This window comes from Melanotaenia boesemani, chromosome 13, assembly GCF_017639745.1.
Source record: "Melanotaenia boesemani isolate fMelBoe1 chromosome 13, fMelBoe1.pri, whole genome shotgun sequence".
NCBI classification, from domain to species: Eukaryota; Metazoa; Chordata; class Actinopteri; order Atheriniformes; family Melanotaeniidae; genus Melanotaenia; species Melanotaenia boesemani.
In genome coordinates this window covers 29,538,719-29,682,897 of record NC_055694.1, presented here as the reverse complement: position 1 = coordinate 29,682,897, position 144,179 = coordinate 29,538,719, and the positions used below count along the sequence as shown (strand labels likewise).

Sequence of the window (144,179 nt, the reverse complement as noted above, 5' to 3'; positions counted from 1 at the left end):
TGTTGTTTACAGCTCAAAAACCATTTTAGGTGCACTACCCCTTTAATCACCTCACAAATGGGTCTCATGATTGTAGCAAAGCTCAGAAGGAAACTCTTGATCCAAACTCACAATAATCAAGGAAATGTTAAACTTGTGTGGGTTAGATTTCAGTGTTTCCTCTTAAAATCTCTGAAAAATTAGGTCAATTTGAAGCAAGTTTCCATCTCTACAACCTTCCATCTTTTAGCAAATTCGTCACTTTTCTTATTCTTTGTCTGATCAGGAATGAAATGGAACACCTGACTTGCTCCCTGAAAGCTTTCTGCTTTTGAATGATTTTAAAACAAATTAGTAATGTCAGTTGCATGTAAAGAATGATGGTTTCATGATGATTTTAAGAGTTAAATGAAGAAAATGGAGCACAAACTTGTCAGTGAATGAAATGAAACACTTACAGAAAACATCACATTTAGCATGTTTGTGTTTAGCAGCCTGTTCACTTAACACTATTAATCCCAGTGCTCAAGTCTCCAATTAAATCTCATTGTGACAGGAATTAAGGGATTATCCCCGTGTGCAGAGAGCCCTTCCAGTTGGCCCCCCTGGCCCCAGGAAACGGCTCTCCCGGGGAACAGTGTTACTGCCTTAGCCTGGCTGGGCCTGAGAGAGCCTCCGGGGCTCATGGGCCTTTGCTCAGCTGGCCGGCTCACTGTCAGAGCTCGGCCTTTACAGGGATGTATGGCCAGGATGGGATGCTGCTTTTCACCGGCCCCTATAAAGGTAACGAGTCCAAGCATGAGATCTTTCTTGCTGGTTTTATAGAGAGCAGATCTGCTGAGGGCTGAAGGAAACCCAGGAGGCATTATAGAAGTTGTTTTTATTTGTGGCTTTTACTAAAGAGACGTGTTGTGACACCTGTTTGAGGCTGTGTGATAAACATGCTTTTCTTCATAAATGACCGGTGAGGTGAGTCTGGACTGCAGGATGTCCACATGATGGCAGCACGAAGCAGAGATTAGATAAAAACAGCAGTACAGAGGCATTCACCACTGTCCTCAGCTTTAGTTCTGAATTTAGATTTTATTCTACTTATTGTTTTTCCTTCATTTACTCAGATAAAATACACGATGTGAAACTTAATCTGAGCTGTGGAAGGTAGTGAATAACTGGAAATGTGGTGGTGTAGCAACTTGCCTTGGACTTGAGAAATTTACATGTTACCTGTACGCTGCTACATTTCAACATGGGTGTTGTACAATTATCTGAATCCTGCATTCATTGTTTACTTTGTATATAATTAAAGCTAAATAAATCAAATTATTATTTCATAGATAAGATTAAATGTGGCTAAAATTAAATGCATTCACTGATCAATCACTGGATCATGACGCCAGGGTGTTGAGCAGATCCTGCTCGGGCTACCAAAAGAGTCTCATCCAGGCACTGGACACCAAACATCTGGTTGTCCTGGGGCATCTGTGAAATGCATCCATTGCATAATAATATGATGAGCGGTTAGCAGTGTCTGCATGCTAACTGATATAAATGTCCTGAAAGTAGTATTAACCCCTAAAACTCCACTAGATCTTTGGCACCCCGAGCACTATCACTTCTATCATCTTCAGTCTCTCAGGAAAGGTTGTGTGTAACTCTCTGGGGTAAATTGTGATGGATAGTTTACCCTTTGGGTGATCTATGGAAGTTTTCTAGGCATTTATATCCTGCTCAGAAGGTTTACAGTCCAACTGCAAATTCACTACTATTTTGCTTGGCGACCTGTATTTAGACCTGTAAATTATGATGAAGCTACTTCCTGTCAAACTTTCCACCAATCAGAGAGTTTAAATTGACAGTAATGTTCAATCAGGAGCAGCCACAGATCAACCAGTGAGCAGAAAGTTCTATGTGTGCCTGAAAAGAAGTAAAATAATTATCCTCTATGGCAGCTGAGATGGAGTTGGTTTTGTGAGGATTGTAGGTAAATAGTAGCATAAATAGCTGTAAATGAGGAAAAAGTGTAAATATGTAAATAGTTTCTGTTGTGTGTTTGTTTGAGTTCTAACATTTTTTTCTCCTGAAAGCCAAGACTTGAGAGGATGATGTGAATGATCTGTGTGTTATTTCTACAAAGCTAGTAATAAACTCTGTTTTCTTGTTTTGGTTGGCCTTTATGCAGCTATATCTGACAACTGAGGCTGTCCTGAAAAATAATGTCTTAATCTTGGCTGGGATTAAAAGAGTTGACCATTTACATGCAGATTTACATTAAACTAAAACAGTTGGATTAAAATAGCATAACAGGACTTGGAGTTGGTCCTACGGTGGACTAGCAACCTGTCCAGGGTGTACCTGCCTCTTGCCTGCCAATTGCTGGGATAGACTCCAGCCCCCTATGACCCTAAACTGGACTAAGCAGTATAGAAAATGAATAATTGAATGAATGACTTGGAGTTTGAAGGGTTAATCCAAGTTGAAGTAAAGAGTGAAAGACTTGTTCCAGCCCTGTGGACGGGCCTGCAGCAGAACCACAACCCTCATGTCGCTGCCAGAACCAACACAGATGAACAAATGAAGACAAAATCTAAAAAGGAATCACCACAACTGCTGCTCCCATAGTTAAAAAAGATAAACATGTTTATTTACAATTAATCACATTTCAGCTTTATCTGTTGAAGAAAAATGTTTTTTTGTTTCTTTTCTTTTTTCATTAAAAGTGTTGAGCTGTGAGGAGATCATGATGTTCCTGACTGCTGCGTCCCTTGTTGTTAAAGCTGTGGAAGTTAAACATGTATTGATTGAGCGATGGCTGCAAGACCTGTGGAGATAAAAGTGCTCAGAGCAGAGCTGCTGACGGAGCTGACTGGGACAGCAGTCAAAATGAATTCTCAGCAAAATACAGTTAATGATTAGTGAGTCTTATCAGAGACTGTGATTGATTTACGTCCTGCATGGCTCTTCATGTTTATTGATGCAATTGTTTACTTATTTGGGGCACTGAGGCTACTTGAGTTTTTTTTTTTTTTCAATATGACTGGATATAAAACGAGATAAAAGATGTTAGAATGAAGAAATGATCAGAGATCAGATTTGTCAGGATGTGCTGGAACTTGTGGAATATGTGATAAAAATGTAGACGAAGCAGAGGCTGAGAACCACAAAGTTGTAGACAAATGGGCTTTAGTTTCTGTAAAGAAATTCTGGGTCATAAACTTTAAACACAGAATTGCCCATCAAGCATATCTTTAAAGAAAAGTGAAACTACTTTAATTTTTTCCAGCTGCAGACCTCAGTTATACACATTTAAGCTCTCTGTGATGGTAAAATAAAGAGTTTGTTTCCAGACAGCGAAGCTGGAATCATTTAAAAAATGCAGCATGTCAGGAAAACTTTACAAGAATCAGCAGTAAGATGATGGAACAGTGAACTGATAAATAAAAGCAAAGCAAAACATTTATACTAGTTTAAAAGAAGTTAGAAAATACAAACAGCAGTTTGACCAGGATGGTGTTTAAAGGCAGAAATATTCTGCTGTTCTCTTGTTTTTGTTCTGTTCTTTGTCTTTGTTTTTGCATTTCTTTTTGTTTTTTGGGATAAAATCGCTATTGTAAATTGTGGGAGAAAAGGAAATGAAATGAACAAAATAAATGGTGCTATGGACATGTAAGTTTATACTTATGTCTATAGTATATACTGTATACCTGCTGCTTTTCAGACATGTGAGGAGAAGGACATGAAAATATGTAAATATTGTAAATCTAAGTAAATCTATCTACATTACAAGCAAACAGATCACCATCTAAAAACCAAAAATTAATCAGTTGTTCTTTTTATTTTATTTCTTAGAGAAGCAAAGGAAAACATTTAAATAAACCTGTTTGAAAATCTTTTTTACCAACCATGGACTGGCCTCCTCAGTAATCTGACAGTACATCCATCAATCCATTTCACTACAAAACTCAAAGATTTTGTACTTATAGCTTATTGATGATTCTGGAGCTTCTTTTGCTCTGCATGGTGTTTTTATTTGACAAGAAAAAATAGAAATGAGTTCCCTAGCTGAGCTGTGTTAAAGGAGCTTCTACTATAAATGTGAAGTAGTAGATTAAACACATACTTTAGGAAATGATGAATTAAAATGATTTGATTTTGATGAATAATGTCTGTTTGGTAAATAAAGGAAGATGAAAATCTTCCACTGGCACAGGTCTTATGATATTCCCCTGCCCAGCCACAGGGGCTTGCATAAGCTGGGTTATTTGCAGATAGTTATCTGTTGACAAGGTCTTTGCTGTGACACTTTACTCACCTATCTCCACCATCTGCAGCAGCCTTTTTCTGCTTCAGCACATTGTCTCCTTCTGTTGCACTCTTATCAACAGGCTCCTCATGTGCCTCACAAACACATTCCCACTGTCCGGGAGCTCGCTCAGAAAGGAACAAAATAAGTCCACAGACAGTTAATATTCCACATCTTATCAGCTCCTCCATGATCTTCTTTTTACTCCCAGCTGCTGGATCTCTCACTTTATTTAAACTTTTCTGCCGCTTCTGCTTTGAGATCGGACTTTAGGGAAATGAAATGTAGTCATGGAGGAGAAGGTACAAATAGGCAGCGGTTACAGATGGAGTTTGGTCAGTGGTCGGAGATTCTTATTCAGAAGATAGACAGGACTTTGTTCACAAACTGGAGTTTGAAGTTTCAAAGGGGAGAATCACACAAGTGTTACATCAGGTCTCAGCAATCCTTTGACTTTTAGCCCCGGGGCAGGAGTTTGGGTGACTGATTATACAACAGCTGAGTCTGGACCTTCATATTTCAACATGGCTGCCTCAGTATTTAACAGCTTCAGACCAGTTATTCACCAGTTTAAAATGCTGTGTTAAAGCAATATACTTTTAGTTTTGTACTCAAGAACAGTGAGACAGAAACAATAAAAATCTTGATGTGGGTTTATGAGGCCTTTTCTGTATTTAACACCATGCACTTTGGAATCGTTATGAAATATTTACAAAAAAAATTCAATAAAAACTAAACAGCTTAAAATGACAAAACAGAAAACACAAATCCCACAATAATGTCTGAGCTTAAAATAAAACGCTTAAACACTGACATTAAAATGCCTACAGACGTTGTTATCTTTATCATTCAGGCTAATCAACACAACATCCAAGACAGAAGTGCACACAGAATAACACATTTTTAAGATCTAGCTTCGGTTCAGATTAAAGAGAAAGTTCAATATAAATGAACAGTAATTAAAATCTGCTGATCTGGAATCAGTGTTATAGTAATATAATAATGGATTAGATTTATATTGCGGTTTATTGTTCAGCACTCAAAGCACTGTGTCCATTATTCATCCACTACTCATTCATACTTGGTGACGGCGATGGAAAGCTACACTGATAGTGATGGAAAGCTACATGTGTGATGGAAAGCTACATGTGTGATGGAAAGCTACATGTGTGTTGATGATGGAAAGCTACATGTGTGATGGTGATGGAAAGCTACATGTGTGTTGATGATGGAAAGCTACATGTGTGTTGATGATGGTAAGCTACATGTGTGATGGTGATGGTAAGCTACATGTGTGATGGTGATGGAAAGTTACATGTGTGATGGTGATGGTAAGCTACATGTGTGATGGTGATGGAAAGCTACATGTGTGTTGATGAGGGAAAGCTACATGAGTGGTGGAAAGCTACATGTGTGATGGTGATGGAAAGCTACATGAGTGGTGGAAAGCTACATGTATGATGGAAAGTTACATGTGTGATGGTGATGGAAAGCTACATGTGTGATGGTGATGGAAAGCTACATGAGTGGTGGAAAGCTACATGTATGATGGAAAGTTACATGTGTGATGGTGATGGAAAGCTACATGTGTGATGGTGATGGAAAGCTACATGAGTGGTGGAAAGCTACATGTGTGATGGAAAGTTACATGTGTGATGGTGTTGGAAAGTTACATGTGTGATGGTGATGGAAAGCTAGAGTTGCCCTGGGGCCACCACCACCAAAACATTCATACACCAGTGATGCGGACACTGGAGGCACGGAGGATGAAGTGTCTTGCTAATGGACACAACCTTTCAGTTGACCTGCTCTCCCCCCTAAGCCACTGCCACCCAAGTCAACCCAGTGCGCTCTAGTGTCTTGAGTTTGGATTTGAACAGAGAAAGAAAGATGATGAAAACTTTCATAGTCTCCCTGGAAATAGATAAGCAGTAAATCACAAAGCTGACTTTTTGAATGTTGTGTTTGTCTCTTTTATCTAGGAAACACTTTTTTTCTCTCAGCTTTTTTATCCATATATAGTAGATTTTTGTATACAATATACTGTGTATTTATACAGTACTGTGTCTATAAAGTCTATATATACAGTATATATACTTTGTATATATTCTGCATATGAGGAAATAGTTTGTTGTCTGTCCATTTCTTCAGTTTTTGTTTGGATACAATGAAAAATGAGAAACTTTAGATACAAGCCTGTTTGATTAGCTTGATAAGATCTTTTAACTTTCAGATCATATAAAGGATAAAAGTATAATGAACCAGTGCTTTGTGGAATAATGTTTTTCAACTTTAAGTTTACCATTTTCCTCATCACCATCTTGTTTTTTTTCTAACCAGAAATGTAAATAGCATAGAAAAATAAGCTAGCAACAGCTTTAGGAAAACAACCAGATTAGCAGTTAGCAGGGTGCATCCCTGAATCTTTAGTTGTGATGTTGTCTTGTTAAAAAAAAAAAAAAAATTATAAAGTGGAAAAAATATAATTTTAGGGTGTATTGTAAAATAAAAAATGAAAATTCATTGTGTTACTATTGGAAATTGAAAATATTTAATCAATCACGTGCCAGAAGCAGCTCACCAGGGAGGCGTCCAGAAGGCATCCTGACCAGATTCTCTAGCCACTTCATCCGGCTCCCCTTGATGTGGAGGAGCAGTGACTCTTCTCCGAGCACCGCCATTAACACCGAGCTCCTTAGTCTCCCTGGTAAGGTTGATTCGATTAAAGAGGAGCAGTATGGTTTTTGTCTCAGCCATGGAACAGTGGACCAGCTCTACTCTCTGCAGTGGGCATGGGAGTTCGCCCAACCAGTCTACATGTGCTTTGTGGACTTGGAGAAGGCGTTCAACCGTGTTCCTCAAGGACTTCTGGGGAGGGGGGGTTGCTCCAGGAGCATGGAGTACCAGATTCCCTTGTACAAGCTGTCTGGTCCCTGTACAACCAGTACCAGAGCTTGGTCCGCATTGTTCTGATTAAAGACCAAACCAGAACAAAAACTGAAAAACAAAACTGTGAAAAATGACGAAAACCTTTGATTAATGTAACATAAAAACAGAATCAGCTGTTCAAACAGACTAAAATGATGCGTTTTCAATGAGTTTAACTCTCCCTGATGTTTCGTCAGTAAATACCATGAAGTCCTTCATGCTTCTCTAATGTTTGACATTCTGTTAATAGGGAATTTATCATCACAGTCATCATCAATGATCACATTAATCAGAAGTAGGGAAATTAAAGGGACTTATTAACACAAAAATTCTTGATAGAAGCTGAAACCTCTTTGTGGGAAAATCAATAGAGCTGAGGAAGTTTGGAGACAATGGGAACATGTTTAATCAGTACTCAGGCCTACTCAGCTGACTCTGCTGTCATCACAGGTATTTTTAATAATGATAATAAATTTAATATTGGACTTTCTAAGCAGGTGTGCTTCACACAGCAGCAGAAAAAAAAATCTAAGAACAATTGAAAGAAAAAACAAGACAACAATAGAAATATAATTTTGGGGCAGTAATTCAGTCAGTACATGAAGCAGAGTGTCAGTCTCACTCATAAACATCTGTTTTTAGATGACTTTGGTTTGAAAGAACTCTGGGTTTTGAGCAGAACATCAAAAACATTGTGCAATTATCTTTATATCATCTAAGCAATATTTCTAAAACATGATTTATTCTGTCTCTCAAAGACTCCCTAATCCTTTTACACTTTGGACTGCTGCTGCAGCTTTTTTCCACGTCTCATCCAAAAGTTTATTAATCAGCTACAGATGGTTCAAAACTCAGCTGTTGGATTTTTACCCAGAACCAAGAACAGAGTTAAAATTATTCCTGTTTTTATTCTCTTTATACTGGCTCTGTTTGTTTTAAAATTGATTTTAAGATCATAATGTTGACTTTTAAAGCTCTTCATGGCCTTTCACCCACTATTTTATGACTCTCAAAGAAACTAGAGTGATTTGATCTTTCTGTAAAAGATATGCTGGTAAAATCATCCCCACACGTTGTGCTCTGAACCAGGAGCAATCAGTTGACAATGGAGACTGTTGATGTAAAAATGATAGTGTGATACAATGTGTAGTACATCTATAGGACAGTTAGATTAGTTTATAATAATTTATATTTAGTTATTTTTTTAAATTGCAGTTTCATAACAACAACAAACTTCTATAGTCTTGAAAAATGAGTATTATGCGTCAATATTTTGTTCCAGAATAAACAAACATGCTTGTACGTTAGTATGTTTTACAGAGTGCACGCAAAAGTCTGGCTTGTGAATTGTGGGAATGTGGGTTCATGTTAAGACAAACTCTTAGTTACAGGACATTTCTGAGCCGCCCTATCTAACTCTAACCCACAGCGTGTTAGTTCATGATTAAGAAAGCTACAACCCTCAGATTACATTTTATTATCCAGTATATGACTGCTGCTCAAGAACTTTGCTGAATTTTAAGATGGGAGCAGTGATAAAAGCACTTTAATGACAGGGAAGATAAGATTTGCTGTGAGTGAGTCATTCAGAGCTCCACAGTGATTCCCCCTCCCCTCACCCCACTGCTTTGAAATAATCAGCACACTACTTGAGCAAATATGGGATCGAACATGAAGCGGTGTTGTAATGGACGACCTCTGTACATATATCTGAAGCAATGCTAATCAAGTTGCGACTGATGCAGAGAAATCCTTCAGTGAGTGTAAACGTTCATCATGGCTGTTGTTTCCTCTGAGTTAATCATGTTGTTTACCATCTTCACACCCTTCTCTTACTGTGAAGTCAGTTCATCTGAACAGAGGAGCATCAATCAGAGCTCGATCACATCCATTTTCATTTGTAACTGGAACATTGGTCAATTACTCACGGAAACAAATCAGCTCAGAATGTGGAGGAATGTTATAGTGTTTGTTGGAAGAAAAATCATTTATGAGTCCACGGTATAATTTAAGTGTATGGTTAACAAGTTCACCTTCATGAAGTTTACTGCTTCCAAGGTCTGACTGAACGCGGGATCATTGACCTGTTGTGTACTGGCACTTTCTCTTCAAATACACAACTACTGTTTGCAGTGTGACATGGAAGAGATGGCCAGTTTGAACAGGCACACATTTTACATCTGAAAAAAAAACTGATCTAAGGACAGTGTCGGTGCTTTCAGGACAATTTTAATCACTGTGACTCTTTATTTTTTAATATGAGCCAACCACACTTTGTATTTGAGTGTATTTTTCTTATTTTAGTTGTTTATTTAATTGGGACAATGCTGGTTAATCAGTACAAAAATCATGATGTAAACATTTCTGATTGTAAAAAAGAAAGCTAATTTCCATCCATAGTCCTGAAGAAGATAAAACAGACCAAAAACGCCACCATGCAAGAATAAAACAATAAAATATAAATAAACAAACACATATAGACAACACAAGAATAAAAGTAATCATAGGTTTAATGTTCATTTAATCATTATTAGATGAGCCTTAAAGAATAAATATTTTCTTAGAATAAGAATGTTGGTTATTCCAGCATTTACGTCCTAGATTGTGTTTAAAAGCCACCACAAGGTCCCGCCTGGTGTTCCTGGTACCGCTGTGAAGGAGGTGAAGCACTTGTAGAAACTAGTTATCATGAAATGTTGATTTTTTTTATTTTTTTCATTTTAAAGCTTCTCTAAAAATGTGATTTTGTTATTTCAAAAAACTATGTAAATCCATCTTAGCAGTATCCACTGTCAAAAATGTCTTTAAAAATCTGTAAAATAATTGAATAATTTTAGCCATTTTTACAAAATCTAAAAGCTAAAATATAAGTTCAGTAAAACCCAAAATAATTAGATTAATTCACAGTGTTCACAGTTCCTTCTACTCAGAAAAACACTGAATGTGCAAAATTTCGGGTTGCTTTGGCGTACATACTGTTGTTTTTTGTTTTGTTTTATTTGTTTTGTTTTTAATAAAAGACATGATTTTAAAAGCCATTTTATGGTTGCTGGAAAAATTAAAGAAGCTTGTTGGGATGTTTTTAGGCTGAAGATAAAGGACTACATCATCAGTGCACATTAATACATCAATATTTTAACAAACTTGAGGTAGATCATTAATAGTGTAAATAAAAGTGGTCCAAGAATAGACCCTCAAGGGACCCATTAAAACATATACAGTATTTTCTATTGTAAAAAAATAATTTCCTCCAAAGAAAAGCTTCTAGAGAAAAATTAAAATGAGTTAATCTAGACAAAAGAATATGGTGACTGAATTAAATGCGTTCTCACACAGTTATTTTTATCATGCAGATGGTACAGAGGGGTATGACCTCTCTCTGGGATCATAGACCAAGAATTAAATATGATTCACTGACTTCAGGAAGCAAGAAACCATCAGCTGTTTGGATCACTGAGGTTTGATCCAACGTCACGTCACCCTCTATTTTCTGTTTTGTCAGACAGATTAGAAAAAAGTTTTTTACCTTGACATGTTTCAGCTGTAGTCTTCCTCAGAAGGGTCCCGTGAAGTTAATGTGATCCGAACAGCTGTTAAATCAGCTAAAAATAGAGGCTAAATATTAGGGCGATAATAGAGCTAAAAATTATTGAGAAGACACTTTGAATCTAATCGGATCGTGTAATTTTTTCCCCATTATTTTGTCATAATTTTAAAAATACACAAGTTAAAAGTGAAAAGTCATAATTCTTAAAAATGATATCTGCATCCATTGCTATAATCTTTCACATTTTTCCTGCAACTATCAACATTACTGAAGCCTTTTGATATCAACAAAGTACTCAGTTATATAAAATAAAGTCAGAGTCATCTCCTTTAAGTTTCTACTTTAGTATTAGTTTATTTCTAGTATGAGAAGCTGGTAATTTATCAGCACACTCCCATACAAGCACATACAAACTAAATATATTAATTAAAACTGTGACGAGCTTGAAACTGGTTTATCAAAGTTAAATTCATTGTATGTAATTCTGCACTAAATTAATACTTTATTTAATTTATATTGCAGGATATTTTAAATTACGTGAAAAGCAAAAGAAGATTTACTTTATATTCATCTTATCTTAATTTTTATTAATTTTGTTTAATTTTCTAAAACCTGAGGACCCAGTTTGGGGATGTTAAGAACAGGTGGTCTCAAACTGGGCCAAAATGTCCACTTTGAAGACTTCTCCTAAACTGTCTGTACAATTCCTCTAATTTAGTTCTGCTTTTCAGAGTTGGCCTTTGCCAAGATAATGTTTTAATAATGATCTGGTTGAGGTTTGTAGCTGTGTTATTCATATTCATCATGAAAGTGGCTGCATGTATGCCATCTTCATTTAATCCTCACCAGTAACACATACGTCACCATGACTCCACAAGTATTCAAATAGACGTGGTTATGGGGATTCAATCTTCAAGCAAAGGCCTAAAACATAGTTACAGGGCTCAAGGGGTTAAAATTAGCAGAAAAAATACTTTATTTCCACCATAGAATACATTATTTTCTTTAGCAGATATTTGTATAATTTCATAAAGGAATTAGGAAATATGATTTGACCTTATTTGTCAAACGGTTCTCATCTCGTCCCCCCTCCCCCGAGGACTAGCCGCCTCTCCAACAACACATGTTGAGCTTTTGGATCAGCCTCACGTGCACCGTGCATTTCCACAAACAATGAGGGCTTTTACAGAAAGGCATCGTTTTGCTTAGGTTGTTTTCCTGGTTAATTACGGCAGAATTAACTCAGATTTGGCAGCTATGTGTGACACATGGAGGCAGAGCTGAACATGGCCTCCTGGGATGGAAAAACTGTATAAATCCTTTACTTGAATTCATTTTAAATGCATAATTTTTGTGTTGGTCCTGCTGCTAAAGATGATAGTAAATGTATTTGAAGAATCAGAATTAAAAAGTAATCTTTCTGCAGAATAGCTTTCTTTATGCAGTGTTTCAGTGGCAGCTTATTTATCATATCTTTTATTCATAATATCATACGTTGAAAAGAAGAGTGTAACAAAAACTTATATTTTAAACCCATGCAATTATATGGGAATGTAAGAAAAACATGAGAACAGCCCTGTCCACTTTAGAGCTTCTGCTAATTTCTCCACTTCAAGCAAACCACACAAACAAGGTTTCGTATGAAAGCAGAGGCTCTGCTGGTTACAAAGCTGTCTGTCTCATCATTGTGTCTCTGGGAGCTAGCAGCCAGAATCAGAAATCATGTCTTACTTTTGCTGTTTTGTGGTGAAATGTTTGATTCCAGCTCTAAAATACACTGCTAATGCGTTCTCCTACGACTGTCTTTGAAATTAATCATAAATGTTTTGCTAGGTTCCATGGAAATGAAGGAGGTTTTATAGTGAAGGATTCACTCTTCCTATCATAGATTATCTTGGGCTTCACTTCTTTCTGGATCCTCATGGATTTTCAGAGGTGAATGTGGGGGCTATCCCAGGATTGTCTCTGACCATTGCCACAGGTGTCCTGAGTGTAACACTTCTATTAAAACACCTGGAGAACTCAGGCTCACTTTTTACTTCTACTGTAGCACAGTTCCCTTAAACATTACTTTACTCATTCCTGGATGAATTGGGCTGTTATCCTCTGGTTTCCACTGAAAGTTATGTTGTTTTCTTTTAGGAGGAGATAACCATTTACACTTTCCACCGTATTCCAGGTGAATTTACTTGTAGTAAAAGTAAGACATATATTGATTCTGACACTTCTGTAGTAGTCTCAGCTTTCTTTTGAGACCAAGATTGTACACACAGTCCTTGTAGTTGTGAAGATATACGTCATTTATTTTAGGTATGTCATTTCAGACAGGAGGCAGAGAACATGTTAGAGTACCTGTAAATCTGCACCGCTGCAGTAAGCATACTCAGTTACTTTCTGCAAATTTGGAGGACCTGATGTTGAAGCTGTGAGATGTTAGACTGCAGTTTGAAGTGGTGGAGCAGGGGTTGACCTGACGTAGCGCTCGAGGAGTTTGTTTACTGACAGAGAGCCAAGCAGAAGTGGGTGATATTGAAGTTGCGCTATCTCTAAGAAAAAAAAAGAAAAAACCCGTGATTCACCATTGCAGGGTCTGGTTAACCATCAACCAGGCAGACACTCCACCTCTCCTCTGGGCCGGAGGAGAAGGGGAGAGCTCTGGTGTCAGTCACTGCTCTCCTCTCTGACACCATCACACTGAACCGGGCCTGGAGCCATCCTGCTATTAGGCGGAGCTAGGCCTAAAGACAAGGAGAGGGGGGGGTGGGGGGTTCATAGAGGTGTGTGGGGGTGTGGGAAAAGAAAGGAGGAGGAGGTGGGGGTGGGGGGCATTAGCTTCTTGGACAAGTCTTTCTGTCCCACTGTCAGGTAGATGAGAATTTGTTTGCCCAAAGCTGTGGTAGACATGGACATGGCAGACTACAGCGAGGCTCTGGACCCAGCCTACACCACACTGGAGTTCGAAAACATGCAGGTCCTACCTTTAGGTACAGGTGAGTTACATATATTCAGCTCTGGCTTTGAACTTTGAAACTTTTACTGATTTAAAACTTTGGTCAGGAGAGGCCAGAGGGAGCTCTGGCACGGAGTGATAAAAGAGGTCATTTGTCCATCTGCTGCTGCTTAAGAGGGACGATCCCAAGCAGTGGTCCTCTTTTATCACCGTGGGGGTCCAACGGTAAAACATAAGGAGATTTTGTTTTATGGGTTCTGAAAGCATTCAGGTGATGGAACCTGTTTCAGCCTGTTTCAGCAGCGATGTGGTGTCGGTCTGAGCTGGAGTATCATGATCTCCCTTCTCTTCTTACAAACCGTCTCTTCCCACAGAAAAGAAGGATGCAGGTTTTTTATACAAGCTTCCAGTGACATCAACTTATTTATCCAAGCAGTCTCCCATGACTTCTGGCTGGAATCCTACAATTCCCAACAAGAAGTACACAAAGGAGGCCTAATGGGAACCTACTCAAAGCAAACTCAATACATATCTTGTTCATCACTTTTCCATATTTCTGCAGCATCATAAAAACAAATAAAACAATATCTCCACATGGATCAACTGGCCGATTTGAATCTATATGCATTCCTGCAGTGTGTCACCACAGTCCCTGTGATTGATTGAGAGTGTCTTATGACTGAAAACTGTCTGCAGTGATTACGTTTTCAGAGGTAATCAAACCAACATCAATTAGGCTGTGTTGACTCAATCTGAGCCACTCAGGCAAGTAACAGGTCGCTTCATGAAAGCTGCTCCTGATCAGCCATCAGTGGGGCTGATTCATCTCTTATGCTCAGGCCGTTCACACGTTCTGAACTCACATGTAGACACAATCCAAGCACAACCCTCCAGTTTCAGCTCATCTAAAACTAAGACATCCTGCTGATCTGATGAAGTATTTTTTCTTCTCAGACTCTTCACCATCTGAAAGTGCCAACATGAACACCACCGGCCACCTGGCAGCAGGCAGTTTGTGTGCCATATGTGGAGACAGAGCTACAGGCAAACACTACGGGGCATCCAGCTGCGACGGCTGCAAAGGGTTCTTCAGACGCAGTGTCCGCAAAAACCACATGTACTCCTGCAGGTGAGGCCAGAAATATTAATAAATACTTCGCCTCCTGTAGCTGGAAGCACATCTACTTGCTGGGATTTATTCACAAGGATAAACGCTTGTGTTTTATTGATTACACACTAAATTAAACATTTACCTGGTGATTTTTTTTTCACTTAATCAATTTTTCTTTAAAACACAAAACCAAAAGGTTTTATCAGTTACTGGTGCCTTAAAGAAATAGAAAATACAGTTGCTGTTTTTTTTTCTTTTGTTAATTTTCGGCATTTTTTGTGTTTCATTCATTCCTTTTCTTTCTTGATGGCCTAAAAGCCCAAACTTCCTTTGTCTGTCCACTTTTCAGATTCAGCAGACAGTGTATTGTGGACAAAGACAAGAGAAATCAATGCAGATACTGCAGACTGAAGAAATGCTTCAGAGCTGGAATGAAGAAAGAAGGTAAGAAACTTTTATCTCTACAAAGTAAACTGTCTCAATCCGTCTTAATAATAAAGTCTGTCTTCATGTTATTTTTTGTTTGTTTTGTTTGCTTTTTGTTTTTTTATCCAACTGGAAAAAGAAATTTACTGTGTGAGCCATCTCCACTGAATTGATGTGACTTTTCTGTGTGTTGCAAGAGTCAGGAGAGCTCTGCTTTGTTAATGTTCACTCTACCGAGCGCTGAAGTCTCTGAGCAGCTTATGCTGAGCAAACATTTCCAAGCAATAATGACCATATACTGATAGGCACGACAACCTCTGGAGACTTATTTTTCTTTTGAATGTCAGGGTTCGGTCTTCAGCCTGCATTAAAGCTCCCTGATGATACTTTAAATGTTTGTGTGTGTGTGTTTTCAGCTGTACAAAATGAAAGAGACCGAATCAGCACCAGGAGGTCCAGCTACGAAGACAGCAGTTTACCATCCATCAATGCACTCATTCAAGCAGACGTTCTGTCACGACAGGTAGGTCTGACCTCACACTGCTGTTTTTCACCCGGCATAGGAAGTGCTTTGACAGCATGAAATTCTCCGTGCAGATCACATCCCCTGCTCCCATATTAAACGGTGACATCAGGACCAAGAAGATTGCTACCATCACAGACGTCTGTGAGTCCATGAAACAGCAACTGCTTGTCTTGGTGGAGTGGGCCAAGTACATCCCAGCTTTCTGTGACCTGCCCCTGGATGACCAGGTGAGACTCATACACAGACAGAGTGTACATAGCAGTATAGACACACTGGTCACTCATCAACCAGTCCAACTTACAGCCATGATAATGGCTGCAGGAACACATGGCTGCAGGTGTGGCTCCTCATTTCTTCCCCTGTAAAATAAAAAAGCACACATCTGAGGATGGCAGGGCTCAAACTTTTCAACCACCGTAGTTAATGTATTTTAATCCTGAGTTAGAATATGATGAGCTGGTTTTAAAGTTGTATCCCTCCTCACAAAAGTGCAGAATCATTAACAGTGTGATCACCAGGTCTTAGTAACTGATTTGCTGATGAAGTGAGAGTCTGACGGAACTCCTCCTGTCAGGGTTTTAAGCTTTGTCTTTCCAAATCTGAGCTTTACAAAACAGAGAGCGGCTGTATGAGATACCAGAATATCAGCGTTAATATGAACACAGCTAATTGCCTTTTCATGCATTTCTTTCCAGGTGGCTTTGCTTCGAGCTCATGCAGGAGAACATCTCCTGCTTGGTGCTGCAAAAAGGTCCATGCTTTACAAAGACATCCTCTTATTAGGTAAAACTGACCCATAATGGAGCATGTTTGCACAAATGATGCAAACTGCAGCAGCGTTGAGTAAACTTTATCTCTGCTTTATTTGAAATGTGCTTCACCTGCAGGAAATGACCACATTATTCCCAGAAACTGTCCGGAGCTGGAGGTGGGCAGGGTAGCAGTGAGGATCCTGGATGAACTGGTGCTTCCCTTCCAAGAGCTTCAGATAGATGACAATGAATATGCCTGCTTGAAGGCCATAGTTTTCTTTGACCCAGGTATGAGTTTCCTTTGTTGCTCAAAAAACTTTTAAAACTGATTTACAAATAAACAGGAAGCCAATGAAGTGAGGCCAGAACTGGGGTGATGTTATCTAACTTCTTTGTACCTGTTAAAAACCGGGCAGCTATGCTAGTCTAGCTAATTCCTGCCAAAGTCAGTTGCTTGTCAGTCAGTCAGCAAGATGTAATAATGAATTATAGTTTCAAGATGACTTTTAGATAAAAAAAAGATTTACTTTAGCCAGGTGCCTGAGATGGAATAAACAGAATTTAACAACTGCACTTACATGTTTATCCAGCTTTAGATCAGCTTCAATTTTCATGCCTAATTCTGTAATAAAAGGCTTCTCATGAGGTACAAACAGGGAAAGATCAACACTGGGGGTTCTGCAGATACTATTGGGGATAAATGAAATGATTTGCTTCATTAAAATTCAGAAAGTTCAGAGCCATCCACCTCCTGATATCTTAGTGGCTGTACGTTGAAAGCACCTGTGTGCTAGAGTGGAAAATAATAAGACGTGGCCCAGGAACAATGCCATGTGTCACCCCCTCAGGGGAGGTCAGCACTGAAAGAGGGAGAATCCTCAATTCTTACACAGAAACTTCGCTCAGGAAAGTTTGACCACCTAAACCACTGGAGGGCTGAGCCAGTGACGTCCGATCATTGCTCTGATCTTGAGATGAGGATCTGGTAGTCCACAGTATCGAAAACAGCTGTCACATCCATCTATCCATCAATTTTCTATTCTATTCTATTCTATTCTATTCTATTCTATTCTATTCTATTCTAGTCTATTCTATTCTATTCTAATGCATATTTGTGGGGGGTGCAGCAGCTACTAGGCCAGATACAAGGTACACACAGCTGCCCAGTATTAAAGTACAAGAAGGATACAGTCACCAGAATCGATGCTAAAATCCTGACTTCTGATACAAACCTTTAGATTCTCAAAGCTTCTTTTCAAGCTGATAACTCGACTCAAAACTTTAAAAACTGAGGATTCACGCTACTGTATAAAGACACTACTCATTAACACACTGTTCTTTTGTAAGCATGTCTGCTTCTGTTTGTCCACAGATGCTAAAGGTCTGAGTGACCCAGCAAAGATAAAGCGAATGCGATACCAGGTTCAGGTCAGCCTGGAGGACTACATCAATGACAGGCAGTACGACTCTCGAGGCCGCTTTGGAGAGCTCCTCCTGCTGCTGCCAACGCTGCAGAGCATCACCTGGCAAATGATTGAGCAGATTCAATTTGTCAAACTCTTTGGCATGGCCAAGATCGACAACCTGCTGCAAGAAATGCTTCTCGGAGGTGAGCGAGCTCTCATGCTCTTTCACTTGCTTTTGGGATTTTGGGTCAAAGTTCTTGATGAAACAGAATATGGGGGGAATATGTCTGGGAATCCCTGGTGCAAATCAAGATCAAGAGATATGAGCTTTATCTCTTAGGTTCTGCAAATGAAGCTCCACATGCGCCTCACTCTCTGCACCCTCACCTGGTTCAAGAGCACCTCAGCAGCAATGTTATTGTGACCAGCAACATGCCAACACCGATCCACAATGGTCAAATCTGTAAGTACATAAGATGACTTTTACAACTGCTGTTTCTAAATCAGTCAAGGAACCATGAAGTTTTGTTCATACATGGCGGAAAAAGTTCATCAGAGACTTCCTCCTCTTCCTCATTCAGCTGCATGTGCAGCTGGGTCATGTAGCTGTAACAACCCACAGGATTGACAGAATAATCCTTTAAACTCTGGATGGGAACTAATCTGGCTTATTTTGTCAAAGAAAACTTCTGTTATTGTTTCTGAACATGTTTAATGCTGTGAGAAATTTCACCGAACAACTTACTTCAGATGCTGGTGAATGTACACCTGCTTATTATATGCTCTTCCCTCTTTGTCTTCTACTTTTCAGCCACTCCTGAAACCCCCATCCCATCTCCACCGACGGCCTCCAGCTCAGAACATTACAAAATGGCGCAGGGAGTCATAGCTACCGTCCCCAAGCAGCCAACCTCCATCCCTCAGCCAACCATCACAAAGCAAGAGGCCATATAACAACTCTGTGAATCCTTCAGCTTTTTATATGTCTTTATATGAAAGTTTATTGAAGCTGTTAACTTGACTGAAACATTAAAGTATCTAAATGTAATTCTAACTTCCTTACAGAAAGCTTTCTGGGATGGATTAGGAATAAACAGGTGTAGATGAACTCCATGAAAGCTACAGGAAACTATAAACATCATAACTTTCCAAGAATACTGCTGTTCTCTGAGGTTTATGGTAGACATGGTGATCATATGAGTATTTTATAAATGTTACAAGAAGCCTCACATTGTTGCACAGTTTGTTTTTTTTATGTTTGTTAGTGACAAAACAAACTCAGAAAAGAAGCTTAAGAAGACTCCAGATATTGTTTAACCTCTTCTTGACTGGTCTTGACAGTCCAGAAGACGATTTTAGACACTAGAAAGCAGCAATCCTAACATGTAACATAGCAAAATGATGAGGAGAAACTCAGCTTAAAGACTCTGCCAAGCACTGGCATCCAGATCAAACACAGTTCAAACCCCAAGCAATTATATGGGAATATAAAAAAAAAAAAAGAGAACTTCTGCTAATTTCTCCACTTCAAGCAAACCACATAAAAATGTGTAATATGAAAGCAGAGACTCTGCTGGTTACAAACATGTCTGTCTCATCACTGTGGGACAGAAACTGGGAGCTAGCAGCCAGAATCAGAAACTCTAAACTCTAAAAACTTTGCTAATGTGTTCTCCTACGACTTTGCCTTTGTTTGAAAAGAATCATGTAGGTCCTGATAGTTTTCAAGGAGATAAAGGAGATTTTATAGTGAAATATTCACTCTTCCTTTCATATATTATCTTGGGCTTCACTTATTACTGGATCCTCGTGGTGTTTCTAAGATACTACTTTACTCATTCCTAGATTAACTGGGCTGCTATCCTCTGGTTTTTACTGAAAGTGGGTTTTTTTAAGAGGTGATAACCATTGAACACAGTAGAAAATGTATTTTCTACTGTGTTCCAGGTGAATTTACTCTGACATAGTATCACATAGCTTTATTCTGACACTTCTGTAGTAATCTCTCAGCTTTCTGTCGAGACCAAGATTAAACATACAGCCCTTGTAGTTGTGAAGGTATACTTTATTTATTTTGGATTTGTCATTTTTGACAGAAGGCAGAAAAACAGGTCTTGTCAAGAAGAGGTTAAACTTTTGGGGTTTCCAATATTTCATGAAAAAATCATTTTTATCTGCAGTTTGTTTTATTTACAAAGAAAAAAATTCTAAATTTTATACCCAAAACACCAAGTTTGGTGCACATGCTCCACCTCATAGGCAGTTCCCACATGATATGTTGTGTTGGTTTATAAAATATATATATTGTATTTTTGTTTAGTACTTTGTCATGGTTTAACCAATTAAATAAATTGTGCCTTGTAACCTGTACTGCCTTACAAAACAGGCAACGCTCTGCCTTATAATGTGAAAATTAATAAATCTCACTGTCTATTTTTACATTGTATTCAGTCTTAAGACAGAAAGTAGGGGAGGCACTGCTGGGAGGGAGGAGGGATGGTCCAACGTGGCAGTATTGCTTAGTCACTGATAAACTGTCATAAAATTATTATAGATAACAGACAGAAACTCCTAACTTATGTTTTAACACTCCAACTGGATAAATCAGGTGTCTGTAGTGTCATGTGCTGCATTTAGACTCAACTGTTAGTTTCTTTAAAAACAAACTGATGTGAAACATCTTCAAATACAAGAACACAACATAATGGGGGCAAATAAAGAAGATATAGAAGATTCAGGGCTGTTTTTAAGTCAGCTGTTAAACCTGAACAAATCTGCAATACGTCAGCATTACGTCTTAATGGAAGAAGTTCCTTCACTCAGACTACCAACCCGCTGATTTGCTCGACCAGGTTCACTTGTATAAATCAGCTGCAGTTTTTTTTCACACATGCTGTTTTATGAGTGAACAGAGAGCAAATGAAAAGTATCAGAGGTCAGAAAAGAGGCAGCACATGAAACTCCAGCTGTCATTGTGCAAAGTGCATGAGCTGCAGCTGAAGCATGATCACAGCGACAGTGAGCTTAAACTTATAAAACTGATCAAACAGATTGAGAAAAAAAACAGCTTCATTACAGCCACAGTATGTACGGAGTAAAGAACACACTTCATTTAGCAGCGATCCCGTCAAAAGATGGCGGCCACTTTCTAAAAGAAAGGTTAGTATCGCTGCACCAAGTCTCAGAAGAAAAAACAAAGTCTAACACTCTGGGTCTTCATTGTTTAATTTTTTTATTTAGATATTTCTTTATTCCAGATATTCGAGATCATTTTCTTTGCAATTACCATTCCATTCTGGACTCACAAAGGTTTCCAGTAGCTTAGAGTTTCCAGCTGCTGTGACCAGCCTAGAATGGCCTATCTGGGTTGGGATGGAGATCAAGTCCATAGACATCTGAATAGCAACGGTAGACCCCAGACCAGAACATTGAGTCTTTCACAGAACCAAAACATATGAGCCAGGGTCCCGCTCGAGTGTTTGCATCTAATGCAAAGTGGTGATGAAGATAATAAGAACACGTGAATGGAGCCTATGTATGACCTTACACTGAATTGGCTGATGCCTTGAGTAAATTGAGCAGCAGTGTATGCTGTGGAGACATTTAGCCCATGCATACTCTGAAATTTTGCATTGTAGTGTCTCTCTCCCACAACTCCCTCAAATCCTGTGTGGATAGAGCCGTCTAATGCTGGTTAGCTCAGTTGCTAGAGTGTCAGTCTCCCATGTGGGAGACTACGGTTCAAATTCCTCAGGGGATGAATTTTAATACCTTCAAGTTGGGTCCTTACTAGTCCTCCTAAGTTTTTTACCAATATGGTGTGTTTTATACCCCCCAGACAAAGGGCATAATAATTGAATTTAATGTTTTAAAAAATGTTTTAGGCAGGAAAATGGGTATTCTTTGAAATAAATACAAAAACCTTGGTAAAGTCACCATTTTAATTGCAATAATTTGGCCTATCATTGACAGGGGGAGTGTTCACCAGTATTCAATGTCACTCTGAGTTTATCAATCATGGCTTTAAAGTTCTGTTTATGAAGCAAGTCTGAGTGATTGGGGACAGTGGTTCCTATGTAGTTTATGTGGTCAGTAACTTTAACTGGGAGATTACTAGGGAACTGAGTCTAGATCCTCACTCAGAGGCATAAATCACATTTCTGCAAATTTATAGTATATCCTGATGACCTTCCAAACTTTTTAATGAGGTCCAGTAGTATGGGACAGATTCTTCATACTGCGAAAAAAAAACAAAAAAAAAAAAACAGAATTATATCATCAGCATACAGAGCTATGTGATGATCCATTTTTTTCCAAGATGTATGGGCTTAATTTTCAGATTATTTCTGATGCTGATGGCCAAGGACTCTGTGCATATAGGCGAACAGCAGAGGGCTCAATGAGCAACCCTGCCCAACACCATAATGCAGGTTAAAAGGGACAGAACTCTGAGTTGATAGAGCATTTCTATCCATGAGCTGAAATTTTTGCCCAATCCAAACTTCTCGATGGTTAACAGCTTGTACTTCCACTCCACCTGATCAAATGCCTTGTGCCCATCAAGTGCAAGGACTCCACTTTTTGGCTCATTTTGTTTGCTATTTACAATGTTGGTCTGGGTGTATTATGGTTGATATGTTTGTTCAGTCTGTTAGCTAAGATTTTAGTGAACACTTTTAAATCACTACAAAAGTGGGCTATAGGCTGATATGATGACAGGTCAGTATTCTCATTTTCCTTTTTCAAAATTAAAGAAATATTTGCTGTATATAAATACTCTAGTAAGTTTTTGTTCCTAGTTGACTCTCTGTACGTTCTTAAGAGAAGAGAGGCCACATCATTTGCGTAAGCCTTATAAAACTCTATACCAAGGCTGGGTGCCTTACCATTTGGGAATTCTTTTATTGTCATGATGATTTCCTGCAGCAATATTTCTATATTAAGCTCATCTCATGCTTTTGAGTCTAACTTGGGAAGTGGCAAAGTGCAAAAATTTAAGGATATCTTCTTCCTTTCTAACATTTTGAGTCATATAATTCATTGTAAAGTTTTCACCTCTTAGGGCTTAGCGGCCACGTACGTGGACAGCACTTCATGGAAATTCAGAACATTAGTCCACATATGTGGACATAATTTTTCTCTAAAAGTACATTACATCAATGTATGAAGCTCGGTTTTTATTCTAATTGGGTTTAAAAAAAAAGCCCAAATAGCAAAGAGAAATAAAAAATGCATGTAAAAAAATTGCTTGGGCCTTAAGAGGTTAAACAATCATTAATGTCAAAATGGTATGTAGCTAAGAAGAAGTTTTAATCTTAAGAATAGCCCTACAGGCTTGAGCACCCCTCAACTGTCGTGACAACATGGGTCCCACTCTGGGTTTTCTAATCGTAGCCATACAACATTTCACAGTGGAGGGAAAAATACTGTTGACCTAACTCTAACCTTAACATACTCCATTCTTCAAACACATGGTCCATGTGGAGCAAGACTCGTCCTGCAGCAGGACAATAAGCCCAAACACTTTTTAGATAGCTGAAGAACTACTCAAGACCACAGATGATCCTTCACAGTCATGGAGGAAGCTGAAGACTGAGAAAAGCCTAACATTTCCAACTGCAGGCAAAGGATGAGAAATACAACATATCTCCAGCCTGTAAGATGCTAAAAGTCAAGAATAATTTTCATAGATTCACTTTTACAAGAAGTTTGTTTAGTTGATTTTTTTTGTGATGAGTATGTTTGTAATAAATTAGTACAAATATTTTCTCTTTAATTTCATAAATTTGTGAAATGTATAATTTTATCATTTTAAGATTTTTCATCTTTGAGGGGTGACCACCACACCATCCTGCAAGATGCATTATTATTCTCAATGTCACCAAACATGTGTTTGAAATAATTGAAATAACAAGAAAATCAGAATCAGGAAAAAATGTAATTGTCTGTAATGAAAGACACTTCAGTACACTGAGTCAATGTGTGGAGAAGGAAAGACAGTCTTCACGTCCAGGAAAACCACTTTTTGACTGACTTTTGACATTTGATGTTTTTTGTAAAAAAAAAAAAAAACTAATTGGTTGAGCAACAAGAAGACGCATTCTGACCTCTACCGGTTGGATGTATTAATGAAACATCTCTATTTCTGTTCACGATGGTGCATTCAGGTGTTCCGACAAGGTGTAAAATTCTGTCGGAGAAATTAAATCTAACCCTCTGTTTACGTCAACGAAATCATGCTACGTGAGTTTGTCAAAGTCAGTCAAGCACAATTTTAGAATAACTCTTTAGAAAAATAATGACTGTTGTAAAATCAGCGGATTTGTTCTCTTTTTTTCATTACATGTCAAAATATGTATGTGACAAAGTGACATATTCTAGTTTCTGATGCACATGGAAGCTAGCACGTCAATTTCGACGGCACGTCAGCAAAGCGTCACGTGGTACAGATCGACCAGTAATATCTCTACCCGGAAAAGGGATTTTTCAGACAGGTCGGTTGTGATTTTTGATACACTGGTTTGTTGTTTTGAGCCGTTGCTTCTATTCCTGAGACTCTTGATCTCTGACCATCGCGTGCTCATTACTGACATTTATAGAAGGTTAATATTAAAGGTATTTTGTGTTAGTTTTCAGTCATTAGTCTGAGCCAGGTTCTGTCGCATTGACTGTATTCAGGGTCAGGTTAGCCGAGACGTCTCGGGCTCCGATTCATTACCGAACTCCATCTACTGTTAATGGTGTTTCTGCACGTAAAAATAAAAATAAAAACAAACAATCGAAGCTGTTTAGTTCGTGTGTCTAAGAGTGTTTTATTTCGACTGTCTGTGGTTTAGTTGAATTTAAAAATATGTAAACGATGCAAACTGCGCAGGTATTGAACGTATCGCAAATAAAATCACTCCAACACTCATTGTTTTGATTTTTAGCTACTTATGTAGTACAATTTTCATTTAGCAACATTTAATTTACATTTTATCATGCAGAATTTCATTTTATGACAAAATATCAAATAATTAGTTTCATATAGACTGGCTGCTTGTTATGAGAATTTGATTCGTGTCAAAATTGACCAGTAGTATATTTGAACGCCTGATTTCTATTTTGGACTTTTCTCTCTCCAATGTTTTACTGCAATGTTTAACTTTAAAAAGTCTGAGTTCTTGTTTCTATGATTTAAAATTGATTCCTCGGATGGTGGCGGGCCAGTTCAGAGCTGAGTCTGTCTGTTTTGAGTGTTTTCACAGCATCTTCTCACATCTTTCTTTCTGAACAGCCTTATCCAGCCAGTCCATGGCCCATCAGTATGAATATGTCAGTCTCAGTCGTCCTTCAGCAGAGCCTGCAGCAGATGCACACAGCTGGTTCCCTGGACCCCCTCCACCCATGTATTCCTGCACCCTGACCCCAGAACTGGAGGCCAAAGCACGGGAGGAGCTCCAGGAGAAACCCGAGTGGCGTCTTAGAGATGTCCAAGCACTCAGAGACATGATTCTTAAGGTTTTGAATTGTGCTTTAATATCAAAATGAGCAACTGGGATAGTAAGATTCAACTGACAATAACTTGTACTTATAGTTTAGTAGTTTGTATGGACTAATAGAAAATGGGCTGTCTGAATCCATCATATATAACATGTTCACTGACAGTGCTCCATCCATTTATAAAAGCTACAGATAAATATTCACTTATTTATCTTTATTATGAAAAAATAATAACTTTTAAAAGTAAAATAAAGGAGAATTTAATGTTTTTCTTCATTTTTATTTGACTCTCCAGGAACAGCCCAATCTCAGAACCCGACTGGATGATGCCTTCCTGCTGCGCTTCCTTCGGGCCAGGAAGTTTGACTACGACCGTGCCCTCCAGCTGCTGCTCAACTATCACGCAGGTCGTAAGACCTGGCCCGAGGTGTTCCAGGACCTAAAGCCGTCCACGGTAAAGCACGTCCTGGACCTGGGATTCCTCACAGTTCTACCACGGCCAGACCCCAACGGGAGATACATCCTCTGTCTCCGGCCGGGTTGGTTTCTGCTTCAATCTTAACCTGTCTTTCCTCCTCAAATTTTCATCTCCTGGGAACCTTTGAGGCAAAAATTTCCACCCACAAGAAATGCTCAAAAGCACCAAACATTCAAACATTTTTAGGATTTTAATACTTTAAATTCCAGTTTGATCATTTGAATTATTGTTAAAAAAAAAACATACAAAACTCCATAATGCATATCAGTGGGAAGGGTCTTTGGTAATGATTAGAATCTTGGACATCAAAATTTAGCAGCTAAATTGATTTGATATCATCAGTATTTTTTTATAGTATCACATACTTCCACTGGTTAACTTCATGGCCAAAAATTTGTTACTGGCAAAAATACCAAGGGCGTCATTTACAAAGCTACCGTAGGTACAAAAACCAGCGTATGCCGAATATAGTCAACTTTTGGAGGTGTATAAAAACCAATAATGGCGGGAGAGTGTTCCTACCTCCATGCAAACTCTGACCATGGCGTACACACAAAATATGGGAAAAATGGGAAACTGCGACACCAACAGTACAGAATAAAATCAAGGAAATAAAGAGGTGGAGAGTCTGCCGCCAACATTTACCGGTCAGTAAAAGAAAATGTGAAAAGTAAGCTTTGGTCATTTATTCTGAGATCCAGCAGAATGGGACAGACTGGATCGTCTACAAGTGATGCAACGCTTATGAAAACAAATTTTATTTATTTATTCTTACACAATCCTTTTGTAATTGTTGTATACATCAAAACAAAAGACTACATTACCAGCATCATTACTGTCATTTAGCAGACGCTTTTCTCCAAAACGATTTACTGTGGGCTGTAGCGTCTTGCCTAAGGACCCAGCTGGAAGGTGTTACTGTTCACCCCTGTGGGATTCGAACTTCGATCTCCTGCATGGTAGATGGATGCCTGAGATATCCAGCTGCACATTTCGATGCCTCTGGCATGTCTTCCCTTTTGACACAGCAATGACGGCATCTGTCGCCTGCTGCCACTATTCTACCTTTCTGACTCAAGTAATGCCCACGCCGTGCCCACCAATTAAACATTTTTATGTATGTCAACATGGTCCATCAGGATCTCTGTCTCACACCCTGAAAAATTCCACTTCTTCCCGCTTTTTCCCTCCTGAGCCATCATGTCAATGGTGTGATGAATATGTACCATAGCCGCTCACCTGACCTTTTATAGCCACCATGTGGGCGTGGCAAGGCGTCCCCTCATGTGCGCCCGCTTTAGACTTGATTCTGATTTATAAAAGGAAACAGGCGTAGGACGTGCGTGCGCACGCTTTGATAAATCTGAAAGTAGAAGTGCGCCGCATTCCCTTTTTGCGCCGCAGACGCCAACTGTAGTTTGCTTTGCTGCACACAGTTTTATAAATGAGGCCCCAGAACTTCTTGCATTTGTCTATACTAGGACACCAGTTGAATCTGGTAGATTCTAGTAAAAATATCAGGACTTTTCTTCCAAATAAAATGCTGAATGCTTTTAAACTGGAATGATAATGAAATTAAAATATGTAGTTTTAGCAAAAGTCAATGGGGCATTTTTGGCCACAAAGGTCACCAGAGGGAGTATTGGATACTACATGAAAAAATAAAAAATGAAAAAAAAAAATGAATGCAAGAGTATTTAAGGCATGTGATAGAAAAAGACTGGACTTTTTCTACCACAAGACTTTTTGGTAAAATTTTACCAAAAAGAGTATTTGCAGAAATTCTTACCACTAGCTGTAACGCAGCCAAAATGATCATCAAATAAGAAATAAAAAGAAAATCTGAGAAAAATGCCTGAGGAGGACAGATGGGTTATAATGTGTCATTATTCAGTAGAATTCAACCTGTGAGCTCATTCTGAAAAACTCAGATGTTTAGTTCTGCAAAGTGAGCTTTCCTGCTCATGTGAAATTACTTCTGCAGGGAAATGGAAACCAAACGATTATCCATTTGTTGACAATGTGAGGGCCATGTATCTGACTCTGGAGAAGCTGATCCAGCCAGAAGAAACGCAGGTGAACGGTATTGTCATCTTGGCTGACTACACTGGAGTGGGCATGTCGCAAGCATCCAACCCAGGCCCATTTCTGGCCAAAAAAGTTGTGAGCATCCTCCAGGTGAGACGCCATGATCCCTAATGTAGATACAGCAGCTGTACCACACAGTTTCTTCCTGACTGTTTTTCCCCCACAGTGTAGCTTAAATACAGAATAAAAACATAAACCTCAGGGCACCACCCTCTAATTATGTAGGGGAAAAAATGATATAGCTTATTAAATAAATCGGTCACACGTGCTACTCTGAGTGGTTTTGAATTGACCTTAGGACACAAGAAACCTCAGACAACGGCCAGTTAAGATAATATAACTATTTTACAAACAACACAGGATAAAATATAAACATTTACATCATAAACAGAAATTATGTAAATATGATGTTCAACCAAGGTTTGTAATGTGAAGATGTATAAAAGGAGGGCTGAAGAGGAGCCGTCGCTTTGCACTGTAGGCAGGCCGTGATGCAGAAATAAGGCTGTGAAGTGACTGTTTGCTTTACCATACATTGACAGTAATGTAGAAGGATCTGTATAGGAGGAGGGCGAAGGAGCAACCCACATGTAATACTGTTGTTTGCTGGTTTGTCATTTCCAGAGATTTTATCAGCCCAGAACATCTCTGGAACATTTCTCTGGAATGTCATAAGTTGTGTGACGCATTCATTTCATGTACAGCAGTAACTGTAATAATGTGTAATAGTAATATCCACTTTAAAACAAATGAAGCTGTGTGAGTTCTGAATGCAGGTTTTCTGGTTCCCAGGATGGCTTTCCAATCAGAATCAAGGCTGTTAACATAATCAACGAGCCCAGGATTTTCAAAGGCATCTTTGCTATAATCAAGCCGTTCCTGAAGGAGAAGATGGCAGAGAGGGTAAGTATTGTCCTTAAATTTTCTGATTCTCAGCCATTTCCTTTATTTTATTCTCAGACTGACATCTTTAGTTTTTCAAAGGAATTCATTCGAACCATCTTTGCTTGCTTTGTGTTGACTTGAACCTGCAAACTACTTATTTATTTTCCATGACTTTGGGGCCGTTGGAAACGTCTTACAAACACAACACTGACACAGTGGAGCCTTAGAAACTAACAAAAAGCAGCTTCTGTTTCATTCAGAGTCCTGAAAGACTCCATTTTGATTTCCACCAGGTCATCTTGGAAAAATCTGTAGAAATATTCCCTTATGTGTCACGCTGACAGTACTGTGCAGAAAAGGTGACGATAGTGGGTAAATATTAGCATAAATAATTGTAAATGAGGAAAAGGTGTAAATATAGAAGTTGCAGCTGTTGTGTGTTTGTTTTAATGCCAATATTCTTTTCTCCTGAAAGCCAAGACCTGAGAGAATGACAAGAGTTAAATCCATTTTAGGGTTAAATGGGGCGGCGTGGCTCAGTGGGTAGAGTGGTCGTGTAGCCTGAGGGTTGCTGGCTCAATCCTCCGCCTGTCGAGCTCATGTCGAGGTGTCCCTGAGCAAGGCACCGAACCCCAAATTGCTCCTGATGGTTTGTGGTTGAGCGCCTTGCATGGCAGCTTCCGCCATCAGTGTGTGAATGTGTGTGTGAATGGGATGTGTGTGTGAATGAGTGTGTGAATGTGATGTATAATGTAAAGTGTTTTGGGTATCATTCCAGGTACAGTAAAGTGCTTTATACATACAGACCATTTACCATTTTAATCGTCTGTGAGCCCATCTCTGTCCCCTCTCTTTGGACAGTACATCCTCCACGGCTCAGATCTGCGCTCTCTACACCGGAACATCCCGCCATCGGTTTTACCGCAGGAATACGGCGGCGCTGCCGGACGGCTGGACATGAGCGCGTGGTCTCGACTGCTGCTGGACTGTGAGGAGGAATTTCTGGTGGAGTTCTGCCAACCTGATCCACTAGAGGGCGTGGAGCTTCCAGACTCCACGCTGTTTGAGGGCGAGCAGGCCAGCGGAAAGGATGACGACACCTTCAGGGGTCTGCGCTCTCAACTTTATTACTGTTACTGATGCACACACACTCCCATCACTGACGGGACATCTTCTGTTTCATCTGAAACATGTAGACTTAGAGGGCAAGTTGCCAATATTCTACTTTATTTATGTTACTAACTCAGCACGACTCAGTCAGTAACCCAACGTTTAGTCAGAGGTCCGCAGCAGCTCCAGGCTCTCTGGTAGAGGATTTGGACTGTGCATGTTCAGCCATGATTGTTGCGTTCTCTGGGTGTATTATTTCTGGTGTTCAATGGTCATATGTTGACTTCAACAGGTTTGTCTTGCTTAAATCCTCCAAAAATCCACAGAAAACTTTCTCACTATGCTTCTAACATAAGATTGTTCAGCTTCAGCTTTATAGGGGCCAGTCAGATTAACCTGGTGTCTGTTTTTAATACATGAGAAATGTGCTGTTTTTTATGTTATAAGCTCTGAGCTGCAGGTTAACACAAAAACTTTTGAACTTACTCCATGAAATCAGCTATTGGAAGCAGCTAACTGCTCATATTAGCTTCAGCTGAACTGTGGAGTATACAACCCCACAGTTCAGCTGAAAACAGACAGTTTTTGTGTTTGTGACCATCTAAAACTTTGCCTTAAACTGTATGAATTATCTGACTTATGTTGCAGATCTGACCAGGGCTGCTTTTACAGACTGAAAGGAGGCAGAAATAATAAACGTAGAGATAAAGTTCAGTTCAGCTGATTATTAGCTGTCAGAATGTTTTGTTTTTTTTAAAGCTGTTGTTTTGTCAGTTTTTTTTCTGGCTTGAATCTTGTACATGTGGGTTATCTGCCTTATGTTTTATTTATTTTATTTGTTTTTTGCCTGTGTTTCATCACCCAGTCTTAATAACTGATCACAGGAGTTGCATGTGGAGTAAAACTTTAGAAACATCTGCTTTGCCAAATTACACACCAAGCCATGTACAGAATATAAAATATGCATAATGTTTCATCTGTTTTCTTGCGCTAGCCCCAAAAGTAACTGAAGAGCACGAGTTGATTCTTTTATATTTTTATTCCAGCCATGTCTGTGACCATAAGCTGTATTTGTGTTGCAGGATATTTGTTGTTTATAGTGAAGTTGAAGTAAAGATGAAATACTCAAAGTCCTATTTCTGTCTTGTGCTGTGGATGATGTGGTTAGCAGAAAATGGCGTATGTTGCAACCTGCAGGGAAGTTTTTTGTGTTTTTTTTAACATTATTGCATCTGTCCAAAGCCTTCTCAAGGTGGATTCATGGGTTCAGAGATCTCACAAATCCTGTGAAGGGAGCAGCATTCACATCCTGTAGTTCTGGAATAATGTTTTTTTTTTCATTCTCTTCTTAACAGGAATATCAACCCAATTCCTAAAAAGTTGGGACACTGAAAAGTAAAAACAATTCAGCTCATTTATACAACACCAATTCATGATATCACATTTACATCATAATCCAGTTAAAACCAATTCTTTATATGATCCATATTAGTCCAGTTTATAACACCAGTCCATAAAGTAACTACCTAGCTATTGAAGCAAATCTCTTTGATTCAATCCTCCATTATGAGCAGAGGAGACAGTGGAGAGGAAAACTGCCACCTAAACCTGAAAGGAAATCCTCCATCAGAACCTGAACCAGGACGGAAAACTGCCATCAGAACCTGAACCAGGAAGATCGGCCATCTGCCTGGACCAGTTAGGGGTGGAGAGGACATGAAAGATGGTTCAACAACCAGCATAAACCAGGAGCACCTGCTGAGAAAGAAGAAGAGAAACCCAATTTAATAACAACAATCAGATATTCTAAATGGAGGGTAAAGAGGAGCCCAGTGCATCCTTCATTTCAAGGACAGTCCTTGAAATTATCCTCATGGGATTTTGGATTAATCTGCAAAAATAATGACTCAAATTAAATCAAGGTTTTTGTGTCTTTGGGTTCTGAACAGAAATCTTCGTCCCACAGTGTCAAACTATTTCCTGCAAATCTTACAACAATTTATTTCCATTATAAACAAATCAGTAAAAGTGATTAAAACAAAAGGCAGCAAAATATTTTAATTAACAACTATATATATATATATATATATATATATATATATATATATATATATATATATGTATAAACTCTTTAAATTTGCTTTGAATGTGAAAGGTAGCCTGACAGTTTACAAAATAGGAATCATGCTTTGTAAAATGTGAACCAGTGAGGTCACAAATCACCTGAAAAATGTAAATAATTTTTCTTTTCTTCAGATAATGTAGATGGACATTAGGCTGATGCAGACGAGCTGGTAAACATACCGTGGATAACAGCCAGCTGCTGGCTCCAAAATGTTTTATTATTCATTTATGACACCCACTTTATCCCTATAGGGTTGCTGGGAGACTGGAGCCCAAACCAGCTGCCAGTACACGCTGAACATGTTACCAGTCCACGGAGCCAAACCAGACAAACAAGAGCTCACACTGGTTGTGGACTGTTGGAGGAGGACAGAACAGCTAAAAACACACACACATATACCCAGGAAGAACATGTAAACAACACAAAGATATTATTTTCTCTCAAGTTAGAAAAATTCTCCCATAATGCATTTTGGTTTTGATTCATTAAATATTTACAAACTTTCATTTTTATTTAAATCAAAACATTTAAAAAACAAAAATATTTTTAACAAATCAAAAAAGGAAAATTAAATATAAAAGTCCAACTAAAAAAAATTATAATTTCCCAAGTCTTTTTACTAAATTCAACTTTTGTATTTAAACATTTTCTACATTTTTTAAAAATTATTTAAATATATCTAAATTATTTTTAACAAATTAAAAATAAACAAAAATGAAGTCTTACTACTGCACTTGCAAAAGCAATACTGCAACATCACAATTTCTATAAAATATTTTTATTTACCAAAATGTTTCATTTAAATATTTTCTAAACTATCTTTTTAACCAAGTAGAGTAAATAAATAAAAATTAAATAATGTTGTATTACATTAAGTATTTTTATTAAATATTTTAAGTTAAAAACACAGATTTGTATATATACTTTTTATGTATTATATTTTATTTTATATAAATTTTATATCCATCCATCCATCCATTATCTTGACCGCTTATTCCATTTCGGGTCGCGGGTGAGCTGGAGCCTATCCCAGCATTTTAACAGGTGAGAGGCAGGGTACACCCTGGACAGGTCACCAGTCTGTCGCAGGGCTAAATTTTATATATATATATATATTTTTTTTTTAATAAAAAAAATAAATAAAATAAAATGTCCTACTACAGCATTGTATTGTCCCTAAATATGGGGTTTAAATGATTTGTAAGGCAGGCTGCTCTGTTTAGTTAACATTTGACTGTTTCTGGCAGCAACATTATAGTTGGATGGTGTCCGAGTACTTTAAGAGATTTTGAGGGCTCTGGATAATTAAAGGGTCCCCTGAGCTGTGTGTTCAGGATGAAAATAAATTTGGCTGTAGGCCTGCTAGTCTGATGTTGAACCACTTTCCCAGCACAAGATTTTGAATTAAACTCAACACCGCCTCCGTTGGGGTGTTGTTTTCATGACATTAATTTATTGAAAAGACTGGTGTGTGTTCTGCAGTCATACGATAAGCGTGCATTATAAAACAGTCAAAGGAAAAAAGAAGAAGAAGAAAAAAAGAAAATGATTAATAATAGGGGAACTGTGCTGGCTTCTTTTGGCATCTTCTGTGTAGGAAGCTTCAAAACAAAAAACACCCCAGTGTTGCCAGATTGTCTTTCAAGTGTTGCTGCCTTTTAAAGAGAAAGCATTACATTCAGGAGGATTTCGCTTTAAAAATATGGTGCAACACTTAAATAACACTTCGATCCTAAATATATTTCAGCACACCTTTACCCCATGGTAATATACAGCATATGATAGTAGCATGAAAGGTTTTGAGACATTGTTCATTTCATAATAAGTTCATTTATGTTTTTATTGTCAGGAAAACTGATTCAACAAATAAATTAAACTTGCTAATATAAAGGAAAATACAGAGTTTGTCCAGTTTTAAGGAGCTTGAAAGTGAATATTTAATCAGAGTAGCTTTAATGGGTGAATGATAGAGGTGCAGTGTGTGTTTTCTGTCCAGGTTTCACTGTTTAAGAGGTGTGTTTGGCATCATTGTCACGCTGAAACATGAAGCTGGGATTTGTTAATCTGATGAAAGTGGTTAACAACAGGCACAAAGACTGTACACAGATCCTTGTTTTGTTTGGATATTTGACCCATGTAGAATATAGACTGTGAGAGCATAAGGCTGAGAATATACTTCCTTTTTTACCTCCTGTTCTTGTAGCCAATCGGTTTCATCATTTAGGTTTTGAGCTGGTGCATGAGATTCAGCAGTTCCGGCTAGATATACTGTAGCTGTCCTCACCTCGATGCACGGCTTGGGCTCTGGAACCAGCGTCCTTGAGAAAGACTTTAATGCTCACATGTGTAATGACATTAAGACCTGGAACTGACGTGACTGGGAGCAGAGTCTGGGGGCATGGGAGTTCACCCAACCAGTCTACAAGTGTTTTGTGGACTTGGAGAAGGTGTTCGATCATGTCTGATGGGGACTGTTGTGGAGATGCTCCGGAAGTAGTACCGGATCCCTTAAATGAGCTGTCTGGTCCCTGAACAACCGATGCCAGAGCTTGGTCCTCTGGCAGTAAGTCGGATCTGCTTACGGTGAGGGTCGGACTCCCCCAAGGCTTACCTTTTCACAGATTCAGTTCATAACTTTATGGACAGAATTTCTAGGTGCAGTTGAGGGGATCTGGTTTGGTGCTTTTAGGATTTGGTCTCTGCTTTTGGCAGATGATGTGGTTCTGTTCACTCCATCAGGCTGTGATCTCCAAATCTCACTGGAGTGATTCACAGCTGAGTGTGAAGCAGTGGGGATGAAAATCAGCACCTCCAAATCCAATGGTCTCCAGCCAAAAAAGGGTAGAGTGCCCTCTTTGGGTCAGGAATGAAGTCCCGCCCCAAGTGGAGGAGTTCAAGTATCTCGGGGTCTTGTTCATTAGTGAGGGACGAATGGAATAAGAGATCTACAGGTGGATTAATTCGGCATCCTACCTTCACCTATGGTCACCAGTTGTGGGTAGTGACCAAAAGGATGAGATCGCAAATACAAGCAGCCAAAATGAGTCTCTTCTGCAGGGTAGCTGGGCTCTAGATCCAGTAGGGGCTCAGAGTAGAGCTACTGCTCCTCCACATCCAGAGGAACCAGAGGTGGAGTTCACAATGTAAGCTATAAACCTGTGTTGTTTCTAAACACATGTTTTACTGTCCCCTCTGACTCAGGTTATCGTTGTAAATGAGAACTGAAACCTTCCTGGCTAAAGGTTAGATAAAACATAATTTATTTATCTTGGTTATGTCATTTTGGACAGGTGGCATAAAAACATCGTCAAGAAGAGGTTAAAGGGCCTAAATTTATGTGCCAACCTTTTCCCCAATTTGTGACCCTTCCTGGCCCCACCTTTCCTGGCCCCTGCACACAATCAACTTTCATAATATGGTGCAGTCTATTTTTCTTCCAAGAACAAATTGTTTTTCTTTTAAATGTCTGACTGAGCTCAGAAATAAAATTTGATTTTTCTGATTATATCTGAATGAATTTGATTGTGTTAAATAAGCTGTGATTTCGTCTCGTGTGGATCTCTCGGTCTGAATATGATCTGATCCAAATCATATGGTTTTTATGTCAGCTAACATTGAGTCTTTATCCTGTGAACTGATTTAATGTCATGATAAAACTTGTGATTTGCATCCTTTTTTTTTTGTATCATCAACAGTTAAATAATCGTGTGGGGTTCCGGGTTTTCCTCCAACTCAGCGGCTGTTTGATTTGTACCTAAAATAAATCCGCAGTGACATACAGGACAACAAAGGGGGGGGAAAAATCTTCCAAGGGTAGCAGTGTGGATGTGGCTGTGGATCCAGCCCACAGGAGGAGCGGGAGCCCCCACAGCTCCGCTCTGATTGGCTCACACACGACAAACTCCATTTTGGAAAAACAGCTGTTTGAAGACACAACCTTTCTCCGCTATTTGCCGACGGAACCGTGAGAAAAACGGTCTGGCTCTGACCCACTTCTCAGCAGATCTCCTGCCTGGATTCCGGCTCCGGTCCAGTCCGGAGGAGCTGCGGTTCTGTCCGACTGTCAGGAAACTTACCCGGAGATCCATGGTGTTCGGTTTGTGTTCTAACAAGTGGATCACAGAAGGAGACCCGACCAAGGTTAGTGCTGCTGGGTCAGATGTTTGCGTGGGTCATCTGTATGCGTGGGTCAGATGTTTGCGTGGATCAGTTTTTTCTTACGGTTAGTGTCTGAGGTGAGCAGCCACGGGAAGCTGCAGAGTCACGAAGCGAGATTCGTCCTTATTTCAGGAAGGCATTTTTCAGTGTCCAACCAGACGTGACATCCAAACGGGTTCGGTTCGTGTATCAGCCGTCTCAGTCCGGTTTTCATTCGGCTGAATTTCCCCCTGGAGCTGATAAAATTCACACATTTGTTTTTCTGCAGTTTCCACGAATCTGTCCCTCCCACACCTCCGCTGCTGCATTCACTGTTCCCAATCACAGCTTGGGAAAACCCTGTGCAAAACCCTCATCGCCTCCTCATTTCTTCTCACATTAACAATGCTTTTCCTCCTACATCAGTGCCCCTCCCCCCCTGAAAACCGGAATGAACTTGGTCTTTTTCCAGCATAACATTGGCTCTAGTGAGTGATGACCGCATGCAGTGATGTTTCTGCTGAGGAAATCGGAGCCCAGCTGGTCTGGTTTTTCTGCTGGGTTTGTTTTTAAAGCTGCAACAGAAAGAGCAGGGCTGGATGGAGATGCAGCACCCCCAGCAGCAGCAGCATGCCTGGCTCAGACACCCCCACTCAGCATGCGTGTTACTGGGCATGGACTGGTGAAAATAAACACTGGCTTCCTGCCCAGAGTGGATGGGCTGACTGTGAGGGAAAGAACTGATGATCTACCTAAATATGGAGAGAAAAAAAAGCAAACAAAAAAACCTGTAGGGATGAAGTTGACGTCAGCTGTGGTACTGGAACACAACCAGTCAGACCAGTGAAGCAGAGCCGGGCTGCGTCATGGCCAGATAGAGAGAAGCTGAAGGATAAAAACAACATGAAAAGAAACCTGCAGATGATAAAACAGACAACAGCAGTTCCTTCCTGGTTGTATGTCCCCTCAATACTTAATATGACATGAGGGAACTAGAGAAGGAGTTAATAATAACCTAACTATTAAATAGTTAAATAGTTACTCCCTTTAAACCATTACTCACATTGCAGATGAGTGGAGGCGATTAAAGGGCCTGTGTCCTGGTTATCCATGTTTTCTGTCTAACCTGCAGTGTTTAAACTCTATCATCATTATAAACATAACCCAGAGCTAAAAACAAAAAGGTATATGTGTGTTTTAGTATTTTAATTTGGAAGGAACTTGGTTTATCCAGGAGTCTGGAATGTGTTTGCCACTGTCACGTCACAGTTCCTGCTGGATTTCTTTGTATGGTCAAATTTTCCAGCCAGTGCGCCCAGCTGGAGTGTGTACGTTATCCACTGCGACCATTTTAAAAGCAGAATTTGATTTATTTATTCAGCCAATATTTAACCAGAAGGATCACTCAGGTCACACAGGTCTTTGTTTTAATGGAGTCCTGTCAAAGAAGACCCAGAAACAAGAAACAGTCAGTTCACAATACAGTTATAATAAAAACAGACAACAAAAAACACACTAAGAATTCAATATTGAAAAAAACTAAAAGCAGTGACAGGTCTGTAAATGCATCTCCAGGTTCTGAAGTTGGAAGGTATTGTGTAGTCTGTTTCAGTCTGAAGGAGCTGAGATGTTATGTTGCCGCTCTCTGTATGAACACGAGGGGAAGTCAGTGTGCACAAATCCTGAGGGTGCAGATCATAAAGACAGTCAGACTTTAGCTGAAGATACCTGTCGGTGTACAGTGTGCACACTGACGGGTTGCCAGGACATCCGAGTGATCCATCTCTACTTCTCTGTGCTTCGTTTTTGTTTTGGAGATGTCTCAGAGAGAATGTGTTTCTGGTCATGAAGACAAGTTGACAAAAGTCAGCTCCCTAACCGACCCAGACAGCTTGGATCAGTGGATACAGTTGTTTTTTTTGTGGCTGGCAACACAGTCAGGAAAATGTTGGATTTTGTTTGCTTCACTTTGTGGAAAAGAGTTTTCTGATCAAGGCCCAGAACAATGTTGAGAAGACTGATGCTGTAAGTCAGGCTGCTCCAAAGGATCATCCTCAGAGGCTAGACATCAAGCTGTGAGGAAAACTGTTTCAGTTGTGTGAGTTGCGATGGCATCAGGAGTACACATTTCAGCACAACCATCATGGCGACACTGAATGTAAAGGCAGCTGAGGGATTTAACAAGACTTTGTGTTGATGTATTTGTTCACTGGCCAGCTGAAAGTCTCCATTTGTTGCTTCACACATTGTGTACAAAGAAGAGCCATCAGCATCTTATCCTGGTGGACTGTGTCTGCATCATGATCTTTCCAGATGTTTCCAGCGGATGTTTTTAACCCCAGCTGGTATTTTACCACAGACTTAACACAAAGTTAACAGAGAATATATCAGCACTAAGGGACTGAAATCAGACAAATGAGATGAACTTACAGTCAGAAGGCACTTTGTGTGGTTAATGATGATGATGATGATGATGCCCCTTCTTTGAGCATCGAGTCTTGTGTGAAAGTACACAGGTGGAAAAGGTATCAAGATTCGTCCACTGCTAGTATGCCTCTGAGCCGGTAAGGAGGTAATAACAACCAGAACGCATCATGCCGGCGTCGTGGGGCTTACCACTGTCGTCACTCAGCTGATTCCACCACACCAGTTTGAGGTGTGTGTTTGTCATGTGTGAATTGCAAAAACAAACAACAGCTGGTTTTTAAGCTAGTCCTTTTTTTTTTAATCTTTTAAGTATGAGGTGAAACCAATAACTTGACAGAGACTTAAGTTGGTGATTTTAGAGCTGTGGTGGTTCTCCTCTTGTGAGCGAGCGGGGGCCTGGGATTCAGGTTAGGTGGTGCTTTTTCAACAATGAATATGAAATCAAAGCAGATCAGAATAAGGCCAAAATATTGGCCTAATTCACAGCAGAGGATACGATGCCCTTAAGAAATGGAAAGAGGCCAGACTTAAAAAAAAGTGAAACTGCATAGAGTATACTTCTGACTGAGCCTCGTGTAGACTTTGTTTCCTTTTACTTTCTTCTCACTCTCCATAAACTATAATTCTGCTTTACTTTCTTTTTCTCTGTATTTGATTACATGATGCATTCTTGTCCTGATTAGACATACGATCAGATCAAAAGTGATCCATGTAAACGCATCTATTGTTGGTTAAAACATGGACATTAAAGAAGCAATAATATCTTTCTTTCTCCAGTAGGATCGCATGACAGAGAGGATCAGGCCACCTGATAAATTTGAGATGAAATTCTGCCCAGCACGTTCTATCTGAAGTCAGACAAGTGTTTCTGTGGAGCAGCTCTGCTCTGCCTCGTTTCCTCTCTTTGTTGCAGCTTACCAAACATGGCCTGTTCTGTCAAAATGGCCAAAGGGGAGCTGGAGAGCAGCCAGAGCAGACCCTGCTACAACAGAGGGACATGTGCCCTGATGACCTTGGACTCAACCCCCGCGGGCCTTCTGTCCTGTGTTTCAGTCGTATTGGCTGCTTCTAAACAAGGTGGAAAGAAGAAAAGGCCAACCCTTTCCCCAACAAGATTACACTGCTGGTGATTTGGTAGTTAGGAGGGTTTATCTTCTGAGGCTTTTGTGCATTATGCATCTTCTAATCTATGACGCTAGTTTTTCAGAAAGCGTTTAGATCATGAGTAATCAGGTCAGGCTGGGGCAGTTATGATTATCTGCTGTGATGCATGGTCTTACCAGCAGTTCTCCTCTGATGGCCCCATCAGTAAACAGAATTTATATGTGCTTGTGCTGAAGGCTGCCAACAATAATGTAATTACACTGAGGCTGCATCCATGGCAGGAGTGGGATGGTTAATGTGTTGTCAGTTTTTTTTTCATCAGTGGTCATCAGATTTTATGTCAGACAGCTTTGTGTGTTTTCCACTGTGGTCCAACTGAAGGTTAAACTAGTTTCCTCGCTGTAAAATTCCAGCGTACACAGTTCCCAGATGGAGAACTGTGTCCTTAAATGGCAATCTGAAGCAGCGACATTCAGGGCTTTTTTTCTGCATTAAGGACAGAACATGACATGCTTTAGCTAAAAATAGCAACCCGTTCTTGAAATTAGTTCAGATGCTTTGTAGATTTCTGAGATTTTGTCCACAATTAGTTGTTGGCCCAGAGATCTGCTTAAAGATGCAGCAGCAGGGATCAGAAAACATGAGTCTGAATGTGAGTCTATTAGAAAGAGGCTGCATGCACTCATTGCTCCTCGGCTCTTTTTGTATAATGATGGCTTTGTGTGGACAGGGATTTGTCCGTTGAACCATCTCTGCCTCCCTTTAACTGTTTTGTAGATAAGTAAGCATTCAGGTTTTCAGCTGTTTGACTTCCCTGTGTGGAGAAAGTGTCATTGTCATGGTAACAGATGTAACCGAATCTGGATTCACTACAGAAACGTCCTGTTTTAGTTTGCAGACTGTTCCAATCTCTTTAACTAAAAGCCCGAATGAGTTAGCTGGTTCCTGTGATGGGGCTCTGCAGCCCATTCAGTTGCTTCTCCAGCGAGTTTTACTTCCCAGACTGACTCCAAGTTTTAGTGATCCGGTGATAGTAGTTGTTTGTCTATTCTGCTGTTTGGCCTCTGTGAACTCACGAACCAGGTCTTTACTTTCAAGTTGGGACAGATCTGATTGTGGGATCTGTTGGTCATTGTGTAATGAAAGAAGTATGTCTGGGTTTTTGGTGTAGATGAGAGATATTTAATTCAAGGTTTCACACCACTTTGAGCATCGTCCTTTGGCCAATCACAGAGTGGTCCTCAACTTCTCAGAGGATCTGACCAGAACAAGGACTGCTGTTCATGAAGTTTAGGTCCAACCTTTGTAGGAGACTTGATGACATGATGGCGTGAGTTTGGCATATATGTTTAGCACAGTTTGCTGCTAACACGTGGCAAATAATACCCCTGTTTTTATCATAAGTTCCATAAATATGAGTTCAGAAATTGTGAAATTCTCCATCTGAGGGAAATGTCTGTTGCTGTAGTTGTGAAATGTCCACATGTTAACCAGCCCGTCAGCTCTGGGAATGAGCAGAAACTCTACGGTCGATTTTTATACCTTCTTTTTTTCCCTGCAACTGCCAAAAATGGTGTCAACAAGAACAGTGAACAGTAAAAGTCATATTATAATGAAGCTAAGATGAGCTGCAGGAATAGTTCTCTGGGACTCATTACTGACACAGCCACAGTTTTCCCCTCAGTGTCTATTTAATGTTGAAAGTTTAGCCTTCTTTAAAGCAATGTAAACATTTCAGTGAAGTGATTAGCTGCACCAAGTTCTGACAGTTGGGATCTTTTTTACTAAAACCTACTGTAAAACATGTTGGTTGCAGCCTCATTCTCTGCAAGGAATCTAAATACATGTGATTAAGGGATGTGTGATTTTGGGTGGAGTATCACTTAATGTTTGGTTTTCATTCCTGCTCAGTCCCTGCACAATGAATGAATAAAGTAAATGATATTTAGCGTCGAGAAGTGCAGCTGTCAGCTACCATCTATGATTTGTGCCACAAGATACTGATGGACAAAAAAAATGAGAAAAGAAATACACTCACCGTTCACTGCATCAGGTCTGCCTGTCTAACTGCGTAATATAACAAATGTGTAATCCAAGGGTGCTAAACATGTGGCCTGGGAGCCAAAACTGGCCCTCCAGAGGCTCCAATGTGGCCCCCAGGATGAATTTAGTAAATATAAAAATAGCATGGAAGAAATTAAATGTAATATTTTAATAAAAGTAACTATAATTCCTCATGTGTTCACATGAGGTTAAATTTTATAAGTTTAAACATATATATATATATATATATATATATATATATATTAGTGCTGGGCATGTTAACGTGTTAATCGCGCGTTAACGCAACGCTTAATTAACGCAATGCTTAATTAACGCCGTTAATTTTTTTAATCGCACGTTATTTTATTTAATTTTTTTTTGCTGGCCGCTGGCTTTGATGACAGAAACATGGCGTCCATGTCCCTCTTCCCTGCTGCAGCGGTGCGCCTGACGTGATCGGGAGAGAGCGGGTTTATTAAAGGGAGGTTTTCTGTCTGGAACAGGAAGAAGAAAAAAAGAACCGTCGTTTCTCTTTGTCAAAATACATGCAGATGGACAGAACATCGTCATTTTTGGACGGGAAACTTTTTTATTATAATTTTTTTTTAATAAATGCGGTTTTAATTTATGCAAGACAGCAAAGGTAAAACATGCTTTCTGACTTTTACAATCGTGAAGCATAAATCGGGTCTTCTTCTGCCTCTGGTTCAGTGAATCTTGGTCGTAGCGAGATGAAACTTCCAGCTGTGGAATCTGTGAGATGTGAGCTTTCAGTAGAGGAGCCGTTTGTTCGTGTTCATGCCGTGGGGTGGACACGGGGAGACATAATTTGTGTTTACATATTTTTCGGACTTTGTGTAGCTGCTCTTTAAATAATGTGTTGTCTTAACTGTGTTTGTTGGTGATAGAAATGGTTTTACTGAGCTGGTAGCTGAGATTCTGGACTTTCTGTGGATACCACACATGTTTATAGTTACATCTACAGACCTGACGCTACACCCGGAACGAGATGTTAACCCTTAGCTCCCGGTAGCGGAGGCTGAAAATTAAAGTTTAGAGAAATTATAGGCCAGAAATCTGGACGATGAAGCAGTGAAGGTGCATGGATGGAAGTTATTGTGCATATTGTGAATATTTCTCTCTCCTCACCATCTAGAAGCTGTGAGATTCTCATCCTGCTTTCTGTCTGTTCACCTGATGCTGATATTCATCACATATTGTTCCTTCTGTGTTTAGAAGGAAGCACCTTCACAGCTTTAAATTCATCCTGCTGACTTTTTACCTTTTAGTTAGTAAATCCTGAACATTTCATCCTTCTTTCTCATAAATATTTGATTTAATGAATATATATGAAGAAATATTTTATCTGAAAATTGCTGCTAAACCTTTATGTGTTTAGTGCAGGGGTCTGCAACCTTTCCAATCCAAAGAGTCATTTTTCCCTCAGCCAGCTAAATAAAACTCCTTTAGAGACGCAAATGTTACCAGACTTTTCAAAAAGGCAAGTTAATATATATTTTTAATGAAGAACCACCATAGGATGTTTGTTATTTTTGAAGAACCACATTTTTATTTCCATTTTTAAGGTTTTAAAATAAAGAAAAACATAAAACCTTTATTTAAAAAAAAAAAAAAGAGGATAAACAGACTTTCTGTTAAGGAATGTAGATATTAGTGGAAAATGATGTAAAAGAAAGGAAAAAAAGTCCATGGTTTCCAACCTAATGACAATAAAGATAGATTTAAAAAAAAATATTTTAGCCACTTATTTAGAGACATTGTGGAAGGTCCAGAGAGACACTTGCAGCTCCAGAGTTTCAGGTTTTAGACCCCTGATGTCGTGTTTGTAAACCAAAACTTACTGCATTTTCTTTTTATAACTGTAGACCTTTTTTTAAAGGAAAGAGACATTTTGCGCGTAACAATGTGATTAATCGCGATTAAAATTTTAATCGTTGCCCAGCACTAATATATATATATATATATATATATATATATATATATATATTTCCAAGTCAAGGGGATAACTTGTTCTATCTTTTCTGTTTGATCAAATTTCAGTTTGTATTATGAGGTGAGTCAGTTCAGGTGGTCAGGATTACTAGACACATGAAAACACACAACACAGCCAGGCTTGGAGTAGATGCGCTACAGCAGCAGAAGACCACACCGACTGCCACTCCTGTCAGCTAAAAAACAGGAAACTTCTTCTACAATTCACAGACTCACCAAAACTGGACAATAGAAGATAGAGAAAGGTTGCCTGGTCGGATGAGTCTCCATTTCAGCTCCACAATCAGATGGTAGGTTCAGAATTTGGTGGAAACATGAAACATGGATCCATCCTGCCTTGGCTCAATGCTTCAAGCTACTGGTGGTGTAATGGTGTGGGGGATATTTTCTTGGATCACTTTGGGCCCCGTAGTACCAACATGGCCTGGTTTAACCAACACAGCCTTTCTGAGTATTGCTGACCATGTCCATCCCTTTAGGACCACAGTGTAGCATCTTCTGATGCTACTTTCAGCAGGATGATGCTTATAATTTTTCTGCATTAAGCCAGCTGATTGAATGAGGTTATCCTCTCAGTTTGATTGTCCGACAGCATTAGTGAACTTAAGACAATGAACACAGTTCATTTTAAATGAGTCTGGGAGGAGAGTTTTTAATCCAGCCTTATTATATAAATGGATTCTCATCCATGTGAACTGGTTTGGAAGTAAAGGGAACGCGCCCTGTTTTTGCCCAGCAGGTCGGTAAAAGATGATTTGATTAGAATCTCTTGATGAAAAATGAAGATGAGCTTTAATTATTATTATTAGTTATTTATTTATTTTTTTTAATGGAGCGGCGCATTTCAGATTTTATTTGATGTGACTGAAGTCAGTGAACTATTAAAACAAAGAGCCGACGCTCTCCTGCTGGGTAAAAAGAGCCGCTTGAATCGGTTACATGTTTTTGTTTGATCATGTTTTCAGGCTGTTTCTGCTTTGTTTTCTGAAAAGGTTTTTTTTATCCAAATCACAGTGGAGAGGCTCTGAGTTGTGATGATTGAGGCCAGGGAAGACAAAGAAAAAACATGACGTTGACAGTGATGGGAAGTGTACGCTGTCCCACTCATCCTTCTGTTTTCAGAAAAAAACACATTTTATCAAATAGTGTGTAAAATAAAAGCTATACAAGGGTCCCGTTAAATGAACGTGGGTCAAAAGATTTATACAAACCCATTCACTAATGTGTCATTTCTTATCTGACTTTGTAGTTTTACATTTCAGTGAATAACATGTCAGTTTAAGGCGTTTCTAGTTTACAATGTACAATAAATTAATAAGATTTAAACCTAATATTTGGATGTTCACCCTTTAATAACAGAGATTTCCTGAAATGTTTCTCAAGTGAAAGGATTCAGGTTAAATGGAAAAATACTGTATTATTCTAGGGATGGGGAAACGGAAACCTTGTGAAACACAGTCACTCTGACATGCTGCGAGATGGAGTCGCTGCGTTGACATGCTGATACAGTCATAAAGAGCGCCACCTGCTGGCTGCCTGTGTGGGGAAGCATTAACAAGGATTCATTACCTCATTACTGTCATACGGCTTCATGTGTCATCTTTGACTCAGTGTGTCATATAGGAAATGTCCTCAAAGCAGAATTCCTGTTTTCATCTGTCAGAAGCGTCCAACTCAGTGTTTTTAAACCGGAAATTGTGATGTTGCTAGGTAAGCGTCCTGCGTCCCTGACACATTAAAATATGAAAGGATGCAGTAAACTTACTATCGATGAGTCCCAGAGACGCGCCTTATTTTTCCCATGAAAAACGATACACTTTGAACAACAAATCATGTTCACAATGTGTTTAAAATGACAGTAGCTAGCAAAAGAAACTTCAGTGTTTCCACTACACCGACTCAGCTGCCAAGGCTACTTTGTTCGTGCCACGTCTTCAAAATGGCGAGAATTAAATTGTTTGACATGCACATCAAAATTTTTTAAAAGAACCCGCATTTCCGTCTCCAGAAGCGCAGCAGCGGTAGGCTCCTCTGCTGTCAGACATCTGCTCTGCACGTGAACACAGCATGCAGAGTTCTGTGGCATTTCTTTAGTTTCAAAAAGGGCACGCTTGAAAGTGGACCGCGTGCACGGTAAACACCATGTATGTGATACATGCGAGTAAATTAGGACCAGTGAGTGGAAATAGAAATTGCGAGGAGGTATTTCTGCACTGAAAAGGAATAACACAGTATTTGCAAGCACAGAATCGCTGTCATCAATCCACTCTGTACACATGTGTCCATATTGGTGGAAACAACCAAAATGGACCATGGCGGTGACCAGCGTGCTTTCAGTTCTGTGGCTGCACGCTTGGCTAAACAGTCCTCGCTTGCTCAGCAGCTAGAGACTTCAAAGGCAGAGATTGTGGCTAACAAGTCTTATTTTCTGATTGGTCAGTTTCCAGCCGACAACAGAGCTAATGTTAGAAAGAGCTTCTCTAAAGTGTCAACGCATGCAAACAACGCTGAGATTTGCAGTGTACATAAAGGACGATTCCACTGAATTTTTGGGAACCAAGACCACATTAGACCAGCTCCTGATTAAAGACTACATTTTCGAATATGGACTAAATGTTTGACAGGCAAGAGTAGACTAGTGGTTAGATGCAGAACAGCATGACACAGGTGAGGTAGAGGAAGACAGAGGGTCAGGTGGAGGAACAGGGGAGGCAAGTGGCGAAGGAGACAATGAAACTTAATAGATATTAGTGAATCATAATTTGTTGTTGTTTATGATGCCTGTTGTTTGTTTAGTCTGCGTTATAATAAAAAAAAACATTGTATGTAACCTTTTTAGATTTTAAACTTTATTTCTTTAATATCATTAACAAACATGAGTATGTCCAATAATTATAACCATACTACCATCAAAGGCATTTAACACTACAATTTAAGAAATAGAAGAATATAAGACAAAGATAAAACATTTTTTTTGATTGGGACCCATTGAATTTCCCAGGGACCCACTCAAATCACCACCTGTGGGTCCTGGGGGCTCACTACATGGAAAACCTATCAACATCACTGGGAAAAAGTAGGAGAGAAAGGGACTTTATTGTTACTGTATTTATAAAGTTATGCTTCTGCAATTTTGTCTTGTAGATTTTTTTAAGTATCTCTTCAGTCTGCTCCTCTTCTGGCACACTGTCTCCATCTTTGGAGAGGTTGCACCTGAAAGAAACATCATACATAACATCGATGGGACACCTTGTCATAAGTTTTCAAACCTCAATGGCTCAGTTTTAAAATCTTTTATGATAAAATTCTCATAATATGATAGATAGATAGATAGTTAGATAGATAGATAGATACTTTATTGATTCCGAGGGAAATTCAAGCATCCAGTAGCACATACATACATTAAAGGTTAGTACTTGACATTAGGGGTTATATGATGGTTGTATTAGTGACTGTGGGCCAGCTTTGTATGCCCTACATAGCATTTAAGTTCCTTTAGCTCTGATATAACATTCAGCTAAAATCACGGACTGTGATCAGACTGTTGGTCAGTATCATCAAGGTTTGGTGTCCCTCATATGAGAAAACTTGGAGCTGTTTCTCCTGATCACGAATCTTGGTTTTCTTCTCATGATCTAGAAGAAAACTGGTCGCCTCTTTTCTCTTGTTGTTCTTGTTCTTTTCTCCAGAGGTAGAGTCACATATGTGCTTTACACCCCCCATATGACGCCTACAACCTCAGATTTGTGGGAGGAAAATGTGATGATGTGCCTGAGGCTGCTGGCACGGATGAGAGAATCAACAAACTTTCTTTAACTGGTTGTAAAAGCAGCTGAGGCTGGTGGTGAGTTTCTATTGGTGTCATTTTGTCAGCAGGTGTAGTAACAGGTGGCGCAGAGAGGGGAAACCCACAGCCACATCATGGATATCCGGTTACATGTTGGCTAAAAGGGTGAGGGTGAAATTTGTTTCTCAGTTTCTCAAAAAAGTCATGAAAACACAGAGGGATCATTTCCATATTTAGCAAGCACAACAAACAGAGAAGCATTCCTTCTTTCCAGCTCTCATCCTCCTACTTTTTTATTTTTTCCATAATATTTCGATGTTTTCTGATCATTCTGACCGTCCTCCCACACACCATCTCTGTACCTGTATCACCCTCTCATGTTCCCATGTGTCCTGACTTCATTGTCCTCCTCCTCTTCCTCCTTAGACTGGGTTCAGCCTTGTGTGTGTGTGTGTGTGTGTGTGTGCACGTGAGCAGATAGCCTGGGAAAAAATGGGGCATAAACAACACAAGCAAACAAACCACCTGCTTCCTGCTGAGATCTCGTGTTGTTTAATGTGTGGACAAAAATAGAAATGGGCAACCTTGCAGTGGAATTGGAATAGATGGAGAAAATTCACAGACGAGCACAGCAGTCCTTCAGCACACCATTGTGAGTCGTTTCAGTTTACACATACGAAAACATGCTGATGAATCAGAAACTGATGAAAGCGGAAAGTCTGATAAATAAAAACTAAACTCAAGGGATTTTAAATTAGGGCTGCATGGTGGTGGTTAGCTCCTGGTTTGAACTGTGGCTTGGAGAAGGTTGGAACAGTGGCCTTTCTGTGTGGAGTGAAAGGCCACTGATAGCATCAGCACATCTGTAAAAAAAAAAAAAAAAAGTAGTTCCAGGGTGATGTTTAACATTGTGTTGCACTCCCTCTTCTTTTACCAGTGTATGCATGGGTCCTCTCCAGGTACTCCAGCTTCCTCCCACCGTCCAAAGACATGCATGTTAGGTTAATTGGTCACTCTAAATTCTCCCTAGGAGTGAGTGTGAGTGGTTGTTTGTCTCTCTGTGTTTGCCCTGCGATGGACTAGTCGCCTGTCCCTGCCTCTCGCCTGTTTATTGCTGGGATAGGCTCCAGCTTCGCTGCAACCCTTAATTGGACTAAGCAGTATAGAAAGCAGACATGAAATGACTCAAATTAAATTGGATTCTGAATTGGGAAAATTAAAATCTTTGTCCCACAATGTTGCAGAACTTTTCCCTGCACATATTAAAACCATTTATTCTCATTAAATACAAATCAGTCAAATTTATTTAAGGAGCCACAAAACAAGACAGCAAAATATTGTCCTGTACAATCTCAGTTCCCAAGAAGTTGGGATTATGTAAATAAAAACCATGTCCAATGATTTCAAAATCTCATCAACCCATATTTTATTCCCAGTAGAACATAAACAACCTATCAGATGTTGAAACTGGGACATTTTACCATTTTTTTCAGCTCACTATGAATCTGAAGGCTTTATTTCTTCACATCGTCCCTGCTGTATGGATCAAATCGACAGAATTTATTTGATAGTATTTGCAGCCCATCAGTTGACAAATGTGGCGCAGTCCATCCAATGAAAATCTGGACATTTTTGTATAGGATGTCATCAGGGACATCAAAAGGATTGCATCTATCCCTAAAAATTCTTTCTCCCCACAACCCACACAGGATGCTCTAAGAATGGACAGGCCATTTTCCAGAATAACTGATTGGTCAGGAGGTGGTGATTTTATACTCATTGATCTCTAATCCAGAACATAACCTCCTTCGGAGCAGGTTAGCTGTTCAGTTTAAGTTACCATGGTGATTGATCCCGGTAAGAAGTGAACCAGCGTCGGAGGACGGGAAACCCAGGGTTACCCTTTAGGTACCTCAATAAGAAAAAAATTAGCTTCGTAGTACAAGGACTGCAGGCAGGCCAGTTCAGCAGCCGGACTCTTCTCCTGTGAAGCCATGCTGCTGTGATGGATGCAGGATGTGGTTCAGCATTGTCTTGCTGAAATCTGCAAGGTCTTCCCTGAAAGAAACGTTGTCTGGATGGAGCAGATGTTGCTCTAAAACCTCCATGTACTTTTCAGCATTGATGGAGCTTCACAGATGTGGAAGCTGCCCACGTCATAGGCACTAATGCAGCCCCATCCCATCAGAGATGCAGCTTTTCACTGTCCACTGATAAGCTGGATGCTCCCTCTCCTCTTTAGTCTGTAGGACACTCCATCCATGCTTTCCAGAAAGAATTTCACATTTTCATCCATCTGACCACAGAACAGTTTTCCACTTTGTCTCAAACCATTTTGAATTAGCTTTGGTCCAGATACAATAGCAGTGTTTTTGTATCCTGTTCACATCTGGCTTCTTCTTTGCATGATAGATTTAACTTAAATTTGTTTATTTCAGGGTGAACTGTGTTCACAGACAGTGATTTCTGGAAGTCTTCCTGAGTCCATGCAGTAATTTCCAGTAGAAAATCGTGTCTGATTTTAATGCAGTGCCGGCTGTGGACCACAAGATCACCAGCATCCAGCCTTGTCCCATGCACACAGAGATTCCTCCTGATTCTCTGACTCTTATGATACACTGTAGATGGTGGGATCTTCAAAGTCTTCACAATTTTACATTAAGGAACATTTTTCTGAAACTGTTCCACAAAGTTTAGTTTGTTTCAGATAGGTGAACCTCTGTCCAGGTTTACATCTGAGAGACTCTGCCTCTTTAAAATGCTCCTTTTATACCCAGTCATCTTACTGACCTGTTGTCGATTAACCTAATTATTTGTTAAATGCTCTGCCAGTTGTTTTTAATTACTTTTCCAGCCTTTTGTTGCCCCAGTTGCAACTTTTTATAGATTTTCTGCTATCAGATTCACAATGAGCTCATATTGTCCATGAAATGGTAAAATATCTCAGTTTCAACTTTTGATATGTTGTTAATGTTCTACTGGGAATAAAATATGAGTTGATCAGATCTGGAAATCATTGAATTCTGGTTTTATTTACATTTTACACAGTCAGTTGTTTTGTAATTGAGGTTGAACAAGAATTAGCAAACATGTTAATGTTCATCTGCCCAGTGCTAGCTAGCTGCTTTGTTCTACCATCTTTACTCCATCAGGTGTGTATTTGAATGTACTTTTTAAATGCAGTCATCCAGTTGTAAATATTTTTAATACACATGTCCTTCTAATATCCTGAAGAGCTGCTGCACACACTATGAACACTCTAAGTGTGGATGTTAAGAAAATAGAAGTGCTCAATGCAGTGTCTCAGCGTTTAAACGTCTCGTATCTGAATCCAGTTGGAGAGCCTGATTCTGACTCAGCTGTGAGTCGTTGTTGGTTGAGAAGGACACACCCGTTATTCACACACGCACACACACCAAACCAGGGGATTCCCTTCTGTTCTGTTGCCATAACAGACCGAGTCTCATATGTCAGTCCTGACACTTCTTTACTCTGCCGGTGATGCATTGATTGGTCACAGCTTAGTCTGTGGAACACACACAGAAAGCATCAGTTCCTGATCCAAACAGCCTGTTCAAACCTGTTTCACTGCAAAAGTGATCCATTTTAACATGAGTAAAAAACAATTTAATTATTTAAGATTCAGATTTTAATTCAGTGAAAAAAAATCTACCAGTGCTGTAAATTTTTTCCTCATATTACGATAATTTTAGTAATTATAGTAACTAAGAAATAAAATGATTAATAATCTTCCACATCCGCTGCTCTTCTGACCTTTTCAATACAACCAGAAATAGATTTTAGCTGGAAATAAGATTGTAAGCCCATTTTTGCAGTGTTGGACCTATACTGGACCTGTATGAGACCTGTGTAGACCTCTCTGGATCCGTATGAGACCTGTGTAGACCTCTCTGGATCTGTATGAGGCCTGTGTGAACCTCTCTGGATCTGTATGGGACCTGTGTGAACCTCTCTGGATCTGTTTGGGACCTGTGTGAACCTCTCTGGACCTGTGTTGGAGCTATGCAGATCTGTCTGGACCTGTTTCATAACCTATGTTGACTTGTGTGGACGTGTCTGGACTTGTGAGGGACCTATCTGGGCCTGCCTGGACCTGTCTGGGCCTGCCTGGACCTGTGGTTCTGGTTCTGTATTGATTGCCCGGACTGTTGCTCGGTGAGCTGTTCTAACAGCAGGTTCTGTTTTTTGTGGAAGTATCGGTTGTCTCTTCAGGGTTGTTCATCGTGTCAACCTGCCATCTGTTGGAAAGATGAGCAGATTTAGTAGATTAACTAAATCAACTGTGTGCTTGTGAACTGACTGACTTATTCCTCTTTTAGGTTTAGTGATAAAGGGTTTTATGCCTATAATTTATACATGCAGAAAGTTTTAACTTAAATGACTTTGCTTCTTTCCAGCTGTTGTAGTTCCATCCACATATTTTTATTCATACTGTATTAAATTACCTGCGCAGTCATCCTGACAGTTTCTGTTACAGCTGAGACCTGGTACATACCCAGACTTCAGCCATCTCTGGAAAGTGTCAAGGCAACACAAGGCAGGAATCTCCTCTGCTTTTATGATGGAAAGATGTTGAAAGGAAAAGAGGATGCTGAATGAAGTCAGAAGACGTGTCCTCTAAATCCTTCATGTCCACGGTTCAGTTTAGGTTACTGGACGTTTAACTGGACTTCTTGTCTCAGTCGGAAAGGTTCAGGTATTGGCTGAAGGATGTCCAACTAATAAAAGAGGTGGTAATATACCCGATTTTGTCTGGTTAACTGGGGGTGTTTTCAGGTTTACTAGTTACATGACAAATGGCAGCTGCTGGAAGCTACCCCTGATGTTTGTTGTGAGGTGGGAAACCACCAGTTCAGTGAGATCATCTGGATTGATTTCTGATTTTCCTGAAATGTTCTTTTTTGTTTCAAGCATCTTCCTCAACAGCTGATGCTCACAGTGTGGCTCAGGCTTTGTATCTCTTCCTCCTCGGCTGCTTCATTATGCTTTCAGGCTCAGAGCGCTGTCTTAGGACGGTGATTACACAGGAGTGACAGTAATCGTTCTCTGATCTGAGCTCAGTGTGAAAGAGACAGAAAATTAAACTGAGTTTCCTGAGTTATCTGTGATAATTGTACTCGTCTCTCAGAGAAGATGGAGACTTCTGCCGTCACTTCATGGTAAACCCAAGACGTGAAAGAGCCAGTGAGACAAAGAAAGGCGCTGGAAGCTGCAGAGATGCTCTCTGGCTGCCTCCCCAACAGGAAGAGTTTTCTCAGTGCCTGAATGAATGGCAAACTGCTGAAGGGCAAAAACTAGCTCTCTGCCATGTGGCAGTATTCATTTCAGGGAAAATGAGGTCTTCAATAGCCAGCCTCTGGGCCAGAAGAAGAGGAAGGATGTAGGACAGATATACAAACCAAAGCTGAATGGTCCCAGTTTTTATTTATTTATTTACAAGAGGAAGCCCTGAGAGGAACAACAATACTAATGCCAACGAGGAAATACTGCTCCCTTGTGTGTGAATTGCTTGCTGCCGACCCAGCAGCTGCTGACATCATGTGAACAGACAGTGGCCACGCCACGTTTGTGGAGCGTTGAGAGGCAGTGAGCAGGAGGGGGACAAGCTGACTGGTGCTGCTATGTTTGGTGTATAACACTCTGGATCGGCATAGATTAGTCTGGAGGAGTTTGTGTCTGTTTGGAAGCACCTGAAAGCAGAAGAGACAGCTTGGTAAGGAAGAGAGTTTATTGGTTTGTTTGTCTTTGAATGCATCGTTTGGAATTTAAGGACCAAGAGTTGTCAAGTTCTCCTTTTTCAGAACAAATATTTCTCCTGGACATTCAGAACATATGCAGAGAAGCTGACATGAGGATCTTTTTCTGATTTATATCACTGTAAACTGTATATTTTTGGGGTTTGGATGTCATACTGCAGCTCAGGCTTATTTTTCAGTGGTTTGTTCTGGCCCAATGAAACAACTACTCAAGACCCTATAACATCAAGCAGCTAAAATGGACCAGCTGAAAACAGCAAATGATTATTTTTCATTTAAAATGACTATTGTTATGCTTCCCATGAACCCAGCACAGGGCTGCTGGAAAATCAGGGTTGCTATGACAGGCGTCTGACCCTTATTAACATGGACAGTTTCTGTTTCATCAATAAAGCAAAGTTGTCAAGTTGTCAGACCTGAAATTGGTGGGCTTGATTACTCTAATGGATGTTTGAATCAGCAAAGAAGCCAGTCTTGGCGTGGGTTATTGCAGATAATACAAGTTTATTATACAAACCAGGCTTAAAAAGCTTCAGAGACACAGAAGTAAGCATGCCTCTAATGGCTGCCATGGGAGAAGAAGCCACTCTGACTCATGTTCCCAGGGTTATCTCACAGGCTTTTGTTCCTCATATCTACAGCCATGAACTTCTCCAGTTACACGCCACCTCGCCTAGCGTGATCCAGACATGTCTTGATGGAGATCTGTGAATTTAATACAGTACATCCTGCTGCGTGGCCCACATCAGGGTCATGTGACACAGCAGGAAGGAGACGGAGGAGGAGCTCAGTTTAGCTCATAAGCTGCAGCCTTTCCCCTTCCAGGATTGTTGTTGTCATGAAAATTCACACCTGTGACATCTGTGTTGTCGTGCAGCTGCAGCTGTGTCAAGTTTCCTGCTTGATCATGGTGAAGGAAAAAAAACTCATCAGCTCTGCTGCCTGTTGGTCAATACCTACCAAAAACTCAGAGAAGCATGAGGGAAACCAGCCATGTTTATACGATCAGCTAGGTTTTTATTACAAACCTTATCAACCTTATCGGCACAAAACAACGTCCGCATTTGGTCATTTCATCACACACCAATGAGTTGGTGTTCTACCAGTTCATCCTCCCCATAGAGACTTTCTGCACATGCACACAACACATAAATGCAATTTGGGGTTGAGGAAACACCCATACGTCCATGCTGCCCTCAACCCTGTGAGCAGCTGTACCTCTGTATTAGAAATAAATTAACTTTAATTGAATGCTTTTTCATAAAAATTGTGTTACAAATTAAAACTCTTTTGAGTTTCATTGTTATACAAGCTAGGCCTAATAAATGAATAGATACAGCAAATTTTGGTATAGCTCCAATACCAAGTAAATCCAGGACAAGCATCGTCAATATGGATACGATACGGATACCTTTTGCTTGAAATTTCACAATCATTAAATTATTTTGACTTATTGACTGTGATTACGATCATAATAAAACAAAGTACAAAGATTTTTGGCAAAATCAAACATTTTTATTAACAAATTAAATGGCAGAACTGAAAATTTAAATTTAAGCTTTTTGTTTGTTAATGATATAAAATAATCAACAATGTAACAAAATAATAAAATAACTGTTATTCCCTTTTATCGCAAACAGTTATTTGATAAAAATAAAATCAACAGTGCAAATTAACTAAACAAAAGCTAAACCTAAAATTGGTTTACTCTCATTCACATTCTTTGGCTTTTTGCCCCCAAAACCCTCTGTAAGAACAATATCACACTGGTATCATCCGATATCAATACTAGCGTTGGTATCGATACTTTGGATATTTGGATCGATCCGCCCAGCCCTAACATACATTTATTTATTTCAGCTGTCAAGGCATCCCATCTGCATAAATACATAAGCTAGCATTCTTTGATGAGATCATTATACTGTCAAGGCACCCTACCGTCAAAGACTTATTTGCAGTTTGCAGTTTAAACTTTAAACTGTCGACCTCTTGCAGGCGTAGAAAACCACGCTCACCAACGCATTTGAAGGTCTGTGAACTTATCAGGTGTAGATTTGCTAGTTTCAGACTTCTGTTCTTTCACAGAGTTTCTGAATAAATATTCCTGCAGTGGGACGAATTTGTGCTTTTGAGGGGTGTAAAAGTAACACTGGACTTTATTCTTAACTGCTGGTCCTCATCTGGTGACAGACAGCTAATTATTTTTTATATTTTTGATCTCATAAAACTGTGAATTGAATGAAATACGCACAGTCTTCTGTTCTGATAGGATAGCACTGATCAACAGATAAACGGCATCACATTTCGACTTGTAGCACGTTTCGACAGAAAACAGGGACCTCAGATCTAGCTGGGAGAACTTATAGCTCCATCATGAGCTGCATCCACAAGGTTAACACCAGTCCAGAAGAACAATCACAAGTTTTGCATCAGATGTCAGCATTGTCTTTTCCTCTCATTTGGTTAAATAATTTCAAATCTTTCTTTTTTTGGAAGAGATGAAGGTGACGGAGGTAATCTCCACTTTCCAGGAACGTCTATCAGCAAAAGTCATATTTGTTAGCCTGAACTTTGTTTGTTTGCTGCAGTTGGTTTAAGACAGACTGGGAACCTTACTGTGACTTATGTCCTCTCTAGTGGTACAAAGTGGTATTACATAAAGGACAGGTCCACTCCCAGAGATGTATTATGGCCCATTTACGCTCGACACAGAAGACGGATATGCAGACGGATGGATAGTTACATCCATCTCCTGTGTCGGGAATCCATTCTCTAAGGTCCTTTGATAGTAGTCTAGTCTCTAGACACCAAGACCATGAAGATGAACCTGGTTACTGTGCTCTGGGTTTTTTTTTTTCTGAATAATAGGGTTAAGGGTTAAGGCTGTAAGATGTGTTACTGTAAACACCCAACTTATTGAACATCCTCTAAAGCATGACTTTATAAGTACATACATACAACATACATACCTACAAATACTTCATTAGAATTTTGCATGAGTACATTTTCCATGACGTTTGTTGAAGTCACTTTACATTTCTATTTGCATGACACAAATCAGAGCAGGTGAACAACAGCAGCAACTCTCAGCAGCACACCTAGTTTATCAGGTTTTATCTACCACAGCCGAGGCAGACACGAACATTATCATCATCATCCCTCCATGGAAACCTGATAATGATCCCACAGTAGGATTTACATGTGCAGACAAGCTGACTAATTAAACCAAAAACTGGCAATTAGACAGGGCTGTTCTAATCCACATAGCAGCTGAGCCCAAACCAGCAAACATGAGACACAGAGACTGTTGCTGCTCGTTGGGTTTACCAGTGTGACTCTGTTTCTGCTGTGGTTCATGTTAAATTGGATCTTAAAGAGGATTTTTTTCATCTATTTACATCAAGATTTGAAAAACTTTACAGATTCTGCAGTGGGAATCTTGTGTGACAGGTTATTCCAGAGTTTTAGGGCTGCCGCTTTTTTAATAGAGGTGTTACGCAGGTAAATATCTCAGGAAGCCATTGGTCGATGTTGATGATGGACACCTCTATCAATGATCAGACTCAGGAGAATCCAGTGATAGCCCCCACATTCCCCTCAGAAACACCATGAGGATCCAGAAAGAAGTGAAGTCCAGGCTTGTAGATGACGGGAAGGATGACTACTTAAAACTAGTGCTGGGCAACGATTAAAAATTTTAATTACGATTAATCGCATGACATGTTGCGATTAATTGTGATTAATCACATTGAGCAAAATGTCTCTTTCCTTTAAAAGAAGGCTACGGCTATATAAAGAAAATGCAGTCAATTCTGGTTTACAAACACGACATCAGGGGTCTCCAACCTGCGACTCTGGAGCTGCAAGTGTCTCTCTGGACCTTCCACAATGCCTCTAAATATGTGGCTAAAATATTTTTCAAATCTATCTTTCTTGTCATTATTTTGGAAACCAGGAACTTTTTTTTCTTTTACTTTACATCATTTTCCACAAATATCTACATCCCTTAGAAGAAAGTCTGTTTATCCTCTTTTTATCAGGGTTTTAGTTTTTCTTTACTTTAAAACCTAAAAATGGAAATAAAAATGTGGTTCTTCAAAATTAACAGATATCCTATGGTGGCTCTTCATTAAAATATATATTAAGTTGCCTTTTTGAAAAGGTCTCATATTGTAGCTGTAAAGTACTTTTATTTAGCTGGCTGAGGGGAAAATGGCTCTTTGGATTGGAAAGGCTGCAGACCCCTGCACTAAACACATAAACAGAATTAGCAGCAGTTTTCTTTTTAAACAGCAACAGTTAAAATATTGCTTCATATAAATATTTATAAAATCAAATATTTGTGAGAAAGAAGGATGAAATGTTCAGGATTTACTAACTAAAATGTAAAAAGTCAGCAGGATGAATTTAAAGCTGTGAAGCTGCTTCCTTCTAAACACAGAAGGAACAATATACGAATATCAGCATCAGGTGAACAGACAGAAAGCAGGATTAGAATCTCACAGCTTCTAGATGGTGAGGAGAGAAATATTCACAATATGCACAATAACTTCCATCCATGCACCTTCACTGCTTCATCGTCCAGATTTCTGGCCTATAATTTCTCTAAATCTGCATTCTTAGCTTGACTGTTTAGCTTCACCTCTGTTAAGGGGTTAACATCTCGTTTCCGGGTGTAGCGTCAGGTCTGTAGATGCAACTGTAAACGTGTGTGGTATCCACAGAAAGTCCAGAATCTCAGCGACCAGCTCAGCAAAACCATTTCTGTCACCAACAAACACAGTTAAGACAACAAACAATTCAAATACCAGGTACACAAAGTCCGAACACACATCTAAACACAGATGATGTTTTCCCATGAACACGAACAAACTGCTCCTCTACTGAAAGCTCACATCTCACAGATTCCACAGCTGGAAGTTTCATCTCACTATGACCAAGATTCATCGAACCAGAGGTAGAAGAAGGCCCGAAACATGTCTTGTCTTGGCTGTCTTGCATAAATTAAAACCGCATGTATTAAAAAATAAATAAGTTTGTCATTGTCATTTGGGAGCAGTTTCCCATCCAAAAATCAAGATGTTCTGTCCATCTGCATGGGTTTTGACAAAGAGAAACGTCGCTTTTTCTTCTTCTTTCTTAAATTCCAGACAGAAAACGTATCTTCGTTTTAATAAACCCGCTATTTCCTGATTACATCAGAAGCACAGCTGCAGCACTAAAGGGAGACATGGACGCCATGTTTCTGTGGTCAAAGCTAGCAGCTAGCAAAAAAACCAAAAAAAAAAAACCCTTAACGCGCGATTAAAAAAATTAACGGCGTTAATTAATTGTTGCGTTAACGTGTGATTAACGCATTAATGTGCCCAGCACAACTGAAGTAAGACATGATTTCTTCTGATTCTGGCTGCTAGCTCCCAGTTTTTGTCCCACCATGATGAGATAGACATCTTTGTAATCAGTAGTCTCTGCTTTCTTACCACAGCTTGTTTGTGTGGTTTGCTTTAAGTGGAGAGATTAGCAGAAGCTCTTAAGTGGACAGAGCTGTTCTCATCTTTTTGTTACATTCCCATATAGTTGCTTGGGGTTTAAATTGTGTTTGGTGTGAATGCCAAAAGCTTAGAAGAGTCTTTTAGTTGGGTTTACTTAGTTTAGTTTAGTTGAGAAAATACAGAGGCAGTATGTATAAAGAAAGGAAGTTCAAGGGTCCGTTAAATTTTGAACCCAAAATGATGTTAAAAGACCTTTCTGATAGATAACAGCTCAGGGACAAGAAGAGCTGTGGTCAACGCTGCAGTGTCGGCCAGAAAGTAAATAATCTGATTAACTTCGACTTAATAGTTGTAAAAATGAGATCAGGTGTCTTCTTTTCTCTCACAGTATCTTCCCTAAAACATCTGCACTGATTGGTGATTATTAAGCGTTTCAGTGTGATGAAGCTGTGCGGCTGTTAAACCTGGTTACCACGGTGACCACCTTCTGCAGTTGGGAACACAAAGTGTTTCTTGTATGAGAGTGGGAGGGAAAAAGCAACAGTCCAGAGCTGTGTGACATTTCCAGAGGTACCAATCTTGTCAGCAGTGACCTCCAGACGGCATCCCCCGGCTCTGCAGCAACTGCTGACCTCTCATGGAATGACACGTAATGTACGTTTGAGGCAGGAAACAATGAGCAGCAGCTTTTAGTTGAAGTGTGAGTGGAAGAGTTTGGGAACAGGCTGGTCCCAGATCAGCACATCGTCTGTCTGCTCATGTTTGTTGCTCTGTTCAGCATGTTTCTGCAGCATTCATAACTGAACCGCTCAGCTGTTGTCATGGCTGATGAGCTGAGATAAAGAGAAAGTCTGTGGCTGTAAAGTAGTCCATTATGCTGTTCAGCTCGGAAGTCTTGGCTCTGTGGAAAGCTTTGAAAAAACCTTCAGGGAATAAAGCCCGAGAAGATGGCGTGACATTCCCCATCTCATCATGTTTCTTTCCATCAGATGAGTCAGTCCTTTCTGTTTTTTTCTGTTTTATCCCTTTTTCTGGAGCAGCATTATTTTCTGTCGTCCTCTCTGAGGAATTAGCAAGTGTTTTAGTGGTTGGCAGGATCCATGACCTAGTTAAATATGGCCTGAGAACAGGAAGCAGTGGAGAGCTGAGAGGGACCTTTCTGGCTCCACTTCTGCTTGTTGTTCAGGCTCTTTTTCTCTTGCTTTCCATATTGACCAGAGCTCTATCCTCTTTTTAAATGCAATGTAATTACCCTTAGGACAGATAAATGGACTCTGTTAGAGGAGAATGACTACACATGTGAGAGCTCATTTTCCTGATGTAATGAGGACAACCAATTAGGACAGATGTCAGTTCTTTCCATTAATCTCGGCACTGTGATAGAAAGGGCATTTATTAACATCTCCTTTCTTCTTATTGATTCCATCTTAGCTTTTAGCCTCTCACTTACTCTGCTGATACTCAGTTGTCCCTTTAAGCAGCTCAGCCCTGTCTGAAGCCACTTCCTTTGTTTGCCCTCTTTGTGCATTTCTACTTCAGCAGAACAAAGTGCTGGATTAGCTTGCACCTCTTCATCACTCCTAACATTTCATCCTCCTTCTGGCAGGTGTAATGAGAACGCTGGCCATGGACAGATGATGGACGTGGAGACGTCGTACTCAGACTTCATCAACTGTGATCGCACAGGCCGCAGGAACGCAGTGCCCGACATCGCCGGGGAGGGGACAGCAGGGGCCAGCACGAGTGAACTGACCAAAGACCTGGCAGAGATGGATCTGAAGCCTGCAGGTCAGTAGAACATCACAGCAGATATGTGTCGGACCTTTTTAAAAGGAAAAGAACTTGAAGATGCAGATTTATTAAAACATGGTCTTTCAAGTAAACACTGCAGTGACATTAAGCCTTCACACTCCACCAGACCTCTGGCGTCCCCGAGCTTTATCACTTATACTAGAGCAGCAGCTTCTCAGGTAATGTGTAACTCTGTACGGTGAATTGTGATGAATAGTTGACTCTTTAGGGGATCTACAGAAGTTTTTCAGGCATTTATATCCCATCCAGCAGGTTTACAATCCAGCCACAAAATGTGTTTATTCAGAGACTCTATATGGTAAATCCACAATGAGTGATCCATGATAACACCATTATTTATCACGTTTTCGTCATAAAAAAAGATCCAATATCACTACTACAGTGGTTTGAAAGTGTTTTTACCCTTCCTAAATTTATTTATTTGCATGTTTGTCACACTTAAATGTTTCAGATAATCAAACAAATTTAAATATTAGTCAAAGACAACAGAAGTAAACACAAAATACAGTTTTTAAATGAACATTTTTTTCGAGGGAGAAAAAAAATCCAAACCTACATGGCCCTATGTTATGAAAGTAATCCCCCCCCCCCTTAAACATAACAACTGTGGTTTATCACACAAGTTCAATTGCTCTAGCCACACCCTGATTACTGCCACATGTGTTTTCAGTCAAGAAATCACTTAAATAGGACCTGCCTGACAAAGTGAAGTAGACCAAAAGATCCTCAAAAGCTAGACATCATGTAGAGACCCAAAGAAATTCAGGAACAAATTATAAAGAAAGTAATTGAGATCTATGAGTCTTAAAAAGGTTATAAAGCCATTTCTAAAGCTTTGGGACTCTACAAACCACAGTGAGAGCTATTATCCACAAATGGCGACAACATGGAACAGTCGTGAACCTTCCCAGGAGTAAAGTAACCCAAGCGTGCAGCAACGACTCATTCAAGAGGTCACAAAAGACCCCACAACAACATCCAAAGAAACTGCAGCCCTCACTTGCCTCAGTTAATGTCAGTGTTCATGACTCCACCATATGAAAGAGACTGTGTAAAAATGACCTGCATGGCAGAGTTCCAAGACAAAAACCGCTGTGAGCAGAATGAACATTAAGGCTCATCTCAGTGTTGCCAGAAAATATCATGATAATCCCAAAGACTTTTGGCAAAATACTCTGTGATGACAAGAATCACAAGACAAAAGTTGAACTTTTTGGAAGCTGCATCTGGTGTAAAAGTAACACCACATTTCAGAAAAAGAACCAACAGTACCAACAGTAAAATATGGTGGTGGTAGTGTAATGGTCTGGGGCTGTTTTGCTGCTTCAGGACCAGGAAGACGCTGTAATAGTGGAGCCATGAATTCTGCTGTCTACCAAACAATCCTGAAGGAGAATGTCTGGCCATCTGTTCGTGACCCCAAGCTGAAATGAATTTAGGTTCTGCAGCAGGACAATGATCCAAACCACACCAGCAAGTCCACCTCTGAATGGCTGAAGAAAAACAAAATGTAGGCTTTGGAGTGGCCTAGTCAAAGTCCTGATTTGAAACCTGTTGAGATGCTGTGGTATGACCTTAAAAAGGCAGTTCATGCTCAAAAACCCTCCAATGTGGCTGAATTACAACAATTCAACAAATTGGACCAAAATTCCTCCGCAGCGCTGTAAAAGACTCATTGCAAGTTATTGCAAACGCTTGCTTGCAGTTGTTGCTGCTGGCCCAACCAATTATTAGGTTTAGGGGTGATCACTTTTTCACACAGGCCGTGTAGGTTTGGATTTTTTTTTTCTCCTTCAGTAATGATGCATTTTGTGTTTACTGTTGTTGTCTGACTAATATTTAAATTTATTTGATCTGAAACATTTAAATGTGACAAACATGCAAAAAAAAAAAAGGGGGGGAGGAAATCAGGAAGGGGGCAAACACTTTTTCACACAACTGAATGTGGCTAATTGACTTCTATTTTGATCTGGAAATGATGATGAAGCTACTTCTTGTTAAACTTTCCGCCAATCACAGAGCTTAAATTGATGGCAATGTCCAGTCACTAGAATTTAAAGATCAACAAGTGAGCAGAAAGTTCTATGTGTGTCTGAAAAGAACAAAAATAGTGGTCCTCTATGGCTGGAATAAAGCCAAGAAGATGTATTTGATGCACAGTGGCGCTAAAAACAGCTGCGTTGGGGTTGGTTTTGTTAGGATAGTAGGAATCAGTAGGAGTAGCAAAAGACAGCTGCTATGAGGTGTTTGTGTTCATATGCTTCAACCAAACATGTCCAAAAGAAAACCAAAAGAAGTTGTTTTTCCAACAGCTGATTAACAGCATATTAAGTCTTTCTTTTATCTTGCTTTAACACGTCAGTGTGATGTGGTTGTCGCCACTTCAGAAAAGAGGTGTAGCAGTAGCATGGTGACTCAGTGTTCTTGTTGGGAGGAAGTTGTCTTTAAATTCCTCCACTCTGACCATCGTGTTGCATTTCTGTTCAACTGACTTCCCTTCTGGTCAGAGAGACGTTTCCATGACTGCTGGCGTGATGACAAGCCTCAGATTCTGGTTTTGTGTTCCAGGAAGTTGTAGTTCCTTCCTCAGATTTGTCCTGAAAACTGATTTATTCTGCTCTTTGGCTTGTCAGTTTTCTTTGGAAGGTTGATCATAAACCCTGAGAGTCAAATTCAGCTTAGTTCATATTCCACATTCAGCACAGTCGGATCTCTAGTGGGTCAGACCAGTAAAATAAAAGCTTAATAAAACTTAATTAAAACAACACATTTTAAATGTTTTAGTACAAAGAAGTACAAGTACATTATCTAGAGCTTTCATATATATATATATATATATATATATATATATATATATATATATATATATATATATATATATATATCCTAAACAATGGCTGTCTTGTGTTTTCCTGCAGGGGGAGAGCCAGGGGCCTCCCCTGCCCCAGAGGCTGAGGGCTCCACTAGCCAAGACACCCAAGGAGGTGGAGGTCCGTCCTAAAGTCATCCAGAGACATGAAGAGCAGAAGCAGGAAGAAGTAAGGAGGAGGGGAAAGAGGAGGTGGACATGGAGACACTTTGGCTCACTGCCGGCACATTTGGAGCCCCCGCCACCCCAAATGTGGCCTTTTTACTGGATCAGGTTGTAAGATGTGGGATCAGGACAGAGTCGGACTGACAGCAGGAATGATGCTGCAGCTTCAGTTATTTCTATTCCTGATGAAACAAGAAAGCACAGAAACTTTGGATTGATGTGTTAAGATGGACTGATCAGAATTAATTTATAACACTCGACATTTCTCCAGGCTAACGTGGACCTTCTCATCTGTTTGTCACTTTTCTTTCTCTCTGTGTGTTTGTGAGCTTCCTGTTCAGTTTCATTGTTGTTATTTTTTTCTTATATTAACCATTATAGTCTCCATTTACTGTCGTACTTCATATTTATTGCTAAATGTAAAGTGATAACTTTGTGATAGAAATTTTCTTTGTGTAATAAAAAAATTTCTGAGTTACTGTAACATTTGCTATTTGTATTCATAGTATCCGTAATCTTCTGGTACGAGGTGTTCTGCAGGTTAGTTACTGAAACTTGTAAAGGTGGTGACTCCCAGCCAAGCAGAAGTAATGCAGATCAAACTGAAGCAGCTGTTTGTGCGACAGGAAGTCAGTGTTTACATTTCCACTGAGCTCGGTCTCGTTACTCCTGGTGTATCTCTGATTCAGAAACCATCAAGCTTTTCAGCAGTTCCTAGAGCTGGTGCAGTTTTCTCCTCATGAGTTTAAACTTTAATCACTATGTGAACATGGGATTCGCAGTCAGGGAAAACTGTTGTTTTAGAAGAAGTGTGAGGCAGAAACGTTTCAGAACATCTTTTATTCAGGTTATTGTTAAGTTGTTGTTCAGAAGTGCTATCAACATGTTAGTGAAAGGAATTTTTATTCTGTGAAATGAAAATAGATATTAAATATATACATCAACAGAACAGGAATTCTGAAACGAAAAGCCATGAGTTCAGCTGGGTGACAGAATGGCGCCACTTGCTGGACAAATTTGAGAACACACTTTGGTTTTCAGCTGTTTTCATCTGATGGTTCTTCTGGTGTTTGAACACAGAGCACAAAGATCTTAGCAGCCATGAACTGAACGGTGGATGCACAGAGTCACCTGGTGAGGTCCTGCAGGAACCTCTGAGCATGCACGGCTCCATGCATGGCTTCACGCTTTAAACAGTCGACTAACGTTTCAGCTGTGACAGAAGTGAAGAACAGACGAGCTGAGCCAGCCCTCTTGTTCAGAACAAACTGTTGAGTTATTCCCTGATTCTCCTCTTTTTGGAGATGATGTAAACAGAAGGTGTTACATGAAAAACAAAACAACTCTTGTCAGAAGAGGGTGACTATCTGAAAGAGCATCATCAAATAAAACACTGGAGATATGCAGGTACAGAGGATGAGGTGAAAGCAGCAGCCAAATGAGAACCTGGATTTCTGATATTCTATATGCCGAATGGGTTACATGTAAGTATTCATATAAAGGGTGTTTTCCCGGGATGAGTCCCTCATTCCCCATCAGCTTTAACAGGCAGTGCTCTGTATCATCCCATAGGCCTCGTGCAGTCTGTGGAGGAGCTCCTTCTTCTCCTCATCAGGCAGGAAACTCGACTCTGCAGATTGGATGTTCTGTAAGACAAAGATGCCAAAGGTTTCCAAATCAGTTCACCTTTAACTTTTTCATCATGAGGTCTATTTTCTCTGCCTTCTATCTGAAATGACAATTTATTTTAGATATTAGAATTCAGATGTCTACTTGTGTTGTCTTTGACTAATATTTAAATTTGTTCTGAAACATTTAAGTGTGATAAACATGCAAAAAATAAGAAATCGGGAAGGGGGCAAACCCTTTTACACCACTGTAGATAGATCTGTGATGATGAATGCATCTGATCTCACCAGTCGCTTGAACTCCTCCTCAGTAAATCCCATGTATTTGTGTGCAGTGCTGTAGTCAAGGTTCAAGGTTGAGTTGAAGATTAGAGGGTCATCTGTGTTCAAGGAGTAATTAGCCTTGTCCTTCCTGAACCTGCTCCGAGAAAAGGATGAAACGGGAAACATTTAGTGCCTAAAGCTGGTTGAAGTCTGCTCATCAAAAATGGAGGGAAAGAAGAAACTCTCACGTGATGATGGGGTGTTTGGTGAAGTCTGAGTTGCAGGCACCTGTAAACTTACTGGAAATGGGACACATCTGCAAAACAGCACAGAGTGACCTTTTTACTAGTTAATACTAGGTTGACCACTGCTTTAAAAGTTTGGGATCTCTTTCCTATTGGATTTAAAGGGAAAATGATCCCAAACATTTGAGCAGTAGTGTAAATGCCAACAGGACAGCCTCATATCTGATTCTACTTCCTATTGGGGTCACTCACATTCACTTTTATATACAATCACCTAATAAAATGTTTTTTTTTGTTTTTTTGTATTGTTTTTTTTTTTTCAAAAAATGGGATGAAGTCATGCATGCACAAGGAAAACATGAACTCTACATAAAAAAGGCTCCAGCCAAGACTAAGCCAGGAACTTTCTTTTTGTCATGCAACTAACCACCGAGCAGCAAAGGTCGCCATCTCCTGATGCAATGTGGGACATTTCATGTCCACCTCAAGTGAGTTTCAGGTCACTGGAGGAGGACAGAATCATCTTTCCAGACCAGCTTGGATCACCAGCATCACTTCACTAGTTTGAAGTAAATTTTAAAGTAGTTTCTAATTAATCATCCTTTGACATCTGGCTTCACATTTCTAGAAGAGATTTTGTCTTTGTGCAAGTACAACTATTAATGTTATGCAAGACTATTAACATGATGTTAGCATGAAGCTACGTAGCAGTGCTAATCTAGTTATCTGCTTGCACTAGAGTAGTTATATGATAATTTGGGGAAACCATGTCATTTAATTTCCAGTGAGTGTATTTAGGGACTACACATCAACTCAGTTAATCACCATTTTCACATCAGAGCTGAAAATAAACTATAAAGATTGCTCAAAGAGTACCACAGTGTCCATGTTACTTAGTACTGAGAAAGCTAGTGCTATATGATCCAGTTTTATTTACACAGGAGGCTAGCAATGTTGCTAGTTTATTTTAAAGTAGCTACAGCATTAAAATGTGGATAATATAACCTTTAACCCAGCGGTGTCCAGCTCTGAGGGCCACAATCGTGCAGGTTTTCAATGTTCCTCTGCTCCAACACACTGACTCAAATTCACGAGTCAATGTGCAGAACTTCATACGCTGTTAGATTCATTTCATTTGAGTCAGGTGTACTGAAGCAGGGAAACATTGAAAACCTGCAGGACTGCAGCCCTCGACTTGTGATTTTGTATAGGAAGATATAAGAATGACAAGAAAGAAAAAATATTTCTGACTTTTTAGTAAAGAGGAAGGACACAGATCAGGCCCAGACAGACCCAGTCCCAGTATCAGCAGCCCGACAGCTCCCAACATGGAGCTAGCCATACAAGGTTTCAGTCTACCACCACCAGTAAACCAGAACTGATCCCCCTACTACCACATCAAGCTCCTGATACTGCTCGCCAAAACAACCCACTTACCTTTCTATAGAGCTTTTTGAACTTGTTGCAAATATTTCCACTTGGTGATCCAGATTATTGATGTAAAGATGTTTTATTTCTCATGTCTATAATGTGACCCCAGTTATCACAGCAGTGGATAAGAGTGTGTGTTAGAGAGAGGAAACAATTATTTCCTTTCTTAGTATATGACCCCCTCCCCCCAGATAAAGTCTGGCCCACCCCATGTATTAAAGGTAGCTCCACCACTGGGTCTGTCCATATATAAAATCATCTGAACTCGGTGAAATTTCAGCCAGTTTACAAAGATTTTGCTTTGTGACAACCACATCTTTATATGTCAAACAGGATTCTGGTTTGAAAGAAAAAGTCACATTCTCACACCTTAAATATCAACTTTGGTGCAAAATTTTCTTTATGTTTCTTTTACTTCTTTCACACACATTTTCCAAGTGTTGTTTCCACCAATGTAATGACAAATGGGGTAAAGTACATTTAATAGATAAGATAAAAGTCACATTTCCGCCTATTAGTAATAAACTAAAGCAATAAAATAATGACCCTGCTGATACAGAGTTGCTTTATTACCTCAAAGTGCATGTTTTGAGCCAGCAGTTTTCTGTACAGGTCTTGGTTCTCCAGGGTATTGTAACCGTGTCCAACACGTTCAGCTTTCAGCACCTCCACAGCCTAAAATATCAGACAGCAGATGGTGATAAAACACTAAAAAGTCCTGTTTGTAGCTGGTGTCAGCAGGATATGCAGACTCTAGAGGCACGCTCAGCTTTTACCACACTGCTGAACTGTCACTTTGAAGGATTGGCTGGTTTATTTTAGCATGCTGTGAGAGAGATGTGATGAACTGCAGATGAGATGGAGAGAAAAAAATCCCAGGACATGCAGCTACATCTGTTTTTGAGGGTCCTATAATTCAGTGGAAATCCTGTAAAGTGCTCCCAAGTTGGTGTTTCTTTCTCCAAACTCTGAGAGGCCAACAGCAGACATAAAATATGTTGCTTCATTCTGTTATATGCTGACGTGTCGGGGGAGGTAAACCCACACACCAAATTCAGAAATGTCTCATCTTATTGAGCAACTTCTGGAGCACACACATGTTGTACACTGTTAATTTGCTCTTTCACCAACTTTCAAACCTCAAGACAAAACTCTCTTCCTCTCTCTGTGTTTGGATCCCTGTCTGTATTTCTATTGTCAGACCACAGCTTTGAGTTGGATGACTGGATGTCCCCAGCACCTCTTTCAGAAATGTTGTTGAGCAGCTTACCTCCTTCACCACAGAAGCTGGGCCCACCTCTCCTGCATGGACTGTCCTGTGGATCCCATAGCGAACTGCTTCCTGTTAACCAAAACATCACCAACCACATCAGCAAACATAGAATTAACAAAGAACTGCAGCACTGATGTGTCACTTAAAGGGAAAGTTTGACAATGAATTACACAACAACAATCCTGACTGGACAGTTTATAACAATAATTACACGTTCCAGAAAAGTCTCTGTGTAAAATGTAAATGAAAACAGGATTCAATGTCCAAATCTCACCAACCCATATTTTATTCCCAGTAGAACATAAATAACACGAAATGATAAAATATATCAGTTTCAACATCTGATATGTTGTTTATCTTCTCCATCCATTCATCCATTTTCTTCCGCTTATCCGGAGTCAGGTTGCGGGGGCCTTGCCACTGAGGAGCTTTTTAACCACCTCAGCGACCTCAGCCCCAGAGATGGGAGAGCCAGCACCGGCTACCCCAGACTCTGCTTCCTCATCAGAAGTCGTGATGGTAGGATTGAGAAGGTCTTTGAAGTATTCCCTCCACCGCCTCATAACGTCCCGAGTCAAGGTCAGCAGCCCCCAATCCCCACTGTACACAGTGTTGACAGAGCACTGTTTCCCCTCCTGAGCCGCCGGATGGTGGACCAAAATCTCTTAGAAGCCGTCCGGAAGTCATTCTCCATGGCCTCTCCAAACTCCTTCCATGCCCGAGTTTTTGCCTTAGCCCGCCAATACCCATTAGCTGCCTCTGGAGTTCCACAGGCCAAAAAGGCCAGATAGGACTCCTTCTTCAACTTGATGGCATCCCTTACTGCCGGTGTCCACCAACGAGTTCGGGGGTTACTGCCACGACAGGCACCGACGACCTTACGGCCACAGCTGCGGCTGGCTGCCTCAACAATAGAGGCTTGGAACACAGCCCATTTGGACTCAATGTCCCCCACCTCGCCCGGGACATGGTTGAAGCTCTGCCAGAGATGGGAGTTGAAACTCTTTCTGACAACTCTGACTCTGCCAGACGTTCCCAGCAGACCCTGACAACACACTTGGGCCTGACAGGCCTGACCGGCATCCTCCCTCACCATCTGAGCCAACTCCCTTCCTTCACCTGAGTGCCCAGAACATGCGGCTGCAAGTCCGACGACATGACTACAAAGTCGATCATCAAACTGCGGCCTAGAGTGTCCTGGTGCCAAGTACACATGTGGGCACTCATGTCTGAACAAAGTGTTCTTCATGGACAGTCGATGACAAGCACAGAAGTCCAACAACAAAACACCACTTGGATTCAGATTAGGGGGGCCGTTCCTCCCAATCACGCCCCTCCAGGTCTCACTGTCATTGTCCACATGAGCATTGAAGTCCCCCAGCAGAACGAGGGAGTCCCCGGAAGGAGTTCTCTCCAACACCCCCTCCAAGGACTCCAAAAAGGGTGGATACTCTGAACTGCTATTTGGAGCATACGCACAAACAACAGTCAGGACCTGTCCCCCTACCCGAAGGCGGAAGCCCCAACGTGAAGGCGCCAAGTCGGGGGGCAATGGGCATGCCCACACCTGCTCGGCGCCTCTCACCGGGAGCAACTCCCGAATGGAAGAGGGTCCAGCCCCTCTCAAGGACAGTGGTTCCAAAGCCCAAGCCGTGCGTCGAAGTGAGTCCAACTATATCTAGCCGGAACCGGAGCGCACCAGCTCAGGCTCCTTCCCTGCCAGAGAGGCGACATTCCACATCCCTAGAGCTAGCTTTTGCAGCTGAGGATCAGAACGCCAGGGTCCCCGCCTCTGGCAGCCGCACAGCTCACACTGCACCCACTATTGGGAATAAAATATGGGTTGATGAGGTCTGGGAAAAACTGCATTCTGGTTTTATTTACTGAATTTTTGGGGAGTTGGGGTTGTTTTTACTATGTTATTAATGAAAAACTAAACATTTCTGGTTTTATCATCAGTTTTTTTTATTTGTAATATTATCATAGGGAGTTGTTGCCTCATTGTTAGAAAGGTGGGCATGGGTCTGGAGGACCCAGGCTCAAGTCCCTGTTGTGCCAACAGAAGTGAACCAATCTGGGTCCCTGAGCAAGGCCCAAATCCTCCAACTGCTCCCTGAGTGCTGGAACATGATAACGCACTGTTTTCTAGTAAATATAGAGATGGTAAAATGCAGAGCCTATTTTCCCAATTGGGATAATGATAGTAATATAATCTATTTTCATTTCAACGTTCCTAACCTTGTGTGATGGGATATATAAGCACACATGAGACACCACATACTGTAGATAACAGAGAAATCTCTGCTCTGTCAGCTTCTGGTTGATAACTGAAGGACTCTTCCATCTAACTGTAAACTTTATCTGTTTAATGTAAACTTTATTCTCTGGAGAATCACTGGAAATCTGCAGTAGCTACAACTACTGCAATGGACTGGATAACTGCATATTAATACATAACATCTATCTCTGTCTGAAAAAATAAATGAACTAATATAACCATCAACGCTGATTTGTCTTAATGGAATCACTTTGCAAAATGTTTATGTAGTATGTCACAGTAATGTGATTAGAGGGCATATTTATCCAATTTTATATTTTCCTCTGCTCTCTGTTAAATCCAAAATAAAATTTAAAACTCTTGTCCTCACACTTAAAGCTCTTAGTGACCAAGCTTGATTGGATCTTAAAGATCTCAGAGTTCCAGATTTTCCCAACAGAGCACTTCACTCTCAGACTGCAGGTTTACTTGTGGTTCTTAGAGGTTCTAAAGGTAGGAGACAGAAGCTTCAGTTATCAGACCCCTCTCTGTGGAACCAGTTCCCAGTTCGGCTTCAGAAAGCAGACACCCTCTTTACCGTTCAGATCATCTTCTAACTTGACTTTCTGATAAATCTTATAGCAGGACTGGTGACCCTTATCCATCCCTTTAGTTCTGCTTCTATAGGCTGAGGCTGCTGGGAGACATCCCATGATGCACTGCCCTTAGCAAAAAGTAGTTTATTCAAGTGTACTACGAGTGGGTCTGTGCTTATTTTATACTAAAACTGAGACATATACTGAAAGTTTACTTTTGTATTTACTATATTTTATATACATAATAGTATAGTGAAGCATACTTAGCTCATGCTGAAAAGTATAAAGAAAAGACTGAGACTAAGTACATTAATACTACAACCTATACTTTCATACTAAAGTTTATACTTGTACTTATGTATATGTCATACTTCTTTCTGCCACAAAGTACTAATACTTAGTATTTATTGATCCAAGCACAGAATAATTCATTGACTCGTGCTTACATTTAATGTAGCAGAATAAAAATGTTTTTCACTACACACGCTTGCTTTGAGGCATTACCCCTGTTACAAACTTTAATGTTCAGAATCATATAGTACTGGAGTTTAAAGGTTTGCAGTAAATAGTATTTGTGCTCAACTGTATTATCTTTATGTTCCTAAAAGTTCATAAAAGTATACTTAAAGTATACTTCAGTAAGCTAAAATGTGGACTAGAAGTATTTATCGAGTACACTAGTAGTATATAGATAAGTGTACAGGTACTTGGAAGTGTACTTTTGTAAAATTAAAATGACCTAAAAGTATACATAAAGTATAATTTTATCAACATCAAATGTTCCAATTTAGTCCAAAGATGTATTAAGTTAGTATACTTTTTAGTACACTACAAGTACATGGTCCGTAGTATACATGCTATACACTCAAGTATACTTAATGAAATAAACTCTTTTTCCTAAGGGTGGGTTCATCTCTGCTCTCTTTAATCTCCATGTAGAAATATCTGATGTTGTCATCATTCATCTGTGTTTCTCTTCTTCTTTCCCAGCAGGAATCCCTGGATTATGGTCATGCTGCTTGCTGACCCCTCTTTCCTGTCCTCTCCACCCCCAACTGGTCCACGCAGATGGCCGTCCTTCCTGGTTTGTGGTTCTGATCAAGGTTTTGCTTCCCGGTTCTGGTTCTGATGGGAGGTTTTCCTTCTTGGTTCTGGTTCTGATGGAGGATTTCTTACTTGGTTCTGGTTCTGATGGAGGTTTTCCTTCCTGGTTCTGGTTCTGATGGAAGTTTTCCTTCTTGGTTCTGGTCCTGATGGAGGTTTTCCTCTCCACTGTCTCTTCATGCAGCTCAAGATGAAGGATTGACTCTAAGAGATTTGATCCAATCCACTGGTTTTCTTAGCTAGGTTATTATTTTTATGACTGGGTTTATATGAACACAGTTATTAAAAACTAAATTAAAGTTGATTTGTTTTAATCAGATCACAATAAATTGGCTTGAATTGTTTATGTCTGTTAAGTGACTTGAGGCGACTGTTGTGAACTGACGTACAAATAAAGCTGAATTGAATTTAATTCTATAACGTGGGGCGTTTTCATCCAGTGACTTGTCTCACTGTTCAACTCTCATGCATCACTCTAATGAACTGTGACTTCTCTCAGGCGGCTGTAAAACTGCCTGATCGTCATGTGGTCATTAAATTAAACTTTAGACAAGAAAAAATAAACATCCATACGCAGAACAGTTTCTGTTAACAACCCACTAACAGGGAGAGGGTCCAGACGTCATCATGTCTGTTCTTATATTTCTTAACTAATGGTGACAATGTGTTTCTGCAACAAATTAAATATCATGATATCAAAGCTCTATCAAACCATCAGTTTGAGTTAAACTAAAAAGGAAATAAAAAGATAAAACTTTCTACTGAAGCAGAAAAACAAGCTGCTGGTATGATGAACCAGATTCTTGCTGATGTTGAGATTGTTATCTGTGAATCTGGCGTGTGAGGCTGTTATGCACATGAACACAGAAAACATCCGGGTTTTTAATCTGCTCCATCTTTCTCCGATGTCATCATGCTCACCTCGTAGGCCTTCCTGTGGTCTGAATTGGCTTCACAGTTGAGTAACTCGTCACCTGCTAGGTCGATGGCCACCACCCCCTCATGCTGATATTTCTTACACAGCCTCAAAACATCCATGGACCAACCTGCAGGATTTAAACCTTAGTGTTACTGCACAGTTTGATCCTGCTGCCTCAAACACACACATGAAAATGGTTAAGAGTTGTGTGGTCCACCGGCTGCATGAATCTGATAATCAAGATGCTGCAACAGATGCAGGAGCAAGCTCACCTAGCTTAACTAAGGCGGATGTTACAGCCTGTCTTTGGTCTTACCTCTACACTGTTGCATGCATGACACAACTTCATCTAAATTAGATTGTCTGCAAGTATATATTTGCTAGTGTATACAAACATATGGTTTCAATCTAATAATACGCATCAATCTGCATTCGATTAAACAGCTTGTGACATTATAAAAGCTGATATTCTGAAACCACAACAGTTTGGGACTGATTTAGTAGAAAATGCATGATGGAAAAACTGAAAGAAACTAAGCTTTGCTGCTTACAGCCACTGCCCATATTAAAGGTTGAGTACAGACTGGATGACACTAACCAGCTCAAATCTCTGTCTCAGATAGCAGAAATATGTGTAAACTAATGTTCATCTTCTTTCAGTGCTTTACATATCCAGACATGATCTGAACCACCTGCTCCTCACCTGATTTTAAGAATCAGTTACTCCAACCTCTGATGAATGACCTGACAGATCACAGTGTCATTATTTACAGAAACTAAAAGTCAGAATCAGTGAAAAACTGCATCCACCCTCACCGTTTCATAGGAAATCAGCCAGTCGCTGCTGATCAAAACTCTCATTAACTGATCATAATCAATATGAGCTCCTCTTTAAAAGGTTCAAGTTCATTCAGGTGTGTGTTAACAAGGAGGAAAGACATCAGAAATGATCTTAAAGAAGCAGCTGATGCTGTCCATCCGTCTGGGAAGAGTTATAAGGTAATTTCTAAACTATCTGGAGTCCTTCATTCTACAGAGAGGAACGTTATTCAAAAGAGGAAAACATTCCAGACAGCTGCCAATCTTCCCAGGAGTGGACGCCCCAGTAAGTCCAGTCCAAGGTCAGACCATGGAAAAACCCAAGAGCTACAACTCAGTTAGCATGTTAAATGTTAACGTTTATGACAGTCCATTTAGAAACAGACTAGTTTAGAGGGGTTGCAGGAGAACTCCTCTTCTCTCTAAAAACAACATGGCAGCTTGGCTTAGGTTGGTAAAGCTGCATCTGAACAAACCACAAGCCTTCTGGAACAATCGGCCTCAATAACCAACGTTTTCCTAAATTTGTTCTTGTACATAAGATTTTTTTTTAATGCAAAACCTCAGACAGAGTCACAATCATGTCCGTAGACTGTAAAATTGTTGTTATCTTTCTTCCTAGAACTCTCCATCTGTTGAAAGGACATGTCAGCTGGCCCTACCTTCCAGCTAAACGCCCAAAAATGTCCATAAAAGGTCATAAGACTGGAGAAAGAAAAAATGAATATGGTGCCAAAAGAATGAATGAAAGAAATAATAATAATAAAGATATGCAGTGAAACGTGTTTGCTCTTGTTTATAAAGTGATGAATTCCAGAGTCTTCTAGAGTCAGACATGAGTCCATCTGTCTGACAGCTAAAGCTTGACTGAAACTGTCTCATGCAGCAGAACAATGATCCCAAACACAGCAGCAGATCTGAAGCAGAACGGCTGGAAAAGAAAAGAATCAAGGTACTGACATGGTCCAGTCAAAACCTGACAGCATCTGGACCTGCAGCCTTGTTCTGATTCAGTCTCTCAAGCTGCTTCTTCACCTGACTGCAGGAGCCAGACAGACTGGAGAGGAGGCAGAGGAGGTCTTAACAGTTCCAATCAAAGTCCAGACCTCATCCTGACCGAGATGCTGTGGTGGGACTTTCTGCAGAAACCAATGCTGCAAACCACAATGACCTGAAGCAATGATGGAAAGACGAGTGGAGCAGAATTCCTCCACAACCATGAGAGACTGATAACATCACCAAGCCTTTTTTAATCTGCATATCATTCTCTCAAGTCTTAGCTTCACTTCTGCGTCACTTATATACGTAATTTGGTCCGTTTTCAGCGAGCTTAGCTATCCGTCGCTTGACGCAGAAGATGGAGCAGTACAACTGGAAATCGGGGAGGGCAGTGCTGAGCAGAATAGCATGCGAGCAGCGAAAGAAACAAACCAGAGAAGAAGCAGATAATCAGGAAGGGAGCAAAAAAGCAGAAGAAGAACAAAGACGAGAACATCAACTATAGAAATTGTGAGAGCTTAGAAAAGATATGTGAGTGTTTAGGGCATGTTGGGTGGTTGGAAACAACTTCACCGGTCCATTAAGTGTCTTAAACTGACGTCGGGAATGAACTCTGAACTCAGCACTGCCTGCTAGTGGAGGACTTAACAATCATAACCCAAAAGACGCATGGAAGTATGAGGACTGCGACGTATGACAACGTTCTAAATGGACATACCTAAGGGAGCATAAGTAGGCCTTAACACCACATAATGAAGTGGTTCGGGGGGGGGGGGGTTCTTTTATTCCAAAGAATAAAACTCCTCATTAAGATTTATATTAGCTTAGCATCAGTTTGCCAGAAGATATGTAACTTCTAACTTGTTCTGGTCTGAACATCTGGGTCTCCAACATGATTTGATCAATTTCGATTCCTCATCTGTGAGTGTATACTGACACAAGGACAGTGGTCCAATTTAATGTCCAGGCTGGACTCAAACCATAGCTTGATTCAACTGTGCACAGAGACATACTGACTGTTGGCTGTTGGATAATCAATGTTGACCTTTCAACTTAATGTTACACCAGTTTACACCATGCCAAAATATCTCAGCAAGTGTTGTATTGACTGCACAGAAAATTTCAAAACCTTCTGAATTATTCAGGTCTTAACAATCACTTGGTGATTGGAAAAGACATAAACAGTATGTGGAATTTGGTTTCTTGCATTTTTCTGTTGTTCCTTATCTAAGTAGAACACTTGGCAGAGTTCTGAGACGAGACAGAAAATACAGATACAATAAGAACCTAATCTCACAAAGCTGTTTTGGCAGACAGGAGCATGAACAGTTCATTACTTGGCATGTGGCGCATGCAGCATAGAATGGACCTGGCTTTGATACTGAAGGCCTTCTCCCCCTCGCTGAGGCCCTCGTTAACCAAGCGCACCACCTCATCTGGACTCACGTCACCTCTGAGCAAAAACAACACGTTAGATGAGAGAAAACATGCTGTGAGCCAAACTTAATGTGAATATATCCCAACGCAACAGAGGGCTGAAACACTGCAGCTGTTCAAGAAAACAAAAAACTACTTACTTGCTTTGCTGCCAAGGAATTGGCTCCACATTACTGTTAGCTAAATAATGTGGACTGTATCTGACCTCGACATAAATCACTCCTTCCTTGGCCTTGTCCTCAACAAACTCGTAGGCAATCCTTTTGATGGCTTCTCTGTCTCCACTGAAAAAGAAGTGGAGACAGAAGAAATGGATTTGATTGTTTGCTCCAAAAGAAGAACCATTAACCATCATGAATTCATCATCTAAACATTGATATCACACACAACGAACCATTAATGTGTGACAGTATTAAAATGTTGGTTTGGTGTAAAAAGTAAATAAAAACAGAACACGCTGATTTCCAAATCTCATCAACCCGTATTTTATTCCCAGTAAAAGATAAACAACATGTGAGATGTTGAAACTGAGACATTTGATCATTTCATGGAAAATATGAGCTGACACTTCTGTAAAAAAATGGAACAGCAGGAACAAAAGGCTGGAAAAGTAGTTGGTACAAATTAGAAACAACTGGAGGAGCATTTGACAATAATTAAGCTAAATGGCATCAAGTCAAAAACATGAGAGCAAAGGAGCATTTCAGAAAGGCAGAGTCTCTCAGATTCAAAGATGGATAGAGGTTTACCAATCTGAGACAAACTGGGTCTAAAAATTGTGGAACAATTTCAGAAAAATGTTTCTCAACGTAAAATTGTAAAGACTTTGAAGGTCCCACCAACTACAGTGTGTAATATCATAAGAGTCAGAGAATCAGGAGGAATCTCTGTGTGCATGGGACAAGGCTGGATGCTAGTGATGCACTGCGTTAAAACCAGACATGATTCTCTACTGGAAATCATTGCATGGACTCAGGAAGACTTCCAGAAATCACTTTCTCCGTCTTCTCTGTACCAAAGCTCATTTACTCCTGCAGACTAAAGAGGAGAGGGAGCATCCAGCTTGTTATCAGTGGACAGGTGAAAAGCTGCATCGCTGATGGGATGAAGCTGCATTAGTGCCTATGACGTGGGCAGCTTCCACATCTGTGAAGCTCCATCAATGCTGAAAAGTACATGGAGGTTTTAGAGCAACATCTGCTCCCATCCAGACAACGTCTCTTTCAGGGAAGACCTTGCAGATTTCAGCAAGACGATGCTGAACCACATCCTGCATCCATCCCAGCAGCATGGCTTCACAGGAGAAGAGTCCGGCTGCTGAACTGGTCTGCCTGCAGTTCAGACCTTTGACCAATACACAACATCTGGAGCATCATGGAAGCAAAGATCCAGCAATGTGGGTCCAGGACTGTAGAGCAGCTAGAATCCTGCTTCAGACCAGAATAGGACAACATTCCTCTCCTAAACTCCAGAACTGGTCTCCTCACTTCCCAGATATTCACAGATAGTTCTTAGAAGAAGAGGGAATGCTACACCATGCTACCCTGGAACTACTTTATACAGACGTGTTGCTGCCATCAGATTATAAATGAGCTCATATTTTCTATGAAATGGTAAAATGTCTGTTTCATCATCTAATATGTTGTTCATGTTCTACTGAGAATAAAATTTGGGTTGATGAGATTTGGTAATCATTGCATTCTAGTCCCAAGTGTATTTTTGTTGTCCATGTTTTCAGTTTCATGCTGTTTATTTACAATGATTTTATACAGAGATTTCCTCCCTCAGAGAGAGCTGAAACATTTCTGTAAACGCAGAGACTGAAAACCAAATAAAAGACGGTTTGAGTGGAGAATGGCAGAATAAACTGAAGATCTGAGAGCAGTTTGGTCGTCATCCAGTTCTCATGAGGTTATAATAACAGTATGTTTTCTATGCCTAACCAGAAAGTGGTCAACAAGCAAAGAGAGTTAGATTAATGTAAAAGTGGCATTGTAGAAAGTCTGTATTTATTAAACCAACTAGTTTAGCTACAGAAAAAAAGAAAAACTGAATAATGTTGGAGCCAAACATCTGAGTGAAATAACTTTTGTTTTTCATTTTACTTCAGTCTTTGATCATTTTTGTTGGATTTATCATTATTTTTTTTCTACTTTGTTTCCCCTACAAAATATCACTGTGAGTTGTTGTGTTGTCTTGTGGTGTTCATGCTTTTTATTTCCACTATGAGGACATATTAAGGCAGGGGTCTCAAACACCCGGCCTCTGGACCACATCCAGCCCGCCCTCCCTCTCCATCCGGCCCACCCAACACATATACTGCTCTGCGCCTTTGTTTTCCAAAAGGTGTGCAGCTTTATTAGGGTTTTGCAGGAGACAACAAATATGTCTCTTTCCAAGCAGAGAGGAAAGGTGGACAGTGAACACAGCATATTTCAAGAACGATGGACATAACATTATTCTTGTGACTTTCAGTGGAAGTCCAACATGCCTGATATGCAAGGAAAAAGTTGCGGTTTTGAAGGAATACAATCTTAAACGCCATTATACTTGACTAAACATGGGGTGCAGTATGAGAAATACGCAGAAGACAGGAGGAATAAAAGAGCGACACAGCTACACTGAGGATTGACTTCTCAGCAAAGTCTTCCATGAGGCCAAGAAGCAGCTGATGCTGCTGTTGAAGTTCGTCAGGTGGCTGAGTTAATAGTCAAAGCAGGAAAGCCGTTCACTGAAGGACAGTTTCTGAAAAACTGCATGCTGTATGTTTCTGATATCCGGAGATGAGAAGGCTGTTCAATAATCTCCCTCTACCTGCAAACAGGTGGCGGTGCAAATTATCAAGTGACATTTATGAACAGTTACGCGACAAAGCACAAACTTTCACTGGCACTTGATGAGAGCACAGACATAGCATACAGCGCTCACGTAGCCGTTTTATAAGGGGTATCAATGAGCAGTTCAAAGTAACAGAGGAGTTACTGAATGTTTGTCCGATGCATGGGTGCACCACAGCCATGGATATATTTCTGCAGCTGTGACGCACTGGTTTGCCGTGGAACAGACTGGTCGGCATCACCACTGATGGAACCGCATGCATGACCGGTAAAAAAAAACGGTAGTGCTGGTACAAAGGAAGTTGGAGGAGAAAAACGCAGATCCAGCTGTGAAATATGAACATGTCATGTCTGTGGTCCTGAAATGTATAAATTACATCAGATCCAGGAGCTTCTACTGCACCGCCAGTCCCAAGCATAAAATGAGGCAGCATATGGTGATGTACTTTATTTGACTGAGGCATGCTGGCTAAGAGGGAAAATGATCTGAAGAGATTTTCTGAGTTAAGAGCTGAGGTGAAAAAATTCATGGAGGATGGCCGAAAGAATTTTCCTGCAGTTTCCCCACTGTGGGACTTTTAAAGGTTTCTTATGAATTTGATGATCCCAAGTGGGTAATGGACCTTGCATTCTTTGGGTACATAACATAGGAGCTCAACATCTTTAACCTGACGCTGCAGAGGCCTGGTCAGCTCATCACAGCAGCCAGTGACAGTGTGAAAGCATTCACCTCAAAACTGAAGCTTTGGAAAAGGCAGCCTTATTAAAAAAAACCTCAGCCATTTCACAACACGCAGATGTCTTGTGGAGGAGGACACCGCATTCTGTGGGAGGACTTTGTATCTGCTATTGATAACCTGCAGCAGGAGTTTGATCAGCGATTTGCTGACTTTAAGGCACATCATGACACTTTCCAGCTGTTTGCAGACCCCTTCTCAGCTGACGTGGACAGCGTCACAAGTGTGTTGCAAATGAAACTTACTGACTTGTAGAGCAACAGCTGCCAAAGACTAAGTTTAGAGGCACAGGGGAAAGCAGACATGACTGCACAATTTATTAGGTAATAGCCTCCATCCTTCCAAGAATTGTCAAGTGTTTAGTCGTGTGATGTGCCTTTTTGAAAGCACATATCTCTGTGAGAAGCTTTTCTCCACTATGAACTTTAATTAATGCAAGTACAGGTCCAGGCTGAGTGATAACCATCTTGAAGCTGTGCTCAGGGTTTCAGCTGTGATCTCTATCAGGCCAAATGTAGCTAAACTTTGTGAGGAGAAATACTGTCAGATGTCTGGACACAACTAAAATGCTACATGTGAGCTCAGGGATTTTTTTTCCAGTGCTAGATTTTTGCCAAATAATCTATTTTTATTTAGTATTAAAGCAAAGAAAACTGCACTAAATGTTCAGTACAACTATAGATAATAATGCATAGATTGCTGTTTGCTTTGATAATATATGTGGGATAGTGTTACTAATTCAAATAAAATAAATGTTTGGAAATACTGCAGTTTTCTTGTACTTGAATATTAACGTGGCCCTCCTATGAGATGGCAATATGATCAGTGGCCCTTGAGCAATTTGACATTGATACTCCTGTATTGAGGTATAATATTTGATTGTGGTGGGATCAGTGGTCTTTATAAGTACTGAAACCAATTCATAATGAGGTAGATCATCATTTCTGGGGTCCTGGTCAGGGTTAGGGCCAAGTTGTGGAATGAAGACAGGTTAGGATTGCACAAAAGTGGAAGTCTGTGTGATAATACAAGAACAGTTTTCCTGTTTCATGGAAACTGAATGTGATCCTGGAGAATCCGACTGCAGCAGAACTTCTGCAGGTGTTTGTCAGTTGTCTCTCTGCACACATATGTTGTCATCGTTATGAATGAATGGTCATCAGTGTGCACCGGCATGCAGTGTCAGGATGTGCAGCACTGTAGTGGAATCCAGTTACAGCAGCTCTGGTTCAACAGGATTTTTGAACTTTCCTCTGATGTAGATTATTCTGTGTTTGGAAGCTATGCTGCTTGGGTGATTTCTTTTTGGAAACACTTTTGGAAATCAGGGCAGCAGTGGCTCAGCTGGTAGAGCTGTTTGTCCAGTAACCAGAAGGTTGGTGGTTGGAATCCTGCTGTCAGCACATGTGACTGTTTGGTGGTGTGGATTGGCAGTCATGTTTGCAGCTGATTGAGTTTTCCCAAACCAAACAGCCCATGAAAAAGGTGACATGTTGCAGAGGAAACAACCGTACCAACAGAGCAGTTTTGCTCGCACACTGCAGGACTCTATCTTTAAATTCAGGCTTAAAACCGTCCTTTTTGGTAAGTCTTATAGTTAGCGGTGGTCTAGCCATCCCTTAGTTAGTCTTTAGGCTTAGACTCCTGAGGGATGTCTTTTGATGCAATTATCACTTCCTTTTCATCTATCTGCTCCTTATCTTCCATGTATGACAGTACTGGCAAGATTAGCATATATCTCCTCTCTCAGCAGGTCCCCTGGATAAAAGTTGGGGTGTCTATTGGTCTCTCTTTGCTGTCCTCTTCACCCCAACCGATAGAGGCAAATGGCCGCCCTCCCTGGAGGTTTTTCCTTCCTGTTAAAAGGGAGTTTTTCCTCAGGATGGGGGATTGATCGAAGTCAAGATTCGATGCAATCTGTCGGTTGCCCTTAACTAGGCTATTATTTATTATGAATTGGCTCAAACTGATTTCTCTGAAAAGGGACCTGAGATGACATTGTTGTGAGTTGGTGCTATACAAATAAAGCTGAATTGAAATTGAATTGAATTGAAAAGTAGAAGATTTTATTTTCACTCAGATTCAAGTCTGTTTTTTTGGTGCAATCATGTTGTGAGATCATCTTTAGTTTCACCTGGAAAACCAAAGTTCTGTCAGAAATATTTAATAACTCATTTAATTTTATTACCTTTTCATTTTCATTTCATTTATTTTATTATTTGAACAATTTTTAGCATTTTTTAAATATTGTATGTTTTACTGGTGTTAGTTATCAGTCACTGCAGCATGACTGGTTTTAATCTGTGAGCAGATCTTAGAAGCATCAGCTGATGTATTGTGGCAGTTGTTGAACAGGTATGTCCACCTGATAGTCTGACTGTATTTTGTCAACTTGAGAGATACATAAGTTGCTAAACATAACAACAAAGGTGTGCAACTGAATAAGGGTTGGGATCAGAGACAGTACAATCTTCTAAATTTATTTAATCAGTTTTAAATTTGCAATAGATTTAGATCTATTGCAAATTGTATTGTATTGTTGTATTTATATAACTGTATAAATATATATTACAATATCAAAATAATTCCCCCTAGGATAAATAATAATTTTTATTTCATGTACATTTTCACTTGCAGCAGACGTGACTGTAGAGAAAGATGATTTCCAGTTCTAACTAGCTGAATAGCAAATTATTAGTCATAACTAACTAAATAATAATCAAACTAACTGGTAATGAAGACTTTATATACATGAAATAATTTAAACCCATTAAACCTGAAAAAATGGTGCTATATAACATTCAGAGTTGTGTTTAAACCTCACTCTGCTCCATGTCACATGACAGAGATCACCACGTCAGTTACAATACCCTGAATGAGCCGACGTCTGTTGTTCTGCAGGCTCCTCTCATTTATAACAAACACAACAGCGTCAAGCAATCCTGCATGAGCTAAACTCTGCTAGCAGGTTCTCTAAAGTTGAGGCTTGTTGTGCACACAGGGCTTTCATTCAGCACAAATATGTGCTGCAGACCAACAACTACATGCCACCATTATTCACTGTAGCTTTTTAGTATTTGAAAGAGCGGCCTTTTCTAAAGAGTTCAGGACTAAAAATAAGAGAGTGACGCTGGAAGGCTCCCCATACAAGTTTACTATCCTATTAGATTGGTTGCCAAGGTGATACTTGATCTCAGTGATGCTGTGTTCCTGCTTGCCTGGCATTTAAAATTGACAACCCTGCAGCCGAGCAAATAGATTACATAACCCTGCTGCATCTTACATACCAATGCCATCAATCACAAACTGTACCACACACCCCGCTTTCAAAAGACTTTGGATGTGTCATAACTGACTACACGTGTGTGTTATCACACAAACTGCATGACTAGACTTTGACCTTTGCTGTAAACATTCCTGCAGCAGCAGGAAGGTGGACCCTGACTCTTCTTAACTCCAGTCTCATGCTTTACATCCCCTGTCATCGGCTCAATAATAAAATCTCTGGTAATTATGAAACTCAAATGTGATGTCGCAACACTTACGCAACCACGTGCATGTACTCGTTGAATTTGGTCAGGAAGTTCGTGAGACTGGAAGGCTCGTGAAGAATTATCTTCTGTTTCATTTCCTCAGCAGTATCTGCAGGCAGAGAAATGCCACGTCGCCTAGAAGGAGCAGAAGAGCAAAGAAATGTTTGATGATAGTTATCTAACGAGCTAAAAAGAAAATCTGAGGAGCCTAACCTCTGACTTATTCATGGAAAGTTCAAAGAAACAAGGCTCTTAAACCAACCTATGATCTATTTAGCCTTATTATATTATTTTAGGTTAAATATTCAGCTGATATTGTTTATTTTAGAGCTGAACTTTTCATGAGTTTGATGGCTCTGTTTTAGATTAATTTTCTGTGGATGCTTAGACTACAATTGGACTCCAACTGGACTTAACCCCTTGATGCCTGTTATTGCAAATTTGCAACAAAATACTTCTGGCCTTTTCTTAAGTTTATTTAGTTTTATTGAATCACTTAATAAATTTAATTTATTCATCTGTTTTTATTTACTTTAATTTATGTGTTTATCGTAACATTATATGTTATAATATATAGCCCTGCAAAAGAAATGTTTATTTATACCTTTGTTTAGTCACGTAAGTGAGTAGAGAACTAATTCTGTTTTGCTATGATGACCTGGCCAAGAGGCAGCAACAAAGGGAGATTTGTACAAGTATACATTCACATGAAAGAAAAAAAACCGTTTTAAATAACTAAAAACACAGCTTTACTTACATATACATCACATTAATCAACAAAATTGCAGAAAAATTTGAAGTGGCTGATCAGAAACTACTGTTGGTAATAGATTACTGAAAGTAAACTGTGGGATGTAGCAGCAAACTGGAATCAAGAATGACCATTTTCATTCATTTATGGTTATTAATTTATTTAATATTCAATTGTATTTTAATTTTATTTTAGTGTTTCTTTTTGTTTTTTTTTTCCTGATTGTTTATTCATTTTGTTTTCATGCAGTTGTAAATAAAAGTAGGCATTAAAGATTGGTTTGTTCACTCCTACTCTCACTGCTGTTATTTAATATCATGTAGGCAGCTGTTTTACTAAAGCTAAAGACCAGAATGAAATGACAAACCGGTACATTAATTATAAAACCAGTCCCCAGTAAAAGGGATCAATCCCAGATCAGATCAGTTTGTTACTGGTGAGGGTGTCAGGATTTGGTATTAAAGAGGAAACCATCATATGGGCTGTAGCTCATTACTTTGTCAATCAATTACAAAATTAGATATATTTTTGGGTGCATGTGTGTATTGACAACAGCTGTGACAACTAAGTTCCTGTTATAACAAGAACTTGTTAGCATCTTAAACCTATATCTGTAATTTTTACATTTTTTATCTTCACTTTTTATCCATCTGCTTCAGCCTGGCATCAGGTGGATGATTCTGCTTTACTCCTACAGATAGTACTGTCAGCATCTTTTTTGTTTGTTCATGTACAGGAGCATATACCCTGCACCTTTTGAGGACAAGATGGGAAAGACCACTACCTCTCCTCTTGGATTTTCAAATGACCACAGCATATGAGTTTGTCTACAACTAACCTGTTGCTGGGAAGCCATACCCCTAAAGGCAGCAGTGTGATCTGGGTCAGTTGGGGCTGTTTGCAGGGGGTCTTACTCTTTCCTAAGGGCTTTTTTAAATGGCGAGGACTTGCAGATATCCTCTCAAATCGGATGGATACTTGAACTTCACGTCTCGTTAAATTAGAAGTCAGTGAGCAAGCAGACATAATTTGCATAGAAATGTTAGATTCTTATTGTCGGAATCTTCTGCAAGCAGCACTTAATTCCTGTAAGTAATCATAAGCATATGAAGCATGTGATGTCCCGCTGTGTCTGAAGCATCTCTCCTTTTACCTCCACTCTCCATTTCAGAGTGCGACTGCATCGACAGTGTTGCCAGTTTGTTGTGCGAGAATGCCAATCCGAACAAATCCACATTCAAGTTCTATATGCAAAACACTGTCTTTAACACCTTCTGAAAAAATGAACCCACCACTACTGGTCTTATCGTGGACGGGACAGAGAGAATAAACTTTGAACTGGTCGAACCAAAGAGCTTATCTGGGATTGAGTGCCGACACTCCCACACTTGTGAACATTCAAAGAATGGACATAAAGATGGAGGACTTGATCAAGTACCTAGGTGCTCACCAGAGGAATAAACTGAGCTGGACTTTACAGGAAGGGCCAGAAGCAACTCTACCTGCTGAGAAGACTAATTTATTGTGGCATTAATGACTTTTTATGAAGTGGTCTACTGGAAGAGCAGCATCCCAACTAATGAGTCCATTGGATTTTAAAGATCTCAGAGTTCCAGATTTTCCCAACAGAGGATCCAACTCACAGACTGCAGGCTTACTTGTGGTTCCTAGAGGTTCTAAAATTAGAATGGGAGGCAGAACCTTCAGTTATCAGACCCCTGTCTGTGGAACCAGCTCCCAGTTTGGCTTCAGGAAGCAGACACCGTCTCTACCGTTCAAATCAGGCTTCAACCTTTCCTTTCTGATAAATCTTATAGTTCGGTCTGGACTGGTGACCCTTATCCTTCCCTGTAGTTCTGCTTCTATAGGCCAAGGCTGCTGGGGGACGTCCCATTATGCACTGGGCTCCTCTCTGTACTCTCCATGCAGAAATATCAGACATTGTTATCGGCATTAATTTGCTGGGGATGTAGCTCAGTGGTGACTCAAAGAGAAGATGGTTTCCTTAGCTATGTCCTCAGTTTTAAAGTTGGTTTATAAGAACACAGTTATGATAAGCTGGATTAATGTGGACCACTTAACTGATTTCTTTTTATTTGACTGAACTGAACTGTGCTTGTAAAAGTGACTTGAGAGAACTTTTGTGAACTTGTGCCGTGGAAATAAAGCTCAGATCAGGCAGCCATCTTGCTGTGCCATTGGTCCAGGTTATACTTAAGTTAAAAACATTTCATTCTGGTCTCTGTACCCAGCAGCACCAACCACATCCTCTGTGAAAACGGCTTCTCTGTTTTATGCTAACAGACAGACACAACTGTCCTGTCTCTGTTTTACATTATCTGTGATTATCTGATGCTCATGTTTTTAGATTGTAAACTGCACAAAAGAACAACTTTATCTGTATAAACATGAGTATCTGAATCCCATAACAAAATCATCTAAATCTGGTGTCAGTACTTAAAACCTGTTATTAAAATGCAGTGAATCAACCTACTTGGCAACATCAAGAATAGTCTGCACCCTGATGGCTCCATCCAGGTGCACATGCAGCTCAACCTGTGGAGGAAAATATTCAGTTATTTTCACACCGATAAATGTTGGCAGACTTTTGAGTGAGGAAATGTGCTAGCAGCAGGACAGCTGAACTTGGTATCCAAGTTCAGCGTTTTGGCTGCAGCCCGTTATAAATACAGAGTCCCTGACTGAACAGGAAGTGGTGAAAAGGTCACGAGTACCAGGTGGGTCATAGCGTTCTGGCTCCACCTAAGACGATGAGAGCTGTGATTTATCTCTGCAGATGATGCTGATAAATCTTCATCTGTCTGACAACAGCTGAGGCTTCGTTGCTCGTTTGATCACAGTCTAAATCTGAGCCTGGTCCAGATTCTGCTTTCACTCTGCAGTTTCAGATGGTTCAATTTCAGTCCTCACCTCTGTAAAACCTGCCCCCATGTGAGAAGGCCAAAAGCACTTTAGGAAATACTAACTGATGTCAGAACAAGATTTCATGTTGGAAATGCAGAAAAGGCCTGTGTCATTCAGTACTTCTTAGGGTTGGAGACCTCTAATGATCTATGTATGCTTAGCTGGAGTGTACCAAAGTGAAACCTGGGTTTGTGCAATAAAGTTTGCATCGTAGAGTTCAATCATTCTGGTGCAGAAATAAAACCAAAGTGGAAACAATAATCTGATTAAATGCTGAGTAATCATCTATTTTGGGGACAGTTGATCAGCTGTTTAAAGTAGGGATTATCAAAGTGTGAGACAGGGTCCAGACGGGGAAATGCGAATATCTATTTAAAAAGAAAGCTTGGTATATACTCCGCAAGAAGCCAGAATTTTGTTCTTGTTCTCGAGACTACAAGAACAAGAAAAAAGTGTGTTTTGGTCTGTTCAGTTCACACTCCAAAAGAAGCTTCGTCTGCGATGGGGCAGGGTTGTGCACACAGCGACTGGGAATGACAACAACTCAGCCACGAAGTGGTAGGCCCCATAAAATGACTGTGCAGGGTCAGCAGATGCTGAGCAGCATAGTGTCCAAAGGCCGGTAACTTTCTGCAGAGTCGATTGCTACAGACCTAGAAACCTCATGTGGGCTTCAGATCAGCTCGGGAACAATGCTAAGAGAGCTTCATGGATTGGGTTTCCACGGCCAAGCTGCATCCAAGCCATACATCACCAAAAGCAATGCATAGCGTTGGATGCAGTGGTGTAGAGATCGCCGCCGCTGGACTCTGATCAGTGGAGACGCCGTTTCTGGAGTGATGATTCGTGGTTCACCAACCGGTGATCTGATGGAAGAGTCTGCGGTTGCCAGGAGAACGGTATTTGTCTGACTGCATTCTTGCTAGTGGAAAGTTTAGTGGAGGGGGATTTGGGTGTGGGTTTTTTTTCCAGGAGCTTGCTTGTCCCCTTAGTTAAAATGAAATGAACTCTGAATATTTTAGCATACCAAGAGATTTTGGACAATTCTATGCTTCCAACTTTGTGGGAACAGTTTGGGAATAGCCCTTTCCTGTTCCTACATGACAAGCAATGTCCATAAAAACATGGATGAGCGAGTTTGGTGTGGATGAACTCGACTGGCCTGCAGAGTCCTGACTTCAACCCGACAGAACACCTTTGGGATGAATTAGAGAGGAGGCTGAGAGCCAGGCCTTCTCCTCCAGCATCCGTGTCTGACCTCACAGATGTGCTTCTGGAGAAATGCTCAAAAATTCCTATCAACACACTCCTAAACCTTGTTGAAACCTTCCCAGAAGAGTTGAAGCTGTTAAAGCTGCAAAGAGTGGGCCATCGTCATAATAAACTCATTTAATTGTGCAAGAATGGGATGTCTATTAGTTAATATGAGAATCAAGACAGACGAGCAAATACTTTTTGCAGTGTATCTGTGATATGCATGAAGATACTGAAGACTGAAGAAAACAAACTGATTTCATCATCAGTGAAAGTAATCTTGTTAACATGTGTTATTGACCTTAAGTAATAGAGAACTGGATGTTTTGGGGTTTTCTTTGTCATGAAGTTTAGAAAAAGAAATCGTCTTCCATGTTTGATGCTTATCACTGACATCCATCTGAGCAACACAACTCAGAGACCTTCATGATAAACCTTATATATTTTTAAGAATGGACAGCAGAAAATTTATCTGAACCATTTTTAATAATTCAAACAAAAAAACTTCAAGTTTGAAGGTTTCGGATTAAAAACCAACATTTTACTGAAATGTCCATAACTACAGCTGAGGACTCAACAACCCCTTAGTCCACCATCAGTGGTTTGTTTTTCAACTTCCACCTCTACAGACTGACTCTTTGTACCCAGTTAGTACTGATTTTATTAGTGGTTACATGAACCAACAATCTTATTCTATCATTTCAGTAAACAGAGTAACTGCTGGTGAGTCTGATGTTAACAACAAAACAAAAAGCTGGAAAAAAACAGAAGAGAGAAGCTCAGAAAATCTGAACAGCTCACTGAATGACATGTTTTAGAACCTGGGGGCAAAACAAAGCACCAGTCTGTTTGTGTTTTTGTTTTAAAGTCATTGAGTTGTTATTTTCTACTCCACACGAACATTTAAAACTGAAGTAAATACATATGAAGGTGTAGGATATGAGAGGTTTCTCAACATGTTTCAGACCACACTGTTAATTAATTGATTATTAAAATGGTTACATAACTCTGTGGTTCCTATAAGAGAAGCAAAGATCTATCTATCTATCTATCTATCTATCTATCTATCTATCTATCTATCTGTCTGTCTGTCTGTCTGTCTATCTGTCTGTCTCAGTTGAACCTTCCTCTTGTGTTAGTTTTTTTGTTACCCTACCATATGTTAATGTCATTTTAAAACCCATTAACATATGATAGGGTAACAGAACAATTACCTCTTGTCCAATTTCTTTTTATGTTACCTTCTTAGGCTTCCTTATTCATGAAAATATTGATTTTAATGTTTTTGGTGTGGGCCTCTGGGACATTTTTGTTAGTATGCCCCTCAGTTTTATTTTTAAAAAAACGATAAAATGAACCTCACAAATTCATATAAATAAATAAAAGCTTGTAGTTTTGCCTGACTATTACTGAGTTGTATGAACACATTTCTTAAAAAATCACTAACAGTAACGTCCCCATCGGACTCATCAGATTTGTTTTCTGGATGATATCCACATTGTCTTCTTCCTCAGAAAGCCACTCATCTGTATTGTTTTTTTTTTTTGTTTGTTTGTTTTTTTATTTTAACCAAAAATATTATCCAGAACTTGGCTCACTAAAAATGTTCTTCTCATCAGTTACACACTGCAAATTGTAGATGTGCACTCTGAGAACCAGTTCTATACTGACACTAACAGCTTTGTTTTTTTGTTTTTGTGCAGGAGTACAGGAAAACATAACAAAAAGAGAATCCTCTAAACCTCCAGTAACTGGTAGAGGAGCAGGCTGTCAATGTGTTGGATGACAGTGCACTCATGTTTTCAGTTTTGGCTTTAATTATTGCTTTATAACCTTTTTACAACTGGGTCAAAACCAACCCTGACAAGACAAAGGTAATAATTTCAACAAGTGTTTTATAATTTTGAGTTATTTATTTATTTGCTTTATTTTGATTAAATAGTGGTTCCTGACAAAGTCAAAAAGCCTTGGTGCAATAGACACATTCATGTGGTTCTTTTGCATTTTATGAATGGACTGAGTTGCTGCCTTACAATTAAATTTCTGTTTCGTTTTATTTACTTGATTTTATCTGCTGTTGTGCAAAACTCTTTGTAACACCTAACGAAACTCAAGTAATACTCATATTCTCTCTTTGTGTGGCAGTAGAGCCCACGTACTTTTCTCAGAGCTTTGTGTGTGTGTGTGTGTGTGTGTGTGTGTGTGTGTGTGTGTGTGTGTGTGTGTGTTGCTGCATGTTTCCGCGTTTGTGCGACATTTCCTGACAGCTTAATAGCTGTCACTGTGAGCAGATACATATCCAGTCAGCACCTTCACTCAGCAAACACACACAGGTCGTGTCTGACAGATAATTATTTCACCTTTACGGTTTTATTTATTTTGTTCAGCACTTGGGTCAACATGGATGTCTTTAAGTGATTTATAAAGGGTTAGTGCTCCATAAAAAATTGGGTTGGATTTCTGTTATTCTTCCAGATGATGGCTATAAAAAAAATAACGCAAAACTGAATAAAAAAAATTCAGACATCAGCCTTTTCCTGCTGCAGTCAGATGAAGGATGTCCATCTTCATCAGCTGACACAACGACACTAAACTCAGAAATAGGAAAATATTATAATTTCTTTGGTTTTTATAATTAAATACATCAGTTCGGAAGTTACATTAAATTTAGACTAACTTTCTTTACGGTTAACTAACGGCCTTTACGGTCAACATCAAAAATAAAACTGAGCGTCTTCCTAGTTTCACTTTGATTATCACAACAGGAAGCGGCTCCTCTGTGGGATTTATATTAAACATAATTTCAAACTTTTATTTATTTATTTATTTATTCTTATTTTTGTCTAACTGTACAAACTGTACTTACTGTAAACACTAACTCGCTAACTCGCCCCATCTCAACCGCCTACCCATTCAACCAGTGACCGGTCACCCAGCTGATCACCTACCTTCGGCTTGTTGAACACCGCTTGTTCTGGGGAGAGTTCGGCCATGGCGGAGAGTCTGTTGCAGCGAGCGGAGCTAAGGAGCAGGACTGGAGAGCCAAAACGAAACGCAGCTCGTCTCACTATTATATGCATGACTCAGAGACACGCCTTTACCCAGCTGCAGAAACCACCGGCAACACACAGATAACACACACACACACGAGCCGATAACTGCTGCACAAACAACACAGACATGAGCAACAACTGCTGCATAAAACCCAGACACGGGCCGGTAACTGTTTCACACACACACACACACACACACCGGTAACTGTCCCGGTAACTGAGAGCTCCAGGCTGCGTTCACTAACCGGTGGGCAGACGGATTAACGGCCCTATATGGCAGCAGCTTTGCACCATGTGATGGGAGCTTTACGGTCAGCTAATTAATCATGACAAACCAGATTAGAAAACAGAACAATTTGTTTTATTTATGCTACGTTGTCTCCTCCAGACTGAACAAAGCAGTCATGTGAACAGGTGTATGAACATATCCCAGATTAAAGGTTTCCTCTGGCAGTGAAAGTGTGGAGGGTTTAAAGAGATAAATTAGCTCAAGGCCACTTTAAGTTTCCTTGTCCGGAAAAGCAAAAGATCAACTGATTGGTGTGTTAGCTCAGAGAATCTGGCTCTGAAAGCTGTTTAGTTTCTGCTCTTTGAAATCATGAACAATCAGCCTCCCTTCAAAACAAAGTCAGATGTAGCAACAGATGCATTAAATTAAATCCTTCCTCTTTTTTCATTGCAGTCATTTCAAACTTCCTTAAAAACAGAACAAGGAAGAACAAAAAATATGGACTCAAAAGTTGCTGAAGCTGTAGTTTATTCAACTGTTCTCATGCAAAATATTGTACATAACATTTTTCTAAGTTGCTTCCAGGAAAACAGACTAGACAGACAAAAACAAAAACAAAAGCTTCATAAACAACAGTGATCATCCATCATTTTTATTTTGTTTCCAAAGTATTTAATTTTTTATTATTATTTACAGTAAAAAACAAAAATTTAAGTTTCCTAAACAAATTTTTCTATATTTCCTTGTCCTTTATTTTAATCTTACATTCTAAGTTCTTAGATTTTTTCCCTATAATTTCATAATTTCTAATTTAATCTAAATTCAGATGTTTTCTGCTTTCTACATCATGACTGCTGACTTTAACTACACAGTAAAAATTTCAGTTCGATGAATATTATGTCTGCTGCTCCTTACAAAGCTTAAAAAGTATGAATTCTGTAATAATCCAAAAAAATGTCTAGCAAATCTAGTGAAGGCTAAATCTAGTTAGCAAGCCAACCTAAGTATAAAAGATAAAATGGATAAAAAAAAAGAAAGAAAAAGTATTTAAAAATAAAGACATCAGCACTCTTTTTTAAATATAAATTAATAGTTCAATAATATCTTTATGGAATTTACTGAAAGCTTATATGACTATAGACGATGATTATAGACATTCTGATTTGCTGAGGGACACATTGATGTTACACTTCCTCAAGCATCAGATAAACAGAGAGAAAGGAAGGGTGACTGACATAGGTAAGTGATGCTGATGCTGTAGGTGACGTAGATCCTGTGAGACGATAGATTCAGACCTGGTGCACTCAGACCCCATTAATTCAATACTATAACTTTTGCCAGTCTAATCCAAAAATTCTTGAAATCAGGAAAAGATAATGTCTTTTAAGGTACACTCTGGAGCACAGCGGGGAGGATTTGGCCAGCCTGAAAGATTTTATAGATTGGTGCAACAACAGAATCATCATGGGAAACCAAACGTCGTCCAAGGTCAAGAGACAACGAAACCAAGGATTTATTTGGAGCTATTGCACTACCGGGAAACGACTCAATGAACGTTCTTATCTTTATAGACAAGCAACTAAGTAGTTTTGTAGCACGTTTGAGCCTGGTCAAGATTCTTCACAAAGAGTTTCAGGCATTACGTAAATCACTGGAATTCAGCCAGAAGCAGGTAGAAACTCTGGCAGCAGAGAACGCCAGCCTCAGAGAGTCGATAAAATCCCTCATCGAGGGGTTGACCTGACTTTCTGAGGAAAATGAGAAGATAAAAGAAACGGTGATCGATCTGCTCTGCAGGCGTGGAACGTGAAAAAGAATCTGGTATTTGCAGGGATCCCAGAGCAAACAAAGGAAGACCCCAAGACCACGGTGGAAAACTTCATCCAAACTCACCTGAAGCTCCCGAAGAAAACGGTAAGAAACACAGAGTCCATCGTCTGGGCGGGAGGAAACCTGGGTCCAGCAGACCAAGACCCTATTGTAGCCAAGTTTTTCAACTTCAAACATAAGGAGCAGGTGAAGAACCAGGGCCGCGAACTGAAGGGGACGAACTTGGGTGTAAACGACTAATATCCGAGAGAGATCCTGGATCGTGTTTCCTATCAAGACGAAATCCATCACCGAAGGTGCTCACACTGTCATCACGGTGGATAAGTTATATATTAATGGACAGCTGCACCGCGACCTGGACTTCACTTTGTGGCTTTACTGACTAGCTGGTATGTGCTTTAATCTTCCTGTATTCTTATTATATTGTGTCAATGCATAAAACTGTAATAAAGATAATTTAGTTAACCGTAAACTCACTTCCCGTCTTCACTACTCTGTTCTCAACAAGAATGTGTTTTTTTAATTATTTGTTTTCTTTGGGCACTGTCGCTCTTTTCACTCTTCATCTTTCTGACCCTTTCACGGTTAAAGGTAATCCCACCTGTCATTATATTAATGCGCCTCGTGGCGCACACACACACTCAGGCCCAGCATGCTGACACACATCAGCGCTTTGCATGATTCACACATATGCACACACACAGTGTATGAGGGAACAAAACAAGTAGCATTTAATACACAGATCCATGTCGCGCATTCAGACACACATGTATAGGAAGAAGCAGTGGGATACACACACACACACACACACACACACACACACACACACACACACACACACACACACACACACACACAAAATCAACTAAATGTTTTTTAACATAGTGATATTAATGGTGGACATATTTATCCAAAAATGTGTTATCCCTTTAATAACATATATCTCCAGTTTTTTTTTTATCAGTAACTACAGGGGCCTATTGCACAAGGTATTAATCCAGGATATGTTGGTAATCCTAGCTCAACTCATCCGTGAGCTGGCTGCAGAAAAGCAGGAAAAGGAAAGTGTGATATGTTAAGTCACCATGGAGATTTATTCTGTGGAACCAGTCTGCTTCAGTACAGGATAAGTTCCAGGATTTATTTATCTCATCACTTATTACAGTCAGCAGTCACCACAAAGATAAACTAATATTTATTCTAGTGCCTGCTGTGCAGCTATTGTACCAGCACCATCTGTAGCTTTGACCCAGCACCAGCACCATCTGTAGCTTTGACCCAGCACCAGCACCATCTGTAGCTTTGACCCAACACCAGCACCACCTGTAGCTTTGACCCAGCACCAGCACCATCTGTAGCTTTGACTCAGCACCAGCACCACCTGTAGCTTTGACCCAACACCAGCACCACCTGTAGCTTTGACCCAACACCAGCAACATCTGTAGCTTTGACCCAACACCAGCACCACCTGTAGCTTTGACCCAGCACCAGCACCATCTGTAGCTTTGACTCAGCACCAGCACCACCTGTAGCTTTGACCCAACACCAGCACCATCTGTAGCTTTGACCCAACACCAGCAACATCTGTAGCTTTGACCCAACACCAGCACCACCTGTAGCTTTGACCCAACACCAGCACCATCTGTAGCTTTGACCCAACACCAGCACCATCTGTAGCTTTGACCCAGCACCAGCACCATCTGTAGCTTTGACCCAACACCAGCACCACCTGTAGCTTTGACCCAACACCAGCACCATCTGTAGCTTTGACCCAACACCAGCACCATCTGTAGCTTTGACCCAGCACCAGCACCACCTGTAGCTTTGACCCAGCACCAGCACCATCTGTAGCTTTGACCCAACACCAGCACCACCTGTAGCTTTGACCCAGCACCAGCACCACCTGTAGCTTTGACCCAACACCAGCACCATCTGTAGCTTTGACCCAACACCAGCACCATCTGTAGCTTTGACCCAACACCAGCACCACCTGTAGCTTTGACCCAGCACCAGCACCACCTGTAGCTTTGACCCAGCACCAGCACCATCTGTAGCTTTGACCCAACACCAGCACCACCTGTAGCTTTGACCCAGCACCAGCACCATCTGTAGCTTTGACCCAACACCAGCACCACCTGTAGCTTTGACCCAACACCAGCACCACCTGTAGCTTTGACCCAGCACCAGCACCACCTGTAGCTTTGGCCCAGCACCAGCACCACCTGTAGCTTTGACCCAACACCAGCACCATCTGTAGCTTTGACCCAGCACCAGCACCATCTGTAGCTTTGACCCAACACCAGCACCATCTGTAGCTTTGACCCAGCACCAGCACCATCTGTAGCTTTGACCCAACACCAGCACCATCTGTAGCTTTGACCCAACACCAGCACCATCTGTAGCTTTGACTCAGCACCAGCACCACCTGTAGCTTTGACTCAGCACCAGCACCACCTGTAGCTTTGACCCAACACCAGCACCATCTGTAGCTTTGACCCAACACCAGCAACATCTGTAGCTTTGACCCAACACCAGCACCACCTGTAGCTTTGACCCAACACCAGCACCATCTGTAGCTTTGACCCAACACCAGCACCATCTGTAGCTTTGACCCAGCACCAGCACCACCTGTAGCTTTGACCCAGCACCAGCACCATCTGTAGCTTTGACCCAACACCAGCACCACCTGTAGCTTTGACCCAGCACCAGCACCACCTGTAGCTTTGACCCAACACCAGCACCATCTGTAGCTTTGACCCAACACCAGCACCATCTGTAGCTTTGACCCAACACCAGCACCATCTGTAGCTTTGACCCAACACCAGCACCACCTGTAGCTTTGACCCAGCACCAGCACCACCTGTAGCTTTGACCCAACACCAGCACCACCTGTAGCTTTGACCCAGCACCAGCACCATCTGTAGCTTTGACCCAACACCAGCACCACCTGTAGCTTTGACCCAGCACCAGCACCATCTGCAGCTTTGACCCAACACCAGCACCACCTGTAGCTTTGACCCAGCACCAGCACCATCTGTAGCTTTGACCCAGCACCAGCACCACCTGTAGCTTTGACCCAGCACCAGCACCATCTGTAGCTTTGACCCAACACCAGCACCATCTGTAGCTTTGACCCAGCACCAGCACCATCTGTAGCTTTGACCCAACACCAGCACCATCTGTAGCTTTGACCCAACACCAGCACCATCTGTAGCTTTGACCCAGCACCAGTACAAGCTGCGGCTTCGTCCACAGGGGCAGTTTCAAAACCGACACCAGAACCGTCGACACCAGCTGCAGCATCTACAGACACCAGCTCACCCATTCCCCAACTTTTATTTTATTTATTTTTGCACAATGTTCATAGTTTGGAATTTGCTCTGGATTTAAGCACTGATTGACTTCAATAAAGTAATCAAAAAGGTTAAGTCCTCAGTGTGAGTCTTCACTGTACGTCAGGGAACACAATAAGGTTACCGACTAGTAATGATGAAGTTAATCATTAAAGTTAATGATGAAGTCCTGCAGAATTACAGTCTATCAAGATTAGTCTGCAAAAACTAGTGTACAGTGAAAAGTAGTTGCCACAGATTTGGTACTGTTGTCCAATCCGAACCACCAACTGGAAAAGAGGTAACATACTCATCATTTAGGAATCAATCATTACACATTTAATGATTAATTAGCAATTAGTCCCAGTTTCTAGTCAATTTATGACTAAGTGAAAAAGAAATCATTCAGTAATCATTAGCTAATTTATCCAATTTCATGGGAATGCAACGCTTAAGTAACCATTAATGACTCATTAGTCCCTGATTCCTTCCTCATTAGTTGTAACTCATTAGAGTAAGGAAGCAAATCTTGTAGACTTTATTGTAAAGTGTGACCCTGAATCCTAGTTTTGTGGAATAGGTCCCTGATCTACATTGTTTTTTTGTTTTTTTTAAACTAAACACTCCCACTAAACTCTGACCTATGAATCATTCAGGCAGAAAAAAGCCTCCTAACTCAAAGGATGAACCAGTGTTGTTGACACATAACAGACAACTCAGCAAAGAAGCACTTTGAGCTGCATCTTTAGGCTCTTTGTAATTAGCAGCCTGTCACAAAGACGCATCATTCGTTCCCATTTATTTAATTTCATTTGTGAAAAACAGCAAAGATCAGACAGATTGACAGACAGATAATAGGATTTTAGCAGGTGATTCTCAAAGAGCTGTTAGGACTAAACAAACAAACAAATGCCCTGAAGAAATGACAAAGACCTGGGCCAGGATCTGAGAGATGCTGTCACAATGGGGCAGAGGTGAGGAAGTGGACATAAATACAGGATTCAGAGGCAGGAGGCAGATGCTGGGATAAATGTTTAAATTAATGAACCAAATAAGCAAAGAACTCAGAGACCACACAACAGGAAAACAAGACGGATGACCTCACAAAGGACAACTGAAACCAGAGGGTATAAATATACTGAGGTGAACTAACAAGGAACAGGTGAAGTGAATAAAAACATCGAGCCAGGTGTGCTAATGAACATGAAGCAAAACAGAACACAGAACACACAGGGATGAACCTACAAAATAAAACAGGAAACCAGAACTAAACAACAAACCAACAGGACAGTAAAACTAAACCAAGAACACACAGACCTTGACAGATGCATCTGGACCTTCAGCTGATCCATCGACTGTTGGCTGAGGCCTCTTCAGAAATGGTCTCCATGGAAACGTGGCTGTCAAGAAGCCATTTTAATGGAAGGGAAACAGCTGGGAGAAAAGGCTGAGGTACGTCACATGATACAAGAGCTGGACTGAAAATCAGTGGCAGCAAGTCTGATAGAGGGATGAATCCTTCCAAGAACCCGGACCTTAACAATATTGAAGCAGCGTGGGATCCTCTGGACAAAGAACAAAAGAAAAGGCAAGAACATCCAAAGAAGAGCTTTGGAAAGTCCTTCAAGAAGTCTGGAGAACTATTTCTAAAGACTAGACTAGAAGAAATGACAGAAAGCTTCTCTAAGCGGGATGAGAATGGGGTAAAGAAAAGAAAAATCACTTTCAAGATCCTTTAGAAGTGGGTTAAATGAAGGAATATTTCTGTCTTCATGCACTCAGGAGCTGTGATGGCCTGTAAGTGCCTGGTAGTAGCTGAGATAGATTCACGTCCTATCAAAAGCCTGAACAGGATGAAGAGAGTGTAGAAAATGGATTTATGGATTCATCAAATCTCCAAAATAAAGAAATGGATCCTGAGTTTAGGATTGGATAATTGTTTGCTGAAACAGCAGTGTGGTCGGTAAAGTCAGTGCGGGCTGGTGAAAAGCGTCGACTTTAGTCAAACTCTTGAGCTGAACATTAAATCTGCTTCGACAGCAGATGGAAGAGCTCAGCTAGACGTGCCCTTCCTTAAACTGATCACATCAGCACCTCTACTGTCTTTGTTCCACTTTCACAAACCAGAGTTTTACAACAACTTACAGTCGTTTTTACAGAAATTATAAAGAGTCTGATCACTGCATATCTCTTACCACTTATTGTTTTTAAAAGAAAATGTTTACTGTGTACATTTCTGTTTGGTCTTCAAAAGTTTGATGTTTTTCCTGAATATTCTATGGCAGAAAAAACATGTTTTTATGGAGCTTCAGGCTAAAATCTGAGGTCTGAACAGCTGAAACAGCCTGCTTTGTCTAGATAATTCTCAGCTCTGACAGGCCGGAATTTTTCTTTGAAACCACTTTATGGTGAAGAACTCTTCTGGCTGAACCAAGAGAGCTCATTTCTCTGACATCAGTCAGCACCACCCAGTGGTTGGGAATCCTGACAAGAACATAACATTTTATCAACAAACAGATGTACAGGATGCAGGCACAGATGTAGGCAGGATGCCCGGGACTTACCACAGCCTAGCTAACTTTCATTCACATTCAAATATATTCATAAAGCGCATTTCATGCCAGAAGCAACACAAAGTGCTTTACATAATAACAACAATTTATGCTTATTAAAATAAAACAAGCAATTAAAAACATTCTAGTCTCTTTTTTCACACAGTCACACATGTGTATACACACACAAGCATACACACAAACAAACTGCAAGTACTTCTGATCATTGTCAGAACATGTGCCGCTGCGTTCTGGAGTAATTGTACGTTAAAAATATTCTTTTTGGGAAGACCAGAGAGCAAGGCATTAGAATAATCTATTCTACTAGAAATAAGTGCATGCATAAGCACCTCTGTGCTGGCAAGAAAAAGAAAGGGGCGGACTCAGTAGAACAGAATTTAACTGGATGAATCTCCTCTGACTGACCTGCTGACTTCAGTTTTGTTTATAAACTGGTCAAGGATCTGCTCAGATAGTTCCTCAGACCTTTCATCTGTTTGATTCTGTTAACCCATCTGCTCTGCATAGCTTCGCCTTTGTCTCATCAAAAATACAACAGGTGTGTAATTTCAGCAGAGTGAAGCTTTACAATGATTACACAGAGGTTAGCGGTTCAATCTATTCATGAAGATAGACTGTTTATACGTGGGGGAAAGACAGTGGGCCGTGTATCATATGTGGCATCATGACCGTGTGGATAGATACAAATGTGTCCAAATTCCAGCCAGTTGCAGTAGACAAGGTCTACTTTGCTCTGATGTTTTGACATTTTTACTGAATTTTATATTGTCTACATGAAACATTTTTGTCCTTTTGGCCAAAGATTAAAAAAGTGTAGTGGTATGTATGAAAAAAAATCCTGTGGCATTCAGTCTACTTTCAGTGTAGTGGAAAAGATACATTTTGATCAAGTGTCTTTCTGTTCTGTGTTTGTCTCTTCATAAAGCAATAACCTAATAAATATACATAAACACACAGAAATACCAAGAAAGAAAAAAAACATGTCTTTATGCAGAACGGATGTTTTCCAGCCCCCCTGCATTGCATGTCATGCTCTGAGCTTCCCAAGATGAAAATTGGAATTTGTTCTGTCGTTTGTCTGTGAAGTTACATTTGAGTTTCTGCATTTTCTAGCTTTGTAGATACTGGACACTCTGGAATAGTTACTTCTCCTTGTATTATTAAGGTGTTAAACCTTGAAGAAAATGAGGGAGTTAACACCTCTCGTTGGGAAAAGTTTTAATGACTTCTAACTTCTTACTACAGTCATATTGTCCCCATTGCATCAGCTTGACTTCTTTAGTGATACTGGTGATTCATACAGGTCTTGAAAGATGCTTCTGTCCTCCTCCTTCAGTGCAGTATGAAACTTATAGCAGTTGATATGATATGATATGATATGATATGATATATGATATATGATATATGATATATGATTTAAACTCCACCAAAATTACTACAGTGAACGGCTGCACATCCTGTGTAATGACGAAACCCAAAAGTAACAAAAAAGACAGGGGCTCGAGAGACGAGGCTCTTGACGACTGGATGAAGTTAGCAGGCGCGGAGGGAGCTAATGCTAATACAACGTGTATCACACGCACAGAGGGAGCTGCCACCACTGAAGAATGGAAAGGAAAAAATCTAAGATGCGGCTAAATGAAATATGATCTGCTGACCAGCCTGGATGACTCTTACAGAATAAACCAGAGCCCAGACACCCTTAAAAAAACATTACAGCTTTGTGATATGAAAATGACACCATTATGTCGAAAATTGTCTAAATTGCTGGTACAAGTTAAACAGAGGTATTTTGAGCTGGGTGACAAACCCCATAAGCTTCTGGCCCGCCATCTTAAACAATCACAGGCTTCTAGAGCTATACATCCCATTAAGTTAAATGATGACACTTTACTCACAGATGCAGGCAAAATCAACAGTTGCTTTGTAGACTTTTATGCCAAGGCTCACCAATTGCAGGGAAAACCAAACGTGGGCGTAATGGAAATTGTTTTGCAAATCTTAACTTGCCTACATTGTTACCTTATTCAGCTGCGGCATTTGAAGCCGACATAACAGGAAATTGAATCAGTCATCTCAGCCTTTTCCAACAATAAAGCTCCTGGACGGTTTCAGTGTGGAGTTCTTCAAAGTATTCAGCCCCAAGATATCGCCTATACTTCTGCGTATGTTAGACCTGGGGTGAACGTCTAAAGAGTATACACGATTGTTCAGTTAATGCCAGGCACAATCTCATACAGTTTAAAACATTACATAGACTATATAACTTGAGGGAGAAGCTCAAAAGCCTCTTCACCAACGTGTCTCCAGTTTGTAATCGCTGTAAATCTGTGACTGGCAACTTGACGCATTCCCTCTGGTCATGTGGAAAACTTAACTCATTCTGGAAGGGAATTTTTCACTGTTTTCCAGTGGACTTTGGGAAGTATTGGGACCCAGACCCACTCAGTGCCATTACTGGAGCCCCTAGTGCTTTGCTGTCAGTCAATAAGTATGAGAAATGTGCTGTTCTGTTTGGAATGGTGATTGCTATAAAGTTTATCCTGAGAGTGGGGAAGAAGGACTCAGTGCCCACACTTGATTTGTGGCTAGGGGAGCTGGCAAACATGCTGCATCTGGAAAAACTGAGGTATTATAATGAAGACAGAGGTGGCGTGTTTGATCAGATATGGGGACTGATGTTGAAGTTTCTTCAGTGATATGATTTGCTGTTTTCTAATTACTATGTACACCACTTTTCTTTTCTTTTTCTTTTTTTAAAATTTAAAAAAATTTTTTTTATTTTAATTATCTATGGCACCGTCATTATCTACTTACCATGTTTTTTTCTTCTTTTATGGATGTATGTATTGGGACAGTATAAGACTACCAAGCTGTATTACACTGATTCCCTGTTGCTCTGACTGTGCTAATATTGTTCTATGGATGTGCTTTCTGCGGGATGGGGGGGGGGGGGGGGGGGGGGGGGTGTTAGGGATGTACGGGCTGTTTAATTTTTATTTATTTATTTATTTTCCCACTGTTATGGTGTTAATCTGCTATTGTAGAAAATCATTCAATAAACATATATACAAAAATAAATAAATAAAATTTTAAAAAAAGAAGAAAGAATCAGAGGAGTCAAGATCTTTTTCTCTGAGCAATCTGGAAAAAGAGAGAATTTACCAATAATTAACTCATCTGACCTTTACTACTTAGTTTAAACTTCAGACCAACACAATACCTAAAAAAAAGAAATATTAAACAATAACATAGCTGCTGACTTCAGAGGTTATAAGCCTACATGGGAACTGAATGTCTTCTTCCAAACAAATTTTACATGAGGTGTTCAATAAAGAGCCGCATCTGCTGTAGTTGTAGTTTTTTTTAGTTTGACTTATAGCATTAAATGACATATGGATATAAAGATGACTGAGAACCAGATGTTCAGGTGTGTGGTCCGTCCTAACTTGCAGCTGGAACACCCTCCAGTCCTCCCATTCAACCATGAAGCAGTTGGTGTGATCCAAAACTGACACCAGCCAACAGAACCTGGGGAACAAGATCTGAGGTCAGGGTTGTATGCACACCAGGCATTTTATGGTCAAAACCAACATTTCCACCAGGCTGCTGCTGGGGAGCAGATTGTCAGTGCAGTAGTGCATAAGAACTTTCATCTTTTTTGTATAATTTATATATTTTACATAAAAAAAGAACATCAGACCCCTAAACTCGTCTATATCTTCAGCTTCCAGCACTTTTCAAGACATGGCTCTATTTTACAAAGAGGAAGATGAAGATGAGCCACAACAGATGCAGTGAATTCTTTCAGTCTGTTTTAAACATTTCATCCAGATTTTATTACTTTTACACAGCTTGGACAGCCATTAACTTTCAGAAAACATCAAGCCTGCCTTAAAATAAATGAGTTTGCTGCCACTAAAATATCTCTATTGCTTCTTTCAGGTGCAACATTCATTGTTCAGTAACTTTTCATTGTTAAAGGTTAAACTCTAAAAACTCTAGAAAAGCAAGGAGAGTTAAAAATCCTGTGAACCCTAAAGGTAACATTTGATTAGAGAAGCTTCAAAATCTGTTAAATATGAACTTCCAGTATGTTTCCTGAAACTCCTGAAGAACAAACTGAATAAACAAATGAATCAGTTGGTTGGGTGTGACCTGGAGTCCTGCTGGGACGTTTGCAGTCTGTCTGAAACTGAACTGAATGCAGTTGTGCAACAGATGCTTACTCATTATTTCCACATTTATGGCACGGAAAAAGGTTGTGCTGTCAGGACATTGTCTCAATACCTGCCTGGAATTTGAACTTCTACACAATAGACATGTGACTGAGGAAGAAAGTATTTAATACTGAAAACACCAATAAACATGAACTAAGATGGATGCAGACCCTTTCACTAAGCCACAGCAGAGTAACAATGAGCCAATAACTGGGACATCAACAACAGTTCAATTCAGTTATTTTATTTTTGATCATTTATTCATTGAGTGGAAAATGTCTGTTAGCTTATATAAGAACGAGACCAGGTGTTAATGTGCTTTAATACTCAATTACTGATTATGTTATTGTACATGAGCAGTTTTGTAAATCTATAAATGTCTGTACAGTCATATTGTCCCCGTTGCATCAGCTTCAACAAGGCCTAGATTTGTTCTGCAGGTTTGACCACCAGAGGTCTCTATAAGTACATCTTTAAAAGTGATGGTTCAAGGCCAGCTGCAGTTTTTCAAGGGATATAAAAAGGAATACACCCTGATAATTGCTCCATAATTATTATTTTTTAATGCTTTTTTTTATCTGCCATTTCTTCACATCCTGTTTCTAATACTTTAAAATGTTAAATGTGTTATTTTCAGCATTAGAAATTCACCAACATGCAGGTTCATCCTCTTCCTTCAGCTCTGGTGCGGAGGGCCGTCCTCCCACCAGAAGATTGGCCCCTCCATGTGGAGTCCCACCATGTCCCCGATGTGCTCATCAGTGTGTGAAAGTTCTGTTTATTGTTTGTGTAGAGTTTAAAACGGACCCCAGATCTGATTCCAGAAAACAGGTCATTTCTTTTCTGGTCTTTTATTTTATCTATATATCATAGTCCTTTATGACATTTATTGTTGTTTTGATTGATTTTACTGCTTGCTGTACAGCAAATTACCCTCACGTGATAATAAAGATTCCTTGAACATCTGTCCAACTAGTGAGTCAGTCACTGCTTCTTCCTTTCAGACACACAACACATGGAAACCATCTAAATCTAAACCAGATTTCAACCCCAAATGTTCTCCAAACATGGTGAGAAGTTCTAATGCTTTCTTTCAAATGGTTTCAACATAACTACAAGGAAAGCCAAAGTACATGCCGACTTTCCCACATTCTGCCAGCTGCAGCTTCAATCAACCATTACACCAAAAAGGCCCAGTTCTGGAGAACCGTAGCAGGTTTAATCCTGTTTATCTAACATCTGAGGTCTCCGTAAAACTCTGTGATATTCAACACATGATTAAGTTGTTGCTGGAAATTAATTTGCATATTTGCATCTGAGACAGGGTGCTGTACAGTGATGTGGTGGTCTGCACCGTCAGGGTTCCTGGTTCACACTAACAGAGATCTTCTCCTGGTTCTATCCAGGTTCTTCTGACTTTATTCCAATCTAGTCCACATTACTACAGTGACATCCAGTCTGTGATGATGTCATGGAGGTTTTCATACAGCTGGTGAAACTAATCAGTATACAAATACAAATACAAAATAACAGTAATAATGGAGTTATATGAATTTATTAGCTGGTTCTACAACAGAGCCTTAATGCTGATTCCTAACTACCTTCTACTGCTCCTCCTACTTCAAAGGTCCAGTGTGTCGAATTACTGACATCTAGTGGTAAAGATTGGTATAGCACATTGTGAATATATGGTGACTATCAGTGGCCAAAATTCTTCCAGACATAAAGATCATCTGTGTATTTATGTCTGGAATGTCTTTTTATCTGGGAGTGGATCCAGTGGTGTCAGGTAGCGATGCTAGCCTGTGCTGAGCATGTGACACATGGAAGCGTCGACAGCATTGTTCCGATATGTTGATTCAGGATGACAAATGTCACATGACCAAACCAACTAAGGCCTCGTAATGACGTCTATGCGTGTCGAACTGCTTCCGGGAATTTCGAAGTGGTTGAGGTTGTTAGGGAGTCAATTCTTTAAAACAGATTCGATTGCGTTGTTAACTGAAGGATTTTTAGAGGAGATTTTGCTAGCAACCATTCATCATTTCGGATGGAAGGAAAGCCTCACATTAGAATATTAGTTTTTGGATATCAAACATCTGCAGCTGCAGAGAAGCACAACAAGCTGTGGGACCTATGACAGCCAAACTGGTTTCTAATTAACATCAGCATAGGTTTTTAATGATTTTAAAGTTTGTTAATAGCAATTTAATTCTTGTGTTTCTTTCAGGTGCAACCTCTCCAAAGCTGAGAGGTAGTGTGCCAGAAGAGGAGCAGACTGAAACCTAACATTAATGTGAAAATTATTTTTAAAATAAAAATCTATGACACTTCACAAAACATTTTTTTTTCTCAGAATTCATGATGAAATCAATAACCTTCCCTTGCACGTTCTCATTTGCAAATACAGATGTAGCTAAGAGTAGCCTACTACAGTCATTGCAAATTGGTATACTTTAAATTACACCATAATCTTGTTGCCTAAACCAGTGTTACCTAACAGCCCCTTTTATCATTTATTTGAATGACAGAAGAAGATATTACAACATGGTAGAAAACATTTCCTTTATTGAACACTTAATCAAAAATCAGACAGGGATGACAGATGTGCAGCTAGGAAGCCTTGTCAACTCTTTCCCTCTGATGCATCAGACACCCACAGCCAGCAAATGGAGCACTTTGACCATTTCAAATGTTTCACACAGTGAGATGTTTTCAGGCAGTTGCATCAGAGTTGACTCAATGTTTCATGAGGCCTCGGTTTCACCATCCCTAGCATCAGGTGCAGCGATGACTGCACTACAGGTAACTACTTCAACATTGTGTTCATGTGTAAGGCAAGGCGAATTTATTTGTATAGCACATTTCATGTACAAGACAATTCAAAGTGCTTTACATAAAATACTAAAAGCATTACAGCAGGGAGCAATAACAAGTGCAATAAAAAACAAAACATTAAAAGAAATTTTAAAAAAAATAACAGAAAGAAAAGCTAAAAATACAAGAAATAAAGTTCCACTGTGGGGAAAAACAGTATTAAAACATCATCAAGTTTAAAATTTCAAGCTTAAAAGAAACAGATGCAGATCTGGACTCTGTGTAACGAAGCAGAGGTTCGTTACGTTACCTGGGACTTGTAAATATTGTATAGCACACTAATTGGTTCATGTACATTTTCACGTTAAGTTACAGTTTGGCACTTTAAAAGAATTACAATTATGCACAAAGGTTGAACTGTTTATTTATTACTGATGTGGTTTGTTTTACAGATGCCTGCAAAGACAGCCGTTAACAGTAATAGGCAGAACATTGTGTAAATCTGAAGTCATAGGTAATTTAATGAAGTTTTACTTACCTGGCACATGGCCTCTCCAGGGTGACCGGGCAAATGGGTTTCAGGTGGCCTGGATTTCTTTTAATGAGTTGGGAGAGACCATGTGGCAGGAAGATTGTTGGAGTTATTTGTATACTAGGTTTTGGTTTAACTTCATGCTTGCCATATTAAGTATATAGTGTGTGTGAATATTTTTAGCTTTTGTAGGATTAATTTTAATAGAGAAATGGGTTATAATTGAGACTGCACCTGTTGGGGGAATGGTACAGCCCAATCAGCAGCAGAGGATAAATGAGGAGGATTTGCTCATTTGTGGGTGGCTGCTGATGGTGACTGGACTACCCTACAACAGAGAGTGAGTTTTCTATGACTGATGAATAAAACCTTTTGTTGGATTGGATTCTGCGGTGCTCGCCTCACTGTTTTCCAGCCGCTCTTAGGCCAGCCTGCTGACAAGTGGTGTCAGAAGTGGGATCCACGCAACAGTGAGGAGTATGATGACAAGAGGGACAAAGAAACCAGACCAGGAGGAGGAGGAAGTCGGAGCGTCTGCCGGACAAGGAGTCATGGCTGCTTCCGCTCCAGTGGATAAATTGGAGGAACTGACGGACATGGTGAAATCTCTGCTCAAGACACAGGCCGCCAGAGATCAGAAACTGGAGAAGGAGCTGTCACGTCTGGAGCAGAGGTGGAAAGGGATGCAGCATCAGTTCCAACAAATACAAAAGCAGGTCAGTCTAATGCAGGAGGACAAATTGGACCCTTCTGTGCCCCGTGCCCCCAGAATGGCAACAGATGATGACGATGATGACTCAGATGGAAGAGCGAGTCAGGTATGCCGTGGTGTCAGACCACAGAATGAACCCAAGCTCCTCCCCTTAACTGCGGAGGATGATATTGAACATTTTCTTACTACCTTTGAGAGAATGGCACAGGTTTTTCGGTGGCCAAGAGATGAATGGGCTATTCGACTAATACCTCTGCTAACAGGTAAAGCACGCACTGCCTACGTTCTGATGGATGTAGAGGACACGGAGGACTATGACAAGGTGAAAGAGGCTATTTTGACAAAGTATGAAATAACTGCTGACACATACAGGCGTCGGTTCCGGTCATTGAATATTGAGCCGGGAGAGACGCCACGTGAACTGTATGTACGTTTGAAAGATTTGTTTATCCGATGGATCAAGCCTGAAAAACTAACTGAAAGAAATATCTGAGCAGATAATCCTGGAACAGTTCCTAAGGATGGTTCATCCGGAGTTGGAGGTGTGGATCCGTGAGCATGATCCACAGACAGCAGATGAAGCAGCTAGCCTGGCGGAGGTCTTCACATCCGCCAGGAGGGGGAGCAAGAACAGCCACTTCGGCCGAGAGACTCATGTTACCCAACCAAGTAAGTCCTTTGGGGGTGATAAGAGCATGGGTCAGGTCCGGGGTAAGAATTTTTCTAGGAGTGAGCAGTTCACGGCCCAGCCCGTGCACGTTAAAGGCTCCTCCGCTAGGGAGGTGAGGTGTTATCACTGTAATGGGTTAGGCCATACACAGCACTTTTGCCCAGTTTTAAAAGCTAAACCTTCTCTTTTGTGTGCAGACTTTAGTGCATGCCAGTCTGATCTCAGAGGAAAAGCTGAGTTCAGAGGGAATTAAAATAAGCTGCGTTCATGGGGATGAACATAGTTACCCCACTACTGAGGTTTATTTAACGGTGGGAGGTCAGACTTATTTTTTGCCGGTTGCTGTAGTACCAGCATTACAGTACTCGGTTATTTTAGGAAATGACGTACCCACTCTTTATGACCTCATTCATCAGTTGGAGGATGCTCAGCCAGAGATGTTAATCTGCAGTGAAAGATCTGAGGGTTCCAAAAGGGAACAGACACCTGTAGCAAACCTACCAGTGAAACAAGAAAGTGTAACAGACTCTGTTAACCCCTGTCATGTAATCACACGAGCTCAGAGTGCAACGGGGATGTTGGAAGAGTTACCTTTCTTTGGGGAAGAAGTGGAGGTGCAACCCGGGAAGGCTCGTAAGTCAAAAGCTCAGAGAAGAAGAGATAAATTTCAAGGCCAAGGGGAGAAGGTGACAGATGAGATCCCAAAACCAACTAACTTGTTTGAGTTTGATATTCCAGCAGATGTAGGGGCACTGCAGAGAACTGACTCATCACTGAGGACATGGTTTGAAAAAGTGACTGAGTCTGAAGGGGTCCAGCAAGGTCAGGTAAGCTGTTTGGAAGAAGCAGTTTATGTGATTAAAGGGGGTATTTTGTACCAGAGGAAGAGCAAAGGGGAAGCTTTAGTTCTCCCACAGACATTTCGTTATAAGGTTATGGAACTAGGTCATTCAGTTCCATGGGCAGGACACCTGGCTTTTCACAAAACCCTGAATAGGATCAGTAAGCGGTTTGTGTGGCCAGGGATGTACACTGACATTTTGAATTTTTGTAGTTCATGTGAGAAATGTCAGCTGACTTCAGGAAAGAGGGGAACACGGGCTCAACTAGAACCAATGCCTATTATTGAGACGCCATTCGAACGAATAGGAATGGATATTGTGGGCCCCTTAGCAAAGAGTACATCGGGGAACCGTTTCATTTTAGTCATTTGTGATTATGCTACCCGTTACCCAGAAGCTTTCCCACTTAGGTCAATTAAGGCTAAATATATTGCCAATTGCCTCTTGCAGTTTTTCTCCCGGGTGGGAATAGCAAGAGAAATTCTGACGGACTGTGGGACAAATTTTCTGTCCAAATTACTGCAGCAGGTTTATAAATTATTTGGGATTAAGGGAATAAAGACCACACCTTATCACCCTCAACCTCGCCTCACTGTTTTCCAGCCGCTCTTAGGCCAGCCTGCTGACACTCTGAATGAAACTAGTGAAATGCAGCAGAGAACAGGTGGGTTTTTAACTTGAATTTAAATAAACAGTGTTTCAGCTGATCTGAGACTTTCTGGGAGTTTTGTTCCAGACATGTGGAGCATAGAAGCTGAATGCAGCTTCTCCATGTCTGGTTCTGACTCTGGGAACTGATAAGAAACTGGATCCAGATGACCTGAGGGTTCTGGTAGGTTCGTACTGGATCAAGAGATTACTGATGTATTTTAGTCCTAAACCATTCAGAGCTTTATAGACCAGCAGCAGAACTTTACTGTCTTCTTCTGTTGTCTTTTTAAAGTGTTACTTATCCCAAACAGTGATTCCCAACCCTGGTCCTCAAGGAACACTATCCTGCAGCTCTTAGATACAGTGACTTGCGGGGAAGTTTATGGTTGGTGAGGCACTGATTTACAATTGTAAGAACTGAAAAGAGCATCTTGTTTCAATAATCATTCAACAGCAAACAACTGGTAATGCTTAATTACCTATCAGCATTCCTCTTTAATTTACACTCACACACCCACTGTTACTAACTCATCAGTGTGAAAAGTAGCTACTGGCTGTCCTAAAAGTTGCTAGAAATCGCTAAATGACATCATCTAATGTGCATAATAGCCTGGTACATGCAGGCTGCTGTGGAGAGGAATGTAATGGGAAAGGCAAAAATGGACAAAAAGACAAGCTAAAAAATTTTTGGTTATCTTTGTTTTATTTTCTTTTATTGTAGTTTAATTTTATTAAGTGTAGGTTGTTTTCTAATTAGGAGGCTGCAACATTTCACAACACTTGTTTTCCTCCACAATCTTCATTAATAGACATTAATATCTGACGGTAAACCAGCGCGAGATCATCCTGCAGCAGCTTTGAACGTTTCATTTTCAGCCAGGTCATGAAACAGGTGATCATCTGAATGCAGCTACTGCTGCTGCCAGAAGCCTCTTCTGGTTGCTTTTGGACAGGAGGGGCCTGCGCAGCAGCACACACTCCTCATTCAGAAGAATAAACTACTTTCATATACGTCAGTCTACAAAAGTCTCCAATACTGAAAAAGTCGCTAGATTTGTCGCTAGTCGCTTAAAAAAAACAAACAAAAAAAAGGTCACTAAGTTAGCAACACTCACACACAGTGTTTGTGTGTAAGCGTGCCCCCTTGAGGTGAGGCAGAGTACTGTTTCCCTCACCTGCTGACTTTTCTCTGCACTTTATTGTATGATAAACGGGAATATTTCTCTCACAGATACAATAAATACATTACACAGGCTGTAGAGAGTCATGGTGTATAACAAATATTTTTCTGTAAAGTTCATATTGGCGATATGAAAACGGCACGTGTTATGCAACCCAGTTTGTATTAGATGGTACAGTCAGAGCTGAGGCACAGCTCGCCTGTGCCTCCACCGGGTTTCTGCACTGGATTTGATCGGGAAATACTCAAATTTGGCAATTTTTACTTAAACTGTCAAAAATATGTTAGTCATACGGAAAATGCATTTTGAACACAGATCAGTGGAAAATATTAATATTTATTGTATGTTTTTTTTCTTTATCATGACAGGTGAGGCACTGCCTTACCTGCCTTCCCTGACTGCACGTCACTGCTTAGATGTCTCCCTGCTACAACACACCTGATTCAAATTCATGGCTCATTAGTAGACTTGAGCAGAGCTTGTCAGAGAACCATTTAATTTGAAACAGGTGTGTTGCAGCAGGGAGACATCAAAGACCTCCAGAATAGTGTGCCTTGAGGACCAGGGTTGGTAGCTGCCATGTATGGGGACCCACAGCAAATAAATATAAATAGTTTATTCCAGAGATTGTATGAATGTATACATAGTGTCAGTCTGTATAGCAGCACATCACTCCATCCATCCATCCATTCTCTTCCGCTTATCCGGAGTCGGGTCGCGGGGGCAGCTGCCTAAGCAGGGAAACCCAGACTTCCCTCTCCCCGGCCACATTCACCAGCTCATCCGAAGGGATCCTGAGGCGTTCCCAGGCCAGCCGAGAGATGTAGTCTGTCCAGCGTGTCCTGGGTCTGCCCCGGGGCCTCCTTCCGGTGGGACGTGCCCGGAACACCTCACCAGGGAGGCGTCCAGGAGGCATCCTAACCAGATGCCCGAGCCACCTCATCTGGCTCCTCTCGATGTGGAGGAGAAGCGGCTCTACTCTGAGCCCCTCCCGGATCACCGAGCTTCTCACCCTATCTCTAAGGGAGAGCCCGGCCACCCTGCGGAGGAAACTCATTTCGGCCGCTTGTATTCGAGATCTCGTTCTTTCGGTCATTACCCACAGCTCATGACCATAGGTGAGGGTAGGAACGTAGATCGACCGGTAAATCGAGAGCTTTGCCTTTCGGCTCAGCTCTCTCTTCACCACGACAGACCGATGCAGAGCCCGCATCACTGCGGACGCCACACCGATCCGCCTGTCGATCTCTCGCTCCATCCTTCCCTCACTCGTGAACAAGACCCCGAGATATGTAAACTCCTCCACTTGGGGCAGGACCCCATCGCAGACCCGGAGAGAGCACTCCACCCTTTTCCGGTTGAGGACCATGGTCTCGGATTTGGAGGTGCTGATTCTCATCCCAGCCGCTTCACACTCGGCTGCGAATCGCTCCAGTGCAAGCTGAAGATCACGTCCCGATGAAGCCAACAGAACCACGTCATCTGCAAAGAGCAGAGACCCAATCCTGAGGCCACCGAACCGGATCCCCTCGACACCTCGGCTGCGCCTAGAAATTCTATCCATAAAAGTTATGAACAGAATCGGTGACAAAGGACAGCCTTGGCGGAGTCCAACCCGCACCGGAAACGATTCTGATTTACTGCCGGCAATGCGGACCAAGCTCTGACACCGGTCGTACAGGGACCGGACAGCTCTTACAAGCGAGTCCGGCACTCCATACTCCCGGAGTTCCCCCCACAGGAGTCCCCGGGGAACACGGTCAAATGCCTTCTCCAAATCCACAAAACACATGTAGATTGGTTGGGCAAACTCCCATGCCCCCTCGAGGACCCCAAAGAGGGTGTAGAGCTGGTCCACTGTTCCACGACCGGGAACAGTGCACATCACTGCACTGTTTTATTATATTTATTTATTGTCTTTTTAGTTTATTACTATGTTGTTTTTGTTTTTTACTATTAGTAAATTGGTGTGCACAGCTTCAGATGCATGTAGAGCTGCATTTGAGTAATGTGACAAACAACTTCAAACTTTTTATTTTAGTAAAGTGATTTTTTACCAATAGAAATAGTTTTTATTGTTAAATTTAATTTTTCTGCCACTGACCTTTGATTTTGTTCCAGTGCTGCAACTTTTTAATTATGTTCATTTCACCTCTTTTAAGGGTCCTGAAGATTTTTGCATTTCTTGTGCACTTTATGGTGAAAATAAAACCCACTTGTTCGTAATTTCCACTGTGTCTTCATGTCTAACCAGCTCAGTGCCTCAGCTTGGAGACGTCTCGCTGTGTTGGAAGGAGATTTTGTTGCTCCACTGTAAACAAACAGTAAACAAAGAGTTGAGGATGGGAACTGTGTTGGAGTGTGTTGTTTTTTTGTTTGTTTGTTTTGTTTTGTTTTTAATCAGATCAGCCTGCTTTCCTGTTAAACTGCATTGAATTAATCTGACATTGAGCTTCTTTTTGTCAGTGCTTCATCTGTCAGTTTCATTACATCAACATTTTGAGTAGATTTAACCATTTTCCTCCAATGTTGTCTTTCTGCTCTCAAACCAACAACCTCTGCTTCTAGCTCTTCTTCATGAGTTTTCAGCATTTATGGGGGGGGGGGGCAGACATTATTCATCCAGTTCACTCAGCTGTTCTTCTTTTGGTATCTGTACGTCCTGATTCGCTTCACCCTCCAGAGCTAAAATGATGAAAAACTTTTCTGACCTTCTTTTCTTCAGATGTCCACAGCTGTCTGCAGGTTCCTGTTTTCCTCGTCCACCTCAAGTTGGCAACAATCTCAGCTAAAAGGGACTACTCTGAGTCCCATGTCGGGAAGTAGCTGCCGTCATGAATTGAGACCTTGTTCCATATTTATTTGTTCTAATTTATTTATAGTAACTGAAGCTAGAAATGGATGTGCTGTTGGTTTAGGTGTGTCAACAACTTCAGGAGGATATTTTCACACTCTTGCTGCAATCAGCTCTCCACAAACACTTTCTGAGCCCAGGGTCAGGTCTAAACCAGGTCCAAGGCCAACCAGTAAGTCGGGTTAATGTGTTTGGGAAGCTGAGAGTCCAGTTAGGAAGGTGAGGTGGGGACGTAAGCAGACCTGAATGTAAACATTATATTCATAATGAAGAAGCTGTGTTCTGATAAGTTTGCTCGGTTTTTGTTTAGTTGATACACCGGGCTACAGTTTAAATCTTAAAAAGTTCATTGGACATTGAACGGTGGTTTGGGATCACCTCACCTCTCAGCCACTGTCAGCAGCCTCCAAGAAAATCTAAATCAAACTTCCTGCCTTTTTCTGGCTGGTGAAAATATATTCACATTATAAGGGTAATAAATCCTTATTTATGATAGTTTTATGCAAGTTACTTATTAATAAAATAATGAAAACATTGAACCTTGATGGAATCAGCATGGCTGCAAATGTTGGTATTGTGTGTTTGGGTATATTTTGTGTTGAAAAGTAGATCATTTATCCTCTTAGTTCTGATCTTTAGAATTTAACAAAGATAAATGTGATGTTGATGCAGTAACGTCCTGTTCTGTAGAACAAAGCCTGCAATTACAGTAACAATCTTTCTTATTTACTCATAATTTCCACACAATTTCCCTCCATTTACAGAACTAATACAGCAAAAAAAGGGAAGAAAATGGTAGAAAAAACTACTTCATGGAGCTTCATCATCACTGAGCAGCAGCATAACAAATGATGGCAACACATGTCAGGAGAGATTCAGTAAACTGACATAAACATTCATTAAAATGGAGCAACAATGATTGAACTCTGAAATCTGACTCCAGTTTCCAGTTTAGTAAATGGTTGGGATCTTTTTCATACATAGTTTGCATAAAGTTAGAAAAGTTAGGCTTCTTGCTCTTTGTGATTTTGTGGAAGAGTTAACTTTAACTGAAAATAAAAAGTATGCCATTAGAATTTGGGGGATTTAAGAACAGCTTTTGATAAAACATAAATTATTGATAATAATACTTAAATAGTATAGGGTGAGAGGAGTATTATTCAGCTGGTTTAAAAATGATTTGAGATACATATTTACAAATAAATCAGGTGAAATAAAAATCAGTCAACTTGTGATAAATAATATAGAATAGAAATAAAATTCCTTGGAGTAATCATAGAATTTTAAAAATTAGCTGGAAGAAACATAAACTACATACAATTTTAAAAAAATCTGAGTCGACATGTCAATAAATTATTATTATTATTGTTGTTTTTTTTTGTTTGTTTTAATTATGGATAAATCCACTTATACAGCTCCAACAAACTATGTTCATCAAACCTGAAAACCTGGTCAGTTTCAAATTTAAAAAATGACAAATTGACAGAATCCAAACGTTTTTTTTTTCACTGTAAACAGATTAAATTCAGTCTGACAGGAACAAAAACCAGCTGGGAGAACAAACTAAACGTCACTGTATGGCACACAGTAGCTGCATTAGCACCCAGCAGAATTTCTCTGGTTGACATCCTAAACCATTTTCCAACTTTGAAGCTTTGATTTTGTGTTAAATGTTCACTTTTTTGTTTTTGAAAATTTAGTTAGAAAAAAAATAAAATAAATAATAATAATAATCTGAAAACAGAAAAAACTTAAAATTCAGGCCTAAGATGATGGTGAGCCATGTTGTTGAACTGATTCTTTCTATTTTTATGATTTTAGCATTTTTCTATTATTCATAATTCCCTCATCAATATATTGAAAAGAACCTGGTTAAATGAAAGAGCATTGTAGGTATTGGTTGTTGAATTAGACTAAATACTCAAACTAGATAAGTTTAACATGCAAGCTAACTTTTTTATTGTTTTGTTAACATATTATTCTTTTCCTTTTGTTTTTTGGCTAAAACAGGACCAACTATTTAACTGGACCCTTGCTGATGTAACAGGAGCGTTTTTGTTGCTGTATCGTCTGCTTCTGAGTGAAGTATTGCTCCAAAGGTAAATTGCATTTGTGACTGGTGAGAAATAAGTGTTTACTGAATCTGCCTGGAAAACATCATTCATGTCTCAAGAATATTAGCACTAATAGTGCACAATATGTGGAAGTACTTGGAAGGTCTGTTGAGTAAAGTACATTTTTATTTGTCATGTCCTGTCAACAGGACGTCTGGTACCAACCGGTTAACCAGACGGTTTTAATTTAAAGCCCTGAAATCTCTTCTTATGTGTTGCAAGACGAAAAGTTTGGATCAACCATCCACTGGGAAGATAATTTGCTTTGGATTTCACATCCTGGGATCATGTAAGTCTAAAAATCCATCTAATATTAGTCAGCACAAAAGCAGTGGATTAAGCCAAGAGTTGGGTTAAATAAGGAGGACGTTACCCCACCTCCAGTCAGAAAGTGAATTTTCAGCTCCACACTGACTAATGAAGCTACCGTCATTGGGTGTGTTGTGGACAGCAGTCTCTTCTTCTGCTGATGCATGGGTCGCTGCAGCTGTCTGAGCATCTGTTGACAAGGCAGTGACCTCGGCCTTGTAGACGTCAGGAGGTGACCTCTGCTCAGGATGATATCCTTACTGCCCGCTCTGTTCCTGTGGCAACACTGTGGCAATTTCACACATCCAGCTGGAATGGCAGGAATCCAGATGGAATTTTAGGGGAAAACATTCTGGCAGCAACACGAGAAATCCATGTTGGAAGAGTCTTAGCAGTGTTTCATACTTGTAGTGGCTCACATCTGGCCCACACCCTGACCCATTACTCATATCATCATATCAAATCATACGTCCAAATTCCTTCCTGCTGTTATGGTTTCCATTTTGTGGTATTTGCTTTTGTTCTGGGACATTTTTAGACTCTTGCTTTGGGGAATTTCAGTAATTGCTGTATTTAGTCTGGCTGAGCAGAGGTCTCAGTTCTTCCTTTCAGATATATTTAGACCACTGACTATATTACATCATGTAATAAGTATTTCTTCTGAAGGTTCACCTGAGATGTCTCAGAGGAAACATCTAAAACTCAAGGTTGAAATGGACTTCATTTCTGTCTCTTTAAATACTCCCCTTCATCTTATACTTGTCTTTCTATTCAATATTTCATGATTTTTCAGTGTTCCAGTCTTAAAGTTTTGATTTGGATCTCAGGTGAATTAATTTTTTTTCTAATTTGATTTCATTCATCAGAAACCCCTCCAGAAGCCAGACAGCTCTGCAGTTAGATCTTCAAACCCAGTGTTACTGCAGACACCAGGAGTAAACTGAGCTGATCAGTTTAGAAAGATGGAGGGAAACTGTTGACTGGAGGATGTCTGATGATTTTACTTTACCAGAACAATGACTCAGTATAACGCCTGAGTAAACTAGTATGTGCATGTCAACCCACTGATGACTGGAAATCCTTCAGGAATGTGTAAAAACAAAACCTTAGACAGCAGTCATCGAGTGTTCTTGCAGCTGCTCTGCATTTATGTGTCACTGTCTGGAAGAAGATTTATTCTATGCCTGTTTATTCTAAATCACATTTAGATCAGATCCGCCCAGTTGGCACCACTCACACCTACAAACTGGCAGACTGGTTCTTGTTCCAGGAAGGAAAAAAAACAGAAAGAACAAAGTTAACCAAATGGTGCAGGTTGCAGGTTAATGTAGAAAAAAACAACACCCAACCAGGAGGATTGCCTGCATTAATTTGTCAGTGTTGCATGATTATTTATTTATTTCATTTTATTGATAAATTTAAATTTCCAAATGATCCAGTTTTTCCCTCAGCACCGTGAACCACAGCATTGTTTGTTTGTTGTAGTGTTGAGCAATACTCAAGATTTGGTATCATTCCAGTAGCAAGTAAATAAAGGACTAGTATTGTCAATACAAATACAGAAACCCATAGTTTTTAATTAGGTTGTCAAAATATACTTGTTAATGCAAAGAGATTAATCTGTGGAATTATTGCGTTAATTTAAATACTTTAACAAATTTATTACTCGCACCATAATAAAAATCCAAATTTGGCTTTAGCTCAATGAGAGAAGCTGATGAGCATCTGTCTGGTGTTTGAGGTCTGGATCCGTCTGGTGTTTGGTGTCTAGATCTGTCTGGCCTTTGGTGTCTGGATCCGTCTGGCCTTTGGAGTCTGGATCCGTCTGGTGTTTGGAGTCTGGATTGGTCTGGTGTTTGAAGTCTGGATCCGTCTGGTGTTTGGTGTCTGCATCTGTCTGGCCTTTGGTGTCTGGATCCGTCTGGCCTTTGGAGTCTGGATCCGTCTGGTGTTTGGAGTCTGGATCCGTCTGGTGTTTGGAGTCTAGATCGGTCTGGTGTTTGGAGTCTAGATCCGTCTGGTGTTTGGTGTCTGGATCCGTCTGGCCTTTGGAGTCTGGATCCATCTTGTCTTTGGAGTCTGGATCCGTCTGGTGTTTGGTGTCTGGATCCGTCTGGCCTTTGGAGTCTGGATCCATCTTGTCTTTGGAGTCTGGATCCGTCTGGTCTTTGGAGTCTGGATCCGTCTGGTGTTTGGAGTCTGGATCCGTCTGGTGTTTGGAGTCTAGATCTGTCTGGCCTTTGGTGTCTGGATCCGTCTGGTCTTTGGAGTCTGGATCCGTCTGGTCTTTGGAATCTAATTCCGTCTGGTGTTTGGAGTCTGGATCCGTCTGGCCTTTGGAGTCTGGATCCGTCTGGTGTTTGGAGTCTGGATCCGTCTGGTCTTTGGAGTCTGGATCTGTCTGGCCTTTGGAGTCTGGATCCGTCTGGTGTTTAGAGTCTAATTCCGTCTGGTCTTTGGAGTCTGGATCCGTCTGGTGTTTGGAGTCTGGATCCGTCTGGCCTTTGGAGTCTGGATCCGTCTGGCCTTTGGAGTCTGGATCCGTCTGGCCTTTGGAGTCTGGATCCGTCTGGTCTTTGGAGTCTGGATCCGTCTGGTCTTTGGAGTCTGGATCCGTCTGGTCTTTGGAGTCTGGATCTGTCTGGCCTTTGGAGTCTGGATCTGTCTGGCCTTTGGAGTCTGGATCCGTCTGGTGTTTGGAGTCTAATTCCGTCTGGTGTTTGGAGTCTGGATCCGTCTGGCCTTTGGAGTCTGGATCCGGCTGGTGTTTGGCTTCTGGATCCGTCTGGTGTTTGGAGTCTAGATCCGTCTGGCCTTTGGAGTCTAGATCTGTCTGACCTTTGGAGTATGGATCCATCTGGTGTTTGGAGTCTGGCTCCGTCTGGTCTTTGGAGTCTGGATCCGTCTGGTCTTTGGAGTCTGGATCCGTCTGGTGTTTGGAGTCTGGATCCGTCTGGCCTTTGGAGTCTGGATCCGGCTGGTGTTTGGCTTCTGGATCCGTCTGGTGTTTGGAGTCTAGATCCGTCTGGCCTTTGGAGTCTGGATCTGTCTGGCCTTTGGAGTCTGGATCCATCTGGTCTTTGTAGTCTGGATCCGTCTGGTCTTTGGAGTCTAGATCTGTTTGGTGTTTGGAGTCTGGCTCCGTCTGGTCTTTGGAGTCTGGATCCGTCTGGTCTTTGGAGTCTGGATCCGTCTGGTGTTTGGAGTCTGGATCCGTCTAGTCTTTGGAGTCTGGATCTGTCTGGCCTTTGGAGTCTGGATCCGTCTGGTGTTTGGAGTCTAATTCCATCTGGTCTTTGGAGTCTGGATCCGTCTGGTGTTTGGAGTCTGGATCCGCCTGGTCTTTGGAGTCTGGATCTGTCTGGCCTTTGGAGTCTGGATCCGTCTGGTGTTTGGAGTCTGGATGCGTCTGGCCTTTGGAGTCTGGTAATGTCTGATCTTTGGACTCTGGAGTCATCTGGTCTTTGGAGTCTGGATCCATCTGGCCTTTGGAGTCTGGATCCGTCTAGTCTTTGGAGTCTGGATCCGTCTAGTCTTTGGAGACTGGATCTGTCTAGTCTTTGGAGTCTGGATCCATCTAATCTTTGGAGTCTGGATCTGCACTCATCCCGACGTATTCCAGAGTTAAGGATGCTTGTGTGAACACGTGTGACTCCACAGTTACAGATTTGGTGGAGTGATCGTCTCTTCTTCCAGCTGCTGGATCAATTAACTCTTTTGTATCCTGTACAGGACAATATTTTTTTCATTCTTTTGTCATGTGGCTTTTGCATTTGCAGGTCAACAAGAAATTCAGAAGTTTTTCCAACATGCCGTAACAAATTAAAACATTCCCACTAGCTGAACAAGGAACCTCAGGATTTTCCTCAGGTGTCAGTGGAAGGTCGTTACTTTTCTACCTCAGTTCTTTCCCTGTCTCTGTTTGAACTGGTAGATTCCACCATCACATGGATCCTTTTCATACCCGACTAACAGCACAGAATTAACAGCATTATAAGCAAACACTTAAACTTTATTTCATTCACTTCTTCATCTAAGTTCTGTTTCCAAAAACAGGAATTTGGAAAATCTGAACATTCTTAAGACAAAGCCACAACAACACCTCAGTACTGCCTGAAATACTCTCTGTCTGGACTTAGTTCTTCTAAATAGAGGAGCTGATAAAAGAGAAATCCTTCCAGCCTCTGACATTCTTGGAGAGTATAGAAAATGCATGCTAGTGGCCAAGAAGGCATAGTTTTCAGTGAATGCTGAGTTTGAATCCACCAGAACTCTATCCTCCTGTTTAACTCATACTTTCCTCTTCTCTATCTTTCTTCTATTCTATTCTATTCTATTCTATTCTATTCTATTCTATTCTATTCTATTCTATTCTATTCTATTCTATTTATAACTCATCCCTTGATCAAGTTCCTGCTCACCCAGGACTGAGAGAACAGGCTGATGTTGAAATTCAGAAATTCAGGGTTACTTACAAATTCCTTTTAAAATGGATCCCTCACTTTTTAATTTTGTGACCGACAGCATTGGTTTTTCTCAAGATCCTGGCGAGCTGTGGCTGACAGCATGGTTGTTTTATTTTGGTTTTTAGAGTTTATAGAACTGTAATATACATATGGGCCTGTAGGCAACAGAAGAAAACTATAACATTAAAGTCATGTGAAAAAAGAAAGTACGGCCTCTTTTAGTTTGTGTCAGGACATACTAAAACCTGTCTGGGCCTTACTGGGTCTTATGTAAGGTAAATACCCACATTCTGCAGCCTCATCATTTTTGTTGGTTGATTCTAGTTCAGCTGCAACTGCAGCCACATCGCTTAACCAAGAGGCTGAATGATTTTAATGTGCATCCTGGTATCATCAGATGGTACCATTTATTTTTACCTAACTGTAGAGAGCAGGTCAGTGTAAACAGGACACTCAACTCCACAAAGCTGTGTTAGCTCACTTCTCCTGTTTACGATGAGTACAGAGGCTTTTCTTTTCCCAGGCAACTGCACCATTAACCTCTTCATGCATGAATTTAAAAAAAAAAAAAAAAAAAAATCCCGGTTCTTTACTTCTGGAAATGATTGAATCTGTTTTAATTTCCTTTGTAAAATGGTTATTAATTTGTATGTTATATTACATATCATATTTATGAAAGGGTTAAATTATCTGATGATAAAACTGTTTCATCTTTCCTGAAAAAGATCTGTCAAACTATATTTTAGTTATTCAAAGGTTTGCCAGCTTTTGTGATGATAAACATCTGATTCTAAATTCTAAATTGAATTTCCCTTTGGGATTAATAAAGTATTTTTCATTCATTTCATTCATTCATTTCATTCTAAACACAAATAAAACCAAGAAGATTATGTTCAACCATTGATTAAATGTTCGATGCGTAGGTACCACAGGCCTGTGGACATGGTTATTCACAATCACAACATTAAACAGGTTTATTCCTATAAATATCTGAGTGTTTTAATTGATGACTCTTTAACCTGAAGCAACCACGCTGACTACACCTACAATACACTGCAACAATGGCTGCTCTTTCTGCACAGTCTAAGAATGGTGTAAATAAAAAGTTGAATTTACTATTTTATCAGGCTGTTATAGAGGGCCTAATAAGGTACAGCATCACAGCTTGGTTTGGTAGTGTTACAACTGTCACCTGTGCAGCTAATAACTCTATTTGCTATGCAAAGCACCCTGTGTCATTGCCTGGCTTGGATTGGCTGCACTCTGCCACGCCTCCTTCACCTGCTCCCTGGTTTGCTGCTCTGGACCAATCACTGCTGCTGAGGCCTCCCTCCACAGATTAAAGGGCTGCATCCTTCATTCAGTGGCAGCTGTGTTCTGGCTGACAGCTTGCCCTCTTTGTAGAGAATATGTTTGTGGAACTGGATTAACTTTTGTCTGACCGTTTAGGTCTAGTCTTAAGCCTTGAAGGCTTTTTGTTTTAGTTTGTGTTTGTTGGGGAACTGGGCTAGTCAAACCTGTAAAGCATTCATCTGTGTTCTTTGTTGAAGTTATTGTTATTGTTTAGTTATTGGTGCTGTTTCTGGTTGTGTTTAATACTAAGTACAGTCTGTTGAGTTTGTTTGTTTGTTTCTTTGATTTGAGCAGCACCACCTTCCCATCTCTCCTGGTTTTTGTTATTTGTCCACCTGCCATAGAACAAGAAATTCCCTGTTACTCCGCTTTACATCTTGGCATCATTCTTTTGTTACTTCTTCCTTCCCTACCCGAGCTGGGTCGTAACAGGTAGCCTCGCTGTGCATTTGAAAAATAAACTGCTGGGTCTATCTAATTATTCCATGTAGACCATCTATAAACAAGTCAAGCTATATAAGATTACCCTTTAAAGCCAGGCCCAGGAAAAAACAGGAAATTCAATTCAAGAAAATTAAATATTTTTTTTCTTTTTTTTATCTGCAGCCTTTATTTGGCCCTTTAACAATATTTTTTTAAATCTTTTTTATTAACCATTTATTACTATGTGATATGTCAAAATTATCATGGTGTATTATTGTATCCAGGGAGCAGAAGACGAGTATCAGATTGTGTGCCACAGAATTTTGAACCAAGTTTTACCATTAGATGATGCAAAATGTCTCAGAAACTATTTCATGATACATACAGCACTGAAGGGTTATTGACATGACCCATGCTCTGCATAGAGTATGAGCTGCTGCCCTCAGGAAGAAGATGTAGAGTCCCTACATTCAGGTTTAACAAATTGAAATAAAAAGTAATTTATCCCTGTATCAGAAAACTGTTAAACACAAACATATGAAGCCAGGGACTGCTTTCAGTGACTGCTGTTAATTTATTTATCTCTTTTTAAAGTGAAATTATGTTGTTTTTTTTGTTGTTTTTTTTTATGCTGTTTCTTATCTTATTTACCGCCACTCTGTGGCTGACTTATGACCCTTCCCAGATTGATGGGCAACAATTTAATTCAGCTTTATTTATATAATGCCACTTCAAAACAAAGTCATCTCAACTCACTTTACAGACAAAATCAATTTGAGTCAGTTCAGTGTATTTCAACTCAAATCTAGTTAAACAAATCCATTATATGATTCACAGTAGTTCAGTTCATAGTTAATGTATTCGTATAATCTAATTCATAAAATAATTACCTAGTGAAGGAAACCAGCATCAAAAAGTCTCTTTGATTCAATCCTCCGTCCTGAGCTGCTCGGGGTGACAGCTGAACAGCTGCTTCTCTACGATCTTTGCTGATGTCTTTCCTCCTTGGCATTGTGTTAATGCACACCTGAACGATGCAGAGCAGACAGTTGTCAAAATGTTTGCTTTTAGCTCACACTGATAACAATCAGGGACAAAGTGATGGCCTAAGGCTAGAGAAGTGGACTTGGGGCTGGAGTACTCAGATTCAAATCCCTGGATTAGCATGGAATATGGTTCAATGGTCCCCTGAGCAAGACTTTCAACCCCCTCAGCTGTTCGACATGACTGTCCACTGCTCCTAGGGATTGTACAGAAGCTAGTGATGGGTAGAAAGGACTAATTTCAGTAAGTTTCTCTGTGATATATACTGACAAATAAAGACTTCTTCATATTCAAAGTATTGATCAGCAGCTCCTGGTTAATACTGATGCATTTTTTGCTGATTCTGATTATAGCTTCTCTTCAGTAAATAATGTGTTCTATCAGGTTTGTGTTTATTGAATTTTCAAGACCTGCGTTGATTATGTTCTAAACCATGAAACTTTAGACGTGATCCATTATCCGTACTGGTGCTTCTGATTATTAATAAAGCAGCTATTTGACTGAAGGCTCCATGAAGACCATGAAGATTCAAAATCATGTCAGCCATCAGACATCAAAGGAAGTCTGGCCCCAACATCACTGGGTTTTACAAGTATTTGTGGGTTTGGGGATGAAAAGTTCAGCGGTTAATTTATCTGCTGTTTATATTTCCTTTTAGAAGATGAAAACTGTGAAAACTTAATGAAAACAGTTTAAATCACCACTGCCACCACAGAAGCCCTGGATGTTATTTAACCTGAAGACAGCCTGGCTAATATATTTTTCTCTCCTTCTCTCATGTTAAGCTGTGCAAACTCTAGAGTGCCACACGAGTGGAAAGAGGGAGGAGAGGAAAAATCGGGGGTGGAGGTGTGCATGTGTGTTTGGAAGTGGAAATGGGCAGCAGGGAGGAGGAATGTGAAACATTTCTGATGCTGGTCCAGTGGCTGTTTACACGGCAGTCAGACTGTGACATCAGAGTCCAGACTTTATAAATGTCAGCAAGCTGAAGAATGAGCAGTTAGCAAACAGCTCAAGTGGTCGCAGCACACCGTCACACCGGTTGGAGAAAAAGCCATCAGCAGCACACCAACATGGACCGACGGCTGTGGGACTGCAGGATTCATCTGGCTGTGCTGCTGCTTGTGGCTACACAGGTGAGCTTCTAATTTACTGCAGTTTGTTCTGAAATATGGGTTTTCTCTCTTATCTATTATCAATTTGTCAGTCTATCTGAACTAATATGGCAAACACTCTTATAGGGATTATTAGGAGAATTTCTCAAGCTTCACTCACAGACACAGTGATCAAAATAGTTTTATAATAGCCCTTATTCTGGCTGGATTACACCCAACTTCTTAGAGTATCTAGTGGCTCAGCTGAGTGCTGTTTGAGTCCCATTCATTCACATGTTTAAATTAGCTTCCTTTAACCTGCTTGCTTGCTTTGTCCTAATGTCAACAGGTGCTAGGTTACAAAATGCAGAGGAACCTATAGGTCATTTTCTCAAAAATGGAGCAAAATAAGCACACAATCGTCTAACTAGGAGAAATATTCACACTTAATAGAATTCAAATGCATGGAGCACACTTTCAATGAGATTGGGATATCAACAAAATGTGTGTTTGTGCATCTCACAGGGGATATCTATGTCATCATTTTCCTCCTTGTCACATTGGACAAAAAACTCTCTTAATTTTGTTTACATGTGGGAAAAGTTCTTCCCATGTCTATCACAGCGTCTCACAAGTGGACTCCAAAAATTTTTCCCATCAGCCACCGCAGAACTAGTGATGACGTCATGTTCCCATCCCCTATGAAACTGGATCATGTTATTCTAGCTTAATCAACGCTAAGTAACTTGGATACTGAGATACTATTTGAGCATCATTTTAGCTTTTTTTCAGCTTCAATGTGAAAACCTTGATTTAAAGTCCCTAAATACACTCAGAAAACTAAATATGACCTGGTTTCCCCACATTATCCTAAAACTAATCTAGTCCTAGCATAAAACTATATTAGCACTGCTACGTAGCTTCATGCTAACATCAGGGTAATAGCCTTACATGATACTGGTAGTATTACTTGCACAGGAACAAAATCTAGAAATGTACATTCAGATGTCAATATTTAACTACTTTAAAATGTACTTCAAATTGATGTAGTGATACTGGTGATCTATGCAGGTCTGGAAAGATGTTTGTCCTCCTCCAGTGACCTGTCAATCACCTGAGGTGTCTAATCACATTTTAGAGATGGCCAGTGCCACCCAGTGGTCAACCCTCTATCTCTGCCCCTGACTTGAAGCCACCTGGTTGATCTGAGTCTTTTAGTTAAAAAACACTTCATGGATTTTTCTGCCAGTTCTGGGGAACTGGGCTTGGTTGGTGTGACTGATTGATATAGATCTAGTCTGGCTCCATCATAAACGTGAAATTGGAACCAGTGAGTTGGCCTGTTTGTGTTTCAGAGCTCCTACGTTTCCCTGCAGCCTGTGATGAAGTGATGACTCTGACATGTCTGTGCTGATAATAACAGAAACTTCTGGTTCCTGTGCTGTTCCTTCAGGTGCTGTGTCAGGTGTGCAACAGCCCCTGCTCCTGCCCTGGCCCTGCCCCTCAGTGCCCTGCTGGAGTCCAGCTGCTGCTGGACGGTTGCCGCTGCTGCCAGGTGTGTGCCCGGCAACGAGGCGAGTCCTGTACTGAGATGTTACCGTGTGACAGCCAGAGAGGGCTGCAGTGCGACTACAGCGCCAGCTTCCCTGGCAACCCGGGGGAGTGTGTCAGTGAGTGCCTCCTCTAACAAACAAATGCCCTGAACCATGTTTGTTTGGGTTAGACATAGATGACAGAGCCACACAGACTTTAATGTCTGTGAAGCTGGGTGGGACGACCTGATGGGGCGCAGTTACCTTTCAGTTTAAAAATCTTTTAACTTCTATTTTCAGGCTGCTGTTGATACTTTCCCTCTAATGACTGCTCTTTGAGAATGATAGATTGCAGTGACAACTTGTGCACTGCAAAACAGACTCCTCATTTTCTCAGAGGAGAGGCCTGTTTTCCCATTAAGCTGCCTGATGGTTGGCAGGAACAGCAGCTCCTGTGTCTTTTACTCTCCTCTCCTTTTCATTTTTTCACTTCCTGATGAAGTTTCCCACATCAGTCCAAGGTGCCGGTGTGGCTGAGCAAAGACGGCTTTTCTTCCTCTACAGGTCAGCAAGATCTGGGCTGTGAAGTCAACGGCATCACGTACCATGAGGGCCAGTCTTTCCAGCCCTCCTGTGATACTTACTGTCACTGCAGGGGTGGAGGGGTTGTCTGCGTGCCGGCTTGTCCCATGAACGTTCAGCTTCCTACTCCAGATTGTCCCAACCCACAACACATACGGCTGCCAGGGAAGTGCTGCAAGGAATGGGTGTGTGAAAACCTTGATAACACAGTCATTCAGGATGCCATCACAGGTAAGTAGCACAGGTGCATGAAAGTATGAGCATCCTCTGGTACAGATGTATATTTGTATTATAAAGATAATTTATAGTTTTAATACAACCACAATTCCCCCCAGAAAAACCAGGACTCTGTCTAAAATGTAAAAAACGAAGAATACCATCATTTCCAAATCTTGTCAACCCATATTTTTTTCCCAGCAGAAGATAAACAACATATCACTGAAACTGAGACATTTTACCATTTCATGGAAAATATGAGCTCATTTTTAATCTGATGGCAGCAACATGTCAAAAAGTTGGAAAATGGAGCAACAAAAGGCTGGAAAATAACTGGTACAAATTAAAAACAACTGGAGGAGCATTTGACAACTAACTAGGCTAATTAGCAACAGATCAGTAACATGACCGGGTATTAAAGTCTCTCAGATGTAAAGATGGACAGAGGTTCACCAACCTGAGACAAACTGGGTCTAAAAAATTTAAGATAAATGTTCCTCAGCATAAAATTGTGAAAATTTAGAAAATCCCACCATCAACAGTGTATAATATCATCAAAAGATTCAGAGAATCAGGAGGAATCTCTGTGTGCATGAGACAAGGCTGGATGCAGGTAGCACTGAAATTTAAATTAGATATGATTCTGTACTGGAAATCAATGCATGGGCTCAGGAAGACTTCCAGAAACCGATGTGAACATAGTTCACCCATGAATCCATAAATACATGTTAAAGTTCTATCGTGCAAAGAACAAGCCAAATGTGAGCAGGATCCAGAAACACCACCTAGATCAAAGCCAGTTTAAAATGGTTTGAGGCAAAGTGAAAATCTGTTCTGTGGTCAGATGGCTGAACATTGGAATTTGTTTCTGGAAAGCCTGGATGCTGTGTCCTGCAGACTGAGGAGGAGATGGCGCATCTGGCTTGTTAGGCCTGGTACACATAAAGATTATTGGACTGTTTTTGTCCTGATTTTGCCCCTTCCCAACCAAGGACGGCAAGTGCCCGATTATCTTGAGCCTTATAAGATTATCCTATAAAATGAATATTTGGTCTGAGGTGTGTTAAGAGTGAATTTGTCCAGATAATCGTCCGACAAGCAGAAATATTAAACACATTCACTATTTACAATCAAAAATCTTGGCGTAAGTAAAGCCGATGACTCCTGAAGTGTGACTGTGTGGATGGTGATGTGGAAAAAAATGTAGCCAATCGGAGAGCAAGCTGACTGGGGAACAAGGACGGATATAAAGTCTGTGTTCACGCTGTCTCCAGTCTGTTATTTTTTTCAGTTCTGGCGTTATCTGTTAACAATAGTCCCAAGACCACCATCATTCCCTCGTAGATCCTCTTCCATGCTGGATGTTGTGTTTTCCGGTTGTTGCCATGGTTCTTAATCGTTTTGTTAGATCATGTTTGGTCACGTGAGATTTCCGGTTCGGAGGACTAGATTCTAGATCGGTTGGAGGACAGCATCGTTATGTGTGTTGTTTTGTGATGATATTATCAGAGCACACCATACACAGTACAATCGACACTGTTAAATGCCTGATTTTTATTTTGTAAGGTCTTGAACAGATAAAAAAATCTCATCAGATTAAAAAAAAACTTAATGTGTGTACCAGGACTTATCAGTGGACAGGTGAAAAGCTGCATCTCTGATGGGATGGGGCTGCATTAGTGCCTATGACGTGGGCAGCTTCCACATCTGTGAAGCTCCATCAATGCTGAAAGTACATGGAGGTTTTAGAGCAACATCTGCTCCATCCAGACAACGTCTCTTTCAGGGAAGGTCTTGCAGATTTCAGCAAGACGATGCTGAACCACATCCTGCATCCATCACAGCAGCATGGCTTCACAGGAGAAGAGTCCGGCTGCTGAATCCTGCATCAGACCAGAATGGGACAACATTCCTCTCCTAAAACTCCAGCCACTGGTCTCCTCACTTCCCAGATGTTTACATTCAGTTGTTAGAAGAAGAGGGGGTGCTTCTCAATGTTAAACATCACCCTGGAACTACTTTTTTTCCAGCTGAAGTTGTGAATTGCTGCTGTCCTTTCTGCAGTAATACAGACTTAATGATCAAAATATAGTCACCACCAAATTTATCCAACTAGTTGGATTATTTAAATCCTATAATAACTCAAGATATGGTTTCTCTTCAGTTTGTAAGCACTGGTGTTTCAGGTGGACCTATAATGTCACATATCCCAGCTGTCCACCAGTATATCCCAAAATATTACCTCAAAGACTTTTGCAAATCTTTAAGGTAAGGCCCAGCCACCAGTGATCTGAGGAGCAGCCGAGCCGTGGAGCAAGCAGTAGCCAAACAGTAGCTTTCCAGCCGAGAAAATAATGAGAAAATAAAAACTGATGCAGTGACACCATTAGAAATTCACTCAACCATTCAAACCACAATAAAATATCTAAATATGTTATTTTGCTCTTCCTGAAAGCTCTTTGCTCCTCCCTGATTTTCCCAACTAAGAATGCTCTGCCCACCTTCTCCAGCAGACAGCACAGGTGTATGTCTGAATTTCTCAGCCTGTTATTTCTGTCTGATGATTTGTTCCTTCATATGCAGCCTGATCCTGCTCGTGTTTATGAGTTCTGTGGCCAATGCTCAGGCCTGGAAGTTTTTACTGGAGTGTTTTTGCATTAAACTGGGGTGTGTCTGGCCAAAGGAAAACTCCCAAAGTCCAAATATAAGCCAGATTTTTTTGGTCAAAACATTTCTTTTCCTTACATTCACCATGTTTCTTGTTTCATAACAAAAACCACAACTGAGTGACAATGAAATGTCTGAAGGCATGACGGGATTACATTACTCTGTTAAAAGGGGAATGGCGTGAGACTGGAGTTAGAGAAATGACGCCAGCTGGAAACATCTGGATTTCTAAACACTGTCTGAGTCAAAATTACATTATGGGAACTGCAGAGGAACATTTTGTTCTTAAATACAAACCTGCGACTTCGTGCTTGAAGATCAGCTGATTGTTGTGACCTCTGAATGTCGGCTTTGGAGGGGATTTTTATTTCCATGAGAACCTATTGTATTGGATCAGAGCATACATTAGAAAGAATAGAAGTCATCACAAAGGTGAGGAGTTTCATTCAGAATCCAGATGAGCTAAGGTCTCACAAGAACTTCCAACATCCAAACACAAGCCACATGTTTTGAATAAAAGCTATTTCTCTCTCAGTGCCTTCTTGTTGTATAAGAAGTTAGACATGATGTTAAATCCTGGAACATCTCCTGCTGTTCTCATATCCATGGGCAGGGTTTAAAGGTGTATTTTGGCCTTTTTTAAAATCAGTGGAAAGAACTCTGGTACCAACAGTTGATCTCACATGAGTTTAATGGGGTTGAGGTCAAGACTGCAGACAGGTCCTCCATCCTCTGGGGCTGGTTGTTCAAAGAATTTAATCCGGATAAAAGCTATCCATATTTGGGAATCCAATTTTTCTGGATGGTGGATCACGCAATCCAGCTTACTTTTATCCCGGTTGTTCAAAGCAACATTGGATTGGATCACCCTGAACCAGAATCCCATTTTTCAGGATCACCAAATCCTGATTTCCAGTGTTTAAAACAATGTGGGCTTCTGGCTATGTGAAGAACAACAGGTAGACGAGCCGGTATGGGGATACTTTATGTGAGTTTCACTTCGCGACAACACACAGAAATGATGAACATCCACTTTTATGTCTAACTGTATGACTTCCCATCGGAGCCACAACAAATATAAAACTTATCTGTTAACAACTACATTTGTGGATATTCTGGAAACGTCTTCACGAAGGCACAATGTCTCTCTCTGTGACTGTTAACTATGCAGTGGAGCCCCGTGGTGAGGAACCGGCCCAACCTCCGGCATTCTGTCAGAACGAGACATGTAGTAGGGGATGAAATCATTAGATTAGTTCTTTTCTGATTATGCAGTGCTGACTCACAGGAAAATCGATTTTTTTATGTGTGTTTGTTATTGCATTTTTTGGGGGGTTGTAGTTTGTGGGGACAAGATGTTGTTATGTTTTATTTTTACTTTACTATGCTGAAAGGCTTAATAGGTAGCATCTGCCTACTTTAACCACTTTATCCCTGTAACAGTTAAAGTCAGGTGCAACATATAAATATTATCATATACACTGACTAAAAAATGCTATTATTTGTTCAAATCTGAGGTTTTACCACAGTTTCTTTCTAAATTCTTGTAATCCTACCCTCTGTTGGGATCAGATAATCCTGATATTCTTGGATCAAAGTTATCCGGATCCTACTCAGAAGTTTTGAACTAACCAAACTGAGGGTTTTATCCAGATAACAACCAGGATTGGATTATGTGATCCAAGCCGATTTTGGATTTCCCTTTTGAACGACCCATTTTCAAGATCTGAACCTATCCAATAACCGAAATCTGATCAGATTACATTTGAACAACCGGGCCCTGGAGATAGTCTCTGATAAACCCTGCTTTGTGGGAGCCAGCCATTATCATGGAGGATAGGGATCGGTCCCAGACTGTGGCGGTATGGGATCACGCTGCTGAAGCTCATCTCCACATCTGTTGTGAGTCCGGCAACAGTTAGGCACCTGATATTTAGCACTCAGCGAACCAGAGTCAGGAACAGAATCAACTGCTTGGCAGGGAAGATTTGGACAGTTTTTAATGAGTCCAACACACCAACTCAGCTCTGCTGATCGTCCCATTAATGCATTTTCCCTTCAAATGTTGCTCCATGTATAAGGGAAACAGACTTTCCAACAAAATCAGATTAATTACCTAGAAGCATTGTTACAGTAAAGAAACAATCCACCTAACACCTGTTTATTTAAACATTCATATTAATTATAGACTGAAATAAGAAGACATCAGCCCACACTGTAGGGCTTAGGGTGTAACAGTTGATCAGTCTTGTTCCTTTTTGACCAGCTGCATTTAGTTTCAGGGACTCCTTGTCTTTCATCTTGGTCTGTAAACTTGTCTTTCTGTAGAGAAAGCTCACTCCTGCAGCATCCTGAAAGAAAACTGGCACCTGGAGGATGTATGCTACATGCTAATGCTAATGAAGTCTGTGCAGCAGTAACAACAATTTACAGTCATTTCAGGCAGGAGTGAAAGCTGATTAAACCTGGAGTACCCAAAAGTCAGCTGTTTGCTAGTATATATTCATCAGGACACTCAATGAGCTTAATATCAAATTTATTTTTTTCTACCAAGTTTTGACTCCTGACATGTTAGCTTGTTGCAATATAAACAGATTACAGCTGAAAACCCCCACCTCTACTTCCTGTTTTGTCTGATTGTCCTTTAGCCAGGAGAGCCATGTTATGGCCAGCGCTTCACCCTTTAAAAAGTCTGGCCTCACCTGGCCCTACCTGTGTGGAGCAGAGCACCCAGTGGAGCACCTGCTCCCAGAGCTGCGGGGCCGGGGTCTCCACACGTGTGTCCAATCAGAACCCCGCATGCAAGCTGCAAATGGAGACTCGACTGTGTAAAGTTCGACCTTGCCACTCGGCCCTGAGGAAACCCACGGTAAGCTCCTACACCCTGTTGCTTTTATCAGAGTTCATTTCCTTCACACACTTGGACTGAATGCAGCCAGAACTTCACTTTATCTGTTTTAGGTTCAGCATGCAGGAAGTAAATTAAAGATACAGGTGCTTAAATGACTGGTTTCAGCTAAACCTTGTGCTGACTGAGACTTCTCTGCCTGTTTGGGTTTAGACTTTATGTAAAACAGAAGATAGTCCTCTATTCTTATCTTTTTCTTCTCCTCAGTGTGAAGGTTAAAGGTTTAACTGGGGAGGAGAAATAAACACCCAGTATGCCATGAGATAAAGATGTTTCCCAGAATATAAAATGGAGCTCCTCTTTAACTTCACTTACTTCATAAATTTCTGACTGCCAAGAAAAAATGTCTAAATCTAACATGTTAATTATAAGGTCTGCTGCTCATGCTTAGAAGTGAAGAAATACTGCTTCAGTTTCTCCTTCAATTACTGGGAAAGTGGGCATGCTCATTGGAGCTGGCTTCCCTTTGCAGATATTAAACTTCTATTATTTTCTCAAACCATGAACTTTTTCTTACCTCATTCATTTTTATTTGTCTCATCAAACCTGTTCCATTTACTGAAACTATCATCTTTTTCTAAGTTTAACCAAATTATAGTTATCAGGAACAAATAGCAGACTCATGAAAACTGTACTTTTATGACCAGTGTTGCACAAGAAGTAGTTCAAAGGTTAATTCAGGCATATTCTGAACTGAGTTCAAAGTCCAAAAATAAACTAGTTTAGTTTAAACTTTATTATGGGCTCCTGAAATAGGTGTATAAAAGCCTTGTTTCCACCAACAGGTGCATATCGTGACAGGACGATTAGGGTGCAGATATGGTTTGTAAACTGTAATCTTGTTGAGTTCCTACAGCAACCTTAACCTTACCTGAGAGACGGAGTATCAGCAATAGATGCTTCAGCTACGTAATAGCAAGACGCCATCGCAGCGCCTTCCTTAAATTATAAAAAAAAGACTCAGAAACAAAGGGGATGGCAATCATCCAATGTTTGTGTTCTTTCTTCTCGGCGGTGCTTCGTAATGCCATTTTTAAAAGAGATTTAATTAACAAAAAGAAAATCTGTTGCTCTAAACAAGGAGCCATTCCTGCTTTGTTTTTATGCCAGGTCACACAGGAAGTGACTTTTTCAGCCAATCAACAGACTTCAGTGTGTCAAACTCCACCCTTTTTTGTGTGTGAAAAAAGCAAAAGAAATGCATCCCGACCCAACCTGCCGGTGGATACGAGGCTGAACCGACCAGAATAGTACCATTAAGTTGAACAGCAACGTAATGGTACGCTGTGCATCAGAAACATTAGTTTGGTCTGCAGATGGACAACATAGAGACAAACAATAGCTGACACAAAGACAGACTGTCATAAAAACAACCTTCGCTTGACCCAGGCCAATACAAAACGTCCAGAACATGTCTGTAGGTTTGTTTCATTTTTTCTCTGGATGTTTTTGGATGAAACATTATGTAAATTTGTTTTAATACGTTGAACATGACTGGCAGAAGTTCTTCCAGGAAAATGGATCTATGTTTCAGCCTAATTATACCTCACCTCCAGCTGTGTCTAACTGTTTTATTGCTTCATGGGTGTGTGTTTTTGTTTTGGTCCCCAGTGGGGCCAGCAGGGACGGTGTAAGGCCAGCTACATGTCCCCGGGGCCCATCCGGCTCGTCCACCAGGGCTGCTACAGCGCTCGTGCCTACCGGCTGCGGTACTGTGGACAGTGCAGCGACTCCCGCTGCTGCACGCCGTACCAGACCTCCACCACTCAGATGACCTTCCGCTGTTCCACAGGCCGGCTGCTGAAGCGAGCAGTGATGATGATCCACTCTTGCGTCTGCCACAACAACTGCCCTTACACCCCGTACACCAACCCTGCTCTCTGGGGAATCAGGCCCTGACCGGCCTGCATATGCACTGACTCACTGAGAACTAAAAGGCGAGAGAAAAATGAAGAACCCCAGAAAAAAAAGAAAACAAAACAAAATGAAAAAAAAACAACAAGAAGGACACATTGGGGAGGTTGCGAAAAGGAGGAAAGACAAGCTTTTCCAATTATTTCTAAATTAGACGTGCACTGTTCACAACAACTCCATGAATGTGACGTTTGGATCTCAAAACTCCCAAACACGAGGCTAAAGTTTGGGGAAAAGCAAACATTCATATGAAGGCAAGGGATTCATAAATTTATCTGGATTATTTTCTAAAACTCAAACATGAACCTTCATTGCTAACAAGGTTCTGTGTCAGTGGATTTAATGTCTGTACAGTGTTTGTGGATAGAAGTGTCCAACAGATGGACAGACATGAAAAATGCAGCTTTAACTTGTAAAGTTTTCTTGAAGTTTCTGTAGTTTGATGACACTTATTTAATTGCACTTATTTTCTCTTCATGTGGTGTTTTATTGTAAATATTTCTTGAAGATGTGTAATTTTTATATACTGCATGTCCTGTGTTCTGATTTTCAGTGCATTTTGTGTTTTCAGTAAATGTTTTCTTGTATATAAGTTCACACAAAACATCCCAAAAAAGATGATTAAACTTCATTTTGATGAAGTTAATCATTTAAAAGCCATTAATACACACTGAAATACAACTGCGCCCCCAAATCATTTTTGATAATCAACTGAAGCCAAATTATTAACTTTTTTTCTTTTATGTTATTTGACTGTTTTCTGTTAATGACATGGGTTCTTAGGCATTCAAGGATTTACTCTGTTTCTAACATGCTAGACATGTTCTGACATCTAGTGGAGCAAATAATGTACTGCAGAGAATTTTTATCCCCATCATCCTCCGTGCACCACAGAGTCATCAGAAAACTTCGGAAGGTGGCAGCTCTGAGGTTGAAGAAGAAGGGACAGAGGGACATCCCCTGTAGGGCCCCAGCAAGGGTGTAGGTTTGATTCTGACACTGGCAGGGTCATAAAAGTGTCCCATAGAATCCCCTAGAACAGTGGTTTTCAAACTTTTTGAGCCACGGCGCCTAAGATAAGATGCATTAGTGTTCACAACCCCCACGGGACGGCTTTGTGATTAATTGAGTGATATATCAAATGGGTCGTCTTGCAGCCTCCTCTAAGGCTGGAAAACTGTCAGAATCGTCATAAATAAAGAGGATAAAATAGTTTTGCCAGTTTACTGCGGTGAAAAGGTACTTGCATGCCCAAAATCAGCTTCCCTCATGGAGATAATGTCAAATTCAGAATTTTAATAAGGCATGCGTACTAACGTTTATTAGTTAATGTGTTAAAAATCATGAAGGTACTAACTTCAAAGATTATCTCTTAATTAATGGTTTATTTTGACAGCCCTGGTACAAATCTCAAATTTATTTGATAAATGTAGGCTATAAATTATCTGGCGACCCCCAGTTTGAAAACCACTGCCCTAGAAGACAAGTGTTGCACTTATGATAAAATCAAATCTAATTTTATTTATAAAACGCGTTGCATGCACAAAGCACACAAAGTGATTTAAAATAATAAAATATTATGCATATTAAAAACTAAATTTAAAAAGCCTTCACACACCTGAGTATATAACAGCAATGTTTAAAGGCACACCTGATTGTGTGATCGTGACAGACATTTATTTGCAGTATCATGTAACTGAGAGGACCCAAAATCTGAGCAATCATAAGTTTTTAATGCAAAATATTCTATTCAGGGATTTGTTTTATTTTTGGTTAAATTGAATCCAGGATTATTTTACTTAATCATTTCTTTAATTATATAAGTTGAAGACATTTGTTGGTTTATTTGTTTTACACCATTATTGTCTGAAAATGAAAGCTGTTTGAACTGCGGTATAATCTTTATCATCACATTAATGTTCTCCAACCACACAGAACAAGAAATCTGTGACATAAATTCATTAACCTAATGAAACCTTGAAGGAAAATATTACCATTAACAGAATCACAAACACAGTGTTGGGAAAATCTGGAACTCTTTAAGATTAAGATTGGATCTTAAAGGTGAATATTATGCACTTTATTCCCAATCTGAAACAATTCTCTGAAATCTCAATGAAATCTCGGCGCCCCGCTTTGGTCAAATCGACGTTTAGTTTGAGTGCAGCAGCTTCTTTCTCACCCTGCTGAAGCAGCTTCTCTCACTCAACTCTGTCTAAATGGGCGGAGCTGGATAGGGGGAGGGGGAGCCAAGCAGCTGCTGGCTCCGCCCATCGCTCCACTCCGTCTTCCTACAGGTGGGCCTCTGCTGAGATGATTGACACAGCTTAGTGCCTCAATGGTGAAACAGCTGATCGTACTGTAACACAGGAACAGAACAGGGGTGGCGTGGCTCTGTGGGTAGAGTGGCCGTCCTGTAACCCAAGGGTTGCTCATGTCGAGGTGTCCCTGAGCAAGATCTCAAACCCCCACTTGCTCCTGGTGGGTCGTGGTTTGCACCTTGCATGGCAGCTTCCGCCATCAGTGTGTGGATGTTTGTGTGAATGTGATGTATATGTAAAGTGCTTTGAATTAAAGTGCTATATAAGTACAGACCATTTAACCTTCAGGACCTGGGGCCTCATTCATCAAAGCAAACTACTGGCGTGCGTAGGGAAAAAGGGAAATGCGACGCACAAAAACATTCAGATTTATCAAAGCGTGCACATGCACGTCCCATGCCTGTTACCATTCATAAATCAGAATCAACTCTAACGCTGGCGCACATGAGGGAGCGCCTTGCCATGCCCTTTTGTGGCCATAAAAGGTCAGGTGACACCTATAATAAATGTTCATTATATCATTTCCATGATGGCTCAGGAGGGGAAAAAATAAAAAAGTGTAGTTTTTCGGTGTGTGAGATCCTGATGGACCATGTTGACAAACGTAAAAAGGTTTTATTTGGAGGGCACGGAGTGAGCATTACCTGTGTCAGAAAGGCAGAGAGCAGCAGGCGGCAGATGCTGTCAACACCGTGTCAGAACACAAGACACACCAGAGGCATCAGATGGTATGCCTGGATATCTCAGTCAGTAGGGCATCTGTGTCCTATGCAGGAGACCAAAGTTTGAATCCTACAGGGGTCTCTTGCTTTAGAGAAAAGCTTCTGCTAAATGAAAGTACTGATGTCGGTAATGTAGTCATTTGTTTTCATTTATAAAATAAATATGTACAGATACATCTAAGATGGGTACCAGTTTATTTAGTGCTAAATGCGATGCAGGACACAATCACCACTATTAACAAGGTGGCCAAGGAGTTGTGGGAAATAAAGACCGTCTGGACAGAAATTAGGACAATAATAAAAAAGCATTGTGTAAGAATAAATAAATAAAAGGAAATCCTCCTCTTGTGTGTTTCATTAGCGTAGCATCACTTCTAGACCTCCAGCCTCCACTCTGGTCCCGCTCTGCTGGAATGAAGGACCAAAGCTACTTTTCACACTGGCTGCTACATGCTGGCAGCAGACTGTCACCTTTATATAGCTGAATGTATTTTATAACACGTAAGTTTTGTTTCACAATGACAACATATTTTCAATATTTTACAACACTATAGAAATGAAACTATGATATACACTACACCAAACTATAGAAACTAAACTTTGATATTCTGTATGTCAAAGTTTAATTTCTATAGTGGCTTTCTATATGAAAAGATATAATGAAATATTTGCGAAAATGTGAGGGGTGAGATATTGTACAAACATACAACCAACAAACAACAACATACAAAATACAAACAACAACCTTGGGAGGAGGACAGTTGCCAACTGGAAGGACATTGATTCCACCAACGTGTGTGTTTGTGTTGGGTGGACTGCTCGGCTCGCACTAATCTTCAACCCTGATGAGGTCTACTGGTGCCATATTAAGGGCGCTGCAGTTTTAGGCATTACATGCCAGTGAAGCCAAAATGTGGGTTGCCTGTGATGCCACATCGTACTTCTGAAAGGTTAGTCTCTACACTGGCAGATCAGCTGGTGCACCAGCAGAAAACAACCAAGCACTGAGCTGGAGATGACCGAGGGCCTGAGAGTTGCGACCATGGCATGTGATTTTTTTTTTTTTTTTTTTTTTACCTCATTTGGTCTAGCAGAGGATAAAACATAAATAATCCAGTTTGCATATTAAAATTATTTCATTTCATTTTTGTGCTTTTCAACCATAAAATGGAGTTGTACCATAACCAAAACTTGCCGATTTTAGGGTTCAAAAAGGTTCAAATTTCATTCATATTTGATATATGTGGTTAGGGTGGATATTAGTGTAAAGAAGTTTAAAAAAAATAAAATAAAATAATCAAATTTTTTTATGACAAGTTTTTTTATGTACACATTTTAATGTAGGGTACAAAAGGGGATTGTTTGACACTGAGCAAAATATAATAATGCATATAAATTAATTTTGCTGCTAATCTTTAACATATACCAGGCCGCAATAATCAAACCATAAATAATCCTGTTTACAAATAGGAACTTTTTATACATACAGTATAATATACATTTGTAACATCTGAAAGAAAATCATAATTAACCATAACAGCATGATGTAGAATAAATACTTACACGTTGAACAGTTGGGTTCATTCTGACATACAAAAATCAGAATTTTCCTAACTTTGTGTGAGTAGCACACAATTTAGCTTTAGCTTTTTACATATTCAAAAACACTCATCTAAACATGTTTTTTATGTGGATGTAATTTTAATGTTGTATAAATGCAAAGTAATTGTTTTATATTTTTGTAAAGTGTCATTAAAAGGCTGGTAAAACTTACTGAAGATTGGCTCCACTTTGCTCTTCATTTGCCTTTCTTGTACTTCAGGAAATGAATTCTGTTAATCAGGTCTGCAGATGATGCTGCTGGTTTTAGATGACCAGGTAGTCTAAAAGATAAACACGGAGATTGTAGATGTTGATCACTCTGATGTGATGCCTTATTAACTGACAGACTGGTGAGATAAAATAGTAGCACAATTGAATCCAGTTTCTCATTTAAACAAGTTTTTTAAGGTAGGTTGAGCAGGATCACAGTTATCAGAAATGACAGAAGGGTGAGTTTGGCTGAATTTAAACCTAGGTCTCTTGTGTGCCAGACGAACATGTAACCACAGGACCAAGAGGGCAGGCAGGAATGCTGATGGAGGTTTTCCTTCAAAGTGATTCGGGTAAGGGCTGGATGCAGATCCAGACTGGGGCTGGATGCAGGCTGAAAGCAATGTTTGGAGGCAAGTCGGGTTGATACCAGGAGAGCAGTCCAGGAATAAGCGCAGCAGAGTCAAGCATGAACGCAAAGGCAATCTGGCAAAGAGTGAGTGGAGGGAAGCTGCATAAACAGTGGCTTGACTGGAGATGGTGAGCAGGTGATAGCAGCAGGTAGAAGCATTTAAGATGACATTAGTTTACTTTTTAAAGTGAAATTACTGAAATAAATTAAATTTTGCATCATATTATAAAGATAATAAAGATAATAAAGATATCCTATACTCGCTATTAATATTACAATATATTACGCTATATATATATATATATATATATATATATATATATATATATATATATATATATACATACATACATATGGTATTATGTAATATTTCATATTAAAGCTGGTTGTCTGAATCATACAATCTCTACACTCTTAAGTTACAAAAACTCCAGGACCTGGTTAATTATCACACAGCAGCAATTATGTTTAAAGCTAGCAAGAATTTATTACCATTTAATATCCAAACCCCTTACTGCCAGAGAAATGGAGGATTTCATTTGCGAAGCAACACAAAATTTAAAATGCACTTGTTTAGAGCCACCAGAAAGAGTTTTTGTGTGACTGTTTGTAGGGTCAAACTGTAAAAACACATGCAATGCCCAAATATCCACATATTTAAATCAATGTATAAGAATATAGTATTCAAACATTCGAATGGAATGAAGTGGTATTATACAGAGTGAGTATTATTATTATTGTTATTATTATCATCATTGCATAACTCCACCATTGTTGTTAATTATAATAGTAATATAATAATAACGATTTTATTGTTGTTAATATATTGTTATCACTATCATAATTACTGTTATTGTTGTTAGTACAATTATCATTACTATGTAGCTCCATGACTAAATGTATTCTTTAAGGAGATTTTGATTTTACATACTGAACACTGTCAATATCAATATTGTTCTATTATAAGATTAGGTAATTCCTAGTGGGTTGTTTTTTATCCATAATGAATGTGATTACGGTATAACTGTAATCACATTTGTTATGGATAAAAAAACTATAACTTACTGGTGTGGGATTAAATAAGCTTTTGCTTTCACCCACTTCTTTTGAACTTTTGTGTTTTTTCATTTTATTTATAATTTTTTAGTTTTTATATTTGTCATTATGTTCAAATAAACTTTCTCAATCAAGTCATTTAATCGAGCTTGGTCAGTGAGAGCTTTATATGTGAGGAGAATGAAGAGAAGATAAAACTGGAGAAATATGATCTCTCCTGCTGGTTCTCATCACAACCATCGCTGTAGTATTTTGGATCAGGTGGAGATTTTCAGAACATTCCTGGGACAGAACAATATTCAGGAAATACAGTAGTCCAATGTGGAAGTAAGAAATCAATGGACTAGTTTGTCTGCATTACTCTGAGACAGGATGTTCCTCATTTTGGAAATATATTTGGAGAAAGAGGTGCTAGAAAACTGTTTAATATGTGAGTAAAAGAACAGATCCTGGTCCAGCATAGCTTCAAATTTCCATATCATTGTACTGGAAGCTAAGGTAATACCATCCAGAGTAATTTCATAGCTAGATAGAGTCTTCCTAAGGTTCTCAGGTCCAAAGACAACAACCTCAGTCAGTTTGAACTTAGGAAAAAATTCAGTCACCTGGGTCTTAATGTCTGTAAGAAGTGTTTGTAATCTGACAAACTGATTGTTTGATGGTTTTTGAAGTTACAGTAAATGTTTAGAGTAGAAATTTAACATTAACTAGCCAAATTTAGGTTACCACTCTTGTGTAAACAAATAATTTTGAATTAAAAAAAAAGGTAAACCCATTTAGAAGATGTATCCAAGAAGCTTAAAGGTACAAAACTATAAGCACAAAGACATCCAATCAACCATAGATGTAGACAGTTACAGTGTCAAAGGCAGAGAGTGAAACCACTGACTCCAGCTTCAGGATGTGGTAAGCCTCACCCATTAGCATCATGTATGTCTCTAACTCACAAACCACAAACATATACACTATATATTCTGTAATTAGATTCTAAAATGAAAGCTTTAAAAAATAAACTTCCATCCAGATGATGAAAAGATGTCTGTATGTGCAGCAGAGGATCACACGTATCTCTCTCAATCCTGCAGAGCATGTTTTGTGGTGGTGACGCAGACACAAACCAGCACAACTTCCTGGAAAAAAAGCTGCCTGAATACTTAAAACAGGAAGTTTCTGAGCCATGTGCAACTTCGTTCTGTTCCTATCAGAGGAGAACAGCAGCTCGCTCACTGAGAGGAGAAAACGTGCCGACAATGAACACCACATCTTGTCAAAGCATCTACTTTAGCTTCCAAACAAGATTCTTGCCTCCAGTTTACGTCCTGGTATTCATCATCGGGCTGGTGGCTAACGGATGGGGCCTGAAGTCTTTGAAGCACAACTGGAAGAAACTTGGGAATATCAGCATCTTTGTCCTTAACCTTGGACTTGCAGACGTTTTGTATCTGCTTACGCTCCCCTTTCTGATAATATACTACTACTTCACCGGAACCAAATGGATCTTTGGAGTTGCATTCTGCAAGTTTACAAGATTCTGTTTCAATGTGAACTTATACTGTAGCATTGGGTTTCTTACCTGTATAAGTGTGTACAGGTACCTGGCCATTGTCCATCCGATGAGAGTGATGGGAAGATTGACTGTGACACACTCTGTGGCTATCTCAGTCCTGGTTTGGTTGTTGGTAAGTGTACAGAGTCTTCCAGACATGGTCTTCCCCAAAACATTGAGTAACCAGACAGAGAAATGCTTTGATACCACTTCTGAGGAATACGTAGAGGACTACCTGAAGTACAGTCTTGGATGGACATTTGTTGGATTTTGTCTCCCATCCCTCATCATACTGGGCTGCTATGGACATGTAATTGTTTTTCTTTGTTACAAAAAAAACATTGATGAGGTCCTGAAGCAAAGAAGCTTGAAGTATTTGATGGTCTTGATCCTTCTCTTCTCTGTTTGTTACATCCCCTACCACGTACTCAAGAACCTCAACCTCCTGTCGAGAGTCCTGACCAAACATAAAATATGCCATGAATGGTCAAATGGAGTCTACATTGCTCATCAAATCTGCCGAGGTGTTGTGTGTCTGAATAGTGCTCTGAACCCTCTGGTTTACCTCCACGTAAATGAGAATATTTTTACTCAGCTGAGACATTTTCTCCAGAGAATCTGCTTCAGTGTGATGGAGCTGTCCTCCAGCAGTCAACAAGCTGTTGTCCTGGAAATGCACACCAAGGAGTCAGGTCTGCAACAATAGAGTTCAGCATGTTATTCTATGCAAATTTACAAAAGCTTAACTTTTTTTGTTTTGTTTTGATTTTTTGTTTGTTTGTTTGTTTTTGTTTTTTGAGACATGGGATTTCAACAGAAGTGACTGCATTAAAATGTGTTAATGTGTCCGAGTAAATTAACCTGGAACATAGAAAAGAAGTGTAAATGGTTGTCTCCTAAAATAAAACCACATTACTTTCAATGAAAGCCAAGTCAACTTTATTTATAAGCACATGTAAAAAACATATATTGAACAAGGTGCTGTACAACTAAGAGAGATAAACTACAAATAAAACTTGGACTAAACAACAATAAAACAGATATAAAATAAATAAAAGACAACAAAAAGATAAGCATGACATTATTTAGCAAGAAATGTCAAAACTTTGTCTGGTTTAAAAGCTCTGGCTGCAGATAATAGCAGCCCAATTAATCTAGGAATGAGTAAAGTAATCCTAGGAATGAGTAAAGTAATCCTAGGAATGAGTAAAGTAATCCTAGGAATGAGTAAAGTAATCCTAGGAATGAGTAAAGTAATGTCTGATGAGGAATTGTGCTACAAAAGTGAACATGAGCACTTTTTTCTGGTGTTTTCAGGTAATGAAGCACAAGATAGTATTATGTAAGGAAGAGTGAATACCTCATCATTAACCACATCATCGTCATGGAAACTAACAGGACTTTAATGATTCATTTTAAAACGAAGTCAGAGTGCCTGTCCTATGCTACGTGTTAGGATTCCTG

The 144,179-nt window shown here is 40.2% G+C and overlaps 6 protein-coding genes and 1 long non-coding RNA gene across 11 annotated transcripts in view; 6 read left to right on the top strand and 1 right to left on the bottom strand.

The window, feature by feature from the left end:
* Positions 1 to 13,547: 13,547 nt before the first annotated feature.
* On the top strand, positions 13,548 to 19,203 carry hnf4a (hepatocyte nuclear factor 4, alpha). 3 transcript variants are annotated; one of them, XM_042003730.1, is made up of 10 exons: positions 13,548 to 13,738; positions 14,659 to 14,833; positions 15,165 to 15,259; positions 15,658 to 15,764; positions 15,839 to 15,994; positions 16,463 to 16,550; positions 16,655 to 16,807; positions 17,892 to 18,128; positions 18,266 to 18,388; positions 18,737 to 19,203. In XM_042003730.1, exons 1-10 carry the CDS (start codon positions 13,624 to 13,626, stop codon positions 18,877 to 18,879), a joined length of 1,392 nt encoding a protein of 463 aa, XP_041859664.1. In that variant the 5' UTR covers positions 13,548 to 13,623; the 3' UTR covers positions 18,880 to 19,203. The 3 variants fall into 3 exon arrangements, with proteins under 3 accessions (XP_041859664.1, XP_041859663.1, XP_041859665.1); XM_042003729.1 differs by having other exon boundaries at positions 13,548 to 13,744; XM_042003731.1 differs by lacking the exon at positions 13,548 to 13,738 and adding an exon at positions 13,881 to 14,417.
* A 5,134-nt stretch (positions 19,204 to 24,337) lies between these two features.
* On the top strand, positions 24,338 to 31,104 carry ttpal (tocopherol (alpha) transfer protein-like). Of its 2 annotated transcripts, none has more exons than XM_042003734.1 (6): positions 24,338 to 24,419; positions 25,202 to 25,425; positions 25,703 to 25,946; positions 27,870 to 28,063; positions 28,766 to 28,876; positions 29,720 to 31,104. In XM_042003734.1, exons 2-6 carry the CDS (start codon positions 25,219 to 25,221, stop codon positions 29,996 to 29,998), a joined length of 1,035 nt encoding a protein of 344 aa, XP_041859668.1. In that variant the 5' UTR covers positions 24,338 to 24,419; positions 25,202 to 25,218; the 3' UTR covers positions 29,999 to 31,104. The 2 variants fall into 2 exon arrangements, with proteins under 2 accessions (XP_041859668.1, XP_041859667.1); XM_042003733.1 differs by lacking the exon at positions 24,338 to 24,419 and adding an exon at positions 24,427 to 24,540.
* Positions 31,105 to 35,990: 4,886 nt separating this feature from the next.
* On the top strand, positions 35,991 to 64,203 carry pkig (protein kinase (cAMP-dependent, catalytic) inhibitor gamma). 2 transcript variants are annotated; one of them, XM_042003736.1, is made up of 3 exons: positions 35,991 to 36,233; positions 60,480 to 60,661; positions 63,604 to 64,203. In XM_042003736.1, exons 2-3 carry the CDS (start codon positions 60,508 to 60,510, stop codon positions 63,684 to 63,686), a joined length of 237 nt encoding a protein of 78 aa, XP_041859670.1. In that variant the 5' UTR covers positions 35,991 to 36,233; positions 60,480 to 60,507; the 3' UTR covers positions 63,687 to 64,203. The 2 variants fall into 2 exon arrangements, with proteins under 2 accessions (XP_041859670.1, XP_041859671.1); XM_042003737.1 differs by lacking the exon at positions 35,991 to 36,233 and adding an exon at positions 53,190 to 53,338.
* LOC121651495 lies at positions 58,674 to 77,496 on the top strand. The gene is made up of 3 exons (XR_006012443.1): positions 58,674 to 58,842; positions 59,423 to 59,428; positions 77,485 to 77,496. It is a non-coding gene; the product is annotated as an uncharacterized LOC121651495 (long non-coding RNA).
* Positions 64,551 to 91,823, bottom strand: ada (adenosine deaminase). The gene is made up of 11 exons (XM_042003732.1): positions 91,677 to 91,823; positions 87,044 to 87,105; positions 83,811 to 83,933; positions 76,832 to 76,975; positions 76,592 to 76,707; positions 73,439 to 73,563; positions 68,558 to 68,629; positions 67,861 to 67,962; positions 65,860 to 65,927; positions 65,636 to 65,765; positions 64,551 to 65,365 (listed from the first exon to the last, which is right to left on the bottom strand). Exons 1-11 carry the CDS (start codon positions 91,806 to 91,808, stop codon positions 65,261 to 65,263), a joined length of 1,179 nt encoding a protein of 392 aa, XP_041859666.1. The 5' UTR covers positions 91,809 to 91,823; the 3' UTR covers positions 64,551 to 65,260.
* A 33,097-nt stretch (positions 91,824 to 124,920) lies between these two features.
* ccn5 (cellular communication network factor 5) lies at positions 124,921 to 135,527 on the top strand. Its single transcript, XM_042002945.1, has 5 exons — positions 124,921 to 125,069; positions 126,481 to 126,697; positions 127,124 to 127,372; positions 132,673 to 132,893; positions 134,544 to 135,527. Exons 1-5 carry the CDS (start codon positions 125,007 to 125,009, stop codon positions 134,829 to 134,831), a joined length of 1,038 nt encoding a protein of 345 aa, XP_041858879.1. The 5' UTR covers positions 124,921 to 125,006; the 3' UTR covers positions 134,832 to 135,527.
* A 6,844-nt stretch (positions 135,528 to 142,371) lies between these two features.
* Positions 142,372 to 144,179, top strand: part of LOC121651611 (P2Y purinoceptor 1-like) — a 2,411-nt gene continuing 603 nt past the window's right edge. The window contains exon 1 of the mRNA XM_042003948.1: positions 142,372 to 144,179. This exon is cut by the window's right edge and continues 603 nt beyond it. Within this exon, the coding sequence (XP_041859882.1) occupies positions 142,420 to 143,421 (1,002 nt within the window). The 5' untranslated portion in view covers positions 142,372 to 142,419 and the 3' untranslated portion in view covers positions 143,422 to 144,179.

Coding starts and splice junctions, on each gene's coding strand:
- ccn5 (XM_042002945.1), top strand. CDS start 125,007: ATGGACCGACGGCTGTGGGACTGCAGGATTCATCTGGCTGTGCTGCTG. Junction 126,698..127,123: donor CAACCCGGGGGAGTGTGTCA/GTGAGTGCCTCC, acceptor CTTCCTCTACAG/GTCAGCAAGATCTGGGCTGT. Junction 127,373..132,672: donor CATTCAGGATGCCATCACAG/GTAAGTAGCACA, acceptor ATTGTCCTTTAG/CCAGGAGAGCCATGTTATGG.
- hnf4a (XM_042003729.1), top strand. CDS start 13,624: ATGAGAATTTGTTTGCCCAAAGCTGTGGTAGACATGGACATGGCAGAC. Junction 15,765..15,838: donor CAGACGTTCTGTCACGACAG/GTAGGTCTGACC, acceptor TTCTCCGTGCAG/ATCACATCCCCTGCTCCCAT. Junction 18,129..18,265: donor GCAAGAAATGCTTCTCGGAG/GTGAGCGAGCTC, acceptor TTTATCTCTTAG/GTTCTGCAAATGAAGCTCCA.
- ttpal (XM_042003734.1), top strand. CDS start 25,219: ATGGCCCATCAGTATGAATATGTCAGTCTCAGTCGTCCTTCAGCAGAG. Junction 28,064..28,765: donor AAGTTGTGAGCATCCTCCAG/GTGAGACGCCAT, acceptor TCTGGTTCCCAG/GATGGCTTTCCAATCAGAAT. Junction 28,877..29,719: donor AGGAGAAGATGGCAGAGAGG/GTAAGTATTGTC, acceptor CTCTTTGGACAG/TACATCCTCCACGGCTCAGA.
- pkig (XM_042003736.1), top strand. CDS start 60,508: ATGATGGACGTGGAGACGTCGTACTCAGACTTCATCAACTGTGATCGC. Junction 60,662..63,603: donor GATGGATCTGAAGCCTGCAG/GTCAGTAGAACA, acceptor GTTTTCCTGCAG/GGGGAGAGCCAGGGGCCTCC.
- ada (XM_042003732.1), bottom strand. CDS start 91,808: ATGCATATAATAGTGAGACGAGCTGCGTTTCGTTTTGGCTCTCCAGTC. Junction 76,976..83,810: donor GAGTACATGCACGTGGTTGC/GTAAGTGTTGCG, acceptor CTTCTTTTTCAG/TGGAGACAGAGAAGCCATCA. Junction 65,366..65,635: donor AGGAGGAGTTCAAGCGACTG/GTGAGATCAGAT, acceptor TTTGTCTTACAG/AACATCCAATCTGCAGAGTC.